The sequence below is a fragment of the Centruroides vittatus genome, unplaced genomic scaffold (genome assembly GCF_030686945.1).
Source record: "Centruroides vittatus isolate TY-2023 unplaced genomic scaffold, ASM3068694v2 contig_2696, whole genome shotgun sequence".
Classification (NCBI taxonomy): Eukaryota; Metazoa; Arthropoda; class Arachnida; order Scorpiones; family Buthidae; genus Centruroides; species Centruroides vittatus.
The window spans coordinates 1-130,778 of NW_027121716.1; the positions used below are offsets into that span (position 1 = coordinate 1).

General features: G+C 30.8%; 2 protein-coding genes across 4 annotated transcripts; one reads left to right on the forward strand and one right to left on the reverse strand.

Moving 5' to 3' along the window:
* The first annotated feature begins 11,140 nt into the window (after window positions 1-11,140).
* On the forward strand, window positions 11,141-49,830 carry LOC136971722 (kinetochore protein Spc25-like). Of its 3 annotated transcripts, none has more exons than XM_067266201.1 (7): window positions 11,141-11,208; window positions 21,084-21,283; window positions 32,120-32,185; window positions 33,144-33,290; window positions 39,119-39,220; window positions 44,179-44,277; window positions 49,591-49,830. In XM_067266201.1, exons 1-7 carry the CDS (start codon window positions 11,204-11,206, stop codon window positions 49,731-49,733), a joined length of 762 nt encoding a protein of 253 aa, XP_067122302.1. In that variant the 5' UTR covers window positions 11,141-11,203; the 3' UTR covers window positions 49,734-49,830. The 3 variants fall into 3 exon arrangements, with proteins under 3 accessions (XP_067122302.1, XP_067122303.1, XP_067122301.1); XM_067266200.1 differs by lacking the exon at window positions 11,141-11,208 and adding an exon at window positions 18,275-18,433 and having other exon boundaries at window positions 21,090-21,283; XM_067266202.1 differs by lacking the exons at window positions 11,141-11,208; window positions 32,120-32,185 and adding an exon at window positions 18,274-18,433 and having other exon boundaries at window positions 21,090-21,283.
* Window positions 49,831-51,579: 1,749 nt separating this feature from the next.
* Window positions 51,580-115,958, reverse strand: LOC136971718 (nostrin-like). Its single transcript, XM_067266194.1, has 14 exons — window positions 115,668-115,958; window positions 97,607-97,692; window positions 81,952-82,032; window positions 78,644-78,706; window positions 74,481-74,562; window positions 74,234-74,407; window positions 73,926-74,150; window positions 71,475-71,594; window positions 71,213-71,321; window positions 64,194-64,282; window positions 58,903-59,031; window positions 58,690-58,822; window positions 51,892-52,023; window positions 51,580-51,813 (listed from the first exon to the last, which is right to left on the reverse strand). The coding sequence occupies exons 1-14, from the start codon at window positions 115,701-115,703 to the stop codon at window positions 51,707-51,709; spliced, it is 1,566 nt and encodes a 521-aa protein (XP_067122295.1). The 5' UTR covers window positions 115,704-115,958; the 3' UTR covers window positions 51,580-51,706.
* Between the last annotated feature and the right edge of the window lie 14,820 nt (window positions 115,959-130,778).

The window sequence follows — 130,778 nt, forward strand, 5'->3', positions numbered from 1 at the left end:
CCGACGATCTGGTCCACAAGTATCACTGTACTGGTCTTCAAGAACAAGGGCGACCCAGCAGAATGCTCCAACTATCGGCCAACACGCCTACTCTCTCACACCATGAAAATCTTTGAGCGCATTATTGACCGACATCCGCGTGACATCGTTCGGATCAGTGTGCCAGTGTGCTTTGTGAGGGGCTGTGGAACTACTGACACAATTCGCAGCCTGCAGGTTGATGGAGAAACACCGGGAGAAAAACCACTACATTATATAACAGAGGGAAAGTGCGACAATCAGTCAAAAAGTGATCCCACAAAATTTTTACATTTTTGGATTCAGGGGACTTGAGACATCGAGAAATGCAAAAAAAGTTGGGATTTTTTCTGTGTGGATGGATACTAATATGTGTAAATGGAGAGCGTGATTTTTTCGCCCATTCTGAAGCTTAATAATTTCTGTGCCAGGAGCGCCAGTACATTGAGACACTTGAGGCACGTGCCCCTTTGTCCTCGGGTTGCCGTTTTCATAATTATCGAGGGAGCTCTAAGATTCCATTTTATTCTTAAATTAGTTACTCATTTTTATCGCAGAAAAATTTTTTACTGGTGACAAAATTTTAAAAATATATTTGTTATTAACCGAAAATTTGTTTTAGGGGATTGTGATTGTTGGGTCGAGTACCAAAACTACATATACAATACGGAAAGTACGAGTAATCTCGGGCATTTAAATAAAACATACAAAAGATATAAAATAACAAACTAAAACGTTTATTTTCAAACTCAAAATAAGTTTTAGAATTTCTGTAACCATATTAATAGAAACAAACATCTCTTAATCATTTAAAGACTAATTATACAAAAACTTTAGCTTCTGTTTTTGGCAATGACGACGAGTAGCCCCGGCCATACGCCTATGCGTTTTTAGCCTGGCAAACGTCAAAATAATAATAATTAATATTTGACGGATCAATATCAACGCAAGCTTCGTGAGCCCAATCTTTATATTTATGGCATTGAATCCAGTGTTCTTGAAGAGTTTCCGGCAAATGATGCATTCTATTTCTTCATCGCAGTCTTTGTGGAAAAAACTTTGAGCATTTCGTTTTGTTTTTACGTTTTTACTTTCTAAAACTTTCTTTTACTTTTATATGTTATTTTTATATTTAGATGATGTCAAAATCTCACTTTTACGTGTTTTTGTGAGCGTGTCACAAGGTGCTTTTCAGGCGCATCAGGTTGAGATGACAACTGTTTCGACAAATCAGTTGCGCTAGTTGAAGGCAGCTGGTTCAGAAATAAGCTGCGTGACATGGCTGATTGACATTACTTTCCATCAAAGCTGGTTCATGTTCAATATTGGTCATCAAAGCTGATAAAATGTCCAAATCTCCAAAAATTTTAAATAGAAAAATTTAATTACATTAGAAGGATAAATCCCTGTGCACTTAAATCGGTTTTGGGCAATTTCTAGCATAGCTGTTTTAGCCAAGTGCCGCAATGTCAGAATCAGTAATCCTAGCTCGAGGATTTCGTGTCATCCATACTGCACTTGCCGAAGCAAACGCAAATTTAAAGGGCTTGAAAAATGCCCTTTCGACGGGTTGCAGCTTCTGTGAAGTGTGTGGCGGCAACTCGGTATACGAATGTGATCCTAAGTATTCTATTCCTGTCAACTCTTTGTGTCTAGTGTGCCCATCTAAGATTAAGGAAACGGGATTTTCATTTTTAGAATGTTCATACTGTTTGAAATGGCGTAACCACTGCAAAAATATGTTACCATTCACCTATCCATTGTCAGGTTCTGGTTCGAGAGAGAAAACTTGACTCCTTTCATTGGAGTTTCCATTTTCCGAAAGCTTCTCGAATCGCTTGATTTTTCAATATAAATGAAATTCTATTTAAATAACAGTGAAATTTGATATAAAGACTAAACGAGACTTCATCTTGTACAATTGATACAGCAAAGATAAAAAATTCAGCGATATCATTTCTTCCTACTTCAGAAAATGGCTAAATTGCTGTAAAATGAAAGTTTATAATAATAATAATAAATTTTATTGACTTAGCTTTCGCCTTTACAAGGAATAAAAAATGGGACATTAGAAAAAGTTTAAATAGGGTCTAAAGCATTTAAATTTATTATTATTATTATTATTATGTTACGTTAAGTGAGATATACTCGGTTAACACCGGTGGCTGTGTACTATGCCGGACCAAAGTCAAGGCATAGTAACCAAAACAAAAATTAAAGAAGTGTATCAGTGTGTGCGTCTGTATTTAGGAACTTTCTCACAATATGACATGTATTCAATATAGTGGCCTTCTGTAGTGTGATGTATGTGTTTCTATTCAATTCTAATGTGCCCAGGCTTTTGTGTAGTGTGTGTGGTATGACACCTGTAGAGGAGAGAACAACAGGTACAATAAGCACTCTATCCATCCTCCACAGATGCCTTATTTCCTGGGCAAGTTCTGTGTACTTGCTAATTTTTTCAGTGCATCGAGTTTTGTATATTGTGAGTGTTTGGAATGGATATGTCTATAATGTATGTGATTTTATTGTGTTTGTCAATGAGTGTGATGTCTAGTCTGTTGTGGTAAATTGTTTTATCTGTGATTATGGCTCTGACGTAGTACATTTTGTGCGTGTTGTTTTCCAATACTGTCTGCGGAATGTATTTGTAGTATGGTTCGTGGATGTCTACTAATTTGTGTTTCTTTGCAAGCTCTTGGTGTATTATATTTGCTACTTGATTATGTCTGTGTAAATAATCTGTCTGTGCCAAGAGCTTACAACCAGAGGTGATGTGTTGTATAGTTTCTGGCATGATGTGACATTTTCTGCATGTGTCATTTGTGAGTGTTGTATCTTTGAGTATGTGTTTTCTGTAGTTTTTAGTATTTATGACTCTGATCCTGTATGGCGATCATGAATCCTTCCGTCTCCCCAAAGAGGCATCCCCGAGCTAACCAGCTGTTTGACGCAGTTTTGTCAACAAAATCCTGGGCCAGATCGTAAGGATGCCTGCCATGGAGTGCCTTTCGAGCCCACGATTGCTTAATGGTGTCTATGCTTTTTATATGTTGTGTTGTGTCCATATGATGTGAGTGTAAGTTTAATGGTGTGTTATTCAAGTCTGCTAGAGTTACTGCTTTATGTAATTGTGATGTTTCTTGTTTTTTGTAGAAAAACTCTCGCAGTGACTGTATTTGTTTGTAGTGAAGGTTAACTATGTCAATCAGGCCACGTCCGCCATCTTTACGTGGAAGGGTTAATCTTTCTGTGGCAGATTTAGGATGATGTTGTTTATGCTTAGTAAGTGTTGTTCTTGTTTTCCTTTGGAGTTGCTCAAGATCTGTGTGAGTCCAATGTATAACTCCAAAAGAATATGTGAGTACTGGGATGACATATGTGTTTATTGCTTTAACTGTGTGTTTTGCATTTAACTGTGTTCTGAGAATAGCATTTAACCTACTTTGGTATTCTTTAATTAATCTTTGCTTTATTTGTGTATGTTCTGTTAGTTTGGCCTGTTGGAATCCTAAATACTTGTAGAACTCGCCCTCTTCCATGGATTCAATAACGTCTCCATTTCCAAGTGCAAAATCTTCTTTCTTCAGGATTCCTTTTTCTATGTGAAGTGTTTTGCATTTATCTAGGCCAAATTCCATTTGTATGTCCTTGGTGTATGAATGTGTGATTTGTAGGAGTTGATGAAGTTGTTTTTGTGTGGATGCATAAAGTTTTATGTCATCCATGTACATGAGATGTGACAGTGTAAACTGTGTTGTTTTTTCGTGTCTGATATTGTAACCATATTGCGTGTTGTTTAACATGTTGGATAATGGGTTCAGGGCTAAGCAGAACCAGAGAGGACTCAAGGAATCTCCTTGAAAAATTCCTCGCCTAATAAAAATTTGGTTTGTTTGTATGGAAGTGTTACTAACCCTGAGATGTAGTGTTGTTCTCCAGTGCTGCATAGTGTTTTGAAAGAATGCAATGAGTGATGGATGTATTTTGTACATGTGTAGAATATGTAGCAGCCAACTGTGTGGAACACTGTCGAATGCTTTTCTGTAGTCTATATATGCCATGTGTATGTTTCTGTGTTGTTTGTGTGCTTGCCGTAGAATGACTGAATCTATGAGTAACTGTTCTTTGCATCCCCTGTGGTTTCTACGACAACCTTTTTGTTGTTCTGTTAGAATGTCGTGTTCTTCAATATGTTTGTATATTTTGTTTGCAATACAGGATGTCAATAATTTGTAGAGTGTTGGAAGACATGTAATTGGTCTGTATTGTGTGGGGTCTGTGGTATTGTTGTTTTTAGGTTTCATGTAGGTGATGCCCTGGGTAAGAAAATTTGGCATGTCTTGTGGATTGATGATGATGTGTGTTAGGTGTTTAGCTAGTTCCTGGTGCAGTGATGTAAACTTTTTGTACCAGAAATTGTGAATGTTGTCTACACCAGGTGTCTTCCAGTTGTGTGTTCTGTTAACAGTGTATTGGAAATCATGTATGTTTATTTCAACACAGGGCATAGTTGGTATGTTGTGCAAGTTTCTGTTCTCCTCCTCAATCCAGCCTGCATCAGCATTATGCGTGACAGCACTGGACCAAAGAGAAGACCAATATGTTGTGAGTTCTTCTTCTGTTGGTGTGCCACTGTGCTGTGTATCAGTGTTTGCTTTGTTATTAATTTGTCTGTAAAAGAGTTTTTCATTGTTTGTAAATAATTTATTTTGTTGTTTTCGTAGTGTACATGTTTTGTAACGTTTGAGTCTACGTGCTTTGGCAGCAAGTTTTTGTTTTAGTGTATCAATGTATTCTGTAATGTGTGTGTTGTGATGTTCATGTTTTGTATGTGTTTTTATTTTCTTGAAAATGTTTTTGAGCTGTTTCCTTAATTTGGGTGTTATGTTGCTTTTAGTGTATTGTGTCAGCCTGCCTAATTGCTGTCTAATGTCATTTATTTGTATTTCTATTCTTCTCTGCCAGGCAGGCTTGTGATAGAATTGTGTTTTCTGTGTATTTGTCTGTGACTGTACTTTCAGTCCATGGTGTGTCACTACTGTGACTGCCCCAGCATAAACTAATGTATGAATGTCTGCGAGTGTAGAAATTGAATGAATGTAGTGTGGTATTAAGTGAGTGTTTACATAATTTAGTGTTTTTCCTACTTCCTTTGACGTGTTGATTTTTGGTATTCGTGGTCGTTGTGTGGGATCTGTGCCTGTATATTTAGTGAGTGTTTCCTGAAATATAAGTGAGAGCGTATTAACTAAATCCATGTCTATGTTATCAGTGATGGACGAGGAAGTGTCTGTAGTATCATTAGTGGTAATTGTTGTATGTGTGTTATTATCAATGCTTGTTGCTGGATTATCCTGACAGGTTACATGATCTTCATTAATGTTAGATGTTTCTGTCTGTTGATGTATTTGATCAGCAACCTGTTGTTTGATAAGTTCAAGTGTTGTTTGTGGAATAAGGTTGTTGTGTATAATTGTTCTTTTTTGATCAACAACCCTTTGTTCGGTAACAGTGAGGTGAGGATATTGTTGTGTGAATTTATGGTGTAGTTGTTGTCTGTACGCTGTCATGTTTGTTTCAAGTTTTGTGATCGTGTAATAAGTACGGATGAATAAACTCGTTCATTTCTACTGTCCATTTCATCCGTTGGCGTGGTTTTCCAGCCTTTGTGGTCTGTGGATGCATTGCCACAGAAACACCAAGGCTGGGTTGGTTCCTCACATTTGTTGAGGGCATTGCAGTAGCCATGCTTGGGCCGGTGCTGCTTTCGCCACCGGTAACCAAGGGAGACTGTGGCCTATTTTTCGAATGTGAGCCTCTGCCTAACTCACGAACGCGGACCTTGTTAACCCGGGCGACGTCCGAGCCGGTATCACATTTAGATCTGGTTACTACCATGATACGTATCTCCACAGAATGTGGGTGTGTGGTCACTCTTAGCTTCATTTCTCCCCATAGACCTTACTGGCATGGGTGTCCCTACCAGGAGCTTGTGCTCCAGCCTGCATTGCCCTATGGATCAGTAAAATTACTGGGTTCTCCCACCACGACCAGGTGGTGACCCCGGGAGAGTTATTATTATTATTATTATTATTATTATTGAATTGGTAAAAAAGCCTCATATATTTGGGACTGTGTGCTTTCCGTGATGTATTAACAAGTCTAACTTTCTGTTAACTTAATATTTATCATGGTAAGCGACATTCTCCGTAATACAGACAATTCAAAAGAGTAAATTTAATAAAAAAATTATACATTTCGATAATTACATCATACGAAATAAAATCGTTACTGTTTAAAAAGAAGGATTTAAAAAGAACACTAACGGGACCGGGAAGGAAGTCCGATAATTTTCAATTATACTTGGATATAAAATTTAAATAATAATAAAAGCCTAAAATGAGAAATATTCTTAGATTAATTTCTCTATTTTTTTGAAAAAAAAAAATTTAAAATATGTGTGGCTCCATCTGTTGCGAGATATTATATAAAAATAATTTTTATTTTATTAATTATTATAAAAATACGAAAGCTTTTATTTGGAGTGTAGGGGTGGTTTTGAAAAAAAATTTAAATACTAATAAAGAGTAAAATTTTCGTAAGTGTGACCCCATTCGAGATATGATTCTACCCTGCATATCTTTCGCCTTTGACTTATAATCTTCAAAATAAAACTGTTATGTAGAGAATATATAGAAATAGCTGTTTATCCTACCAAGTTTAAAAAGAGGAGGGTCAAAATTTGACCGATTTTCCCTAGGTCTATGTTCCCCGAAAAATCCCCAGGAATTTTTCGAGGGGTTGTCGGTCCGGATATGTCGGGCCCTATCCCGGCCGCCCCATTGTGGGCTTGGTCGAACTTATAATAGGCTTGCTCGAACTTATAATAGGCTTGCTAAAAGAAGCCCTCTTAGTGCCCATAGGACAAAAAGAGTTTTAAAAAAACCCCTTAAGTTCGGCCGCGTTACTTTATGCAGCCAGTTGTAGCGAAAATGCGTCACGAGCAGTTATGGCTAAATCAGCGAAATCTATCCTTTAATATAAATCGACTGACTTTTATCAGAGACAAGAACCAAGGAAACTCAGAAAAATATTCTTTTCATTTTTCAAAGCAAGCGAAACAAAAAGAATGTAAAAGATGGTAAAACAAACCGACAATTTTTCAGGTTTTAGTTTTTAAAGACTATTTCTGCCCCATTGTATATATTTTTAAAACTAATTATTAGTATATATTATTCTGGTAAAAAAAAAAGAGGATTGCGCTGGCTACAGTTCACGCATTTGAAAAATGTCAAAAAAAACAAAGAACATCCGCAAAATTCTTTAATGGAAAAGGTAACTTTTGAAACGTCTAGTGCTGTATATCGGGAGTTTTGAAATAACAGTGCAGGTTTCTCATTGCATATGAACAATCGAGTTTAGGACCGCTGTTTCGAATGATTTGTAAAATAATTACCGTGTTCTGTCATCACTTTATGGGGTTTTTTTTCATATTTTTACGAAAATGGAGAGGCAGCTTTCGTTATGACGCTCCTCAAATGCACTTTTAATCTTCTGAGTGGTATTTATTTCGTCCACCAGTGACCGAGTGGATGAAATCAGTTGGTCGTGGGTTCGCGCCTGGCCAACAGGCTGGCCGCGTGGAGTTTTCCTGGTTTTCTTTGCATTTGTAATACCTACAGTAAATGGAAGCCTATTTCTGTTAGAAAGCTCGGCACATCGCCTGCGAGTTACGTTGCTGTATACAAACACAAAACTCGATGATATCTGCAATTCAGATCATAATTTGTTACAAAATAATTGGCTTTTTCAATCCAAATTCTAGTTATTAGTCGAAGAAGAGATTTTTTTTTTTGACTAAAAAATCTTTTGTTGTTGACATTATTAAATTTCATAAGTCCGATCTCTCTCGAGATCGCTCACTATTTTCCCACCTCCTTCATCTTTATCATCATCAATGTCCCTCATAATCAAGTTACCGTGCCAAATTTCGTGTCTTCGTCTTTAATTCATCCTGAGATATTAAGTGAAATAGATGCCAACATTCGCGCTCGCATGCCACATGCATCCACAGATATCTTTCCCATTAATAGTATTTTCAACTTGTTTCTTTTACAAATCTCATCCCTACTCTCAAAATTAAGGTTATTGCCATTACAGAAGTATTAAAACAAAATTTAAAAAGCTAGGAACAAAGGATTACTGTATAGTAGTGTTTTCCAACCTATTTGGTCATGTAACCCTTATAAAATATGGAAATATTCAAAACACACTTTGCTGCAAAAATCAAAGGCTTACGTATATTATGAAATAATATACATTTGCAATAATACAATTTTAAGCTTCTTATATCTTTATAATACAGTTCAATAGTGAATAATATACACCTAGTTGTCCCTAAAAGTTTAAATTACAAATGAAAGTAGTTGTAGAGTATTTTTAAACAGCGTGAAAGAAATCAATAAGGATTTTTTAAAAGACCCTTCACACCAAAGACAGGCACTAAAAAGCGACGGCCGTCCGGCAGTCACATTTTAGTGCCTGTCTTTGACCGAGCGGTCAAAGTGATAGTCTATTGCTCTGGGGACCCGAGATCAAATCCAAACGGGGATGGTCCATCCGGATATGTCGGGCCCCGTCCCTCACCACCCGGCCGCCCTATTGTGGACCTGGCCTCTTTTAGCAAGCCCCATAATGGACTTGCTAAAAGAGGCCCTCTTAGTATCCACAGGGCGGAGAGAGTTTTAAAAAAAAGGCACTAAAAAGCAGATAACAAACATGCTGATGAAACGTAACTTCGACCCTAATAAGAGTCCCAACCATTTTTATGTGTCGACCCCTTTTAACAGACGAATAAAATGTCAGTCTTTGTTCGTAACAGCGGCGTGCCGTCATTGGAAGCGGTGGAAACGCCGCTTCCACCTTCCAATGACCTTCCCTTGTAGTTTCTAAAATATAAATTTTCATATTTTAACATACTTTGAATTAATTAAAATTAATATTTTATTATAACTGCATTATGTATCTTATTACAAATTTCTGTACTACATGTGAAAAAAACGATAAGATTGCTATTGTATATTCGAATATCAGTGGCGGAATGGAAGCGCTTACGAGACAGCTTCCACGGCGAGAATAACTGAATGGCGTAAAGCAGCCAGAGGGCACTGGCGCATGCGCTTTACAGAGCACCAACCTCACCCGGTTTAGCTGGTGGAAGCTACACACGTGTAACGCTTCCAATGATTCTATCCCTTAGCCACTGGGTAGGGAGCTATCTGACTAAGTGAATTGTTTAAGATTTTAAAAAGTAAAGAGTATTCAATGTTATTATTTATGTACGTTTCTTTGCAAAGTTATATTTGATTATAATTTTCTTTTAATTATACTGTAATTATATTGACAGATTTTCAGACATAAAATTATTAACATCTAAAAGTGATAAAAATTCTAAAGATTTTAATATTATGAAAAACAATTTTTCCAAGCGTGTTTTAATTCTATAAATTAAGTAAATTTTATGAGAAATTTTTTGATTTATCTAAATTACGTAGCGAATTGCAATATTTATATTCGTGTCGGACTATATTGACAAGTAACTCTTAGACATAAAACATATAATAATTAATGTCGTTCCAAACAAAGACGTACTAACAGAATTATATGATTTAATATCATTAATATTTACGGTACCATCTACCGGTGGGTCTGCTGAGCGCAGTTTTTCGACCACGAAGCAAATTCATACATTGGCCAGGAACACTCGGTCGGAGGAAAAATTGTCGTCGCTAGCGTTGCTTTCGATAGAAAAAGAGCTTTCAAATACGTTGATGGAGTCGACGACCAGCGACTTTTATGATAAAGTAATTAACGACTTTGTGGAAAAAATCGCCGAATAGAGTTAGTTTATAAAAAATTAAAAAAACAAGTTTTTCTATCATTGTTTGTATCATATCAATTTGTATTATGTACGTATTATTTGTATTTTAGAACTAAAATACATAAATTGTTTATTTTTCTCATTTCCAGTATTTGTTTAAAACTTTTATGGAAATGTGAGGTTCCGGACAGCTCTGACCCGTCACGAAAGACGCGAAAAAATGGTTAATTTAGAGAAAAATTTATTATTTTAAAAAAACATAGGTAAAAATCATTTGTAGTCGGACACCCATTGTTTATATCAAACTGCGAGGCAGAAACCATAAATCGCGGAAGGAAGTCGTCCTGTCATCGGTGGAAGATCGAATTCATCTTCGATTTGACTTTTCTCCCGCTCCAGGTAAGAGTCTCGTTACGTTTAGTAACCAGGGGCCAACCACTCGAGAAGCGTGATTGAGGTAGAATGACTAATCAAATGGACGAAAGAAAGAACGGAGATTGATATAATCCCCGACAATCGAGGACATCTGGCATTCGGTTAACGTTCCGAATAACCAAAACGCCATGTATCAACACGCAAAAAGAAAAAAAATCAATTTCTCGTCTATTGTGCCAACCTGTAACCCGTGCCACTTCGGACTTACAAGTTAGACTGTTTCTCCGACTCCAACAAAGGAAGTCTCACCGTGCCCTACAGACTTGTCAACGCCACTGTCCCGGGGCCACCTTCGATCGACCATCAAAGGACCACATCGACACCCAGGATGTCCAAACGGCTCATTGTCCTAAAGCAAACTATTTTGTACATAGTATATGTTTATTTTATGTTTCTTTTTTGTCGGTTTTTGTCAGGTACGTCTCTTCCGCCATCACGCACGTACGAATGGACCCTAGGCCATCACTGACGCGCAATTAACTGATTGCCCCTGGAAGTCGGCTTCTTACAGAAACACAGCTTCCCTATCATCAAATGTCACGGCACACCACTGATAAACTACGAAAAAAACTTGATTTGTTTTACAGTTATTCAAATAAGTTCGATAAAATTAATTGGATTTATAGTAATTCAAACACAACAGTTGTATTTGATTAAAATCTGTATTTACAATAGAAAAATTTATTGCAGTAATTTATAAATAATTTTAAAAATTAAACTATCAAAAATAATTAAAACATTTGAAAACTTTAATTTAAAACAAGTTGCAAACTCAAATAAAATTTTAATATTTTAATTAAAAACAACTGGCAACACTGATTTTAAACGAAGAGCGGCAAAACCAAACGAACTGTTTTCATCTGGAAAATGGAGTGAGCTTTTCTAATTTTTAAAAATTTATATTATAAAATTTTATAAATAATAATAATTTTTTTTCTTTAAGGCATTAATTATAAAGGTTGTGTGTTTAATAATTTGGAATAAGTGGGAACTTGCTAAAATAGGGATTAAAAAATTCAAATTTTTCATTAATACAATTAAACACTGCACTGACAGCTCAATTACACGTACAACGAGCGTCAGAAAACGGGATTCGGCCATCGAAAAATGGATATTAACGCCTTTCGTGTAAATTTTATAACTGAAATTATAAATTGTGTAATTTTTCTTTAAATGTAATGATTCTGTAAATTATATTTTGAATCTAAGTATTATGACATTCTTTGGGAAATACTGGCATGAATTCAGAACATGTAAACTTGATTTACTATATTTGGAGTTTACTGAACTTAAAATGCTAATGCTAATTTATACATGTATTTGAAAATCTGGATGGAATAGTTGTGTCAAAAGTTCGGCTCGGACTTCTGACACCGCTTTACTGTACTTTTAATTTTCTTCTGACTTTTGTTTACGTCACTGAAGAATTTTACTATTTAAAAGTGTCACACTTGACATTCTGTGAATGACAAGCTTGAACTGTTCAAATTATCAGAATAAACTAATCCGGCAATCCCGACTTATTTTTATCTCAGAACCCTTTTTGCCTTAGTTAAAAATGTTGGAACTCTGACAGTTTTTAATGATTATAGAGAAAACTGCAAATAGAAACACCAAAAGCAATTTATTAAACATGCAAAAAAAAAAAAAAAGGATTACTAATGAAAAGCAAATAATATTACTTAATTCAAACTAGTCATTAATGTGAAGGGTAGAACTTTTTTCTTTTAATACTTTAAACAGCACTAGTGCCTGGATTTGTACCTTCATTTGTATCAGTCCTTTTGATCTCCTTGTCACTAGAAACATTTGAATTACTTGATTCATTTTTCTTCAGAACTTCTGTCAGCCAGGACTTTTTAATTTGGGATATACACAATTCTAAAAACACTATAAATTTATACGATTCCCACTATATTTTTATATGAAAAATACTTAAAATATCACAAATTATTACATTGCAAAACTCTAATAATCATTGATTGATATGTCTGCTTGTATATTGCTGTGTTATAACTAAGGTCCAGATTTTTGGGTGCAGTTTTAGAATAGATTGGGTGCTCATTTGGGTGCCAGTTTGAGTGCTTTTAAATGCTGTACAATTAAGACAAAAACCAACAAGATGCACTATATTTACAAACTACATAATTGTTTATTGCAATTTAGAGATAAAGATGAGCATTGTAATTTACAACAGTAACAATTTCAATGTTCTTATAAGTGAAGTTCTCTCATTTGGAGGATAGAATGTCTATATAAGGAAAAAGATTTTTTTACATTGACCAATACTAAGGGGACATGTTTCAGTTTTACTCAGAATTCTAGTTCAGTGCAATCCAGAATATTTTTCAAATTGGAATTTTTTGATAAACTGATTTGAGTTTGTCCAGGCAAATCTGTCCAGTACATCAAGTGCCTGACTTACAACATTCCACTGATCCCGCATTTCAGTTCCACGTCTTTCCAGCTCATTGATTTTATCCACCAATAAGTTGTATGAATGCACGGAGTAGAGCTCTGCAGTCACTACTGGATCAGTGACCAGTTTCTCAACACTGTCAACGGCCGCAGAATCACCAGGAGGAAGTTCGTTGATAAACTCATTAATTTTCTCAAAGTTCTAGCAGTAGAATACCACATTGCTTATCCAAGACCCCCAATGGATGACCAGGTATTAGAGTTTGTTGAGTTCGTATTTTCAAGTTGGTACATTTTGAACAACATTGGTTGTTGCACCACTGACCAAGTGCTATGTACAAGAATGTTCAGCATGTACTTTTTTGTGGAATCCATTGTTTCTTCCAGTATAAACACTACAGGATTGTCTCTAACAATGTCCAGGTGCCCCTATAAATATATGCTTGAAATTCCTTTTTTTTTTGTTTGCCTTTTCTATGCTTTTCCAAACTTGTGTGTCGCCTGTTTTCGTTTCTTGGTGTTTCACATCAACTGAAATCACATAATCACAAATGGAACAGCGAAGAACTTTTCCATTTGTGCATACACCTTCATCTCTAAACTTATTTGCTAAAATGATCGGTTTAGATGCAGACAATTTTGCCATTTTCTAATGTTGCCAACACTGAACAAATGAAATTGGAACTGTTGTGCTCACAAGTCAGGGTAAGGTGACCTCAATACAGAATTTTCTAGATTGTTCTTTTCTTAGAAAAGAAAACACATGTTGCAGATCTTCAGTGAATCTGTTTACATTCTTAAAACAACCCTAAGGCTTAGTTCTTTAGTCCAGAAAATTCTGCTTCACCCCTTTTTTCTCAACAAAAAAAGAGAGTAAGCTAATTATTGTACTTTTTCCTCAGCATACGTGGTCTGGTTTAACAAATTGTTTTTCCCCCTCAAGTGAATGAATAAAAACCACCAAAAAAGAGATAATTGTCAACATATTCTTTGAAAATGTAAAAAAAGGGAAAGCTGGGGCAAAATATATAGTTTGGGTGCTAGTCACTGTTTTGGGGGCAGGTTTGTGATTTGGGTGCTAAACAATTTGGCAATGAGTGGGCCTACTGTACTAAAACCAACTTGGTTTGTCTTTTTACACTCTGCCCCTTTCAAAAATCGAGTGGGTGCAGCACCCAAAAATCCAGACCTTAGTTATAACACACTACAGATTATGGGACATTTAATAAAATCAGTTAGTCCATTTGAGTATTTATTTTTTTAATTGTGGTAGTTTTAATTCCACAAAACAAGACTTTATTTAATAAATACATGACTAAGAATTCTACTATTATTTTAAAAGTTGTAAATTTAGGATTCCTTAGATGCTCAGTTTAGAACTTTAACCCTTTCCAAACCCCCACACAATTACTGTTCACACCCTCAATTTGAGGTAAGGTGTTAATGAACTGATTTTAAAAAATGAGAACAAAGTGCGAAAATTGATAAATAATACCAATAAATTACAAATATTTATCATTTTTTATTTTAATAATTTTTATTGTGTAAGAAAATGTAATTTCCAATTTCTTTCCAGTATATTAAAATTTTAATATAAAATTTATTGAGGTATAAATTTATACTTTGATAACGGACTACAGAATTCATTAATTTCCTGCACTTTGATACATAGTTTAATAATTAGTTTAATAGACATAAAGTTGGGTAACAAATATCACCAATTTTAGGCTTAAAAACTGTCAACATTGATTATACCTGTAGTAATACTGTAGTATGTTATAGTTTTGAATATCAAACTAGGTAGCCTGATTAATTTTTTTACATGAAAAAAAATGCTTTATTTGAAATTTAGTGCTGAACCTTTTTAACTTTTTGTTAAAATTATGTTGCTGTTTAAAAATAGTTGCCCTTTTTGTTGAAAGATTGGTTTTAAAATTACATGTTTGTATTATTACATATTATATTATTTGTATATCAGAGAATACTGTTTGCTGACTTTATGCTACCTTGTGTTTACTAGATTTACAAACAAATAATACTGATAAATGATGATAAAATAAAAAGCTCATGTTTCATTTGTAAATTGCTTATTTTTTTATTACATTGAAGTTGTGGATCCTATCACATTTTTCTACAGGATGTATATACCAGGGCTGTGCAGTCAGTAAAAAAACACTTGACTTTGACTCCTGATAATTTTAGTAGGCTGACTCTTACTCCCGATTCCGGCAAAATTAAATACCAAGTCATTTTTGGGGGGGCAGAGGCACTCATAGGGGTTACCCTACTCTGAGCTCTGATAGGAGCCCCAGGCATTTACCCAAATACTTTTATAGTTAGTATTTTTAATATTTAACTTACATTAATATTTATTTGTATAAAAAATTAATTTTTAACAGATATTTAATAAGAGGAAAAGAGGGAGTGATGAAATTCTACATCTACATATCTTTATTCTACAGTTTTTGCACTTCAATTCACCTTTCCAGTAAAGTTAGTCCAACTGAAAAGTGTGCAGCCCCTTGTTCAGAAAAGAAAAATATATCAATTAGTCTGGCTTATTCAGAAAAATAGAATACTTATTTAGAGTGGGGATAAGAAAGGAATGAATCGATAACATTCAAATTCAATTGGGTCAAAATAATTTAGCTACTAAACACAAATACTATAAAGAAAACTATTGATACATATTTAATAAATTAAATTGTTGCATTTTGTATTTAAAATAAATGAATTATAACAAAATACAAAACCATTTTAAAAAATTAATAAATATAAACTACATTTTCTTTCATTTAAATAAAAAATAAAAAAACTAAATTAAATTTAAAATGCCGGAGTCGGAGTCTATGCATTTTTCCCGACTCCGACTCCTCTGGCCAGAAATTCCTCCCAATTCCAGCTTCACAACCATACTACTTTTTGATGCTGTCTTTAAAACATATCAACTGTATAAAAAGAGGAATAGATGTACTCAACATTCACATTAAGTAAAAATGCTGTTTTATTATGTTGATATTCTATACTGTAAGAAATGTGAGGGTCAGGGAATTTGGACAAAGTTGATCAGAGAAAGTCATGGAATTCAAAATAAAAATTTGAGTAGGAACTCTGTGCATAGTTTGCTAGTGTAAGGTTAAAAGGAGCCTAAATATAATTTCTAATAAGACTTAAGAATAAAAGCTATAGAAACTGTTATAAATGTTTAGATTAGCAATTTTAAATGCATATACAAATTTTATAATTTTTAGGTTTTCTGTTATACTGTCATTCGTGTCACTCCACTAAGACTATAGCATTTAACTATTTAGCCCATGAAATTGTTTGTGGAGTATTTGATGTGATAAAGTTTTAGGGGGTGTGGGGCATGCACCAAAACATGTGAAGCATGTAGAATAGGCAGTATACTGATACATGTTAAAAACTGATCATTGGAAGCAAATATCTTGCAAAGGGTCAACAATTCTAGGGGTGAAATCCCTCATTCAGAGCTTGAATCTTACCCATTGCTGTACATATAGGCTAATTTCCTGTTAACGGAAAAGTACCAAATTTTATTTTATTACAGATTTCAGTTTTTCAGCATAAACAAGATGATCAATTAAGAACTTTGTGAAAAAACAGAATGTCTAGTTTAACAAAATACGAGTTGAATTTGACATCACTGTGAACAATGATGCAATGTCTGACATCCCATATCACTAATTTTCAAATGTAATGTTGGTTTGTTATTGTTATTTAAATTAAGTGCTGTCATAACTGGAAATGTCTTGTGCTACAGTATACAGAATTTTCATAGTGGAATATCTAAACTAGTGATTCCCAAACTTTTTTGATCCACCGCCCCCTTTGTTCCATAAAGTTATACCCAACATCCCCTAGCCCATTTTCTCTTGTGAGAGAAAAGATTGGAAATATTCTTAAGAAAACTTTTCTATGAATCTCAGACTTTGTGCCCTTACTGTGCATTGTTCTCAACATCTGGAAACCATTAAATGCAATGTTTCCTCTTATCAGTTTAACAGAGGAAAGGGAACGGCTGTCAGTGACCCCAACTTTTGCCTTTGATCACCGTTCAATACCCTGCCTCCAGCACCCCCTAAATTTACTCACCGCACACAAGAGGGCATTATCGCCCATTTTGAGAAACGCTGATCTAAACAAAGAAAATGATCAAAACTTAAGGCAGCTGTTTGTGAAAATATTCCAAATTATCTGTGCGTAGAAAGGTTTATTTGTAGATTTTTTAGTAAAAATATTAATACAGATATTGTGTCCCATTGAATTTATGAAGCAAAAAAGAATGGAAAGTAACTTCAAATTCCTTTAAAATATAACAAACATCTGCTTTATTAGAGCTTAATCTAAAACAGGTAAAAATTGAAATTTAGATGAGCTCTATCTAAACAGATTATTTTTTACATTTTAAGAGAGAGGAGTTTATAAAAGAATTATCTGAGAAAAGACCCTGAAACTGCACTTAGAAGCAAAATCTGTAAAATCATAAGGTTTTGTTTATAAGGCTACAAAAATATTCAAATTTTGATCTTATGAAGTAAAAGTTGTTCATGAACTTTCTATTTATTTATTTAGAGTTTCAAATATTATCTCTCAAGTTCATAATAATTAAGTGTTTAAGATTCAAGTGTTTCTTGGATGCATAACAGGTACAGCTGGGTTGTGTTTCCAAGTCAGATTCTTGGCATGCCAAATGTCTCTCTCTACTTCTAGCCAGTAAACTTTTTATTTGATCTCCCAATAATAATAATAATCTAGTTTTGTTTCTTTATCAAAATTTTAAGTACTGATACAGTATCTTGATTATATCATATTGATAATGTGAAATCTGATATGTCTGATTCATTCTCTAACTGTAATAGGCTATAGAAAGATGGATAGATTATAATTTTATATACATGGTACAATCCAAAAGTTCGGGGAATGCGGTAATCTACGACAACAAAAGCATGTATTTGAAGTTACAGCGTATGAAATGGATTCTACCAAACCACCTCTACGTGTTCAGGTTAATTTCACCCATGTCATGTGATTAAATCGCAGAGCGCTGCTGTTTTTTTCCAGAAATAGTTACCTTTGTCCTGCAATGTAATCAAAGTGGAGTTTCAAGAACAACCTCCAACATTAAATTTTGTCAGCATTTAGGTAAAACACCTACGGAGATTTTAAAATTGCTAAGAAAGGTGTACGGTGATTCTACGGTGAAAGGTCACGGTGAAATTGAAATGTTGGAGGTTGTTCTTGAAACTCCACTTTGATTACATTGCAGGACAAAAGTAACTATTTCCGGAAAAAAACAGCAGTGCTCGCGGTTTAATCACATGACATGGGTGAAATTAACCTGAACACGTAGAGGTGGTTTGGTAGAATCCATTTCATACGCTGTAACTTCAAATATATGCTTTTGTTGTCGTAGATTACTGCATTCCCTGAACTTTTGGATCGGACCACATAATAAGAGAGTAGATTAATGCAATGCATGTGATTACTTACATGGGGAGAATCAAAAATGACAGAAATTATGCTTACATTGTACTCTAATGTTAATAATTTGGTTTAAATTTTTATATTAGATTATTAACAATAGAGATTTAATTTATATCTATATTCTAAATTATTACAAAACTTCTTGTGGTAATGGAGTTGTATGTTCAGTTGTATGTTTTTAAGCAGACTTGTATTGATGGATTACTATCATAAATTTATAACAGTAAAAATTCAGGATATTTTGAAATGTTTTAGATCAGGGGTGAGCAACCTTTTTAATCAATGGGCCAATTTAAATTCTAAAAATTTTTGGCGGGCTGCACATAAAGTAACACTTATTAATAATTTACAAAACTTTATTTATAATAAATATTAGAATAAAAAAAAACATAAAATTTAAAAAAAAAGTAAAGATTTCATATACAAATTTTAATGCAAAATAAAAACAAACAAGAAAAGAACAGAAAAACGAATTTACTTGAAATTTTTAATAAGAAATTTGGCACTGTTTTTTCGATACAAGCTGATCAATATCAGCCGGAATTGATGAGGTAGCTACACGTACACAGCTTTCTAATCGTGCATCACTCAGTCTTGATCGGTGGTCATTTTAGATTAATTTCATGGTTGAAAATAATTGTTCGCAAACATATGTACTTCCGAACAGAGACATCATTTGCTTTGCATTTTTCGTCAAAAGCGGAAATTTCTCAGGGCTCACATAAGATTTATAAAAATTTTTGATGTTTACTGAGAAAAATACATTTTTTAAATCGGTATTATTCTGCATGTCAATCACTTCCATTTGAAAGTCTTCGGAAACTGTATCCACATCAATATTAAATGGCGAGGAAAACATTTTCATGGAAACCGCTGTCTTCTCAGCTTTGAACATTTGGAATCGTAATTGAAATTCGTTGATTAAAATGTCTATATATTGTGCGTATTTTTGAGAAGTAGTAACGTTTTCTTTTTCTAAATGTGGAAAGTGAGACACATTATTCTGCAAAAGATGCTGTTTCCACAATTTTAATTTGCGCTCAAAGCCCTGAATTTTATCATACAAATTGTGAATAAACTGTCCTTTGCCTTGAAGTTCCACATTAAGATCATTGAGATGCTGAGTCATGTCGATAAGAAACCCAAAATCGCACATCCATTCTTTATTACCAAAATGAGGAAAGGCATATCCCTTCATATCCAAGAACAATTGTATTTCGCTTTTTAAGTTGTATACTCTTTTTAGCATTGCACCTCTACTAAGCCAACGTACTTCGGTATTAAAAACCACGTCGCCATATTCAGTTTCTAAATCTTTCAGGAATTCTTTAAATTCACGGTGATTTAACGCGCGCGACTTTATAAAATTGATTAGTTTAATTATTGGTACTGTGACATTTGGCAAACTCAATCTTTTCGCACACAAATTTTCCTGGTGAATTATGCAGTGGTTAACGAATATTTCCCTTCCTGCGACCTTCTTAATGTCTTGAAATAGCCTTCCCGATACTCCTACCTCCATGCTTGACATTGCCCGTGCTCCATCTGTCGATATACCAATAATCTTTTCTAATAAATTGAAAAATTTTCCAACACAGACTTTAGTTCATCGTACAGGTCTTTGCCGGTTGTAGTCCCTTGCATTGGAATCAGTGAACACAATTCTTCGGTAATATTAAATTTGGTGTCAATACCACGTAAAAATATAGCCAGTTGTGCTGTATCGCTAATATCGCAACTCTCATCAAGTGCCAAAGAACAGTATTCGAATTTTGCAATGCGTTCACGAAGCGTTGTTGCTATGTTCTCGGACAAGTCTTCAATTCTCCTTGCAATGGTGAATCTTGATAAACTAATGTTTGAAATAATATTTATTTTATCAGGAAATGCTATTTCTGCAACAGCAGTCAGACATTCTTTTATCATCTCTCCATCCGCAAAGGGTTTCATTTTTTTTGCCAGTATTTGACTGACAACAAAACTAGCCTTTACTGCCGTATTTGATAAAATAGCTTGATTTTTAAAAATAGCCTGTTGGTTTCCCAAGTTTTTCTCCATTTGTTTAAACTTATCTATCCGGAGTTGTCCTGTTAAGTTTTTATATTGTTGTTCATGTTTTGTATCGTAATGCCTTTTTATGTTATATTCTTTTAATGTCGACACAGTCTCTGAGCATATTAAGCATACAGCTTTATCTTTGACGAAAGTGAAAAAATAATCAAATTTCCACTTTTCTTGGAAATGCCTGTGCTCATCCGCAACCTTCCGTTTTTTTTGTTTGCTTTTCCGACATGCTATTATGGATTAAAAATTTGAAAGTTAAAAAAATTTGTAGGAAAACTTAATTTTGAATAAAAAAAACTCTAATATTACCTTTTTGACAATAATATTGTACTCACGCCTTTCAAGAAACACAAGAATTGCTAAAATTGCTAGTTAACAGCTTACCAGTCTGACTGATTGTGTGACAGAAGCAAACACAAACAAGCACAGACGCGGCGCGTTTGTATTGCATGTTTGAACAAGTCGCCGACAAGTGAGTAACTCGTCACAAAAAATTGTTTCGGTTTAGTATGTACTACCATTTTATTATAATTAATTTTATAACAATATATTGATGGGAGAAAGTCGATAAAATAAATTCAATTTTAGAAATGCTTGGCGGGCCGCATAAACATGTTTAACGGGCCGCGTGTTGCTCATCCCTGTTTTAGATCAAGATTTTATTTTAAACAGTATTATTATAACAATTTCTATTATAAATAATTATTTTAAATATTTTCAAATGAAGTATAATATTAATTTACAAATTTTTTTATTTTAGTCATAGTAAAATAAGCCAATCTGGAGATAGCAGCGTTCCAAATTCTCCATGTAATCAACAGGATTTTAAAACTTCTATTTCTGATTGTTATAATTCAATAAAAGAGAATAATAAAAAAATTTATAGTCATTGTATAGAAATTCAGAATAAAATACATTCAGTTTTAAATGAATACTTAAATAAATTTGAAAAATATAAGGGTAAGTAGCAATAAAATAATTTCTTTTTAATCTTTTTAATTAACTTGTAAATTTCAAACAAAAAAATTTTACAGAATTAAATGTTGTATTAGTTACTGATTCAAGCTATTTAAATTAACAAGGGGACAGCATGACATAGAGGTCAACAATTTTGATCAAACTCATTGAGATATAGTGTATCCCCAACAACTAATGTGCGCCAAGCAGTAAGGCATACCACTCAAAATTAAACAAGAAAATTGAGGTTGAAAATTGCATAATTACTTAAAAGCTTCAGCATTTCTACACTTTACAGAGCAACTGGTGGCTCCAAGGAGCTGCACCAGCTTCATAATCAAGAGGTTGGTGTTTTGAATGTTGATATCAACAAGTTTTATTTTCCCTGAACTATAATTTTCAGTTTATTCTTGATATTTTTAAATTTATTATATTAAAACTTATTTTTGAATTTTTGTGTATTAATACTATGGGATTTGTACATATTATTTATTTATAATGTATTTGAAAAGACTAAGATATAAACAAAATTATCATTCTTAATATAATATGGTTGCTGTTTATTCAATTTCTATGTATAACGTCCTTTTAATCCAAAGAATTTTTCTTGGTAGACGATCTCACAGCTTTTTGGTCAGAAAGTTACGGTTTTATTTTTAAAAACATTTGAACTACAAATGCATTTCGGTTTGGTTTAAGTTTCCAACCCTCTTCAGTGCTGCTAAAAATATACAAACTGTAATAAAGGAGACAACATTATTTAAATATCATGTAAAAAGATTTGTACAATACAAATACTTACACATAATATCAGGATACATATTAAAAATTCTATTTCTATATTTTTATTTTCCATAGGTGTATATAGCAATTCAATATATTATAAAAGTACAAATTATTTCAATTTAAAACATTTTATAAAGCTTTATACACTTTAACAGTATAAAACGTATTCATTTAAGATTTTCTAAAAAACTTACATTTTTCCAGTAATTATATATTATATTTCCATTTTTTACATTTAAAATGGGTGGGTATCAGTTCATCCAAACAGAGTAAAAACATACCGACAAAAAGTGTTATCCAGTATTAATCTAATTTATTTCAAATCATCCTGTACAACAATCTTGAAGTGTGTTTTTTAATACAATATTCCACGCGTCTATTAATTTATACTATCAAGGATCAATTAACATACCTTCTGAAATATTAACTAAATTTTCTTTTAGGTTTTTCTTTGTTTTTATATGCTCTTTAAATTTTCTTTTGTAAGGGTCCTTTTCTAAATGTAAAACTTTTATATTATTTCTATTGATTTGACAATTATTATTTATTATGTGATTATACCACAGGGAAGTGTTATGTCTAAGTGAAATAGCTGCCTTGTGTTCTTTTATTCTTGTTTCTAATAAACGCAAATATAAGTTTTTGAATTATAACAGTTACATTCCACTCTATAAACTGTCCCTTCATTTTTAAGATTGTTTATTTTATTGTTATGTTGTTCATTAATGTTGTTATAAATGTTATGTGATATTTTGTTGGTCAAAGATGGTGCCAAACTGATATTATCTTTTTTAAGGATCTTATTACAACTCTCAAAAATGTTTTTTATGTACAGGACGATTTTATATTTTTCGTCTAATTTGTATTTTGTATTATATCTGTTTTTCCAGTATTGTTTATGCCATGTATTTAATTTCGAATTAGGATAGTCATTAAGTATAAATTTAGTTTCCAACTCCTTTAGTTTAATTTTTTACCATTTATTATCTGATATTCTTGTATATATGTTTTTTATATCCATGATATAAGTATTCTTTTTCATATATTCCAGAATATAAGAATAGTAGTTGATAGTTTTATTAACATTACATGGCTTCTTGTGTGTTATAAAAGTAAATTTATTAAGGTTATTTGTTATTGTTATATCTAAGTAATTAATTTTTTTATTTTTTCTTCTTCTATATCAAATTGAATATTTTTGTTAATGTTAACGATGTTAAGAATAATATTACCATTTGTTATATTATTATTATTATTATTATTATATATTAGATTAATATATAATTACTAATATTTAAATAATGTCATGTCCTTTATTACAATTTGTATATTTTTTAACAGCACTGAAGAAAGGTTGGAACCTTAAACCAACCCGAAATGCATTTGTAGTTCAAATATTTTTAAAATAAAACCATAATTTTCTGACCAAAAAGCTGTAGATTGTCTATTAAGAAAAATTCTTTGGATTAAAAGGATGTTATACCATTATTCAAGACCAATTTTGTTAATGAAAAAAAGACATTTTTTTTAACATTATTCTGAAATTGATGAAGAACCCTCAGCTACAATTAGATCTTGATTTGAAAGATGCTTTTACATATTGTGAAATATGTAAAAGCATTCTTTAGACATAATTTTGCAATATTGTCATGCAATGATTCTTCTACAGAGCACATTTCTATGTTGTTTATGTTAGCATGAGATGTCAAAGCCATCTTTTTGTTGTTTAGTGATTGAAAACACAATTATAGACACATTTAGATTAAACCAGTTATTTCCAAACTTTTTTGAGCCACTGCCCACTTGATTCCATAAACTTATACCCAATGCCCTAACCTATTTTTCCTGTGTGAGAAAGGCTTGGAAATATTCTTAGGAAAACTTTTCTATGAACCTCATACTCTGCGACCTTACCATACATTGTTCTCAACATCTGGAAACATTAAACGCAATATTTCTTCTTACCCATTTTAATGGAAGAAATGGGAAAGTTGTCAGTGATCCAAACCTTTGCCTGTGGTCATTATTCAGTGTCCCCACTGGGTACTACCCAATGACTTTTTTTGCCAGATTAAGTATGTACATGAATATACAGAAAATGTTTTGTTTTTAAATATTGTTAGGTATCATTTCTTAATTGTTTTTGATATTGACTTGTTACTTGAAACAGGTTGATTTTTTTCATTTTATTATCCTGTATATTGTACATTTTTGATTTTATGAAAATAAAACAATTTTTCTCTCTGACAATATAATAAATTTGATAGTCAGTTTTCGGGGGGGAGAACTTATTGATACCAATGAGATTCAAAACACCAACTTCTTGATTATGAAACTGGTTCAGCCCCACAGAAACACCAGCCACTCTGTAAAGTGTAGAAAGTTTAAGTAATTTATGCAATTTTCAACCTCAATCTTCTTGTTAATTTTGAATACAGGTATACCTCGAGTTCAACGTCGTTTCAAGTTATGTCATTCTCGATTATACGTCATTTGTCAAAAAAGTATATGGAAAAATAAAAATCAAGTTTGTCATTTTATTCGACTTTACATCTGTCCGCCATAAATATTGAAGTCATAATATCACTAGAAAAGCATTAAAAGCACATAAAATCATATTAAAATATGTACAATTACAGTAAATGTTAATATAATCATCATAAATCCTAGAGAACGAAATATGAAAACATCTGTGGTTCTGTGTTGTCGTCTTATTTAGCGGTCTTAAGTGCTCATTATTGGCGTTTTCCACCGTAGTTTCGACTTACGTCATAACTACAGTCCACTACAGAAAATTCAACTTATGTTGCCTCTCCTGGAACCAATTACTGACGTAAGGCGAGGTATACCTGTAGTGTGCCTTATTGCTTGACAGTTCAGTGCACATATCAGTTGTTGGGGATGCACTAAACCAAGGCTGGGCAACCTTTTTTATAACATTGGCCAGAGTAAATTTTACGTTTTCTCCACGGGCCGTAGTAGTTAATTGACACCTTCTTGTGACCTGTAATTTTTTAGTCTGCAAATATGAAATAAAAAAATTAATTACTACATTTATTTCTCTTATCGTTTTCAAAAAATTACAAAGAATTGGAAAAATAACTATTAATCATAAAACAATAAATATACGTGTATAAGTGAAAAAAGTATTTATTTAATGTGGCATCTAGTGCTGCAAAGATTTTGTTAGCATATCAATATCTGGTTCAGTTTGTGTGGTGCTTAAACGCAAGTTGTTTTCCAAATGCGTATCGGTTATTTTGGTTCTGTACTTCGATTTCAAAGTACTTCATTTTGGAGAACAGCTGTTCACATCGATATGTTGAGCCAAATAAAGAGTAAATATATTTCGCATTATCAAATAAATTTGGAAACTCTTCAGCTGACAGGTGTTTATAAAACTCATGGGTAGGTGTAAAATTAAAATTTTCTTATAAACCTACCCTCTCTTTGAGATCCAATAATTCCGTTTGAAATTTTTCTGGAACAGATTTTTGATTTTAGTGATGGAAATGGGCTAGTTAAATAATTGAAAATAGATATTTGTCTTATCAAAATTTTGAAAACGTCGATCAAATTCTGAATAAAGATCTTTGATTTTTTTAACGGAAAATTGAAGATTATATTTGTCATGATAATTAGATAATGGTGGGAAATGAAAAAGATTATTTTTCTCTATATGGAATTGCTACAAATGGAGTTTACTTCTAAAAACTTTAATATGTCCATATAATTGTGTCACATCTTGATTTTACTTTTGTAAGGCTTCATTTAAAACATTCAGGTGTCCTGTAATATCAACAAAGAATGCCAGGTCTGACAACCATTTCTCATCATTTAATGCTTCAATGGGAATTCCTTTTATATCCATGAATAGTTTAATTTTGTGTTTTAAATTATAAAATTTGCTTAATACGGTTGCTCTCGAGAGCCAACAGACTGGGCAATAATGTTGAACATCTATATATACACTTTCAAGATCAATTAGCAATTCTTGAAATTCTCGATGACTTAGTGCTGATTTTTTTTATTGTGTTTATGTAGTTGGATACGACAGACATTACATTTTCTAATTGCATAGCTTTTGCACATAGATTTTCTTGATGGATGATGCAATGAGATATAAATAATTTAGAAAAATTCTATTTTCCCATTTTTTGTTTAAATAAGGAAATGACTCCCTTATTTTTCCTGTCATTGCTGCCACAACTCTTTAGAGAATAATATTCAATTTAAACAAGACGAATTACATCGAAAAATATTTATTTATAATTTCTTATAAAGATCTTGCGGGCCGGATAGAAACTTTTTGCAGGCCAGCTACGGCCCGCGGTCCAGGGGTTGCCCACCATTGCACTAAACCACTAAGTTTGATCAAAATCAGTGACCTGAACGTCATGTTATTCTCTTGTAAGATTTTATTCTGTAGCTGTTAACATATTATTATAATTAACAAATTTATATAAAGATATAAAACTAAAATTTTAGATTTTTTAAAATCAGTTAAATGCTAAATTTTAATTTTTTGGAAAAAATCACTTGCTAAGATTTAGTACCATACAATATGGTTTTTTGCTTTAATTATAATTTAATCTCATTTCTTTATTCTCATTATAGATTTTGTTTATTTTTTTAATTTAAATCATGTTTGTTTACTTATATTTTAAATTTCCTTTACATGAAATAATTTTAATTTTTTATCAAAGCAAAATGTCAGTGATGATGATAGATAATACAACAAAAATATTTTCAGTAAAAAATGAAAAAATCTCTATTTTTTCTTCAGAATTTAAAATTTTAATTAGCAATCAGATAGAAAACATCTAGCATATTTTCATCTTATCCACTATCATATGGCTATGTTTGTAAAAATATACTGTACAGTTATCTCCAGTACAATACAGCACTTCTACAACACAGTTTCACTCTAACACAATTTGAGAAATCTTCTGTACAAAATTTCACACACAACTTTTAAGTGAAAACTCTTTTTCTTTTTTCTTTTTGTATTAATCATGTGTATTGTCTCAAATTTGTCCATGGATTTTAGAATATTGCGGTTTTCAATTTATTTTGTTCCTTTTGTCAGGTTTACCTTAATGAAAACTGACAGTGTAATTTTTTCTTTCTTGTCCTAGCTCTTCTATCAACCAATGTTGTCATTGCTTTTAGACTTTAGCCTTTAAGACTTGTGTATTTTATTTTTATTTAAACATTCTTATTAAACTTTTTTCAACTGTAGATAAGTAATCATTCATAAAAATGACAAATGAAATACAGCAGTATCTCGGTACTCAAACAATTTGGTATTCAAATACAAATTTTGGAGGAAAAAATCACTCAGCACTTGACTGAACAAATGCAACCCACTAGAACAAATTTTTGATTGATAACATTTTTATTTTGTCATCATAAAAAAATTTTTTATGATAAAAATATAAAAAATAAAGATGTAGCTAATATTTCTGATCAAGATCAACAAAATGTTCAGAAGATGACAGTATTTTGTAAAAAGAAAATGCTCTTGTTTAACTAAAATTAATATAAATACATAATACAATACTTTTAACTGTGATTGTTAGTTAATTATTAATACTTTAATAAACATATTTCTTCTATAAGTATTAGACGTTAATGGTGCGGTTTTTTGTATATATTGCTTAAGTATCAATTTCCCTTGAAAATTTTCTTTTTTTCAATAGATTAATTGATTTAACTTCACAGTTGGTTTAACCGTAGTTATTTCGTCTGTACCGCATTTCATCAGAGACAAAGACTATTGGGTTTTATTCGCATTATTCTTTATTTCACTATGCATTTCGGGTGCAATCTTTTCCATTTATTTTGCGCCCCTCATCAGGTGTTACATTTCTACAATTGGTAGAGAATACATTTGTTACATTAATTATTGTAGATGGGTTTCTTAATATATATAAGTTATAAAAGATTATTACAGTTTTTTTGGACTAGTCATAAAGAGTTATTACAATTATTATAATTATTACATTATTTAGATTGATTTAACACAAATTAATGTAAGGGATTATTTCAAATTTTATTATTGTTAGAATTATTCGGTACTAACCTTTTTTAAGACCATTCCGTTATGAGGTGTTTATGTCACCGTCCCCCGAGGCATTTCTAACTGTCCTTCGTTTAGTTTATTTGCGTTTCTTAAGCCCCTCCCCATTTCCTCCCACACTTCGTCTACCTCCATGCCGTTGTTTAGATTTATTGTGTTGCTTTTATTGACTATTGTAAAGTGTTCTTTGAATTTTCGTAAATAGTTGTCCTTCTCTCTGTGGATTATTTTTATACTTTTTTTATCGATTGTGCATCCGAATTTACTGCAGTGATTGGTCCATGGTGATTGGTTATATTTGAGTCTGATTGCTGCTTCATGTTCTTTAATTCTGGTCTTTAGTTGTCTTCCTGTCTCTCCTATGTATATTGCTGGTTTTTTGCATGTACATTTTATTTCATAGACCACTCCTGTTTCGTCTAGTTTGTTTTCATTTTGGATTTCGTTGATGTTGATGCTGTTTTTAATTTTATTTTTTAGTTTGGCTGCTATTATAATACCATTTTTTCTGAAGACTTTTCTGTATTTTTCATATGTGTCTTTAATATAGGGGAAAGACGTATGTGTAATATTCTCATTGTTATTTTTGACGTTGAATCTGTTTTTAATAAATTCAGTTGTCCATTTTTTTAATAATCTGTTTGGGTAATCGTTTAGGATAAAAGTATTTATTAGGTCATTTTTTTGTTTTTCTCTCTCTTTAACTTTAGATGTTCTGTTCCATATTTTAGACAATGCTGTTATAAAGTTGTTTCTTTTAATAGTTATGGGGCAATACGATTTATAGTTAAGGATTTTGTCCACATTGCTGCTTTTTTTGTACGGTTTTATGTTGATGTTGTTTCCTTCTCTGGTTATAGTTGTGTCTAGATAATTTATTGCTTTTTTACTTTCAGTATCACTTTTAAATTTTATTGTATTGCTTAGTGTGTTTGCATAGTTGCATATTATATTTTCATTGGTTATTGCTTCGTCGTATATTATTATTATATCATCTACATATCTAGCCATAAAAGTTATCCCATTTGTGTTTGCTAATTTTTTATCTATTTCTGTCATGCATATTTCTGCGAGTTTCGGTCCGATTATTGTTTCCATACTAATGCCATTTTTTTGTCTATATATTTTTTCTTCTATATGGTAGTAATTATTGTAAAAACTGTATTTTATTAGTTCTAGTAGCCAGTTATGTATGTCTATCTTGCGTAGGCTTTCCTCAATGAGTTCCCATTTTATTGATGGGTACATAGAGATTATGTCCAGACTTAATAACCTGTATGTTGGTTTCATTTTAACCGTCATTAGTTTCCTTATTAGTTCGTCGGTGTTTTTTATAGAGTAGGTTGAGTATGGGACTATTTTTAGTTTTTTCTTTATGAACAGTTCTAGGTTGGATAATATTGTGTTCTTAAAGTCCACTAGTGGTCTGCATATCTCGCCTGGTTTGTGTGTTTTAAGACGGATTTTAAGTTGTGGTTTTCTGATGTCTTTGAAGTTGAGTATTTGTTTTTTTTCCCCTGGTGTTATCTTTTGTTGTTTGTAAAGTTTTGTAATTTCTTTTTTCATCCATTTTTCAATTTCATCTTTTGGGTCTTCGGTTAGTTCAACAAAGTCATCTGTTTGGACTATTTCTGATTTTTTCTTTTTTTCCCATTCTTTATTAACAATGATAATTTGGTTGGTTTTATCAGCTTTGATTATGTTTAAGTTAAGTAATCAGACTCAAATATAACCAATCACCATGGACCAATCACTGCAGTAAATTCGGATGCACAATCGATAAAAAAAGTATAAAAATAATCCACAGAGAGAAGGACAACTATTTACGAAAATTCAAAGAACACTTTACAATAGTCAATAAAAGCAACACAATAAATCTAAACAACGGCATGGAGGTAGACGAAGTGTGGGAGGAAATGGGGAGGGGCTTAAGAAATGCAAATAAACTAAACGAAGGACAGTTAGAAATGCCTCGGGGGACGGTGACATAAACACCTCATAACGGAATGGTCTTAAAAAAGGTTAGTACCGAATAATTCTAACAATAATAAAATTTGAAATAATCCCTTACATTAATTTGTGTTAAATCAATCTAAATAATGTAATAATTATAATAATTGTAATAACTCTTTATGACTAGTCCAAAAAACCTGTAATAATCTTTTATAACTTATATATATTAAGAAACCCATCTACAATAATTAATGTAACAAATGTATTCTCTACCAATTGTAGAAATGTAACACCTGATGAGGGGTGCAAAATAAATGGAAAAGATTGCACCCGAAATGCATAGTGAAATAAAGAATAATGCGAATAAAACCCAATAGTCTTTGTCTCTGATGAAATGCGGTACAGACGAAATAACTACGGTTAAACCAACTGTGAAGTTAAATCAATTAATCTATTGAAAAAAAGAAAATTTTCAAGGGAAATTGATACTTAAGCAAAACATATTTCTCTTAATAATGAAAAAGAAAAGTATACTTTTGTTAACTTTTGGAACCTAACCACATATTTTGTATTAGCTCTTTTTTCATATAATGTGGATTCACATAACTCAGCACTTTTTGAGAACATAATTACCATGTTATATGAGGGATATCTGTATTTATCAAAAGAATAGATTATTATGTTAAAGATGATCAAGTTAGTCTTTGATAACAGTTCAACTTTCTGCCATTTATTACATTTACACACAAGTTTATTTAGATTTTTTTATAAATCAATATTTTACATCTTCAATGACTGATATTTCATTCAAAAGTAATCAAAATATCATTTAACTTAAACTGAATACCTTATTATTGCAGATTGTCCAGCATGTCAGTATATCTGGGGAGACCATGAAATTGGATATTTCCATGTGGTAAAAACTGGTATGTCAGTTTATCCCAGGGAATATTGGCATGCATGTTTAAGTGAGGTTATATATTCCTCTTTAGAGGGCACATTAAAAACTGAATGAGTTACATCATATAAAAATGAACAAGTTTTTATTCTAAAACTATGAAACTGTCAACATTACATCAAAAACTACAATTATATGTGTAATTTCTTTATTTTGTCTTCTTTCTCACAATGTAAAATATTCATGGAATACAAATTTTTTTTTTTTTTTTTTTGTTTTATTATGATTAGTTTCAAAAATGCAAAAATAACACATTAAATTTCAGAAACACTCTGTAAATTATCTCAACTTACACCAATTAATATCCCTTAGTGAGAAATTTGAGAGGAAGGTGTTATTTTAAAACCAGTGTAGGTGTTCAGTGTAGCCCAGACTGACTGACTGCTGCTACTACTGCTAATGTCAATAAGTCGTTAATTGTTTTATTGTCCTGTAAGCAAAAACTTTCTTCCTGATTTTAAGTCAGTCAAACTACAATGTTGTTATTTTATTGAACTTGGAAGATTCCATGTTTTTAACATTTACTTAACAACTAGTTCTGTTATATCTGATTAATTTTATTTTTTAATTACAGTTTAACTGGCATCCCAATAACCCTGGGTTTTCCAGCATATTGGTCTCCCCAGTTATATGTGGCATGCCAGTCAATCCTGGAAAACACAGAATAACACACAACAAATAACACATTTATAATTTCAAATCATAACAATATTGTTGATAAACATCAATGTAAATGATTAGTATACTAATTTTGAAATATAAACAACTTAAACCTGATAGTTACATATTAAAGCCAAATGAGATTAAGATTAAGATTTTTGAAGTTCTGAAATTGTTTTTCTGCAGTATTCAACACTGATAAGAAATCAAACAGCTAAGTACTTGTGTTGTGACTTACTAGTTTTTTAGTGTTCTGAGTTCAAAATATTGTTGTGTTTTATAAAGTCAATCAAATAACAATAAAAATACAATAGTTAAATCAATTCTTTTATATAAATTAGTTATCGAAAAAAATATATTTGAAAGTTTTAATTTTTTGTAATTTACATTAACATTATAGAGAGATTTTCAGAATATAATGCTGAAATTGAGAAATTAAAAGCTGAAGAACTTCATTTGAAGTCAGGTAAATAAGTAATTTTATAAAGTTTTTTTGATAATGTTGACATTGGAAATTTTTCAATAACAAAATAAAGATGGTAGTAAAAAAAAATTACTTTTATCTAATACATCTTATTTTAAAATTATACATATTCACAATGTAAATAGGCATTTTAATTAATGTATTTGCTCCTCTTCCTACTTCAATGATAAGACCAGTAATGAAGTAAATCATAAATGGATGAGAAGGATAAAAGACCTTTTTAAATGTGATGTTTATAAAGTTTGTACTTATGTTCTGGCTAAAATTTTTTTTTAAATTTATTATTATAATATATGTTAAGAAAAATCCATTTGTTTTAGATATAGTACAACAAAAACATCTTTGAAGAATACAGGTACTAAAAGTGATAAGACTGATGAGTGGTATGACACCTGAAATGCATTTTCTTGTAACTAATATCAATAAAGTCTAAATTCATTCATATTGTCTCCTGTGTTCCTGCATGATAAGTCTGTAAAAAAAGCAATTACCAGTTATTGTTATGTAGAGGGTATTAATTTCCCATTACAATATTACATTTAACATTTTAATTGTTGAACCATGCCATTAGAAAGTGTGACCAATTGTTTGGGTTAAAAAATTATTTTTTTAATACTAATTTCAGCCTTCATAAGTTGGGACTGACTAGTTTTTTTTAAGTTTGATAAACTGGTGGATCATATTAACTAGCCAGTTGAGGGTTAATTTGCAAAACTTTAAATCTTTCATAATACATATTTTGAAGATACATAATAGATAAAACTGTAAATAATCTTAAACATGAATGAAAACTTAATTCACATTCAGATAATTTAGTTTTATATTGATATAATTTGATAGTAAATGTTTTTGCCTATCAGTTAAGTTTCTGGATTTAAATATTTTAGTTATTAATCTAATAACTATTTAATATTAAACAAGAACATTTTTAAATTCTTAGATAAACAGGATAAAATTGAAGAATGTGAAAAAGCAAAACAACAGTTAGATGAATATCATGAAAATATGCATAATATATTACAGCTGACTGAATCATTAGAAGCAAAAATAAACATAGAAGAGGAAAAAACCAAAGAATATGAACAATGTATGTTATGTTAAATTACATTCTAATAAAATAATGCATTTTAGGATACTTATATTTAAAACTGATGACTTCTAAATGCAACTTGTGTTACAAATTTTGTTTGTAATGGATTTTCAGTTTAATTCATTTTACTAGCAACTTTAATTACATTTGTAATATTAGGTTGATGTTTTTTCAGTTATAAATGGGCAGAAAATTGCTCTTGGCATATGTGTTGAGTCTGATTAAAGTTTCCTTTGATATCAATAACTGTCTATGGCAGTGTTTCTCAACCTGGGGGTCACGGTGATATTAAAGGGGGGTTGCAAGATAATAATGAAATCATTTTATGAGAAAAAATCATTTATTATAAACTTATAAACATTTTACTTACAATAAGTACACATGTAAAGAAAAGAAATTAATGTGATGGTTGCATTTGTTTTTCATTTAAAATTTTCTCCATACGTGGATCAAATTACGAAGAGCACGTACACATCAAGTTGGAACTTGTAAATTGCTCAAGTATGTACATGTCATACATGCATGTTCATACCCATTGCTATGAACGCAGCGACATAAAATAATAGGAATAGTTGTATTACATTTTTTATACTGTCAGTATTTTCTTAATATATAAAATTAGTGCAATGTGATTATTTAATATTTTTAAAAATTTACATTTATAATTTCAGTCAAAATTCAATTAGTAATAGTAAAGCTTACTGTTATTATTCCTTTGGATGGGGGTTGCAAAATATTAATTTTGTTTATATTTACTATTGGGGGGTTGCAGAGCTAAGAAGGTTGAGAATCGCTGGTCTATGGTATATGTCATACAGAGTTCAAGTTCAAGTTACAGCATGAGTTTAAACTCATGCTATAACTTGATGTGTCAAGTGTTTGGCAATGTTAAATGTCAGCCAAGTTGTGATCTATCATACTTCAATCTTCAAAGCATGTGTTGAAATTTAAGTGTTTGGCACAATTGTAAATAAATAATCAGTCATTTGTTCAAAAACACTCCACTAAACTAAGTCAATTGTTTTTATTGTCTTCATCAGAATCAGTCAGTTTTGGTAACTTTTATAGAAATTTTATTTTGGTAACTTTTATTTTACTCCTAGCAAAGTTACTAATCAACTAATCATAAAAAAATTAATTTATTTTTTACACAATTAGGAACTGGAATTACTGAAAGGAGCTGGAAGGTTACTGAAAATTTACCATGAAATTTATTCTATTTGAAAAGTGTATATTTCTATTGTAATTATAAATACCTGTATGTATTTGATTATATGTTTTAGACAGTTATAAAAATAAAACATATGATAAGTGAAAATGAAACACACAGTTTTGGTTTCATTTTCAATAGTCATAGGTATGATTTTAAGTGCAATTTTATTATTATTATTATGTTGGGTTATGTGAGATATGCTTGGTTAACACAGGTGGCTGTGTACTATGCCGGACCAAAGTCAAGGCATAGTACCAAAACAAAAATTAAAGAAGTGTATCAGTGTGTGTGTCTGTATTCAGGAATTTCCTCACAATATGACATGTATTCAATATAGTGGCCTTCTGTATTGTGATATATGTATTTCTATTCAATTGTAATGTGCCCAGGCTTTTGTGTAATGTGTGTGGTATCACACCTGTAGAGGAGAGAACAACAGGTACAATAAGCACCCTATCCATCCTCCACAGATGCCTTATTTCCTGGGCAAGTTCTGTGTACTTGCTAATTTTTTCAGCATATGTGTTTTGTATATTGTGAGTGTTTGGAATGGATATGTCTATAATGTATGTGATTTTATTGTGTTTGTCAATGAGTGTGATGTCTAGTCTGTTGTGGTAAATTGTTTTATCTGTGATTACAGCTCTGTCGTAGTACATTTTGTGTATGTTGTTTTCCAATACTGTCTGTGGAATGTACAGTACTTGTAGTATGGTTTGTGGATGTCTACTAATTTGTGTTTCTTTGCAAGCTCTTGATGTATTATATTTGCTACTTGATTCTGTCTGTGTAAATAATCTGTCTGTGCCAAGAGCTTGCAACCGGAAGTGATGTGTTGTATAGTTTCTGGCATGATGTGACATTTTCTGCATGTGTCATTTGTGAGTGTTGCATCTTTGAGTATGTGTTTTCTGTAGTTTTTAGTATTTATGACCTGATCCTGTATGGCAATCATGAATCCTTCAGTTTCCCCAAAGAGGAATCCCCGAGCTAACCAGCTGCTTGATGCAGTTATGGCCACAAATCCTGGGCCAGGTCATAGGGATGCCTGCCATGAAGCGCCTTTCGAGCCCATGATTGCTTAATGGTGTCTATGCTTTTTATATGTTGTGAGTGTAAATTTAATGGTGTGTTATTCGAGTCTGCTAGAGTTACTGCTTTATGTAACTGTGGTGTTTCTTGCTTTTTGTAGAAAAACTCTCACAGGGTCTGTATTTGTTTGTAGTGAAGGTTAACTATATCAATCAGGCCACGTCGCCATCTTTACATAGAAGGGTTAGTCTTTCTATGGCAGATTTAGGATGATGATGTTTATGCTTAGTGAGTGTTGTTCTTGTTTTCCTTTGGAGTTGCTCAAGATCTGTGTGAGTCCAATGTATAACTCCAAAAGAATATGTGAGTACTGGGATGACATATTGTGTTTATTGCTTTAACTGTGTGTTTTGCATTTAACTGTGTTCTGAGAATAGCATTTAACCTACTTTGGTATTCTTTAAGTTAATCTTTGCTTTATTTGTGCATGTTCTGTTAGTTTGGCCTGTTGGAATTCTAAATACTTGTAGAACTCGCCCTCTTCCATGGATTCAATAACATCTCCATTTCCAAGTGCAAAATCTTCTTTCTTCAGGATTCCTTTTTCTATGTGAAGTGTTTTGCATTTATCTAGGCCAAATTCCATTTGTATGTCCTTGGTGTATGAATGTGTGATTTGTAGGAGTTGATGAAATTGTTTTTGTGTGGATGCATAAAGTTTTATGTCATCCATGTACATGAGATGTGACAGTATAAACTGTGTTGTTTTTTCATGTCTGATATTGTAACCATGTTGTGTGTTGTTTAGCATGTTGGATAATGGGTTCAGAGCTAAGCAGAACCAGAGAGGACTCAAGGAATCTCCTTGAAAAATTCCTCGCCTAATAAAAATTTGGTTTGTTTGTATGGAAGTGTTACTAACCCTGAGATGTAGTGTTGTTCTCCAGTGCTGCATAGTGTTTTGAAAGAATGCAATGAGTGATGGATGTATTTTATACACGTGTAGAATATGTAGCAGCCAACTGTGTGGAACACTGTCGAATGCTTTTCTGTAGTCTATATATGCCATGTGTATGTTTCTGTGTTGTTTGTGTGCTTGCCATAGAATGACTGAGTCTATGAGTAACTGTTCTTTGCATCCCCTGTGATTTCTACGGCAACCTTTTTGTTGTTCTGTAAGAATGTCATGTTCTTCAACATGTTTGTATATTTTGTTTGTGATACAGGATGTCAATAATTTGTAGGTGTTGGAAGACATGTAATTGGTCTGTATTGTGTGGGGTCTGTGATATTGTTGTTTTTAGGTTTCATGTAGGTGATGCTCTGAGTAAGAAATTTTGGCATGTCTTGTGGATTGATGATGATGTGTGTTAGGTGTTTAGCTAGTTCCTGGTGCAGTGATGTAAACTTTTTGTACCAGAAATTGTGAATGTTGTCTACACCAGGTGTCTTCCAGTTGTGTGTTCTGTTAACAGTGTATTGGAAATCATGTATGTTTATTTCAACACAGGGCATAGTTGGTATGTTGTGCAAGTTTCTGTTCTCCTCCTCGATCCAGCCTGCATCAGCATTGTGCGTGACAGCACTGGACCAAAGAGAAGACCAATATGTTGTGAGTTCTTCTTCTGTTGGTGTGCCACTGTGCTGTGTATCAGTGTTTGCTTTGTTATTAATTTGTCTGTAAAAGAGTTTTTCATGTTGTAAATAATTTATTTTGTTGTTTTCGTAGTGTACATGTTTTGTATCGTTTGAGTCTACGTGCTTTGGCAGCAAGTTTTTGTTTTAGTGTATCAATGTATTCTGTAATGCGTGTGTTGTGATGTTCATGTTTTGTGTGTGTTTTTATTTTCTTGAAAATGTTTTTGAGCTGTTTCCTTAATTTGGGTGTTATGTTGTTTTTAGTGTATTGTGTTAGCCTGCCTAATTGCTGTCTAATGTCATTTATTTGTGTTTCTATTCTTCTCTGCCAGGCAAGCTTGTGATAGAACTGTGTTTTCTGTGTATTTGTCTGTGATTGTACTTTCAGTCCATGATGTGTCACTACTGTGACTGCCCCAGCATAAACTAATGTATGAATGTCTGAGAGTGTATAAATTGAATGAATGTAGTGTGGTAATGAGTGAGTGTTTACATAATTTACTGTTTTTCCTACTTCCTTTGATGTGTTGATTTTTGGTATTCGTGGTCGTTGTGTGGGATCTGTGCCTGTATATTTAGTGAGTGTTTCCTGAAATATAAGTGAGAGCATATTAACTAAATCTATGTCTATGTTATCAGTGGTGGATGAGGAAGTGTCTGTAGTATCATTAGTGGTAGTTGTTGTATGTGTGCTATTATCAATGCTTGTTGCTGGATTATCCTGACAGGTTACATGATCTTCATTAATAATGTGAAATGTTTCTGTCTGTTGATGTATTTGATCAGCATCCTGTTGTTTGATAAGTTCAAGTGTTGTTTGTGGGATAAGGTTGTTGTGTATAATTGTTCTTTTTTGATCAACAACCCTTTGTTTCGGTGACAGTGAGGTGAGGATATTGTTGTGTGAATCTATAGTGTAGTTGTCGTCTGTATGCTGTCATGTTTGTTTCGAGTTTTGTGATGGCGTAGTAAGTACAGACAATAAACGCATTCATTTCTATTGTCCATTTCATCCATTGGCGTAGTTTTCCAGCCTTTGTGGTCTGTGGGTGCAATGCCACAGAAACACCAAGGCTAGGTTGGTTCCTCACATCTGTTGAGGGCATTGCAGTAGCCATGCTTGGGCCGGTGCTGCTTTCACCACCGGTAACCAAGGGAGACTGCAGCCTATTTTTCAAACATGAGCCTCTGCCTAACCCACAAATGCAGACCTTAACCCGGGCAACATCCGAGCCGGTATCAAACTTTGATCTGGTTACTACCATGATAAGTATCTCCACAGAATGTGGGTGTGGTCACTCTTAGCTTCATTTCTTCCCATAGTCCTTACTGGCATGGGTGTCCCTACCAGGAGCTTGTGCTCCAGCTTGCATTGCTCTATGGTTCAGTAAAATTACTGGGCTCTCCCCACCACAACCAGGTGGTGACCACGGGAGAGTTATTATTATTATTAATCTTTATTAGCATAAAGGTAGACACCTTGTTACTCTGGCCAAGCAATTAAAAATATTAGAATAAACATTTTGAAAACAATATACTGTTAATTTTACATTAAACCAAACATTGTAGGAAGATATATTTTATTTTATTTGAAACTGTTGTGATTATTAAATAAATAAATGTATTTAGTAGTGTGAAATGTTTCAAAATAGTCAGGTGTAGATATATAGCACATTTTTTACAAAGATACATAGTGTGATATCACTTCATATTGTCATCCTTTCATATAAAATGACAAGTGTACAGTGATTTAATTCAGTGTTAATTTTAATTGCTTTTTGAAATTATCCATTTTTATTATAAAACAAAGTGAGTTCACATGTAACAAGGAAAAGAGCACTTTAATATGGCTATATAAATATTTTGTCAAATTTTTGATTTATATATTTCTAAGTGTATATAAATAAAACATTTTTAAGTAATGTATTTTTCTTTATTGCAGTATTAGTTACTCAGCAGTCTAATGATGAAAAAATTGTGGAATTTGATAAAGCTATTAATTATTTTCAATCAAGATTAGGATTGAAACTGAAAAGCAAGGAAGGTGAGTATTCCTTAATACTTCTTTCAAATTTAACTTTTGATTGTGTAATATTTACTGCACTTTATAAGAAAAGATATATCTATAAGATATTGCAAAAAATTTTAACAATAAAACAAATAAATTTAGAGTTTATTTACTAATTTAAATAAAAAGAAAAAGTAAAGCAAAAACTTAAAACATCTTTAAAAAGAAGAAAATCTGATAATCTAATGTAAATTATTGCAATCATCAAAATGAGAAAATGAGACTTGATAACAGTTAGATATATGTACTGTACATTAATTACATTGAGATTAATTTATAATTAGTTGGTGTAAAGATTAAAATGTGCTTACATTTAAAAAATTCTCATGGTATAAATGCTAATTCACTTAACTGAAAATAGAAATTAATTCTACAAAATGGAATTATTTAAAAAGAACTCTAAAATTTATGATAATTTCAATTGTATATAATGTAGGAAATTTAATGCATATTAATATTGTTAAACAAGAAGAAAATGAAATAATGTATTAACATGGTTTATACATGCAGTTTATTAATATAAAATGAAATTTAAAAAAAAGGAAAAAGAAAATCAAAAACGTATACTTGTTTTAAGTGCTTTCACTTTTTGTCATCTAAAGTATTGTCAACAGGAATACAGAATTTGAATATATATAATTTAAATTTGATTTATAATAAAATTCTAATATAATTTGAACAGTAGGGTATAATTTTAATAATAATAATAATGCTTATTTTAAATTGCATTATTTTAAAAAATTAACATTATGGATAAATTTAAAATTGAAAAGCAATTACTATTTATATATGTACAGTACATTGTTTACATTTGCTCACTGTTTATTTTTACTGGGGGTGAATTGATGAATTTAATCATCTTATTTCTATAGTTTTTTTTATATAACAGTTGTTAATGATGCATTTGTATTAAAATGTAAATTAACTCTGTCCATTCTTGTTGAAATTTTTTTCAACATTAATTTGGCTAATTTTGTTTTGACCTTCATATTTGATGTTGTTCAGAAGATAGAATGTTTCAAACCCCATTGTGTCTTTCAAATTACTCTACAACCTGAAGATGATAAATTAAATTTGACAAAAATGTTCATTTTCTTTAATATTATACTGCTAGTTTGGTGAATGTTTTAATAGTACTATTAACCCAGTTCTTAGTTGTTATAAGTTCTCTTTGTATATAACACCCATTCTCCATCAGGACTAATTAAAAGTATGCTAAGCTTCCCACTTTTATGAAGGATGTCCCATTTATGCTTATAATTTACTGACATTCAGATTTTCTCTTAAAGCCAAAAATCTAACAAATCTTTCATTCTTAAATCTAAACATTGCTATAATAGAAAATGTCCATTTCAGTGTGAAGAAAATCAAATTTAATTCAGCAGTTCTCTATTAGTGAGTCTTATCAATATAACTCCATGAAAAAAAATATGATGTTCTTCCACAGATATATGGTTTTTGTAATCCTGAGAAAATATTAAATTAGAAATAAAATTAATAATAAACTTGTGTATTAAAAATGGATTTTTTATAATGTTGCAACGAATAGTATATTCGGCCAAACTATTTGACTTGATTAATGCATGTACAAAAATTGGCATGTACCACATTATGGCAAGGATCATACACCCTGCTCTCTATTGGCCCACTGTCACTACGGTAGTGGACAGACATGAGCGTCATGGCAGTATGTGATAAGTGATGATATCAAATGTGGATAACAATGAAATGACCTACACATGTAAATAACAGAAAAAGAACAGAGAAGGACTGCAAAGTGAAAATGTGAAAATAAATATGAAATTGAGGTGATAACACAATCGAACAAGTTGAGGCAGCTTATTGGCGTAAAATTCACAGCCGTCAATGCCAAATAATTGTTCTCATAGACTTCAGAAAGCTAAATGCTTGTAATGAAAGTCAGTATGCAAGGGCAAAAGCCTGGGACCGTTCAGGTTACCAAGCTGTCTCGAATCTGTGAAATCATAACTGTGACTTATACTGCTGTCCTATCTGTCTCTTTTCTCCGTTATCACCAGACTATGAGTCACGTAATTGTAAAATGGGAAATCTTTTCTTAGCATGCCTAAACTTTACAAAAAGAACACACCCTCAAATTTTTAAGTTTCTAGCACCAGTAGTTTTGGCTCTGCGTTAATTATTCTATCAGGACTTGTTCTTTTATATATGAGTATATAGATGACTAAACTACATAATAAGTAGGTAGTTTTCATTTGATTTGTTACTTTTTTTTAAAAAAATAACTTAGTTATATTACTTTTTCTTTGATCTTTTAGATAAATAAGCAAAAAATTGCACTTTCTCGAACTTGAAATGTATGTTTAGCATTAATAAAAGTTACCAAAATGATTAATTTACTGTGTTTTTATTATTTCTTACTTTTGTTTTTAGGTATTTGGTATTCAGCCGAATAACGAATAGTAACCGAATATTCCTTGCATAACTAATTTTTTACACTCAGAGTTCAAATTTTTTTAAATAAAATAAAGGTACCATTCTCCCTCTGATCACAATTAATTCTTCTTCTTTTCTTTGGAAGGTTATGTAAAATTTTTTTAGTTTATTAAGGTATATAACACAAATTATTAAGCTAGAAAATTAAATTGCAATCTTCCAGTTACTTTTTTCAACATAAAATATGGGGAGAAAACAAAATTAGCTAAATTAATGTTAAAGAATTTCAATCAGTATTCATTTATAGTTTAACTTGAATTTGTCATTAACAACTTTTAACCAAGAAGCGTTAGAAATAAGAATGACTAAACAAACCAATTTGATGTTTCCTTGTAATTCCAATTGTTTTAAACATATTCAAAATGTTAATTTTTTAAAAACTGATATGTTTAACAATAATAATAGTAATGTTCTTATGATGATGGTAAAATGTATCTTACACTGTATATATACAAGTGCATAGTAATATGCCAGACCAAAGTCAAGGTGTAACTGCAGAAAATGTTTTGTTTACATGCTGTGTGTGTACAATATATCTATGTTTAAGAATATCCTTACAGTGTGATGTGTTTATTATGACATCTTTCTGTAGTGATGCCTGTACAAAAAAGGATTATATGCACAATAAGTACAGTACCTTATCTATTGTCCACAGATGCTCTATTTCATGGACAAGTTATGAATATTTGGACTATGAACTCCAAAGTTGAGTTTAATTAAACACTTGGCTTTATTTCCATCTTTATTTAGTTGAACTCGCCGCAGACCTCCAGCACCACTCGAGCGAGCACGCCCAACGTCGCCCGGCTTCGACGGCCCGCCGACCTGCGGGACCTTCGACTCGCGGACTCCTGGCGAGACGCACGTTCCGAAGAAGGGTGCGGAGTGGCCGGGAAGGCCTTGTCGTGCCTCGGTGGAGCGACACGTCCGGGGCAGACAGATATAACACCGGCAATCCCTCCGAGGAGAGGAAAGCCGGCCACCTTCAGCCACCAGCCCTTACGACTGACGCTTAGAAGTGGCTCCACCGGTTGCGGCGTACTTAGTCATCAGTAGGGTAAAACTAACCTGTCTCACGACGGTCTTGCCAGGAGTCCGCAGGTCGGCGGGCCGTCGAAGCCGGGCGACGTTGGGCGTGCTCGCTCGAGTGGTGTCGGAGGTCTGCGGCGAGTTCAACTAAATAAAGATGGAAATAAAGCCAAGTGTTTAATTAAACTCAACTTTGGAGTTCATAGTCCAACAATTATGAAAACACGGTTTCAAAGAAGAAATAAAAATTATGAATATTTATTAATTCTTTCAGTGTATGAATTTTATATATTGTGAGTGTTTGGTATAAACTATGATGTATGTGATTTTGTTTTGTTTGTCAATGAATGTGATATCTGGTCTGTTGTGATGGATTGTTTTTTCTGTGATTATAACTCAGAGTAGTCTGTATATTTTGTGTGTTGTTTTCTATGACTGTCTGAGGTGTGTATTTGTAGTATTGTTCTTTGGTGTTATTGTTTATGTTTGTGTGCAAGCTTTTAATATATTTATTAGCATTTGGTTCTGTTAGTGTAAGTAGTCAGTTTGTGTTAAAAGCTTGCAACCCAATGTGATGTGTTTTGTGCATGATATGGTATTTCCTACAAGTGTAGTCTTCTAATATGTAATTTCTTATATTTATGACCTGGACTTGTATGGAAATTATGAACTGCTGGTTGACTCTTGGATGATGTCAACCACAACCGTTCTGTCAACCTGATCCTGGCTGACATTGTTGAGATGTATATCATGAAGCTTCTTATGAGTCAAAGACTTGGGTGATGATATCTATACATTTTGTGAACTCTATTAGATTTAGATCAATTTGTGTAAGTCTAATAGTGTACTATTTTTGTCTGCAAAGAGTTAGTTTCATGTAATTGTGATGTATCTTCTTTTCTATAGAAAAACTTTTGTAGTGTTTGTAGTGAAGGTTTAAAATATCTGAGATTTCACCCTCCCTCTTTATGAGGAAGGATCAAACTTTCTTTGGATGACTTAAGATGGTGCTTCTGTTTTTTTCCCCCTCTTTGAGTTCTACTTCTGAGTGTGTCCACTGTACAGAAGGATTTGCTCAGGATTAAACACTTACTTTATGCAATCACAAAGTATTGAATAATCATATTTGAATAAAGTGTAATGTGAAACTTACCTTCTTCAACTGCTTCATAATGAAATAATGAGTCATTCCATTCATGTTGCATGCTAATTTCATTTTATATGGAGATATTCCACATAATAAGTGTTCAGTCCCAAGTGAATCACTCTGTATAACTCCAAACGAATATGTCAGTAATGGGATAACATGTACATTGATAGTTTTAAATGTTTGTTTTGCATTCAGATACATTGTTAATAATTATTGTTATTAAGCTCACTATAATAATAATAATAAATATATTATGTATAATATAAATATTGTGTTTCAGATCTTGGACTCTCATTCATATTCACACACATTAACCCTGATAATCAAGATGAGCAGTTTGAGTTTTGCATTAAGATAATAGATAATGATGAATATAGTGGTATGTTAATATTCTTTGTTGTCTTCATAAATTTTAATAATTTAAAAAAGAAAATCATATATGCTATATTTTAGTTTTATATACTTACATAAAAATTTATTTTTTGTAAGTATATACCATATTTACTCACATATAAGATGAGGTTTTTATTCATTTTTCACTGCTTCAAAAACTTAGATCGTCCTATATATGCATGCAAAGGATTCTTTGCATTTTTGCAATAATTTTTGTGAACTGTGGATTCGAATTTTTTACCTGATGCTCACCCTTTCGTGTTTAAAAACAAAAGTATTTTATCTGGGTCGTTTACTCCTGACAATACACAAGAAGGATTCAAAGATGAATAGTAATAGGAAAAGCAATTGAATTGAATTCCAAAATCATACGGAAGCCCAATATAAGTTTTAATCCATTCCCACGTAAAAACAGATAATTATTTGGAAATCAGAATTTGAAGAAACTCATAAATGTAACCGACGGAGAGTGGATTCGACTATTAATAATTGGCATAAAAGGTTTCTGATTGTCCAGCTTTACACAAAGAAATTATGTTGTCGATTTTACGAGATTTTTCCTTTAAGTTTAAAATGCCAGTAATTTCTGCAGGCCAATGTGTGCATTTACATGCATTTGATATTTTATTTGTGATTAAACGAAATAAAATTAGAATTGTATTATTAAATCTAATTTTCTTTATTTTGATCTTTAAAGTCACACCTTGTCCTATAAGCGAGTAAATATGGTAATTGATTATTTATATTAACGCACTTTTATCCTTAATGTCTTTCCATAAAAGTTATTACTTATTAAACACTTTAATATTGCTAACATTTATGCAAAAATACAACAATCTCTAAAATGTTTTATTGAGTTTAAAATTAGCAAAAGTGAGTATCATCTTTATATTATTTGCAAAACAATTTTCAATAGTAGTTTCAGTTTCATTCAGTAATAAATGATGAACTTAGAAAATCAGTGATCCACATTGGAATCTTTTACCAAAGTACCAGCTTTTAATACACTTTTGTTTGAAATTCTAGTCTGTCATATTGGTGATTAGTGATTTTAGCAGATACTTTATCTTTATCTATTATGTTTATTACAGTGGAACCTCACTTAACGAGCATAATTTGTTCCAGAGTCTTACTCGTAATGTGAAACACTCGTTAAGCGAAACAATTTTTCCCATAGAATTTAATGTAAAATACGATAATGCATTCCATGCCAAAAAAAAATACTCAAATATTTTATGTATAATGCTTATTCAAAGAAAATTATACAATAAACATTGTTAAGGAGAGTGAATCATCATCATCTTTTCTTCTAGTGCGGAATGAACCAACCTGAAATGTGAATTCCATTTGTAGAAAACAAAAATAAAATCAGTTAATTTGTCCGATAAACACACCAAACAATATGCCAAATTCTTCAGCTATGTAAAGGCTATGTATGTATGTAAGTATATAAATTTTCATGTAAATTTATGTATGTATGATATGCCAAATTCTTGGGCTATGTATGTATATATGTAATTTATAATATTTAATTTATAATTAAATATTATAAATTAGTTAATTTGACTAGAGAGGTAGGTGGATAGTTATGTTTCCATCTCATATTAAATTTAATAATTATAAATAATTAATTTTTAATTTAGACATTTCTGGAATTTAATTTGGAATTGGTCATTAAATTTAATACGAGTTGGAAGCATAACTGCCTACCTCTAGTCAAATTAATTAATTTCTAATATGTAATTGTAGCCTTTACATAGCCCAAGAATTTGGCATATCGTTTGGCGTATTTATTATATAACGGGCTATGGTTGTTGATGTTTACACATAATATGTGTGAACACAAGTTTGGAGAAATGTATGATCACAAGCGACACTAAGATGCTGGCTGAATGAGTGCTAAACACAGACTGATGGAACATGCACACATCCGGGACTTCCCCTCTCCTCGCCATTCGTTACACAAAATGTTGCTCATTAAGTGAGTCATTTTTTCACAATTTATTTTGCTTGTTATGCAAAACACTCATTGTGCTAGGTGCTCGTTGAGGTTCCACTGTATATAAATATAATAACTGTAAAAGTACATATTCTGCATATGAGTAACTTGCTCAGATCTGTTGGACATTCTGTATGCATTAGACACTCATTTTACCTTGTAAAATCAAAACCATTCACACTTTTACTGAAAAAAAGCAAATGTGATGAACAAATATACAAACTTTTTTTGGTTTGTTTTATAAACCTGCCTAAGGGAATTTTGTAGTTTGAAACCTGAGGCAGGGTTATAAAATAAACTGAAAGTATTTGTATATTCTTTCATTAAACCCATTTGCTGGAAAAGTATGAATAGTTCAGATTTTACAAGTTATCTATTCCAGTTTTGATTTTGGATCTCATTTTTACCATTTGCTTTAAAATACCTGCTTTAAGGATTAGCATAACTTTTTTGTTTTGGTTGTTTGAAATGTCATAATCTTTTGTTGGCTATTTTTGTTTAAGAATTACCCTGAAGAACTCGGCTTCTACTGTACTATTTTAGATACAGTTTTTTGCAATTTTGCAGGAAATCAAACATATTTTTAGACCCATCTAAAAATTTTCTAATTAGTCTCGAAGGAGAGGTTGTAATTCTTGCACCTGATGAAAACGGGTAAGATCAGCTATATAACTATAAAGGTTATCTTAGTAAGATTTTATCACACCAACCTTTGTAAATCAAATACTATAATATAATATAGTAGAATGGTTAGAAGTACAGAATAATCTGATAATCTTAATCTTTGCTCGGGAAAAAAAAATAACAACAGCAATCTGCTAGTATATAGTATAATGGCAGTTATTGAGTATGTTAGTACTCAGTAGGCTTAAAGCCTGCAACTCCATAACAAAAAATCATACAGCTTGCTGGAAGCCTATGAAATTTCTTTGCAATCCTCATGCAAAACAGATTGCTCATCAAGGCCTTAATCCAACACTATTCAAGTCCCAGTCTTGTGTCAATTGCCAAGATTATGCTGTACTTCCAAATCTGTAATTTCTTGAGTCAATATATATGTAGATTTTCCTACTTTTGTACTATTTTTGAGATTTTATTTGTTAAAATACCTTGAACCTCAGGGTTGACAAATTTTTTATTCTATGTTTTAAAATGAAAGGTTTTAGTTTGATATAATTGATGCGACAGACATAATTTTTTTATAGATTTTGAATAAATCAAAATTTCATTTTCACTAATAAATGTTCATTGATAAGAGTTCTCCAGTGAAAAATGTTATATTTTATCTCTATATATAAGTGATAGTATTCCCAAAAATTTTTCTAGTTCAAAATGCAAATGTGTGAAAATAATGTCATGTTTCTATAATCATCTGCCAAAGAATTGCAATCAACACTAGAATGACTACACTGTTTAACTGTTCTAGATACAAAGGAAGTCATCTTGACCACCCCTGTTAAATAACACACATTTTGAAACCATTTTCTGCAGTTTAAGAAACTGACAATTGATTTATGGTCAGGCCATTATCATGTTGTTATGAAGATTGAGATGATTATTATCTGCATAGTATTTTTAACTTTTCAAATTAAGAATAAATTCTGCTACATGCCATATTAACTAAATTCTACAACAAATATTTTCTAAATAAGCAGTCAAATAATCAGATATTTGTGCAATATACACACACTGACTACATATTCTCTATGTACTGTACATATAAGAAATCTTAATTCTTCATATATAAGAATTTTGAAAATATTTCCTTTAAATTTATAGAAATTTAAATTTCTTTGCAACATGATTTTGATTTACTTCTAATTTTGCCTGTCAAAATTGAAATATTAGTAATATATATTTCTCTATGCAAATAAATTTGGATTAATATAATCTTTGCATAGCATATGTCATTATTATTAATAAACATAAATTCTGATTTCAATTCCAGTTATTCCTTTATGATGATTTTATGAAGATTTATTATGTAACTTTTAAAATAACAGAAGAACAAGTTTCATCAGCAGTTTTATTTTCAAAAATCAATAAATTTAGTTTTTTGAGAGCTTTATCAGCATCCCTTAGTGATTATATAAAATGGTAACATGAAAAACAAAGTACTGGTTGGGTATTAAAAAAGATTCGCAATTTGTTTTCATTTGTATTTTATTACAGAAAAATCTACATACCTTAAACTAACTACTTTTTGACATTCACCATGTGAATTAAGGCATGTATCATATCTTGGCACTAATTGCAACATACCCGCTTTGTAGAATTTGGCCGCCTGCAACCTGAACCAGTTCTGGATGTTTACCTTGATCTCATCATCACTTGCAAAGAAATTTCTTGAGATGAGAAAACAAATGGAAGTCTGATGGAGCTAGGTCTCAACTATAAGGAGGATGACAGAATTGTTCCCAGCAAAATGAATCAAGTAGCGTTGTTGTTACACGTGCAGTATGCGGTTGCACTTTGTCATGCATGAACACAATGCCAGAAGTTAATAGTCTACGCCTTTTGTTCTGTATTGTGGGCTATAACTTCTTCAATGTCTCATAGTAAGCTGTAGATCTCATCATCACTTGCAAAGTGATGATGAGATCAAGGTAAACGTCCAGAACTGGTTCAGGTCGCAGGCAGCCAAAATTCTACAAAGTAGGTACGTTGCAATTAGTGCCAAGATATGACACATGCCTTAATTTGCATGGTGAATGTGTCAAAAAGTAGTTTAAGGTATGTAGATTTTTCTGTAATAAAATTGCAAATCTTTTTTAATATCCAAACAAGTACTTGCTTTCTGGATGAGATTAGGACTATCATTTTTAATGGGAGAGATTCTTAAAACTTTACAAAATTTTATTTGAAATCACTTTGATGTTTGTTGTCTTCAAATTTTAAGGAAAAAAGAAAATATTAGTATAAATGCATATATAAGAGATTACAGGAAATTGCTGTGAAATTTATGTTGATCATGGCTTGTAAACAAATTATTATTTTGACAAATTTGTAAAGTTACTCCAATATAAAAAACATCACTAAGTATTTAGAAATTCTATTATTTTTTGTAAAAATTTTTAAAAGAATACTTTCTCTTTCATTCATGTCATGCCTATGGAAGAGTCAACCTTTTATTGTAGGTTCATTATCTGCCTCAACATGCAATAGCTAAATCATAAATTATTAAAGAAGAAAATATACATTATTATAAAAAATTCAGTTCTAAGTAAAAAAAATTGTCATCCTGGCTAATTTATTAGTTTTTACTAATAATAATATACTAATTATATAATTTTCTTGCAGTTACGTTATGTCAGCCAGAAATACCAGAGGCAAAGCTGCTGCTTGAAAAACTGAACGAAACAAACGACCTGAAAAGTTTCGTGGCTGCCGTACGAGAGAAGTTCAAAGAACAAATATCAAAGGAATCACAACACACTTCATAAATTTTAAACAACAGTTTAATATTGTGACACTGTAAATTTTACATGATCATTTTTAAAACCCAACAATAAAGCTAAGTTTAAATATTTACAATATAAATTTTTTCTTTCATAAAATTTACGTATTACATTTCATTTGTCACGAAATAGATATTAAAAAATTGTGAAACTCAAACAACTCCAATCTATATGTAAGCTTATATATTTGACTACAAGCACATCACATCATATAATTGGATTTATTTACTCAATTGCAAAATGTGGAATATAAAATTATTCCAATAAAAAGTATAAAATGTGGTCCCAATATAAAATTTCAAATATTGATCTCGATTATTATTTTCTCTATTATATTTCTTAAAAGTTGTAAAGATGGGCACAAATCATTAGAATTTAATTTAAATTCATTCTTATCATCCCAAGTCTGATGTTTATATTGCACAAGATGAGGTAGAAATCTCTGATTACACGTATTTAAAAATTACAATCTTAGATACATTTGATTTTTAATGAGTTTACAAAATCTGTTAACATGAACCATTAGTATTAAGCTTTATCTTCATTTGTCATGATGCTGCAAACTATTTTGAACAAAACTTTTATTGAAAGGTTAAAAATTTAAATGACTATATTATCCAGTTTCTGAATGTTTATAAAAATCTATTTCAATTCAGAATTATTAATTTGATCTCACTGCTGTAAATTGCACCAATAACTAGGGATTCACATAATTAGTCTTTCTGTAAATAGAGTAAAAATCTTAAAGATTTCAATAATTTAGCATAGACAGACTTAATCTTTGGCCAAATTTTTATTAAACTCTCTCCACATCTTTCACCAGCCAAAAAAGTCTTCAGAATTTCTGACTGAGCTTGAGACTTGTGTAAATTAAAATCAGAACAAATTGTTGAATTATTATTATTTTAGAAAATTGATTTATAATTGCTGCATGATAAATTGCATATGCCCATCTTTATCATCAAATAAAATGAAAATTAATGAAAAACATTATTATTATTTCTGGCTACAAAAATTTTAATCAACCATCATGGCACCAAACTTTAGGAAGACTGCCATATTCAAAAATAACTTGATTAACAAAATATTAAACTTTTCAAAGAAATACTTTTGAGTAAGTATATTAGTGCAGTACATAGTTCTTAATATTTTCCATTTGCTTACAGAAACACATACATGATTTTGTATATAGAAGTTAACAAATATTTATCATCAATTAATACTTAATACTTATTTATTTTTGCAAGTAAAATCAAGAATAGAAGTGACTGAATATTGAAACTAGTACACATACTACAGAATTGATGTGTAATCAATTGGGTTCAATTGCAAACATAATGAAAATTATATTTGATGCAAAACTTTATTTAAAATTCAATTTTAAATAAACTTATCATTAAATACTATGTATCAGATTTCTGCAATGTGTGTCAGATTTTCTTAATCATTTTTCTTTTAATAACAAAGTTATAATATGCATTTGTTCTATAAGCAAATACATATTATACAGTGCTTTTGTGTGATATGTAAACAATATATTTACATTTTGAAAAATTGTGTAACAACAAACAAAATTTAATATCTATTCTTTTTCAAAACCAAGAATAAAATTAATAAATTTGATTGGCAGATTAATAATAATTATTATTATTTTGTCAATCAAAATAATTATTATTATAGAAACTTGTCTCGTTAATTTCCGAACAGTTTTTTTTTCAGTTGTTGAAAATTTTGGAAAGATTTTAACGTTTTGTTACATAAGAAACAAATATTGTCAAATTCCAAATTATGGACTGCAATAGATTGCAATATTTTAAACCAATATAGTCATGTTGAATGTTTACTTGTATCATTCTATCATGTTTTCTTAATGTGGACTTATTTTGTTAGAGACTAGCAGAAATAAATTCCAATAAATATATATATATATGTATGTACACATTGTCATGTTATTGGAATCATTTAATCTCTGTTACATAAGTAGATGGAAACATTCCAACAGTACCCCTAAGTTCTCCCTGCCACCAGCCATCATCTGCAGTTTTCAAAACTGTGATGATATCACCTGAAATGTAAGTAACAGTACATTTTAATATTGAAATTGTTCTTATATTATTGAAAATACAGTAAAGAGGTTGTTTACCTGGTTGGAGAGAAAGCTCATCACTTAACTTAGCTTGATAATTATAGAGAGCTTTATATTGACTAGGGTGCCTTTGGTTTGCTAGTTCTGGTTGTTTAAATGGCAAATTAGCATAGATCTGATCTGATCCACCTGTCAAAAATAATTTGGACTTTAATCTTAGTGTGTTTGACATAAATAATTGGTAACTTAAATATAAACTTGTAAAGTTTTGTAAAAGAAAAAAATCATTTTTGGTCTGTTTATTGTAATACAGCATAAGTTATGCTGTATTACAATAAATATATGCTTTAATTGGAGTATTTTTATACAGATTTATCCTAGTGCTTTCAAACTTATATCCCTGTTGATGCTTTTATTTATAATGTGCACACTTTTCTTGAAGACATTTTGATGTTCAGAAATTCTAAAGCTTTCTCACATGTGGCCTCAATATACAAAAAAGTAACTACAACCTGTACCTTGTCTGAAAGGAATTTGAAATCTATCAAACTAGGTATGCAGTGATGGTCTCTAGAAAGAAAAATTGCTAAACAGCCAGATTTTGTTTTTTCAAAATGTGTTTCAATATTATACTCCCCAATGATGCTTTTATTGCAGTGCTTTCAAATTTACAAATCTGTGATCTTATTACCATTTTAATTGGTTTTTTCATTAAAATAAACAATTTTAATTCTTTATTAGCGAGGTTGAGGCCGGAGTTTTAAACGTGAACGTCGGACGTTCGGCACTGCTTTTTTGTAAGTCTAGAAGTTTGACAATGGTGTTTGGAAAGTCAGTGGAATCATGCTTGACATTCCAAATGCCACTGTCAAACTTCTAGGCTTACAGGAAAGCGGCGCCGAATGTCCGACGTACGCGTTTAAAACTTCAGCCTCAACTTCGCTATTATGTTTTTAATTTGAAGAATTAAAATTTTCAAGTAAAAAGCATTATTTTGAAAGGTCAAGATATAATTTTAGTAGTTACCATATTAACTTTTCTTTTTCAAAAAGCATAGTTTTATTTCTCCATTCTTTTAAAATTGATGCAGAATCAAATATTAGCTATTCTAACAAAAAACTGAAGTCATAATTAGTTAGCAATAATGATTTACTGTTATAAATTATGTTCATAATACAAAAATACCATTGTAAGTTCTTTCTGAAAATGAAAGTTGATCATTTTTTTACCTGCAAATTTAAGCAAGAAGGAAAGTTGATAATGTAAAAATTTACAAAATCAGGAAGAGAAATATAAAAATTTATAACAACAACAATAGAAAATTTAAATATTTCTGTTCAAAATTATAAACTAATGTTTGTTTAAGTGTAAAAAAAATAAATTTGAGAAATTAATAATTTCTATAAGGCAATTATTTGTCATGATTTAATTCTCGAAAATTGAAGGTGTTCATTCAATTTTGACTGACTATATAGTAAAATCAGATGATAGTAATTACTTTTAGGACCTGCCAATACTGAAAGATGATAACTGATTAAGAGAGGTAAGTAAATAAGACTAGAATAACTATAAATCATGGTTTTATTGATTCTGGCATTAACTCTTTGATGAGTACTCCTGTAATATGTATGTTTCTGTGAAAAACCGATATCTGGCAAATGTTAGCATTCACATAGTTGCTTGGTGCATGTATGAAATATTTGCTAAATATCATTATTTCTCACTTACATCGGCAAATGTCGACATTCAGCATGCACTGAAGGTGAATGTTGGATAAAAATATTTTTCTTATATCATATATTGAAAAGTTGTAATTTTGTCTTATATGTCAAAATAGGAGAAAGCTTAAGTAACAGCACATGTAAATAAACTGTTAAACCTAAAACAAACAGTGCATTCTAAAACAGAAAAGAAAATAATACCAATAAATAACGTACACACAAATTATGTGATTAGCGTTATACAATCTTATTTATTGCAACAACTTAGTGTTATGACACTTTCAATTGCACAAGAATCCCTTACTTGTATATCTACATTTAGTCATGGAACACTTCTTTTTGCAATTACAGTGTGTATAGCCGTATAGCCTTGTCATCCACTTCTTGAATTAGTTGCAACTGCTTCTCTCAGCATTATTAAGAAGAAATCTCATCTATGGAAAGTAACTTTTCTTTACAAATTACGAACTGGTTATGGGTATAAAGCTGCTTGAGGATACCATTTTTGTTTGCTAATTTATAAAAGTTGGAGTATTCTATTCCAACAACAACCACCACATTTTGGGCATCTGTACGACCATGGTCGACATCGGGGACTTATATTTGTATAGTATCACCAATTTGAGCAAGAGGAAATTTTCTTTTTGAGGTTTGTAACATTTTTGTTGCTTGCAGTAGAAGATTCTTTTTCATGGCCGCTCTTTTTATACAAATAAGCTTGTGTTGTTCAGTCAGGGCTTGATATGAAGACGTAGGTTGCAGCTCCTCTTCAATATTTTCCTTTGAAATATGGTTTACCTGCTCAAATTTTTTTCAGAAGTATTAACAATTTCTTTGATTTGTTCACAAGGCAATGACGACGAAGCTGTGCCTCTTTTTGGTTTAACGCCAAACAGGCTTCATAAGGACTTTGGCATATTCCTTCGTGGAATGTTGTGTTCTTGGCAAATTGAACAAAGGGCAAACCATCTGACCATTTATTTGTATTGTTAACATATTCTGTATATCCTGATTGGCCCTTTCAACTGAGCCTTGTGTTTGACTATGATGAGGCTTTCCATGAACTATCTTAACATTTTTCCACATTGGATATGACTAAATTACTGAATTCCCTAACTATGCACTACCATTATCTGAATGCAATATAGCTGGGGCACCAAATGTTAAAAATATTTGAAGAAAGTGATACGCTACTTCTTCAGCTGTCTTTGTTTTTAAAGGTCGTAACTGGACAAACTTTGTTAAATGGTCTTGATATACCATTATGAACTTGAAATCACACAATTAACTTCTCTTCAACATTAATTTTAAAACATTTGTTGTAAATTGTCAAAACATTTTAATTGTCTGTAATCCAAAGGTGTACTGCACTTAGTTTTAGAGAAATCACTTCAGAAAGTATTTTAGAGTACTTTTCTTGAGAAAAATAAAAATATGTTCTGGTTTACTCGTAATTAATACATGTAACTTTCAAAAACTGATCACAGTTCACTGCAGTGAACTGTGATCAGCCATTCAGTATAAATTAGGGTATCAGATAAAAAAAATTAAATTAAATTAAGCAAATGTTGCACGCACCAGCAAACCTTGCATAAGACTGACAAATAGTGTTCAAGAGTATAACAAATAGATGCCATATGACCTCAATCACAGTAGAGGATTTGGCAGTAGAGAACAATGGTTTATGTTTTTGTCGCTTCTCTCTGGTTGTGTCTTCTCAGCTTGTTTTGACCTCCACCAGTGCTTATCTGTGCTTGTCGACATATACATTCGAACCATTGCCGGTATAACAACAAAACCAAATATTCAGTCTTTCACTGACATATTTGATATGTGTCAACATTCATCAGAGAATATTGACATTCTCTAATTTCAGTCTTTCACGATAACATACATACATACATACGGTGGGCTTTATATTATAAGATGTGCTTATGATGATAACCGTTTGGGCTCTGCATTAATTAGGAGTTGAAAGTTGAAATTTGGTACACAGTTAATGTATGTTCTCATGACATACCCTTAGAAGGGATTTTTCAATATCTCTCTGCAGAGGAGAGGGAGAGGATTAAAGTTTATCCTAAGAAACAGTTTCTACTGTTCTATTTTAAATGCAATTTTTTATTTTTAACTGTGCTTTAGTAGGGTATGCCATGAGAATGCACCCTAATAAAATATTTTTGGAAATCCCCGCGGGGAAGTGATAGAGGGTTAAGGATTACCCTGAAAGAACTTGGCTTCTACTATACTATTTTAAATGTGGCTTTTGACTGCATTTTAGAAGGGTATGCCATGAGAATACACATTAAGAAGGGATTTTTGGAAATTCAACTCTCCCAGGGAAAAGGAGGAGAGTTAGTTTGTCAGTATAAAGTGTAAACAATAAAAAAAGGAAAGTAAATAGTGGCACATATAGCATACATTTTGGGAATTAATAAATATTTTAATCATTTCCACTGTTCAGGTAACCCAAAAACAAATCCAAAATAAACAAATTTGAATTCGTTCCAAATAGATTTTTAGAATTTAAAATTAAAGAAACGTATCATTTTATTCAAGTAAGGTTATCATAGTTCTTGCACCCGATGAAAACGGGTAAGATCAGCTATAATCTTAATCTTCACTACAGTTACTTTCTGCCCGAGCAATGCCGGGCTCATCTGCTAATATGTGTACACACACACACTACAAGTCTGTCTTGTAGTATGTTCTTATATTCACAAGCAAACACTTAACTTTACTTGTCAAGAGATGTCTGTCTGTCTGTACAGAAAACTTTTCATATGAATTTTGTAGCAAAGACAAATGTGGCATCCAATTGTCATTAACAATTCAGGAGGAGATTGTTTTAAATAACTTTCATTCTCACTATGGGATTGAAAAAAGAAAATATTGCCTAGTTTATTAAAAAAAAACTTTTTTTTTGTAAATTTAATCTGAATCAGAAGACAAAGAGAATTTATCTGAGTGCACACTTTTTTCTTTTTATGCCAACAGTGATGTCTGCTATATCATATCAATAGATGGCCCCTGAAACAAGAATTAGATTGAAGTGCTAACTAGTCAATAATATTAAGTTATGTTTCAACAGAAAACAAACTGTGCTTAATTTAAAAGCTCACTCACTCTGGGAGAAGAGGGAGCTACATGTAAACCTACTCATTAAAGGATTAAAAAGGTGTGTTAAAAAATTGATATTTCAATTAATTAATATTTTAATTATAACAATTTAACGTTAATAATTAACTTAATGTATTTGTTATTTCAATTATATGCTGCAAGAATTAAACTACTGTACTGTGAGCAAATGATTAAAACATTGTTAACCACTGTTGGTTAAAGCACCATTGATAATGATTGTGTTATCAGTCATATGCTGAACTGATAATGAAGGATTTTTAAACTAACAATAATAATAACTGAAGTTCTGATTGCAATAAGCAAAGTTTTATAAATGAGTTTTATCAGAATTAGCATAAGTTAAAAAAAGAATCAGTTTTAATTATATGTTCCAAATCATATATCTGTAATTACAATTAAAAAAAATCATATAGTAGAATCTGATTAGGTAGATTAAACAGTTTGACAATGACCAAAGTTTAATTCACCAATAACAAAACAAACACTATATGGTTGTATACATATTTCCATTAACTACAAATACAGTCAAACCTGTTTTTATGCGCGATTTTTATTTGTGCGATTTTTTTAATGCGAATTTTTAATTTGTGCGGTATAGTTGGCGACTAGTCTCGTGCGATTCGTCATGTCTCACGTTGACTTATTATAGTAATATTATTGCATGAATATGCGAAAAATGAAATTATTTACTTTTTAAGTCAACAAAACACCACCTGTACAAAAATATGTAAAACAGACGATAGACCAGACGATGCAGTCAAGTGCTGACATCTGTTGTCAATAAATTCTATTTCGTACGGTTTTGAGTTATTTTCTATGTGAGACTTTTTTTATGCGGTCCCTATTGACCGCATAAAAAAATATTTTTTTTTAATTGTGTTGCGAAAACTATTTTTTATAGCCCCTCGTGAAGTTTCGTGCGATTTTTTTTATGCGTTTTTTTTAATGCGGTCCCTATCCCCCGCATAAAAACAGGTTTGACTGTAATAATAAACTAAGTCATCAAAATATACCAATAATAAGTTAGTAATAGGAACATATATTGTATTACATTTTACTTTTTACAAATGCGTAACCCTTCAATAAAATTACGTACAGTACTATCATACATTATATTGTGTATTACATATAAAAAGGGATTAAAGGCTAATTGATATATAAAATTAAATGGTTAGAAATGGAACAAAAGGAACTATTAGAAGAAATGATCAAAACATTAATTCTGCAGACCAGCGTTTCTCAACCTGGGGGTCACGAAACAATAATGAAATCATATTTTGAGAAAAAATCATTTATTATAAACATTTTACTTACAATAAGTATACAAGTTTATATGTAAAGAAAAGAAAAGAAATTAATGTGATGGTTGCATTTGTTTTTCATTTAAAATTTTCTCCATACATGGATCTATGTTAGAAAGTCATAAAAGACAATTTCTGTGTTTAGTTTTTAGCGTTGTATTTAAAAAAATTTACATGTATAATTACGGTCAAAATTCAATTAGTAATAGTAAGGCTTACTGTTATTATTCCTTTGGATGGGGGTCACAAAATACTAATTTCATTTATATTTACTATTTGGGGGTTGCGGAGCTAAGAAGGTTGAGAATCACTGCTGTAGACAAAATGAATTTTCCTACTAATAGAACTCTCCTGATATTTTGATGAATATCATCATTATAAAGTATTGCTGGTTGGATTGTTGAAAAACAAAATAATTTCCTACTACTACTAGACTTAAATTTCAGCACAATTTGGATTGCAAACTCTTCATATGCATTTTAAATTATCTTCCATTTCTAACTTAAAATGGGTAATCCCTTTATGGATCAGGCCCATCAACAATCCAAACTAAGTCAGCTAAACAATGAAATGGTCTTCTACTAGAAATCCAGTTAGTTCAATTCGTATGTAATTCATACTTTCAAAAATAATTTTATTTACTTATCATATTCTTTATATTAATTTTGTAAAGTTCAAAATGTTACACTAACCTTGTAAGTCATTAGGAACAAAACTGTAATAGTCACAATCAGGAATATCACTGTCCATTGAAGTACTACTGTCAGAATTTCTTCTTTCCATCTTAACCCAATGTGGAACTTTCAATATTGTATGAGTCATTCCCTAATTTAAAATTATGATAAATTAATGTAACAATAATAATAAAAACTTTGTAACTAATAAGCATTTAAACTAAAAATCACCTGTTTATCTCTGAATTGTTCAAAATGAGAACTAAGAGGATGAGAAGGTCGTTGTTGTCCATTCAAATCAGCCAAACAACATTGCAATTTGTAACGTGATGCTTCTAAATATATAAGCATGGTTCTTAACTACAGAAAAACAAAAAATAGATTTAGTATAAAAAAATCTCTGTATTTTAATTTAATTATATTCAAAATGCATTTTTGTCTTATTATATACCATATTTACTTGCATATATAAGACGAGCTTTTTATTCATTTTTCACTGCTTCAAAAACCTAGGTCATCCTATATGAACAAGCAAACAGTTCTTTGTGTTTATGCAATAATTTTTGTGAACTGTGTATTTGCATTTTTTACCGGATGCTCACCCTTTGGTGTTTAAAAACAAAGTATTTTATCTGGATCGTTTGTATCATTCTTGTGTATTGTCAGGAGTAAAGATGAATAGTGTGGGGCTCCAGAAGTGGGCTGGAACCACACTAAAAATAAAAAAGAAAAGGGGAAAAAAACACTTTTTGTAGAAAAATTTTTTTATAAAACCCTTTATGAAAAGCATATAAATTTCATGTCCATAAAAAGACACATTGGTGGAAATTTCTGAGAAAGACACTGTACTTCTCAGGTTAAAACAAAAGAATAATGTAACTCTTAAGATAGAACATCTTCAATAGGGATCGAATTGTCAGTTGGTGTTGACTCATCTCGCAATCTGGGTTCTGATCTTGTTACGTTTCATAATGAGTGAAGACCAATCAAAAAGCAGGGGCAAGTTGGCATCAACCTATCAGAATGTTCAGTCTGGGATCCAAAAAAACTTATAAAACAGATATTTTCAAGGATGCAGGGAGCTTCTCCCCATCTTCCTATTGTGTGGCACCATACACTGAAAAAGAAATCGCCTCTGCATCTCAGTATCGAACCTGATTGCACCTCCACCTTGTAACAGACTTTCTCCTTACAATGCCCCAGGGCCTGCTACCTTCCGAAAGAATAGTTCCAGTGGGATTCACCCTTTGAGGAAGGAAACAAATTAGAAGGCCCGACTGCCTACTGTCAACTGTTGTAGCTGTAAGCTTAAACTTGTGGTTATAATAAACTGGGTAACTATTTGTAACTGTGGAGTTTGTCTCTGCAAAATGCTCCAACTCATGCTTCGGAATGACTTGGACATTCTGATGTCACACACGGTTCAGCAACCTCACAATAGTACTTCCAAAATCACACAAGAGCCTGATATGTTTTAATCCATTCCCATATGAAAACAGATGGTTATTCTGAAATCAGAATTTGGAGAAACTCATAAGTTTAATCGACGGAGAGTGGATTCGATTATTAAGAATTGGCAAAACAGGTTCCCAATTGTCTAGCTTTGAATGAACAAATTATGTTGTCGATTTTACAAGATTTTTCCTTAAAGTTTAAAATGCCAGTAATTTTTGCAGGACAATATGTAAAAAAATTATTCTTTACAAAGATCTATCTATATATATTAAGAAGCACAAACAAGATTTCAAGAGCATTAATTGAAAAAGCAACATTTTATTAAGATTATTATTGAAGATCTATATAGGAAATTTTTTAATTTTCTGTTTACAACACTAAATCTGTAAAGTGATTTAAAATCTAATTTTAAAAAATGCTTTAATGTCTATACTAGATGACAAACATTGCAACCATCTACTGATAATATCAATAAAAAATTATTTTTTTTAAATTTACTTAAACAGATAGAATTTTAAATTAATTCATTTTATTCATTTATTACTGAGAATAGTATTTTTTTTGTTGTTAAGGATATTTTTTGTAATTAAACTGATCAATTATTTCCTCAAAACAAATATATTTACTCATTAAAATGAGATCTCATTGTATTAAACATAGGCAACAAAGATATATAAAACTTAAAATTTATTTTCTTTATTTCTCATTTTTATCTTTAATTTTATTGGACTGCAATTTTAAAATTGCAGACCTATACATCACTGTTGTCCACTTGTCCTTTCTTAATCTCAAGAATGGAGTGACAGATGAAAATCTAGATCAAATGTTGGAAGCCTAATTAACTATAAAGTACAGTACATTATTTGCCAAATAAGTATTTTCTTTATAAAAAGAAAGAAGGGCCTTAACATTTTCACAAAATTTTTTATATTTTGAAAGCACCTGCCCTTTAGCAGCTTTATCATAAACTACAGCAACTGAAGACGACGATTCCATTATTTTTGATACAATTTAACATCGGCAAAACCAGCTGTTCTTACTATTTCAGCATAACTTGATGTATATGAACATGTTAAACGTCATATTAAAGTATATGATGAATAGAATCGGATATTTTCCAGTTGATGTGCATTTATTTATCTGTTAGTAAAACACTGATGGAAAGTGCAGGTTAACAAGAGCTCTAAATAAGGCCTGTCATCAATGAACCAAATATGGCCCATGGGCCTTATTTTCTTGCATGCATTTTGTTGTTATAAGCCTCATAAACACATTCCGTAAAATATAATGTATATAATAATAATGTAAAATATAATGTATATACATTATATTTTACATTTATTATACATTTATTATACATTATTATCATACATTACATTTTGTTGTTATAAGCCTCATAAATACATTCTGTAAAATATAATGTATATAGTAATGTATATAATAATAACAACAATAACCTTCCAGAAGTTGCTGGAAGAAAAACTCAGAGTATGAACCTTGGTAGGACTGCAAAGATCAATATGTGTTCAAGTAATGTGACTCCCTTCTTGGCCAAAAACTGCTTCACTGACAGAGCAGAATGGGCTGGTGCATTGTCCTCATGGAGGATGAAACCATTTTGCCACAATTGTTGCCACTTTTTTCTGACCCTTTCCCACAAAGATTCCAGAACTTATTTGTAGTAGTATTGGTTCACAATTTGTTCTACTTTTCGTGCGTTTTTCAGTTTTTGATGAGTAAGGCCATCCAGAACGTTCATCGTCTTTCACATCCTTTCGGCTCTCAAAAAATCTGCCACTCGAACTCACATGCACGACAAAAACATTCATCTCTGTATACTTCATGTAGCAGGTGTAAAGATTCAATGACAGGTTTCGATTTCATCAAAAATTTCAGGTTGATACACTGCTCCTTTTTCAAACTGGCCATTTTTCCAACACACCCTAACAACTTGAGACCCCACCTACTCACTTTGGCCCAACAGTGAACATTGCATGCAGGCGATCAGTCTCGTTATTTTCTAGCCACACCATGTAGATGTGTTGTCAGCAACTATTTTGATAAGATAAAGACTGTATTGGTCTGGTTAGATACCTTCGAAAAGCTGTACATTCACTCTCCATTAACAGCAAAATGTGTATGCCAGAAAAGGAAAAAAAAGAGTGCATCTTGAGCACCCGAACACAGTGAAACATGTCTATTGTCTCATGTGGAAAGGGACTGAATCAAATACTGTGTACAATTATTTTTAAAGGGAAAAGATTAAATCCTTTATGATGGATGGATTATCTTTCACCTAGCAGAGAGGTTGAGATGACTGAGAAAGGATCAATGAAAGTAGCAACTTTTATCAAATGGGTTTATCAATTTGTAAAATTCATGATTGATCTTGCAGCTGAATATTGAAAAAAGAAAAGCTGATACTATTATTTATGCAGAGAAGATCAAATTGCTGACATGAGACTGTGTGTACAGTGTTCAGAATATGTCCATGAAGAATGCATTGGACTTATGGCTAGAAACAAAATATCCAGTTTTCTTTGCCCAGAATGTGATGTTTAAGCTACTTGTATTTTATTGGGTTTAAATACATTTATTATAATTTAATTAGTTCTTGCTTTTTACCTTAATTAATAAATTATTTCTTTATGTATGGGCCTTATTTGGAACCCTCATCTCCAAATAAGACCCATTACATAACTTTTGGAAAATGTATTATTACAGAAAATATTTCAAATACTAACTTGCTTACTTTAATTTCACATTTCTGCAAGTACACATCTTACAGTATGTTGCAGTACAACTTTAACAGTTTTTTTCCTCTAATAGTGAAAATACAAAACATCTTAAAACATTAGATGGTCCTTATTTGACAAATATACCTTATATGAACTTCCAGTCTGGACCAGAATTCACATGATTAAAAATTTCAGCCTGGCATTGTGATTTCACAATAACTAAACATTGGGCCTTAACTCATTACAAGATAATCTTTATTTTTTTCATTATTATTTATTTTGAAGATGTTTCATTTTGTTTAAAGAATGAAAACTCCACACCATCCCAACAAAACTCTAAAGCACAAAATTCTTACTGCCCACATGACTGAAACCCATAATGCCAACACCATCAATCTAACAAGGTATCTCAGATAAAGAATTCTCTCTTAATCCTTTGGTATTGATTAAAAAACAATCAGAGAATTTTTGGAAAGATTGGAAAGACTAGTATAACTAAAGGATTTCAAAAAGAAGAGAATAATTGTTAATGTTTAAGTATGTAAATGAGTGGCAAAGCTAATTGTGATGTTACATCAAGACATAAAAGAACCCCAAGCAACAACAAAGTTAATGAGATGAAGCTTCAGAGAGCAAGCAAAGAGGGTTCCAGAACAAGTGACAAAAAGGATTTCCTGACATTTTTTGGGATGAGTTAGATGGTTTAGATAGTAAGAATTTTCTTTTGTTGTTATTAATCAAGTTTCTGCTTTGTTTTGTTGATTTTTGTGAAGAGTTAAAAATTTAAGTTAGTGTTAACTACCCCAATTGTTGGGAAGTTTTGTGAATGTTTGTTTTGACTTTGAATTAATTATAGTTCTGAATTTTATACTTTTTGTATAGTTTATCATCACTAATGAATTTTAATGTTTGTTTTTTACTAATCTCTTATAGTTTGTTCACTCATAATAAATTTTGTTTTTTTATTAACACACAGTCAATTAATTCGGGACTTTTGTTACACCAACCATGATTCGAACTAATCCGTGTAATATTGCCCATTTCTGAAGGCCAGACCTGGCAACCAACCCACCCTCATTTTTGTTATTTGTGTAATGCCTTATCATTAGGTTTAGTTCAGGGCTATTGAACAGTACATTACAATTTAATAGCTATGTTATTCATATAGCTTATAAATTCTGTAACAGATACTAATTGTTATAATTATTTGTTTTTAAGACAATAACCTGTTTTTCAATTAAATAACATTTTTTTATATTAATTTAGAAGTTAACAATTTCATATATATATTTTTTATAGCATATAATCTAATAAATTTATTTAACTTACATGTTGCAATTTTTCATTTACATCTTGTTGGGCATCTGCATCTCCAAAATTTGGTGTTTCTTGAAAAACTTTAGCTAAATTTTCAAGTCCTAAAATAAAAGCATTAAAGCATATTATTAAATTAATTACACTGATGATTATTATAAAGAAGATTTATTCAGAAATAAGTTATTAAAACTATTAAAACTTCTAAATTAATATATGCCATGTCTGATGACTGAAATGCAATTCTTTTATATGTCATACCATATTTACTTGAATTTAAGATACTTTTTTCAGATTCTAATATCTCTGAAAATAGGGTGCATCTTATATGCAAATAAATATGGTATATAGAGTAAATTATATTGTATAAAATTTGAACAGCTCAGCTATATTAGATAAGTACATTTTAATTTACATAATGATCAGCTTATATTGAGAATTTTCTAAATTTCCAAAAGTTGAGAGATCTCACAATTATTATTATATATAACTATATAGATAATAATTAATATACTATTTTGATAATTTAGATTTGAGAGAATATCTGTTCAAAAATTACATCTATTTATTTTATGTCAATAAATAATGTTTGGTTGGGAAATATGTATTATATAGTATTTATTATTACATAATATACAGGTATCACTCATACAACACTGTTTTGCTCTAGCATGATTCAAGAATTTGGGAAATCTGGGGAGTGCAAACTCCATTATTCATATTCATATTCATTATTCATATTTTTTTTATTGAAGTAAGCTTGTATGTTGACTCAAATTTTCCCATAGATTTTAGAATACTTAGAAAATTTTCAATTTGTTTTGTGCCTTTCGTCAGGTTTACTTTAATGAAAACTGATAGGAAAGCTAGGATAAGGAAGAAAAAATTGTTATCAACCAGGTGTCATCATTGCTTTCAGACTTTACCAAAACAGACAGTCTTAAAAGACTGTTTGTTTTGTTTTTATAGATTAATCATTGTATTTAGTAAAGTTTATTTAAACATTTAGGTAAGTGTTACCTACAATAAAAAAAAAAAGTTTAATAAGTAATCATTTGTAAAAATGATGAACAAAATACAGCAGTTTATTCGGTTGAATAAACTGTGTATAATAGTTCAGTTGAATACCAAAATACTAATGTGTTCAACTGAATAAACGTGACCCACTAGAACAAGTTTTTAATTAATAACACTTTTATTTTGTCATTCATAAAAAAATGTTTATGATATAAATAAATTAAAAAAAATGAAGATGTATCCAATATTTTAGATTAAGATCAACAAAAATGCTCAAATGATGACAATGCTTTGTAAAAAGAAAACACCCTCATTTAACTAAAATTAATATTAATGCATAATACAGTATTTTTAATTGTGATTGTTAGTTAATTATTGATTGCTTTAACAAACATATTTCTCTTCATAACAAAAAAGAATAGTACTTTAGTTAACTCTTGGATCCTAACTCTGTGTTTTAACACTTGTCCTTTGTTTTGAACAGTACAGATTTGCATAACATGACACTTTTTTTGAAACATAATTACTGTTATATGAGGGATATCTGTACCCTGTTAGCTAAAGTTTATTGTTGTTAATAGTATGTATAATGAATTGTTATAGCTAAAATAAATAACAGTTCTGACAATATAAGAATTCTAGCATATTTATCATTCCAACAAATAACTTATGTATTTTAACAAAGTTTTGATATGTTAATAAAATTTTTGAGTTATTTATTTTAATAAAGAATATTCTTCCAATTTATTCTAAATTATTTTTGTTAAAAAAATTTAATTATACAAGATATTTTTGTAACATAACTAAGAAGTTTAGGATAACAGAAGAAAACTATTGCAAACAAAAGTTTCTTAACAAATGCAGGTTTATTTTCAAATAAAAAGCAAACAAAATTTCCATAATGTATCTAATTTTTCAATATGATATGTATGTTTTAAAAAGTACACATAGTGAAATTTTATAACAAATTGTTTTTTTCATTGCAATAAATCATTACATGCAATTATACAAAATTATCAAAAACATATATATATATATATATATAAATGTATATATATAAAATATTATTCTCAATAATAAGTAAATTGTTTAGCTTCAGATTTGGAAACCCAAAGTCAATATGCATGTCTAAATTATTTTTTAAAAAATGTTAAAATAAACAAAATTTGTTTTTAAATTTCATTATTATTGTTGCGTTAAGTGAGATATACTCGGTTAACACTGGTGGCTGTGTACTATGCCGGACCAAAGTCAAGGCATAGTAACCAAAACAGAAATCCAAGAAGTGTATCAGTGTGTGTGTCTGTATTCAAGAATTTTCTCACAATATGACATGTATTCAATATAGTGGCCTTCTGTAGTGTGATGTATGTGTTTCTATTCAATTGTAATGTGCCCAGGCTTTTGTGCAGTGTGTGTGGTATGACACCTGTAGAGGAGAGAACAACAGGTACAACAAGCACCCTATCCATCCTCCACACATGCCTTATTTCCTGGGCGAGTTCTGTGTAATTGATACTTTTTTCAGTGCATGCGTTTTGTATATTGTGAGTGTTTGGAATGGATATGTCTATAATGTATGTGAATTTATTGTGTTTGTCAATGAGTGTGATGTCTGGTCTGTTGTGGTAAATTGTTTTATCTGTGATTATGGCTCTGTCGTAGTACATTTTGTGCATGTTGTTTTCCAATACTGTCTGTGGAATGTTTTTTTAGTATGGTTTGTGGATGTCTACTAATTTGTGTTTCTTTGCAAGCTCTTGGTGTATTATATTTGCTACTTGATTATGTCTGTGTAGATAATCTGTCTGTGCCAAGAGCTTGCAACCAGAGGTGATGTGTTGTATAGTTTCTGGCATGATGTGACATTTTCTGCATGTGTCATTTGTGAGTGTTGCATCTTTGACTATGTGTTTTCTGTAGTTTTTAGTATTTATGACCTGATCCTGTATGGCAATCATGAATCCTTCCGTCTCCCCAAAGAGGCATCCCCGAGCTAACCAGCTGTTTGACGCAGTTTTGTCAACAAAATCCTGGGCCAGATCGTAAGGATGCCTGCCATGGAGTGCCTTTCGAGCCCACGATTGCTTAATGGTGTCTATGCTTTTTATATGTTGTGTTGTGTCCATATGATGTGAGTGTAAGTTTAATGGTGTGTTATTCGAGTCTGCTAGAGTTACTGCTTTATGTAACTGTGATGTTTCTTGTTTAATGTAGAAAAACTCTCGCAGTGACTATATTTGTTTGTAGTGAAGGTTAACTATGTCAATCAGGCCACGTCCGCCATCTTTACGTGGAAAGGTTAATCTTTCTGTGGCAAATTTAGGATGATGTTTATGCTTAGTAAGTGTAGTTCTTGTTTTCCTTTAGAGTTGCTCAAGATCTGTGTGAGTCCAATGTATAACTCCAAAAGAATATGTGAGTACTGGGATGACATATGTGTTTATTGCTTTAACTGTGTGTTTTGCATTTAACTGTGTTCTGAGAATAGCATTTAACTTACTTTGGTATTCTTTAGTTAATCTTTGCTTTATTTGTGCATGTTCTGATAGTTTGGCCTGTTGGAATCCTAAATACTTGTAGAACTCGCCCTCTTCCATGGATTCAATAACGTCTCCATTTCCAGTGCAAAATCTTGCATTTATCTAGGCCAAATTCCATTTGTATGTCCTTGGTGTATGAATGTGTGATTTGTAGGAGTTGATGAAGTTGTTTTTGTGTGGATGCATAAAGTTTTATGTCATCCATGTACATGAGATGTGACAGTGTAAACTGTGTTGTTTTTTCATGTCTGATATTGTAACCATGTTGTGTGTTGTTTAGCATGTTGGATAATGGGTTCAGGGCTAAGCAGAACCAGAGAGGACTCAAGGAATCTCCTTGAAAAATTCCTCGCCTAATAAAAATTTGGTTTGTTTGTATGGAAGTGTTACTAACACTTAGATGTAGTGTTGTTCTCCAGTGCTGCATAGTGTTTTGAAAGAATGCAATGAGTGATGGCTGTATTTTATACACGTGTAGAATATGTAACAGCCAACTATGTGGAACACTGTTGAATGCTTTTCTGTAGTCTATATATGCCATGTGTATGTTTCTGTGTTGTTTGTGTGCTTGCCATAGAATGACTGAGTCTATGAGTAACTGTTCTTTGCATCCCCTGTGATTTTTATGGCAACCTTTTTGTTGTTCTGTAAGAATGTCGTGTTCTTCAACATGTTTGTATATTTTGTTTGTGATACAGGATGTCAATAATTTGTAGTGTTGGAAGACATGTAATTGGTCTGTATTGTGTGGGGTCTGTGATATTGTTGTTTTTAGGTTTCATGTAGGTGATGCCCTGAGTAAGAAATTTTGGCATGTCTTGTGGATTGATGATGATGTGTGTTAGGTGTTTAGCTAGTTCCTGGTGCAGTGATGTAAATTTTTTGTACCAGAAATTGTGAATGTTGTCTACACCAGGTGTCTTCCAGTTGTGTGTTCTGTTAACAGTGTAGCAGATGTCGTGTACATTTATTTCAGCACAGGGCATAGTTGGTATGTCATGCAAGTTTTTGTTTTCCTCCTCGATCCAGCCTGCATCAGCATTGTGCGTGACAGCACTGGACCAAAGAGAAGACCAATATGTTGTGAGCTCTTCTTCTGTTGGTGTGCCACTGTGCTGTGTATCAGTGTTTGCTTTGTTATTAATTTGTCTGTAAAAGAGTTTTTCATTGTTTGTAAATAATTTATTTTGTTGTTTTCGTAGTGTACATGTTTTGTATCGTTTGAGTCTACGTGCTTTGGCAGCAAGTTTTTGTTTTAGTGTATCAATGTATTCTGTAATGCGTGTGTTGTGATATTCATGTTTTGTGTGTGTTTTTATTTTCTTGAGAATGTTCTTGAGCTGTTTCCTTAATTTGGGTGTTATGTTGTTTTTAGTGTATTGTGTTAGCCTGCCTAATTGCTGTCTAATGTCATTTATTTGTGTTTCTATTCTTCTCTGCCAGGCAAGCTTGTGATAGAATTGTGTTTTCTGTGTATTTGTCTGTGATTGTACTTTCAGTCCATGATGTGTCACTACTGTGACTGCCCCAGCTTAAACTAATGTATGAATGTCTGAGAGTGTATAAATTGAATGAATGTAGTGTGGTAATAAGTGAGTGTTTACATAATTTAGTGTGTTTCCTACTTCCTTTGACGTGTTGATTTTTGGTATTCGTGGTCGTTGTGTGGGATCTGTGACTGTATATTTAGTGAGTGTTTCCTGAAATATAAGTGAGAGCATATTAACTAAATCCATGTCTATGTTATCAGTGATAGATGAGGAAGTGTCTGTAGTATCATTAGTGGTAATTGTTGTATGTGTGTTATTATCAATGCTTGTTGCTGGATTATCCTGACAGGTTACACGATCTTCAGTAATGTTAAATGTTTCTGTCTGTTGATGTATTTGATCAGCAACCTGTTGTTTGATAAGTTCAAGTGTTGTTTGTGAGATAAGGTTGTTGTGTATAATTGTTCTTTTTTGATCAACAACCCTTTGTTTGGTGACAGTGAGGTGAGGATATTGTTGTGTGAATCTATGGTGTAGTTGTCGTCTGTATGCTGTCATGTTTGTTTCGAGTTTTGTGATGGCGTAGTAAGTACGGACGATAAACGCATTCATTTCTATTGTCCATTTCATCCATTGGCGTAGTTTTCCAGCCTTTGTGATCTGTGGATGCAATGCCACAGAAACACCAAGGCTAGGTTGGTTCCTCACATCTGTTGAGGGCATTGCAGTAGCCATGCTTGGGCCGGTGCTGCTTTCGCCACCGGTAACCAAGGGAGACTGCGGCCTATTTTTCAAACGTGAGTCTCTGCCTAACCCACGAATGCAGACCTTAACCTGAGCAACATCCAAGCCGGTATCACACTTTGATCTGGTTATTACCATAATAAATATCTCCACAGAATGTGGGTGTGGTCACTCTTAGCTTCATTTCTCCCCATAGACCTTACTGGCATGGGTGTCCCTACCAGGAGCTTGTGCTCCAGCCTGCATTGCCCTATGGATCAGTAAAATTACTGGGCTCTCCCACCACAACCAGGTGGTGACCACGGGAGAGTCATTATTATTATTATTCTATTTATTTAATTTTTTAATAAAATAGCTAAACAGAGAAATTAGTAATGTAATAAACTTTCAAAAAATTATAAAATAATTAATACACTCAATTTCTTAAAATAAAGTATTTATTTAAAAGTAGTGTATTTTTTAAAGTAAATTATGTGCTGTTTAAGTTAATTAGTTTCATTTGTAAAAGTTTTCACAAAAATATAATTAAATTATGATGTCTACACATTCACACACATCATAGAATCAAGTTAGTACAGTAGCCCTCTATTACATTACACATTAGGATACCAACCAAATGAGCAATATATCAGACAAATGGAACAATATAACATTATCTAGAGAGACTATCTGCTGTTTCAACATGATAATTAATTTTTCTTCTGTTTTTAGGTGGATGTAGTTATTTTTTATACAATTTGTTTCTTAATTTTTTGAATACTTCTCCCTAAAATTTTGACTTATGTTGATACTTTGTTTAAAATATTATTACTTATTATTTGTTTTGTAAAATTTATATTATATTTACGCATATTCTGTTTTTCTGTAATAATTCATGAATTACAGTATTATTGTAGTTTGTACTGTTTTTGTAATGATTATTTGTATATTTGTATTCCCTGCATTATGTATCAAACCAGTATGCTTAACGTTTTTTTATTTTATTTATTTATTTATCTACCAATCTTTGTCTATTTTCAATATTAATGCTGACTTGTCCCCTATTTGATGGGCTGTATTTCTACTCTGGCAGCTTCAAAGTCAATGCCTGGATGCCACATAAATTCAATGGAAACTGATTTTTTTTCAATGATTGGCTAAAGGCTTTTAAGTTTGGAAGATAAAAATGTGTGATATATTCAAATGAGTGATATAAAAAGAGCTATTGTACTTTTATATGCAAAGATTTTTAAAAATATACCTTGTTTCCCTTTTCTTTCTAATTCTAAGTCATGCTTAAGCATTCTAAGAAATTTTTCTAATGATTCTTTCCTACGTTCCTTTTTCATGTTGTTGTTGACATCTTCAGCCTGTAGATGTACTTTATTAGAATTCTGTTTTTCTTTAAATTTTTAGTATTTTTACAATTGAAAACAAGTAAGTAATATTTTAATTAAATATATACTATAAATAATTGTTAACTAAAACAAATTTTATAACTAATAAGAAAGTATATAAGTTACAAAAAAATCAGGTAACAGTTGTTCTGGAACATTTGGTCCTGTACTATGTAATTTCACAGCCATTTGAAGATCAGCAGAAACATCAATATATGAAATAACAGTATTCAATCTTTCACAGATCTGAAACAAATGATGGTTAAAATTTAGAAAATAAATTTTATAAAAAAAAATTCTAACAAAAACCATATTTTAAGATACATGCTTACTAATATATGTATATAATGTATAAAGAGGGTATAATGTCCTTTAACATTATATATATGATATATACACAAATGGAGATTAAGAGCCCTGTCCTGACTGGTAGTCAAACTCTGGCACAACTTTTGATCACCAGTATATTTCCATGTACTGTACAGTACAACATATAAGACACATTCCCATTTCAGCATAGAATATCTAGTAAAAAGTATTTAGTGTATTTAAGCTATCCTGTGCCTTTGACAGTTGGCCCTACTTTTTTTACTGTATTCTGGTTAAAGAAAGTAGTAGTAGTAATAATTAATAATAATATATTGAATAAAAATGTTATTGTTAATTAAAGTATTGGGTTAGGGAGAAGTTGCCTATAGCCAACTAAAGGCCGTTTGGTGAATTCATTACCCTATAGGACGGGTGGGCAAGCAAGAGTTCAGTGGGAGCCGAAATGTAGGTTTTGCAAAATGCACAGGAGCCACAGTTCTGTACTGTCGTGGCAGATAGTATGGTAAGGCACGCAATTTTGTTATATAATATAAATATAATATAAAACAAATATTGAATTTTTTAAATAAACATATTTTCACAAAATTATAAAAATAAAATTGTAAAAATAATAATAAAAAACAGAAATTAACACTTTCAACAAGAGCTGCATGTAACTCAAAAAGAGTTGCGTTTGCCCATGTCTGCTATAGGAGATCACAACTTCACTTAAGATGTAGGGTGATTTCTTTTGAGCTTTTTGTTGAACAAATACCATATCATGAGTTACTATATTTTATGGTATATAACATTGCATTATATTAAAAATATCAATTATTGTTAAATTTTTTTACCAGGGAATTATTTTTGCAATACTAGCTGATTAACACAAACACCAGAAAATTGTAGATTATAAGGTAATTTACAATTATAACCATAAAAAGCAGGTCTGACTCACAAGAGGAATGAGGAATAATTCACCAGTCTATTCTTGAAGTAAAATTTTAATTTGTTTATTTATATCTATTTATAATTATTATAATATACAGTAGTAGTTGTTATAATATATTATCCCTATTAAAAGTCCCTACCTTTTTCAATTTCTTTGGTTAAAATGGTCTTTCTAACAGAGATCTCTCCCATTATAGTATCATATTTTTGTTACTGAGTGATTGGTAGTTTAATATACAGTAAACAGTACAATCGAATAAAATCTGAAGTTTTTTACCAGTAAATTTTCTTTTACCAGTAACTGTATTTTTTTCCTAACTGCTACAATATTTTTGCACTAGCTTAAATGTATTATAGAACTATTTATAGCCATAGCAATTTGTGGAGACCAAATTTGTAGTAATTTTTTCATTAAAAAATATCACAATCCAATGCTTTTACCTATTTGTATTATTGTTTTATCTGTATATGAAATTAAAAGTATCAGTAATATAATGTTTTAGAAACTATTTCATATCTCACATGTAGTTTTATCATAAATAATACACAGTAAATAAGTATTTTAATAAAAACCAATGTTTCAGAAAATATTTAAGCCCAATGGGTTTCTAATAGGGACAATACAATACTTTTATAAACTCTTACCACTTAAATTTTTTAATCATTCTTTACCTAAAAAATGGGAAGCTTATTTTTAAAGACATACATTATAGCTACGAGAAATCTATTTACAATAGGTCTGTTTATTAATCTTAGCACCTAAAATGTCCCATAATAAAGCATGCTTTGAAAAGCAACCAATAACTTGTTCAGAGTAAGAAGAATCTGCTTCAAGTGTAGTTTTTGTGAATAAAATATACACAGTACATCTGGAAAATTATATACACACGAATCCTGAATGTTAATTTTGCATAATAAATTAACACATTTACATTTTTGCAGGTTTTTCAATCAATCTTAACACAGTATAATCATACACTATATCATCTTCAGACTGATTAAGAGCATGCATAAACAAACCCAAAGCATACAGCTTGTAGTGATACATAATTTACAATAATGTCTGAAACATGCAATTACCAAATTTTGTAAAAATACAAGACATTCAGTAATCTGGCACCTCTAGTCTATAAGTAACAGATTAACAAACTTCTACTATAAATAATTTTAAAATTTATTAATGGTCCAATGAAAGTACTTTAGTTGACATTTGAAAATTTTCTATAATAAACTAAACTATATTATTTTTTGTGATAAAATTCATTTAAAATGTCTAATTATTTTAAATAAATAGATTTTATACAATTTTTAAAATACCTGAACTTTTTTGGGTCCCACAACACTTAAATGATTAACATATTTTTGAATTAAATCATGCATATGAGTCATTCTTTCTTCTTCTAAGTGTTGTAAAAGATTACTAGCACGATATACTGATGACTCCCATTCTTGTCTTGAACGTTCAGCTCTTACACAACACATGTAATAATCTTGATCTGCTCTTGACTGTGCTTCTTCTGCCTTTCTTCTTTTTGTCTCTAACTGCAGTAAAAAATATATATGTATAATTTTCTATAAATTTATAAATTTAGAATGTAATATTAAATACACAACTGATACTTTACTTTATTAATATCCTTTTCAGTTAACACTTTACCACGACTGGCTTTTGCATCTATGGCCTGCTCTTGCAAACGCTCATTTTCTCTAGAGCATAAATAACTTTTATGTTTTGTTTTCTGTTCATCATTTCGACGATCAGCCATTGTTTTGGCTGATTTGTCAACAGTTGACTCAATCTACAATTTTAAAAATTAAATAATAAGTAATTTTAAAAATTTTACATAATTTTTTCAATTTAATTTTTTTTACCAATTTTCTTGTTTTATGTTGAGCTTCAATAATATTTTTTAAAGGTTTTACAACATCTTCACATAAGCCCGCTGCCACATTTCTATGACGATAAAAATTTTAAATTTAAAGCTTGTTGTTAATAAAACTTTTTCAATATAAAAAATTTTAATATTTATTATGTAAGTGTCATAGTAATAATTATTTACAAACAATTATAAGTCCTCGATTTATTTTTTCTAGTTCAACAAACCCAAAAATACTCTCATATTACAGTAAGAATATAATAATAATAATAAATAATTTTTATTTTATAATCTATTTTACTTTCTTAAATTAAATATATCATTGAAAAAACATATCATCTAGATTTTCATTTAATTATAACTAAAAATAGCTAAAACTGTTTCTCAAATAACTATTTTAATTTCTTATGAAACATGTGAAATATGTAAAACTTACATTAACTCTGCATTTTAGATTATTTGAACTTAATATATAACATATATGAAAACATATTATAGTGGCACCTTGTACTTCAAATGACCAATTTCAAATTCTTCAGAGTTCAAATGCTAAATTCGACAAAAATTCATTTTGAACTTCAAACTGCGCATGCAATGAAAAAATGTGTTTGGAGGGTGAACATCATATGTTATGCACTCAAGTCATCTCTCAGTCTTGCATTGTGCCCATATGTTGTCAATGTTTTTGTTTTATATAATATATATATATATATACTACACACATACATAGTGTGTTATTTGTCAATTTTTAACAATTTCTTCCTGCAATTTTTCATCATTGACAGCATTTGGGTACTCTGCGCATTTTGTCTTTTACTTCAAAATTTGCTGAATGGAACTTTATAAACAATATTTAACACAAGCCAACCAATGCCATATATCATTGAGCTAGATACTGACTATAATACTAATAAATTATGAAACAATTTGGTACTAGAGGGAGACGTTAGGCACCATCTCTTAATAAATTTAATAATAATGTTTCGAGTTTATAGTGATGTTATTTGTCAATATTTAACACATTTGAAGTTTAGGAGCATCTTCTCCATACATGAAGTCATTGAGATTGAAAGATCACTTTGTCATTTTTATCAGTGTGCATCCTAACTAAGAGGTATCCTACTTTTACAATCACTCCATGTGCAGTTTTCAAAAGACCCACTATATCTGGTATGTTTTCAACCAGTTCCAAGAAAAACGATGATGGCTAACAAGCGTCTTATAACATCTTTGCTAAGTCAGGAAAGCCACACACAATTGGCAAAAAACTAATTTTGCCTTGCATAGCAGAGGTTTTACACACCATACTTCATACATCTCCATTTGATATCCTGAAGAAAATTTCAATAAGTAACAACACCATAGCAGATATGAAATAGAGCAGAATGTCAAATTCTTATAATAGACACATTTTTCTCTGAAACTTGAGTCCACATTACCAGAGAATGAAGTCTTAGGCCACGACTCCGCTAGTGCAAAAACGGCCATAAAACCCCTCGCCGTAAAAGCTTTTAATCACGTGACCAAGGTATTTTACGCCTGAGCAGGTTGTAAAACCAACATAAAAACGAGTTGAGCAGTGTTTGACACAAATATGGCAGTAAAACGGTACCATCCACCAATCAGAATTCAGTGAAATCTAGGTCATTGTGACATGTGCGAAAATGGCGGAAAATGAGCTTTTGTGCATATTCTCTTGTGGCTATTCTAGAATAGATCTGAAAAGATTTGTCGAAAACATTCGAAAGTATTCATATATCTACAACAAATTATAATAATAAGGGTTAATAAGGCATTCATTATTATAATAATCCTAATTATAATAATGAATGCCTAAAACATGAGATATGGACGGCCAAAGAAAAATCCTTCATTTAGAGGAGTATATAATAAAAAAGCTAAGCTTATAATTGCTGTATATTATCTTAATAATACAATAATAAAAGTTAATATATGAAAGTAAAGATATTATTTTTACTACATTTGTAATTATAGTACAGATAAAACTTGTAGAATATAATCATTGTCTTTATATCGATATATCACATATACAACCGTAATAGTACAGTCGCCGTAAAAAGCTTCACTAGCCGGACCTTTCCCACAATCAGAGTGCAAACACAAGTAGGTCACATGATTAAAAGCTTTTACAGCGAGGGGTTTTACGGCCGTTTTTACGCTAGTGGAGTCGCAGCCTTATTGTTAGCATACGTACACTTTGTAAAAAAAGAAAAAATTTTACAGAAATTATTGTTTGCTAAAAGCATGTTTCATGTTGCAATGATAAGCAACATGAAACAGGAGTCCATTTTTTTCAAGAGAAAGAGATTCCCTTAAAAGTCTGTGGCAACAGAGTCTGCCTTAGTAAGACATCATTCGGGTTTCATTTCATGTCTGAAGAAGGCTGTGCCAAATGTAATAGCCATACATTGCATGATCCATCAATAAAATTTAGTAGCAAAAAACCTCAGCGAGAAAATTAACCAAAGTCTACAATACATTATTATGCAGTTAACAAAATTAAGTCTAATCCACTTAATAATAGGTTATTTACCTGTGCAAAGATGATAAACACTACAATAATTTATTACTACATACAGAGGTTTGTTGGCTATCCAAAGATACTTGCTTAAAAAGATTCTACACACTCTATGATTGTTTTGCAATTCCTTGAGACTAAAGTTCCAATATTAAAGAACTGATTTAATTACCTCCCAAACAAATATTGCCTATCTGACAGATTTATTCAAGAGATTTAATGAAATTAACTTGCAGCTCCAAGACAATAACATAATTTATCTTGTTTTAACTAAGTTTATTTCCTCTTTTGTGGCAAAGCTGATATTATACATACAGCATATTGGAAGAGGAGAATTTTCTCAATTCCTAAATTTGTCTTTACAGAAAAATCACAATGACATCCTTTTATATTATGAACATTTGGAGGCTCTTCACAAAGATTTTTCAGACTGATTTGACAACATGCTCACACTGAATATACTTGATTGGATCTTGGATCCCTTTCCTTGTACCGAAGAAACCAATATCAGTTTGCAAGAACAACTTATTGAATTGGCATCCAATGAAGAGCTCAAATTTAAATTTAATGAAGGTTATCAAAACTTTTGGCTGCAAAATCAAATAACTACATTGTATCCTGAATTGTGGAAGATGGCTATGAAATTTTTTATTGCTTTTCCATCTTCATATTTAGTTGAGAGGTTTCAGTGCTGTCACAAACCTTCTGATGAAAAAACTAAACAAGCTTCAAATAACTGAACGAGGTGATTTTCAGATGTTACTGACCCACTGATGTCAGTAACCAGACATCAAGAAATTAATGGAAAAACATCAGGTCCAAAATTCTCACTAATAAATGCTTGGATTGATTAATTTTTCATTAATTTTATATTATATCAATTATATGAAAGTAATAAATTTTTTAATTTCTTTCAAAGTATTGGAGTATTTTATTGAATCATTGAGCTAAAAAACAAATGCTTTAAGTAAAAATTCAATTGGCCCTTTTCGTTGCAAAACTGACTGCATTTTTCTTTATAAAAATTAGTTGAGGAAATTCATTTATTGAAAATGTAAGTATAATAAATAGGTACACTTTTATCATAAAACTAATCTTAAAAAAGTAATTTAAAATGCAGTCTCTTTTAGAATGAACAATGAAGATCAGGCTTTCTAATTGTACAAAATGAGGTTAAATTTGAAGCTATTTTTAAAAAATAATGCCATGGCGTATAAAGTATTTTATAAGCCATGGTATTAGGATAGGAGATCGTTGGTCCAAACTGGATATCAAAGACTGGATAAGGGATATCCAGTTACTAAGATACATTTGCAAATTACTGACAAGCTATTTACAGAAATGAAACACACAAGTAACAGATTTCTGTAACAGATTTCATCTGGAACATTCTATCATGTCAATGATTACTTCCAATTATTCTCATTTTAATGATAAATAAAATGTTCTCTTACAAAAAGTTAAAACTTTTTAGATATATCTATAATGTAATATATTTTAAAAATGTGTATATTGCACATCACACACTTTTTTTAAAATTTAACATTAGAAAATTCATGCTTAATAATAATTTTAAATTATAATTACACAATAAATTTCATTCTATTCAACAAACTAACCTATGCAAATCAGCTTCTTTTTCCATTTCTATTGCTACTTCTTGCCATGACTTGCATAATGTACTGGAAAAATATATATCAGATTCTAATTATCATCAACATTACTACTATATATGTAAAATAATTAAATTACAAAAAATGTTTTAGTGAAAAACGTTTATAAAATTCCATGTAATTAATATTTCAGAATATTAATGGGTCATTTAAATAGCTGATGTTACATGTTTTCAATGCATGAGAATTTCTATTCTCTATTGAATATATTATCTGAGTCATTAAAATTGATTAATTGAATTGTAAAAAAAATATGTTTTTATTTTATTATTACAAAAATACATTATAAATAATAAATTAATATATATGAATAGCAAAAATAATATTGCCAAGATGTATAAATAAAAAACAAAATAATAAAATCAAATATAAGATGACATTAAACACCTTACACACTTTTCCAGCAACTACATTTAATCAAAAACAAACATTTTTGGCCCAGTCATTTTGATTAAATTTAGTTGCTGGAAAAGTATGTAAGATGTGCTTAGTGTCTTCTTACACTGGTAAAGTTCCATCTTATACTCTTATTAATAAAAACAAAGTAAAATTTGAGCTTCTCCTTAATATACCAAATATTTAAAAATTAATTCATATATAGAGACATAAGTATATTAAAAACATTTATTTTTAATATACTTATTTTTGTACATATGAAAATTAGCTACTTACCTATAAATATTAAAGTATAAATATTCTTAATTTTAACATTTGAAAACCATTTGGTTATCTAACATTTTTAAAAGATTTAAATATTTCAATTTGGAGTGAAGAGATTAGAAATCAAAATAAATCTGTTAAGGTTCAGATTAAAAATATATTTTTTATTTGTTTACTTATTTATTGATATCCTTAAAAAGCTGTTACTAGTTTTATTATTAATATTTACATTTGTTATATTTTTTCCTATTTTATGTATACATGTATTAACTGATAATTGACATTTTACATTTTAATTTTAAAATAATTTTTATTCAAATAAATTAAATATTAAGTAATATTTCCTAAAATATGTTCAATATTTTAACAATGTATACAAATGTAGAAAGAGTCACATGATCTTTTGGGTCATTGGCATTTTTAGCATCATTAATTATTTAGGATGCAACATTCTTTCAATTATATCAGAATGAAGAACTTTTATTTGTGTACACATTCAAATGATATTTTGAATTTATTTTTCATTTTGATATGTAGTTTAAAAATTTGCTTTTGATAATTTTTTTTTATCTTTAATCTAACTGAAAACCTTAAATTTTAAATTAATGTTAACATAACAATGTTTTTTTATTAGATATTATTTTTCAATATTAGTTCATGCATAAGCAAGAATTATACAAATGATTCTTACTGCTTATAGGAATATTTCATACACTTAGTGTTGACACAAGTGGGAGTTTTTAATTGTTTAATTTCAATCATATATAAACATAAACATTAACATTTATTTTTGTGAATTTCTGACCCCATATCTTTAAAAATCACTTTAAGAAGAAAACACCACTCATATAGTCCTTTCTTTATTTTAACTGCATAAAACATTTTTGAGCATTTGCTAGCTCATCAGTGGATAGTATCTGATGAAAACAGAATAAAATAAAGAATAAGAAAAAATAAAGAATTCAATAAATGAGTGGTATTTTCTTCTTAAAGTGAATTAAAGTTTATTGGCAATCCAAAAGCACTAAATGATAAGTTGTAACTATCACTGTACTATATACTGTATTAAAACTAAAAACACTAACTGATAAGTAAATAGTTATATTTTTGATTAATTAACATAAAAATATTTTTTATTCTAAAAAATTTGAAAAATACATTTAGGAAATTTTGAAAGACCAATACATTTTTCTTAAAATAAATTAATTGGTAACTTTGTGATTTTGTCTATATGATTTATAACTTGTTCTTTGTTGGTTACCAGAATGAAATAAAATCATCATCATTCAGACACTTTTATAAAAGTATGAACTATTACTGATAATTAGGCATGTGAATAAATATGAACATAAATAGTAAATTTTCAGCATATTAAAAATATTGCAATTACTTGTAAGTTTTGATAAATACTTAATTCAAGTTTTCAAACCAACAATGTACTAAGATTGCTCAAATTGCAAATTTAATTCTGATACATTTTCAGTAGATTTATACTTAGTATATCATCCTAGTTTCCTAAGCAATTCAGAAAATTCTTATAACTAATTTATCTGTGTATTTTACTTATGCACAAAATACAATTCTTCCAAACTAAGAAAGCAATAAGTGAGATAATTGAATAAGACTACATCTAATAAAAATTCTGGTTTTAATTACTGTGAAATTAAAAGGGCATGTTAAGACAATTAAAAAATCACCAGAACAATCTAATAAGTCAACAAATTAAGTATCTACAGTAATTGATCATCATTAACCAATCAGGAAAGCCATCAAATAATTGGCAATACACTAAGTGAGAATTTATTCTGAAGTATGAATCGTAGCAAATCCAAGTTCTTCTATAAGTTATACTTACAATATCAAACTTTCTTCAATTAATGGCAGTATGTTTATCAATAAATAAATTTGATGTCAGGAACTGTAATATAGTTCTACATAAATATGTATATTTTGTAACAAAGTATTCAAATATTTCATTTAATTTGAGAAGAAGAAAAAATCCTTCCAGAATTTATGAATTCTATAACAATCTTTTCCATTAACTATATTCAATCTAAATAGCTATTTTAAATAATATAGATTCATTGATATATCAGTTTAATAGCATGAAAAATAAAGCAGAAGAGTGAATAGTTCATTATAGTTCTAAATAATAATGGTAAAAATGCATACTTTGTATTATATTTTCTAAGATGTCTAAAAACTTTTTGGAAGGAATCATGTAATAAACAGTGCACAATAATAAATATGGTTATTAGATTGCAACAAGAACTATTTAAATAAGATAAAAAATATAAAATATTGATTATGAATATTTGTTTATTGTTTATTTTTAAACAATGGCTAGATTTTGAAAAAAAAATTGAAATTTCAATTTCTTTCCGAAAAGCTTAAAAATTGTTTTAATTCATAATATAAATTTTCTTTCAATGACTATAAAGCCAATAATATATTACAAATTTAAAATAAGCTACATATAAACCAAACTTATTATATTATCTTAATTATATTTCTGATTATCTTAAATCATAACAGTGAGTTATACTTAAATACATAATAGATATGCTAGTGTATTAAACATTTTTTAAATTTACCTATTTCCATCTCTAGTAATTTTTCCAATTTTATTAGCTAATTTTAGAAGACCTTTAGCATATGTTGCTTCTAATTCTGATCTGAAATAATTTATTAAAAAATTATTATATATTGTAATTTTAATTATCATATATAATTATTTTTAAAATTTTAGTCAGTCAGTCATTTCTTTTAAAATATAAATATCTTAAACTTAATAATAAAGCAAACATCTTAAAACTTTATTTATTACTGCTAATATTTTAGAAATATATACCCTATTTTAAGTTCAAGTTTAAAAGTTCTGTTAAAGTTGACTTTGGAAAATTAATTTTTTAATTAAAAATTCATACTTATAAAATAAGAAACTGAATAAATATTTATTATAAACTCTGCTCTTTTTAAAGAAATTCAGATATTTTTTGACAGAAAAGTATTCTGTATTGTTTTGAAAACATAATATTTTTCTGTCAAAAAATCTGAATATTAACTATTTCTAAAAATAAAGAATAAAATCATATATTAAGTGAATATTGGACATTTAATGAAAATTAAAAATAAATCCCTGAGATTTTATACTTTTAAAGAATCTGAAGTAAAATTTGTTTTCCTTTCAATATCTTTCATCAGAAATAATATGATAAATATTTATATGTGATTTTTAAAATATCTGGCAAAGTTAACTTTTTATTGAGAAAAATCAGATATCTTATTTTTTATAAAGTTTTACAATTTCTTGTAAAAAAGATTTTGAAATCTGTAGATTATTTTTAAAAAAATAAAAAATTTTTCAAACATCTATAAACTTTATCATAAATATTTATCACATGGTTTTCAATGCAGTTATAAAAAAATGAAGAGAGTTTTTATATGTAGACTTAAAAAAACTAAAGAACTGATGATTATTTTTGTTATTAACCATTAAGAATGAGAGCAATTTAAATAATTTTAAATTTCAAAATTGGCATGTGAATCTAGATTGTGAAAAATTTCAGATAGTTTCATTAACCACATGAAATAAAAAATTCATTGTCATCTAAAGTAGTGGTGCACAAACCATGGGTTGCGACCCCTCTGGGGATCATGAGAAAATTTTTCAAGTTCACCAAATTCAAAGAAATTTATTCGACAATAAAAAATATAAGGCTTTTCTTCAACAAGTATCAGGTACTAGTAAAATAGTGGAATGAAATTATATTTATAAAAATAGAATAGCATACCTCAAATTGAATTCTTATGATGTAGAGTTTTTTAAAAGTATTTTTCATTAAATAAACATTTATACCCATATGCATAAATAAAACTATTGTTTCATAAAATTGTGTTTTATTCAGATCGCTAATAAGGCAAAAACATAAGCGCAAATCCCAGAAAGAATTTCACTTTAACTACGTTGACGATTAAAAAATGTCTATTCTCTATCCAGGGGTCGCAACAAAATTTTACAGAAAATGGGGAGGTCGGAAATGAAAATAGTTTACACACCAAAAATATATGAAAAAGAGATTAAAGAATTTAAATCACTGATCTAAAGTATTTAGTGATTTAAATTTTTCATCCAACGGTTTTCTTTTATATGTAATCTATAAACAGATTTATCTTTAGTGATTTAGTAAATTTGATTTATATCTACTTAAGTTTTTTATTTGTACTTTAAAATACATTATAAAACCTTTAAACTCAAACACTTTAATTGAAAAATTTTAATCACACTGTTTTTCAACCATATTTAACAGCCATCATCAGGCTATTCAAATCATCATCATTTAAACAAAACTGAAATACTTTTCTGTATTTTTTAAAATACAGAACATAACTTAGAGTTTATGCAGTTTTAACATACAAGTATTCAAAGTTTAAAAAAAAATTATATTAAAATACACTATGGAATATATCAATTACATGGAATAAAGATTTGCATTCAAATGTTGCTATCATTAACTGTCCACTAACAGCATTAAAATAATACTTCAAAAAGTCAATAAATTAAATCTGTAATTATATAGTTTTATTATATGTAACAATTTGATAATTTTATTTTTATTTTTTATTATTATTATGTTGGGTTAAGTTAGATATACTCGGTTAACACCGGTGGCTAAGTACTATGCCGGACCAAAGTCAAGGCATAGTAACCAAAACAGAAATTAAAGAAGTGTATCAGTGTGTGTGTCTGTATTCAGGAATTTTCTCACAATATGACATGTATTCAATATAGTGGCCTTCTGTAGAGTGATGTATGTGTTTCTATTCAATTCTAATGTGCCCAGGCTTTTGTGTAGTGTGTGTGGTATGACACCTGTAGAGGAGAGAACTACAGGTACAATAAGCACCCCATCCATCCTCCACAGATGCCTTATTTCCTGGGCGAGTTCTGTGTACTTGCTAATTTTTTCAGTGCATGCGTTTTGTATATTGTGAGTGTTTGGAATGGATATGTCTATAATGTATGTGATTTTATTGTGTTTGTCAATGAGTGTGATGTCTGGTCTGTTGTGGTAAATTGTTTTATCTGTGATTATGGCTCTGTCGTAGTACATTTTGTGCGTGTTGTTTTCCAATACTGTCTGTGGAATGTATTGTAGTATGGTTCAGTGGATGTCTGCTAATTTGTGTTTCTTTGCAAGCTCTTGGTGTATTATATTTGCTTATTATTATTATGTTGGGTTAAGTTAGATATACTCGGTTAACACCGGTGGCTGTGTACTATGCCGGACCAAAGTCAAGGCATAGTAACCAAAACAGAAATTAAAGAAGTGTATCAGTGTGTGTGTCTGTATTCAGGAATTTTCTCACAATATGACATGTATTCAATATAGTGGCCTTCTGTAGAGTGATATATGTGTTTCTATTCAATTCTAATGTGCCTAGGCTTTTGTGTAGTGTGTGTGGTATGACACCTGTAGAGGAGAGAACAACAGGTACAATAAGCACCCTATCCATCCTCCACAGATGCCTTATTTCCTGGGCGAGTTCTGTGTACTTGCTAATTTTTTCAGTGCATGCGTTTTGTATATTGTGAGTGTTTGGAATGGATATGTCTATAATGTATGTGATTTTATTGTGTTTGTCAATGAGTGTGATGTCTGGTCTGTTGTGGTAAATTGTTTTATCTGTGATTATGGCTCTGTCGTAGTACATTTTGTGCGTGTTGTTTTCCAATACTGTCTGTGGAATGTATTTGTAGTATGGTTCATGGATGTCTACTAATTTGTGTTTCTTTGCAAGCTCTTGGTGTATTATATTTGCTACTTGGTTATGTCTGTGTAAATAATCTGTCTGTGCCAAGAGCTTGCAACCAGAGGTGATGTGTTGTATAGTTTCTGGCATGATGTGACATTTTCTGCATGTGTCATTTGTGAGTGTTGCATCTTTGAGTATGTGTTTTCTGTAGTTTTTAGTATTTATGACCTGATCCTGTATGGCAATCATGAATCCTTCCGTCTCCCCAAAGAGGCATCCCCGAGCTAACCAGCTGTTTGACGCAGTTTTGTCAACAAAATCCTGGGCCAGATCATAAGGATGCCTGCCATGGAGTGCCTTTCGAGCCCACGATTGCTTAATGGTGTCTATGCTTTTTATATGTTGCGTTGTGTCCATATGATGTGAGTGTAAGTTTAATGGTGTGTTATTCGAGTCTGCTAGAGTTACTGCTTTATGTAATTGTGATGTTTCTTGTTTTTTGTAGAAAAACTCTCGCAGTGACTGTATTTGTTTGTAGTGAAGGTTAACTATGTCAATCAGGCCACGTCCGCCATCTTTACGTGGAAGGGTTAATCTTTCTGTGGCAGATTTAGGATGATGTTGTTTATGCTTAGTAAGTGTATGTTCTTGTTTTCCTTTGGAGTTGCTCGAGATCTGTGTGAGTCCAATGTATAACTCCAAAAGAATATGTGAGTACTGGGATGACATATGTGTTTATTGCTTTAACTGTGTGTTTTGCATTTAACTGTGTTCTGAGAATAGCATTTAACCTACTTTGGTATTCTTTAATCAATCTTTGCTTTATTTGTGCATGTTCTGTTAGTTTGGCCTGTTGGAATCCTAAATACTTGTAGAGCTCACCCTCTTCCATGGATTCAATAATGTCTCCATTTCCAAGTGCAAAATCTTCTTTCTTCAGGATTCCTTTTTCTATGTGAAGTGTTTTGCATTTATCTAGGCCAAATTCCATTTGTATGTCCTTGGTGTATGAATGTGTGATTTGTAGGAGTTGATGAAGTTGTTTTTGTGTGGATGCATAAAGTTTTATGTCATCCATGTACATGAGATGTGACAGTGTATACTGTGTTGTTTTTTCGTGTCTGATATTGTAACCATATTGCGTGTTGTTTAACATGTTGGATAATGGATTCAGGGCTAGGCAGAACCAGAGAGGACTCAAGGAATCTCCTTGAAAAATTCCTCGCCTAATAAAAATTTGGTTTGTTTGTATGGAAGTGTTATGAACCCTGAGATGTAGTGTTGTTCTCCAGTGCTGCATAGTGTTTTGAAAGAATGCAATGAGTGATGGATGTATTTTGTACATGTGTAGGATATGTAGCAGCCAACTGTGTGGAACACTGTCGAATGCTTTTCTGTAGTCTATATATGCCATGTGTATGTTTCTGTGTTGTCTGTGTGCTTGCCGTAGAATGACTGAATCTATGAGTAACTGTTCTTTGCATCCCCTGTGGTTTCTACGGCAACCTTTTTGTTGTTCTGTTAGAATGTCGTGTTCTTCAACATGTTTGTATATTTTCTTTGCAATACAGGATGTCAATAATTTGTAGAGTGTTGGAAGACATGTAATTGGTCTGTATTGTGTGGGGTCTGTGGTATTGTTGTTTTTAGGTTTCATGTAGGTGATGCCCTGAGTAAGAAAATTTGGCATGTCTTGTGGATTGATGATGATGTGTGTTAGATGTTTAGCTAGTTCCTGGTGCAGTGATGTAAACTTTTTGTACCAGAAATTGTGAATGTTGTCTACACCAGGTGTCTTCCAGTTGTGTGTTCTGTTAACAGTGTATTGGAAATCATGTATGTTTATTTCAACACAGGGCATAGTTGGTATGTTGTGCAAGTTTCTGTTCTCCTCCTCGATCCAGCCTGCATCAGCATTGTGCGTGACAGCACTGGACCAAAGAGAAGACCAATATGTTGTGAGTTCTTCTTCTGTTGGTGTGCCACTGTGCTGTGTATCAGTGTTTGCTTTGTTTATTTGTCTTAAAGAGTTTTTCATTGTTTGTAAATAATTTATTTTGTTGTTTTCGTAGTGTACATGTTTTGTATCGTTTGAGTCTACGTGCTTTGGCAGCAAGTTTTTGTTTTAGTGTATCAATGTATTCTGTAATGCGTGTGTTGTGATGTTCATGTTTTGTGTGTGTTTTTTATTTTCTTGAAAATGTTTTTGAGCTGTTTCCTTAATTTGGGTGTTATGTTGTTTTTAGTGTATTGTGTTAGCCTGCCTAATTGCTGTCTAATGTCATTTATTTGTGTTTCTATTCTTCTCTGCCAGGCAGGCTTGTGATAGAATTGTGTTTTCTGTGTATTTGTCTGTGATTGTACTTTCAGTCCATGGTGTGTCACTACTGTGACTGCCCCAGCATAAACTAATGTATGAATGTCTGCGAGTGTAGAAATTGAATGAATGTAGTGTGGTAGTAAGTGAGTGTTTACATAATTTAGTGTTTTTCCTACTTCTCTTTGACGTGTTGATTTTTGGTATTCGTGGTCGTTGTGTGGGATCTGTACCTGTATATTTAGTGAGTGTTTCCTGAAATATAAGTGAGAGCGTATTAACTAAATCCATGTCTATGTTATCAGTGATGGATGAGGAAGTGTCTGTAGTATCATTAGTGGTAATTGTTGTATGTGTGTTATTATCAATGCTTGTTGCTGGATTATCCTGACAGGTTACATGATCTTCATTAATGTTAGATGTTTCTGTCTGTTGATGTATTTGATCAGCAACCTGTTGTTTGATAAGTTCAAGTGTTGTTTGTGGAATAAGGTTGTTGTGTATAATTGTTCTTTTTTGATCAACAACCCTTTGTTCGGTGACAGTGAGATGAGGATACTGTTGTGTGAATCTATGATGTAGTTGTTGTCTGTATGCTGTCATGTTTGTTTCGAGTTTTGTGATGGTGTAATAAGTACGGATGATAAACTCGTTCATTTCTACTGTCCATTTCATCCGTTGGCGTGGTTTTCCAGCCTTTGTGGTCTGTGGATGCATTGCCACAGAAACACCAAGGCTGGGTTGGTTCCTCACATCTGTTGAGGGCATTGCAGTAGCCATGCTTGGGCCGGTGCTGCTTTCGCCACCGGTAACCAAGGGAGACTGTGACCTATTTTTCGAACGTGAGCCTCTGCCTAACCCACGAACGCGGACCTTGTTAACCCGGGCGACGTCCGAGCCGGTATCACACTTTGATCTAGTTATTACCATGATGAATATCTCCACAGAATGTGGGTGTGGTCACTCTTAGCTTCATTTCTCCCATAGACCTTACTGGCATGGGTGTCCCTACCAGGAGCTTATGCTCCAGCCTGCATTGCCCTATGGATCAGTAAAATTACTGGGCTCTCCACCACGACCAGGTGGTGACCACGGGAGAGTTATTATTATTATTATTATTATTAGTGAGATATATTCGGTTAACACCGGTGGCTGTTACTATGCGGACAGAGTCAAGGCATAGTAACATTATTATTATTATTATTATTATTATTATATTAATATGTTGGGTGTAGCGGGTTATACTCAGTTGACACCGGTGGCTGTGTACTATGCTGGACCAGAGTCAAGGCATAGCAACCAAAACAAAACTAAAATTAAGTAAGTGTGCCTGTGTCAGTGTCCAGGAATTTCCTAACAATATGGCATATATTCAATATTGTGGCCTTCTGTAGTGTGATGTATGTATTTCTATTCAATTGTAATGTTCCCAGGCTTTTGTGTATGTGTATCACACCTGTAAGGAGAGAATGACAGGTACAATAAGCACTCCATCCATCCTCCTCCACAGATGCCTTATTTCCTGGGCAAGTTCTGTGTACTTACTGATTTTTCCAGTGAATGTGTTTTGTACATGAGAGTGTTTTGTACATGTGAGTGTTTGGAATGAATATGTCTATAATGTATGTGATTTTATTGTGTTTGTCAATGAGTGTGATGTCTAGTCTGTTGTGGTAAATTGTTTTATCTGTGGTTATGGCTCTGTCATAGTACATTTTGTATGTGTCGTTTTCCAATACTGTCTGTGGAATATACTTGTAGTATGGTTCGTGGATGTCTAATAATTTGTGTTTCTTTGCAAGTTCTTGGTGTATTATATTTGCTACTTAATAATAATAATGATCATTATTATAAGAACCAGGAACTAAATTAATAAAAAAAATTTTAAATAGTTTAACAACATATTTTTCATACAATTGAATAATTTTCTTACTTTATCTTGCAGAAAATAGTTGAATCAAAAGAAATGACTCCACATTATCCATGATACAAAGAGATACTTTAATTAAAGTAGTTTTGCTTTCATCAAGAAATTCTTCTTCAGTTAAAGTTTGAAACAAGAAAAAATTTTGTTTTGTTTTGAACTTTAAACTGAGGAAGTTTTTCTTGCTGAAAGTGAAAGTACTTTAATTAAGGAATACCTTTGTATTATGGATAATGTGAAGTTACTTGTTTTGATTTCAACAGATTTTTCATCACTTTTGTAACTTTGTTGATAAGGGAAAAAAATATATCATTTACTAATATATTAAAAATATGAATAAAAATAAATAAGCCATTATTATTTTACTAGAATATTATTTTTACTAGAAGTTTATTTTGTTTTAATTCAATAATATTTTCCCCCTCATAAAATAAGATTTCAAATATTAAATTTTCAAACTTAAACCTTACAAATTTTAAATGCTTTTACCAAAGAAAAGTATGATGTAAAATACCATATCGTACATGTAGATAAAAAAAACTAATAAATGGAAATTAATAAGAGGCTGAGCAATAAGCTTATACAGAATGTCTGAAATTAAAATATCTATAATGAAAATCTGCTTCCAAATAATTGATTAGCTTAAACATTCAAAGCACATTATATTTTGTAAATATATTTAATAATATACAAAACAGTATATATGGGAACTTATTAAGAGTAATCTGTAAAATATATACTGTATTTAAATGTATGAATGCTTTCATGAAACTGAAAGTAAAGACAATCTTTAAATCCTGAATTCAATCATTATATTTTTTGTTTTAGTCTACATGATTATAAGCATTGTTTGTAAAGTTATATGGTTATAAATATTACTGTCTAAGATTTAAAGGTAAATAAACACTATTTCAAACTAGAATTCTGACATTTTATTCTAACTTCCTCAAATGCTTACAAAATAAATAAATAAAAAATCTTTTTTTCTTTTATAATTTTCTTTGAAATTCAAGCTTGTTGCTGTTTTTAATAATAAAAAAAAACAATTTTACTATTTATAAAACCACATGATTAAAAGTAAGTACGGCAAAATTAAATATCAAACTGCAGAATCCAAGTTTAAATACTGATACTTGATCATCGTGTGAGGAATTGAGGCCAATTATTATTTAATTTTCTGGAGTCATTATTTTGTGTCAGTTTTTTTTTCTTATTTTGAAGAGTTTGTTTTGTTAGAAGGGCAAAAAACCCACATTTGCATTTAAAAACTGATGCTTATTGGCTGCCGATGCTTATTGTTGTTTATGTCGGCAGGTTCCAGTTGAAACAACATGTATGATTTGACAAATTAAAATTGGCCATTATATCATAACATCACAGTGTAATTTAGTTAACTTAATATTGAGAACATATTTTGTCAATTATTGGATGGGGAAACTTGATGAGAGAGAATTGTAAAACACTTGAGCAAATATATAGATGAACAAAAACAATTGTTAGCAAATAAATATGGAGATGAGCATGCAATAATGTTAGAAATATGATATTGTTAATTAAAACTCTAACAAAAACTTTCTAGTTATAAACTAACTATATTGAAATTTTAAGTTTACAAAAAATTACATTATTCTTTACTTCACAACTGGGTGCACAGGGAGACACTGGGCATCTTTAACATCACTTTTATTCAGGAATATCTTACACAGCTGCACCCAGTTGTGAAGTAAAGAATAATTAAAAGAAAACATGGTTTCAGAATAAGTCAATTAAAATTTCATTGTTAGCAAATTCATTTTGCCATATTTTAAATCTTAGATATGAGGTTGAGATTTGCAAACTTATAATAAAACAATTTAAACTAAGATTTATAGAATTCTAAAAGTTTTTTTTAGAAAACAAATAATTACAAAAGACAAGATATTTTCAATCTTGATAATGACACACAAGTTTTGTTTTTGTAATTTAACTGCTACTAAATGAAATTGGCATGATACATTGAAAATAAAAGTTAAAACAGTATTCTAAACAAATACACTATGGTTTAGCAATAAGTTTTTTCTATATGAAACACATTTATTTATTACACATATGTTCCATATAAAATACATAGTATATATAATACACATTACTATCTATATATATAACCCATTCAACAGGTGTCTGTCCACCCCGTAACCGTTTGATAACCGACACTAGAGGTGCCCCTATCGTGTGTCATATTTCAAACATTCAAATTAAATTAACAATTTTAATTATTATTTAAATTAACAATATAAATTATTATTCTTCATTTGGCCAATACATTATTATTTGGTCAATATAACAATATAAATAATTCAGTATATTTGTAATAGGAATTTATTACTGTCACGGAATGCCTGTAATGTTCACTAGGGGGCAAATAACGAAAAACCGGATAGATTTGAACGGCTACAATAAAACGATAAGTGAAATAGTTAAGCTAATATTTTAATATAATAATAGAAACCTTTCATGGCACGAACGGACGGACGGACACCTGTTGAATGGGTTATATATATAGAAGATAGATTAAGTGCATCAAACTTTTAAAAATTAAGCGCGCACAACTTTCATATATTAAGTGCATTAAACATGCCTCTAGAAATTTGTAATACTGCTAAAACGCCCACTAGGGGGCGTCCCGGGCTACTAGTAGTATTATAATATATAGAATACAGATGTACCGTATTTTACGGACTATAAGATGCTACGGACTATAAGATGCACCTGAATTTTGGAGGCAATTTTTCGAAGAAAAAAATGCGTCTTATAGTCCGTAAAATACGGTATTCTATATATTAACATATGGATTGCATGTCAACATATAATCCAGCTTGTTAACATACGAATTAATTATTCATATCAAGATAAGGATTATACATGAGAGGTCCCAGCTTTAAATCCTGGCTAAGCCCCCAAAATTTGTAGAAATAGTAAGAGAAATAGGAAGGACAATAATATTCTAGCATTTGTAACTGTGTATATTGACATATAATCTATATGTTAACAAACCGGATTATATGGTTTAGAAATAAAGTGTTACGAAATTAATAAATTCTTAATGAATTATAAACAAACTATTACACAATTTGCCTTCTCATTTATTATTAGACAGGAATGCAATTAATATAGTTTTGCAATAGATCAAGAAGAATATAGTATGTAAGAGTTAATTTTAAAGCTTAAAACAAAGTCTCAGCTAGCACTTTAGACATTTGCATTGTATAATGATAATCCTTCTTATAGAATCTACATAACCTAACTACGAACTGCTGTTGATGCTTTGCATTTCGAATGTTTTTTCATATTTCATTAAGAAAATTCTTTTCTCTTATTATAACGTTTTCTCTTATTATAAATTCTGTTTTGTTATTCTTGAATATTTTACTTGAATTTACACTTGAAATCATTTTGTCTTTATTGTTATAAAGATAAAATGTTTATAAAATAGTTTTTTCTTCTTCTTATTCACTTTAAATACTTGTTTGTGAAAATTTATTATATTTTAATATATTGAGAAAATAATCATAATTTACAGTAAATTTTCACAAACCAGTGTTTGAATTGAATAAGAAGAATCCAAAACTATATGGCAAACTTTTCCATTTTAATGAAGCATTATTAAAATAAAATAGTAATTTGCACCAAACCAGGATATATGTAATAATAAACACAAAACCAATTTCTGGTGTGTATAAATAAAAAACAATCTTTGCCAAATATTTCTTTTGTAAAAAGGGCTGACAAAATTACAATTTAATAAAATTAAAAATTTTGTAACAGATACTAAAAATATATCTTCACTTATCATCATGTTCAATCACCAGGAACAACCGTTCTTCATGAAGAATAGTTGTTTCTGGTGATTGGAAGAAATTTTTAATTTTATTAAATTGTAATTTCACTGGTCCTTTATATAAAAAACCATATTTTTAATTGTGTTGGGATTGTCACCTGTGACTTTTAGACTGTTTTACATAATTTTGCAGAGGCGTAGCCTCTAAAGAAAGGTCATCTCTGTGACTTGAAGATACCCGATTACGCGCACAAAGTCTTGAGCTTGGGTCCCAAATTTGCACCCACACCGTCTACAGAAGAAATAAACACCATTCCGGAATTAGAATCCCTGATAACAGGTTTAACGCAGGTGGAGAAGGAATACTTTAGATGGAAAGCCACACACAAACTTAAAAATTCCAAGCAGCCTCAGGACAGCAAACGAATAATATATAACGTGGAACGCACAAAAAGATGGATGCAACAAAATAAAGTCACCTTAGTCAGAGCCGACAAAAGCCATTCTTTCGTTCTCATGAAGCGGGATACGTACAATAGTCGTATAGAGGAACATATTAACAGCACTCAATGCACCAGGGCTCCCATTAATGCCATAGATGGCTTACAAGCGAAAGTCAAAAGATTTTCCAACACGAAGTTAGCTAAACGCCTTGGATTAAGGAATATCGTAATAGATTCTCCGGACAGTCCTAGGATCTTCGCCTTCGCGAAGACCCACAAACCGGGTCAACAGTTAAGACCCGTTACTGACAAAGCGAGAGCTCCAACCATTGAACTGGAGAGACGCGCACATAAGCTACTATCGAACGACTTGGAAGGATACCCATATGCTCTGACGAACCCAGCGGAACTATTATCCAAACTCGGAAAGTTACCAGCATCTCCCGGCTTCATAACAGTGTTGGACTTTAAGTCGTTATACCCGTCAATCAAACTACCGCCGGTATTTTGCGCCCTTAGAGACAAACTCTTTAACATCGTAAATGACAGCTCTCTGCATCAACAGGTTTTAGAATTGGCGCATCTATTATGTTATAACTCCTTTTTCCAATTCAAGGGGGTCACATATGCCCAAGGTAGAGGGGTCCCGATGGGCAGCCCCATCGCAGGAGATCTATGTGAGATGGTGGTGAGGCAATTGGAATCTAAGATCATCGCGAAGTATTCACCGAACATCTTACTATATAAAAGATACATAGATGATATTCTCATCCTGTGGAGACGGAAACCAGACATATCAGAGTTTGTCGGGGCATTCAATGATAATCCTTATGGCATGACCCTAGAGATAGACCAAGCACACGTTACGGAAGCACATTTCCTCGACATCAACATCAAAATCGACCAAACGTCCATCCACACAGAGGTCTACCGTAAACCAGAAGCCGAACATCTCTATATACCGGCAGGATCCTGCGACCCGCCGCAATATAAAACAGCAGCATTTAACGCTTTAATTAAGAGGGCTTATACACACTCGTCATCCCAGAGCTCTTTACAAGCCGAACTGAATCGTATACATCACATAGCCGAGAAACATGGTTACCAAGGGATTGCAAGTAAATTGATCCGCAAACACAATAGACAAGATCCACAACCTAACCAGCTTCACGAGGAGGTTAGACCTAATTTCATACCGGTCACATATAATCCATATCTTGAAGCAATATACAGATCAATAGCTAAGAAAAAGAATATACGCATAGCCTATAGAAGATGCGCTACAATTTCGGATATATTAAAGAACGGTAAAGACATTTCCAAAAAGGAACGACTTCCGGGCGTGTACTCCATCCCGATTATGGACCATAGAACAGACAGAAGTCTAATCTATGTAGGATCCACGAAGCGCTCCCTGGAAGTAAGACTAAAAGAACACGAGAGTGATATTTTACACGCGAGGTCCACCACCGCTCTTGCTATCTATGCCTCGGATCCGGAAATAGAACCTTTTCTCAATCAAGCCAAAATAATTCACACAACTCAATGCGTAAACCATCTTAGATGGCTAGAAGCTCTGTGCATATATAAGGCTAATCTCAAGGAAGATAACTGCATCAACAATAAGGACGAAATCGCCCTGTCAACGGCATGGCAAGCACTCATAAACAAGAACTTAAGATAGTACACAGCCGGTAAGAGCGCATGCCTGGATGACGTCAACGATCCAAGCGATAGAATTCGGAATCGTATTCCATTAGGATTTTATTCGAATTGCATTCGATTAACGGTCGTCAGTTACCTGAAGAAGAACTTTATAGTTCGAAAACGTTTGTAACGATTTTCAGCGAAGCTCACCGGTAACAGGCTTTAAGTAGGTTTTATTAGTTTAATCCGGTGTAGTAGCGGTTGTCCCGTCATCTCTGTGATGAAGAATGGTTGTTCCTGGTGATTGGACATGGCGATAAGTGAAGATATATTTTTAGTATCTGTTACGACATTTTTGATTTTATTAAATTTGCACAAATGTTTTCTAACTCCTGAGTTCTTTTTCAGATGCAACAGAACAGTTACATGATGGAATGTCCTTTGGAACAAACATGAATTTATAAAAGTTTTTAAAAGAACATAGTTCAAATGACCATTCAAACTATAAATATAAACTGCTGCATATGTGTTGTCCTGCACCTGGCTATTTCTTCTATTAGCACTAATTCAGTGTCAAGTGCTTAGGGGTAGAAGAGCAGGTGAAAGCCCTCTTAACCAATGCTTTGTATGCTGCAATCTTGTAATGGTGAGGATCACATGACCCTGCTGGGATGTAAGAAAATATTGAACTCTGTTTGCAAAATACTGATGTGCAAATATCCAACTCATTTATAGTGACACTGATGTCAAAGAAGTGCATCTCTGAGGGGCTAGATTGTTCCACTTCAAGAATCAATCTGTAAGGATTGCTATCGATTGAACTGAAAGGCCCTCAAATCCGGAACAGTCTTCCAAAAAATAATAATGTCATCAATGTACCTCCTGTAAAGAAGAATGTTGAGGAAGAACTGGGGAAGGACTTTGCTCTCTAACTGTTGGACCACCAGCTCACATAGGTCTCCCAATATTGGGCTACCCATTGAGACACCCCTTCTTAGACTATCCCATTAAATTGAAATAAAAAACTGTAACAAATTAAGTCGGCCAACTCTAAAACCTGCTGATGGAGACTGTCATCATTAATAATATGAAACTTGTCCTGGAGCACACAAAAACATGGAGAAAGTTCAATGGAGGTGTACAGAGATTTAAAGTCTAAAACAGTGATGTACTGGGGAGGGCAGACCTCTTAATTGTTGTATAAGCGCCACTAAACTTGTGATTGCATAAGGATACCCTTCTAATCTAGGTGTGAGAAGAGTGTGGATGGTCTTTTGCCAGTAATCGGATGGGTACCCTGGTTTTGTCTACAACCAGATGAAGATGTTGCCCTTGCTTATTCATCGATAAGTTACAATCTAGGGTTAAACGTTTTGCCCATAATAAGCTAGCTGGGCGACTGGCTCTGGAAAATATAGTTCTTGATTCTCCAGATGTGCCTTAGGTTGTTTGCATTTACCAAGATGCATAAGCAAGGGCAACAGCTCCATCCAGCTGTAGAAAAAGCCAGGGTACCCACCCGATTACTGGAAAAGGTCATTCACACCCTTCTTGCAGCACGACTAGAAGAGTATTCTTACATGATCATAAGTTCAGTGGAACTCATACAACAATTAATGGATTGATTGTTATGCACAGGAATGCATGCACAGCTTTAAGTTTATATTTATAATTCAAATGGTTGTTCAAACTATGTTTTTTTATAAACTTTTATAAACTTAGGTTTGTTCTAAAGGATGTTCCATCAGGTAACCATTCTATCACATCTAAAGAACTCAGAGGGAGTTAGAAAACATTTGTGCAGAGATTGTTTTTTGTTTATACATATTGGAAATTCATTCTGTGTTATTAAAATAGTAATATTCAATATATATTTCTCAATGATTACTGTATATCCACACAAATAAAAGCATGCTCTTTATATGCATAGAATAGTAAGTTATAGAAAAATGATTTTTATAGACTATACTATTTAAATATTCTTTTTAGTCAGAATAATTCCATTTAAATTTAATACAGTTTTTTTGACAGTCTATCTATTAGACAGTCTTATTATAAAATCCAAATAAATCATCACTTAATCAATGATATTTATAAATACAACTAGTAATAATCAAGTAGTTTACAGAATGAGAGCTGTTTTTTATGGATAGTTTTAATGAATTATTTATTTTAACTCTCCAAACATTTCAAAATAAATATTTCAAAATATTTTTAAATTGAAAATTAGATTATTTCTAACAACTTATAAATTCTAAACAACTCTTCATTCTATTTAAATTTAAATTTGAAATCTTTAATCATCTTTGAAAACTATTGTTTACTCAAAAACTATTTTCATTACCTTTCTTGTAATACTGAAGCAATCTCCTTATTAAAATCAGCTCCTTGCTTAATATATTTTCGAAGCTCATCAAAACCATTTGAACCCTGTTATAAAAAAAATTTTTTTAAGCATTTATATTACTTCATCAAACAGCAAATAATTTAATTATTTAAATTTTTTATTGTTAATAAAGACTTTATCTAGAAATATTAAATCAATTCTAACTTTATAAACCAATTCAAATTTCTACAATGCTAGTCATAAATATGAGATCACATTGTACAAAAACATTATGAATACACTTTTTCTTTGTTTTAATTAGTAATTTGGAATATTATAATTGCACAAAATGCTAATGTTTTTAACATGAATTTCAAACTTACAAAATAAGAAAATATTGATTATATATAAAAACTAGAAAATAAAGAGAATTACAAACTCAGATAGTTCCCTGAGATTTATTTTTCATTATAATAATATACAAAACTTAAACATGCTATTAATATTTCATACTACAATCTTTATATAAAAGTATAAAAAAATTGAATTTGTTATTAAGAAAATTAATTTTATACAGTAATCAGTAATAAATTTCCAAGCATTTCATGGTTCATTTGGAAAAAATTAACTTTTTAGATTTATTTTTAAAATTATTATATACCATTACTTATTTTATCCCATACAACCTAAGAAAAAAAAATCAATGAATGAATTTTCATTAAAACAGAAAATGTCTTTTATGAGTGTCAAAAGTATTACAGAAAATAATTTCAAAATTCAACTTTTATTAGTAATCAATTGCAGCTTCCATTCTTCTCCAAAATCTATTTTCAATTTTTTATACAATTAATAAATTATTTTGTAACTTTTGTAACTGAAAAGAGATATTAATGATAGTTTAAAGCAGTAATCTTCAAATTTTTAACATCAAATAGGAAAATGGATATGCCTTATTATTTTTGTAGAACTTATTATTTGTTTAAATATAAAGAAAGAAAGAATATTTAAAAATTACATTATTGCAACTTTTATTTACCAAACAATAAAGCATTATAGTTAGATAAGGTATAGTTTATTTTCATTAAAAAATACTGAAAAATACAACTTCTTACAAATATCTTTATAGAACCCTTGAAAAGATTCTAAATTAATCATAAATAAATCTAACTGGTAGAATTAGCAATAATTGCTTTAATATACTTTAATGGAAATTGTAATTTTTGTACTATATATATTTTTAATTTTATATTATAAAATTTTGCTGATTCTTTTCTACAGATATCAATTACTAGCAGGTAGGTCCAATGTTGCCTAGACAAAAAATAAGTACAAACACTAAAATTATTAGATTATTTCATACTTCTAACCCTTCTGTTATATTATATACCATTACTTATATTTGATTTATATAAATACAGTATTTGATTTATATAATTACAAATGTTATCTTACATAAGGGTTTATCATACCGAGTGACCAATCTAAGACATTTCAAAAATTCTTTAAATTGTGTACAGTAGAGGAAGAAAATTTTTAAAATGTATTAGATTGGTTGCTCGGTGTGATAAACCTTTACATAAAATAACCTTTGTAATTATATAAATCAAATACTATACTATAACAAACATTAAATTGAAAACCATATAAAGACTTTGGTTATTTCAGCTACCATTGTCATGTTTACCACCATACATGGATGGTACAAAATGACACTTTTATTAGTAAAGTAGACAGAATCAAAGATAATCTTAAATGTTTTAAGATATTGTAATTTTTCTAATGTTATCTCTAAGAAACTGTATGATTTACAATTGAATATCAAATGGTAATCTGCTGGGGGACCAAATATTTAAACTTGGCATCCCAGAAAACCACTTAAAACATATTTTGTTTGCCATAGCATCATATTATGTAATTTTCCTCTTTGAATGTCACCATACAGCTAATCCAATAGAAAGAAGGTGTTACAGAAGGGGTTAAGGTGGTTGAACTTTAATTAAATTGTATCCTACCTTTGTAACCACTGATCTAATGCATTCCAATTCTTTATTCACTGTGAAGTACAAATATGTATGGGGTATTAGGGCAGTGATTTGATTACAGCATTGATGTAGCCAGGTGATTAAAAAGGAAATGCTTAAATAACCATAGGAACTAAATCAAACTTATGGTAAACACCAAAATATTCCCTTCTTGGGCATTCTCTGTATATGTAGATTGAAGAAAGAAGTCTTATTATAGTCTTCCATGGTAAAGTCTGTAGACAGACAGTAGATGATAGTAGTTTAGCAGTGTGGCTAAAATCCGTCGGCGCATTCCGGTAGAATTGGTTCAAGTTTGGCCCTACCTTGGATGATGATCGCTTCGATCTTGGCTGCGTGTCCCGCGTCCTTTTTCGTCTGTGAAGATTAACGGAGAGACTGATTCTGGCGAAACGTCTTACTTTATTTGTCGCGTTTGTCAGATATATACAGTAGTATTATTCACTATTAAGAGGTATTGACAGTAGGTTAGGTTGGCATGGAACACAGAAAAAGTCTCTCCTTGACAGTGTCCGAGAGAGAAATCAGGTCAGCGCGCCAAAGTCACGGTGGCACCCTCTGCCCTACAGTAGCCAAAGAAAAGCTAATAACTCTTTGTATAAGCAATCCCAAACAATTAACATCAGATATGTGGTGCAGATATAGTAGTGGATAATGCACAATAAAGGGGGCTTTTACTGTGTAAAACCAAATTTTGCATGACTAACTCCACTAGGATGGCCAACAATGGAGAACCGATGGAAATTACCTGCTTTTATAGATAAACTTGTTCATTGAAACAGAAGTAATTGCTGTTGGGTATTAAGTAAAGCTTCTCAAATAGTGCACTTGTTGGCCAATGTTCTACTGCTCCAAAAGGGTTTTACCAAAACCCTTTTGGAGCAGTAGAACATTGGCCAACATGATCACTTTGAAAGTTGGCACCAATGGGTATAACAAGACTACATGAATCTTATAGAATAAACGTGTAGCTGGAGGAAATGTCCCATCTCTTTAAGAATGGGAAATTTGGCTCTATTGTAGATACTACTACTAGGATGAAATTGGGAACCAGCATAGAGAACAAATCAGCCATAGCCCTTTCTAATGGTCTGGGCTATTTGTTCCAAGAAGAGGTTGTGTGAGTCCTCTTGTAACTAAAGGTCTTAATAATAATTTATGCTTTTGTGAAAAAAAAACAACATATATAATATCTTTATAGATGTAACACCTGAGAGCTAGATAACCCTTTCTCTCTTTCTTATAACAGATAAAAGTAGGTCTATAGTAAAACTAATCCTTCTTTAATAGAGCTTCTTTTCAGCTCCCTGATCTTTAGATCATTCTTCTTAAAATGATTGAAATGTAAATGCATGTATTCAGCATAGTGTTTGTTGACCTAATGATCCACTTAAAGTTATATTTTTTGGGGTTTCATTTTCTTACTTCTACATTCCAAAATATATTCAAAATGTTCAGCTTATGGTGATCATTTTGTATTCCTCCCACTAATTTTAATTACTGTTTTATAATATTCTATAAGTTTGTTCTCTATTCAAATTCCAAAATGGGAATTTGAATATGTTCTATATTCTACTTTTCCATTTATTCATCTGAAGATGGTAATGCATCATTGAAAGTGCTTTCATGTTATTTGATTAAATAAAGTTTTTACTTTAATGCTGAAAGACCTTTTAAAGAGTAAACAACCACTCACCACACCAGGATATAGTTAATCACGTATTCTGAACCAATTACGGTGTGTAGGTGACGAAAACAAACATTCGTTCAAAAATGTTTGTTTTTATTTGTTTTCGTCACTGTAATTGATTCAGAATACATGATTAGAAAGACCTTTCTTGGACTTACTTTATTTTAATGTATATTTTGGCATCATGTGCACTTTTGATTTTTACAAATTGATTAATGGTTATTATAATTCATTTTTTTCTTAAAATGACATATATTTTATTGGTTTTCAAAATTATAAATAAACTGTAATATTTTATCACCATATTTTTTAAAGAAAAGTTAAACTAAGTTTTTAACTATACTAAGTAATAGCTAAATAACTTATTCTTTATTTTTGAATTTCACTAAAAATGTTATTTAAATTCAATAACACATCAGTCAGTCACTCTCTTTTTGTAATTCAACAAAGTAATTCATATACTTGTAGAAACCCACAGAATATTTTTTTTTCTGAACAGCTAAATTACTGTTTCACAATAATAGTAATGTACTTAATTTTGACAAAATATAATTAAAAACGTTATAATAAAAATTTTAATTATACAGTATGCAACTACTAAACTAAAAGTAATATTTTTAACTTTTTAAATTCAAACAATTAAAGTCTCATATATATCAAATTACATATAAAATGATATTTAATATGAATGTTTACAACATATTAATTATTATTGAAAATTACACAATTGTTTAAGAACTAATAAATTTATATAAAATTAAAATAGTATAATTTTTGCTATAATTGTAAAAACTAATTCATTACAGATTAACATAATAAGCTTGACTTTATTGACTTCCCAAAAATAAAATCAACAAATTCAAATTTATGATTTCTGAAATTATAGATATACATTATTTATAGATAAATCTAGCTAAACAAGTTTTCAGAAAAATAAAAAGAAAAATCTGTTTGTATTTTACACAATTTAGCTTCAAAATAATTTTTAAAAATTTTTATGAGGTCAAACATTTAAATTCTATTCATGTGTTTGGCAAACTGAAATTGATACATTAAAATTAAATTAAATTCAATTGATTTAATAAAAAGTTCTTGTTTTACATTTAATTTTTAGCATATACAGAACTTATATGCTGTTTTGACATATTTTAAAATATTTATTTTCTAACACAAGTCCTAAAAGCTAACTATATTATTTTATAATGGAGATATAATAAAGATTTCTATCTTCTGCAATAGATTTGCATTTTTATTTTTTCATTTTTTGAATAAAAAACCAGATTAGTTTGTACCTGGATGTACCATAACAAAGACTTCAGTCAAGGTTTTATAAATAAAACAAACTGCATTTTGATTGAAATTTTTTTAAAGTTGATTATATCCTAATTTTTTTTTTTTCAATAATGAAAAACTCAAACTTATCATTCTAAATTTAAAACACAATAAAATAATTACTAATAAAAAATATAAAAATGCTGAAAATATAGATTGAATATATTGTATCTATAAAGAATTTGAAATATAGAACTTTAATAACCTAACTAACTTAGAAATATTATAATCTTTAAAAAAAACTGTCTCAATTTAATTTTAGGATATTTTAATTAAACAAACATGAAAAAATGATCAAAAATTAATTGTGTGTTTAAGAATTAATTTAGCTTATCAAATCTATTTAAAATCTAAATTTAGAATTATCTTTATCATTCCTAAAATTTAAATTAATGCAACTGGGAACAAACTGTATTTTTAAATTAAACAGAGCATAAAGATCCAAATCAAATAAAATTTATTTTTGAAAAGCAAAAAGAAAAATTTCTATCATTTACAAAATATAACTGTTTAGTAAATACAGTATATATAAATTTACATATATAATTTAAATGTAATTTTTATCACAAAAATATTATTATTTATTGATTAAATATAGTGTAATGTCATTTAGAAATGAATGACTAATGAAATTATTTTTCAGATGTCATATTTAAAATTTTTTACATTATATAAAAATTTTGATTGTTCATTGATTTGTCAGTATAAACAAGGAAAATATTTTTAAAAAATAGTAATTTTTGGGTATATTAGATAAAATCTTAAAGATCTGATTATAAATTAAATAATCACAAATACACTTTTGTACATTTTGTGATGTTAAAAAACAAACTTTATAAAAATATTTAATTCAAAAAATATTGTTTCAGAAATATTTATAAATGATTTCACATTTTTTCAATCTATTTTAAAAAATGTTTATCTAGCATTCAACCCTAACTGAAACAAACATAATAATCACACAGTATACCAGAAAAATAATGTAAACAAAAATGAGCAATTATTTATTGTGACATTGTTACAATGCTGGGCTGCAATTTTTAATAGTTTTTATTTATATAATTTAAAATATATGCACTCCACCTCAAATTAGTAGTGTAATGCTCCTGTACATCATACTTTCCTGCAAGAAATATAGCCATGCTGGTCATCTAACTCCTTTCAGAGAAAAATTTTTGAATTGATATAACATGACTTCTGGTGCAAATCAGAAGATCCTGTATGGTAGCATCTATGCCCTATGCTTTCCATATCTGGTCTCCACATTCATCCATCTAACCTTGTTCTCAAGAGTAAGGAAGGACAGACGGCAGACAAATGGATGACAGTAAAAATTTATAGGTCTACAATTTTTTTCAAATTGCAACCCAATCAGGGCTTCCAGTCCCTAAGCTTTCTGTATCTGGTCTTGATTTTTGTCTATCTAACTCCATTCATAAGATTAATAAAGGACAGATAGACAGACAATCAGAATGTATAGGTCTGCAATTTCAAAATTGTAACCCAATTATTGTTGATTGATTCTGAATAGTACACAAATTTAAATTTAAAAATGTTTAAACATGAAATATATTTGGAAAACTAAGTTCCAATTATGCACAATACAGCACAGTTCACAAAGTGTGACATATCAAATTTTTTCAATACATTGTTGTCCTGTAAGAAAAGAAATACCAGACACATTTTCAGTATTCTCGCATTTATCAGTCATCTGTAATCACATCAGAATATTTTAAAAACCTAATAAATAATAACCAATGCTAAAACAAATGTGAATACTTGCTTAAAATAATACAGAACAAATTGATACTAATAAACATCTTTAAAAATAAGCAGACAGTGCTTAAATCAACTGCTTTGATGAGATAAAATCTGAATGAATTCATGAATGCTAACATCTTATGTCCACATCTATGTAATAACATCATGCTGTTAACACTTGATAAATCAGTTTGGATATAGTAAAAGATCCTGCAACATAACATCTGATGTCATTTGAAGGTTTGTGAAACAGTTCACCACTGATCCATTGCTTGTGAATTTTTTGATGAACCATCAAAAAATAATACAGTATGAAACAGCCTTGTGGCTGTTTCATGTTAACTAGACAAAGTAGTTCATTCAAATACTGTGCAAAATGGTATGACAGAGTATATGGCACAAAATAGCATATATCAGAATGACTGTCTCTGTTCACAAAAATGATATGTACTATGGTTCGTAATGAGGTACCAAATGCTATCCATGACACTGTAACATAGATGTAGACAAAGCTTTATAATGCATAAAATATATTTTGAGATTATGATTTTTCTGCTAATGTACTCATGTCATCTTTTGAATGTACCATTTTTATTTTTTCTGTAACAAATTTGCTTCTACTCAAATATCAGTCAGTCAACTAGTCCACCCAATACAATATATCAAGTTATATTTCCTAATCATCTATTATTATAAAATTAAGTGTTTCATAATAACAATTTTAAAAATTATTACTGCTAATAGAAGAAATTAACACTTTTTAAATTTTATTATCTGCAAAACGTAACTGAAACTTAGAAAAATGTTTATGAAACTTACAAAAATGTACTGAAAAATGTTTATATCATTTGATTTCAAGATATTTTGTATATCTTAAAAATAATTAATTCTATCCCGGGATTTCCCAGAATCCTGGGACAAGCAAAAGACCGAGAAATGAGAAATCTTAGTAAGAAGGACGCATTTATTATGCATTTTTATATTAATCTTAAAATATAATCCATTATGTTAACAACTAAACATTTCTTGTAGCACACATTGTATCATCAAATATTCATTATATAAGAACATTCTGTTGTATGATGAACATTTATAACAATTATTTTATGTGAAATATATTCATAACAATATTCTGTAAGGTGAATTTCATTAATATGATGTCTTCATTTTGATTCTTTGAACATTAAACCATGACAATGACATTTTCAAGAAAAAGTTTGACTATCCAAAATTCTTCTTCATCCAATGTATTTTTTGTTAATGTGGGGGTTTCTCAATACACTAATTGAATGAGCCTGTTGTATTACTTCAGGATGACTGACACCAGTCAGTTTTTTTTTATAATTGACAAACTCAGTTGATGTAAGTGATAGTTTTCAACAAATATGTATGACCATATAGAAGGAGAAGACAGGAATCTAACCTTCATTTTCTATTTCAATAATAAATTTTAAATTTATTTTGAGGATTTGTACACACAATGTTAGTCTGGGCAGCATGAATTATATGCAACAGTCATGTATTTTGTTCAGAGAGAGAGAGAAAGAGAGAAAATCATTTATTTTTTTTTGACTGTTCAAATAAACTAAAATTTCAAATTACCAAGGAATTAGCAAGGTTCTATGATATATAAATATGTTGACTACATTGACTACTTTTATTAGCAAAACCATTTTGAAAAACTAACAAGTTATATCAAAAGAAGCTTTTTTGTATTATAAAATGAATTATGTAAAAACAACTATATAAACTTTGAATAATTTTTATACTTGGTAAAATATAGATTTTTTTTTTGTTTTTTTGGTACTGTAATTTTAGTAACTTTTGAAGTTTAATAAATCATGTGCAATTATTTAAACTATTCCTTTAAACTATTTCTTTAAAGCGACTTATATCAAAAGTTAGATAAATATTCCCAAATTTTTACATCTAGGCTATTACATTAATTAAAAGAAATTAAAAGTAAATGAAATTCAAAAACTTATCAAAAATATATCATATAGTTACTAATGAAAAAACTGAAGTTATAAATAAAACAGAGAGAATAATGAACAAAGCATTTATAATACAGTAAACAACCTCCACAAAGTAGACCACACAGACTGACTTAAATATCTATTTCTTTTTCTGTACCAAGCATATGTTCAAATATAAGTTTCAGAATACTTTTTATAAAATTCTCAAAATGTAATTACTACATACTTTTATATAACATTTACAAAATATATTTTGTTTAAAAGAGAATTTAATAAAGTTTATAGGCCTAATATTGAAATTATCATCTCAGAACATATTGTCATTTGAAGATAAAAATATTTTAAAATTCTATAAAAGTTATAATTTTTATGTAATGCTTAATTAAATAATATTTTAATAACAGATTAAAAACAAATTATATTAAATTCATAATAATTTTGATTTTAGACATTTGTTAATATAACAAAAGTAAGTTATGAAATACTGAAATATATAACTATATTATAAATTAGTTTATATTATATCTTCAAAAATGAGATTTAAGAAGAATAAAACTTTAAATTTATAAACAAGCTACTTTAAAATGAGAATTTAATAATAATTGACTTTCAGCAACTATAAACTAATAAATTCAAGTATTAAAATATGAAAGTACAAGGTTAATATCCTATAAAAAAAATAATTGAAACATTTACCAGTAATAATACTTTATTGATAAATGTGTCATTCTTTTTATGGAATCAGAATAAAGTAAATTATTCTTCTATTTACAAGGTTAACAATTTAATGGGTAGTTTATATGATTATAATTTAGACCTTGAAATTGTTTTAGTGTTATTTAAATCAATTATTTTAAATTTTGCTTAAGAAATCATTCAGATTTAAAATTTGTTATATAATATGAAAATAATTTGATATTTTAAATAAAAATTTTTTGTAAAATATTAAATATTGTAAATAAATTTATACACTTCATCATTAATATTTTCTTCTAGTTAGTAATAATTTTTAATATATACATCAATACAAAATTTTAAATTATTCAAACTTATAAAATCATTGAACTTTTTGCTATCTTTTGAAAATATTTTTAAATATAAGAAAAGTTCAAAAAGGAATATACACTGGTGGAAAATAAAATCCAAACACCAAGAAAGAGTTGTGCTAGATAAACGAAACTTGATATAGGCGAAAATAGGCGTGTTTTCATATCTGAAAGATGACGTCTATTCAAATTTCACGCTAGACGAAGAAGAGTGGTACGAGTAGCGCCACTATGAACATGCAAATCATGTTTGCTGTAAATACATGATGTAAACTTGTTAAGTGTTATTTATCATCTGGATTGAATGTTGTGAGTTAAGGTTTGAGTCAAGAATCCTTTAAGGAAATGAAGGCAGTATCAGCAGCTTTCTGAGTTTGAACAAAGCCATATAATAGGGCTACGAGAAGATAGATTTTCTTTCTGCACTATTGCAGAAAGACTTGGCAAGGATACATCCACTGTGCATGATTGTTGGCAGCTGTGGTCACAGGAAGGTGCTGTCTCAAGAAGACCTGGGTCTGGCCACACATGGGCCACTACTGAGAAGGAAGACCACTGTATTCACCACTTGGCTATGGTGCATCGTACTGCATCTGCAGCAGAAATTAGAGCTTCTGTTGATTCCAGAGTGACCCAGCAAACTGTAACAAATCGATTACTTGAGGGACAGCTCCAAGCCAGATGTCCTGTGGCGTTCATTCCACTAACTCCAAATCACTGCCATCTGCGATTTCAGTGGTGTCGAGCAAGAGCTCATTGGAGGGCGGAGTGGAGATCTGTTGTGTTCTCAGATGAGAGCTGTTTCTGTCTTGGTGCCAGTGATGGCTCTATGTTGGTTAGAAGGATGCCAGGTGTGCACTTGGAACCAAGCTGTCTGCAGTGTAGACACACTGGACCTACACCAGGAGTTATGGTCTGGGGAGTGATTTCCTATGACAGCAGGAGCACTCTCGTCGTTATCCCAAGCACCTTGACAGCAAATTTTTACGTCAGACTGGTGATTGAATTTGTTGTACTGCCATTCATGAGCAATATTCAAGGGGCTGTTTTCCAACAGGATAATGCTTGTTCTCATATCGCTGCTGTCACCCAACGTACTCTACAGAGTGTCGACATGTTACCTTGGCCTGTGAGATCACTAGATCTTTCTCCCATCGAGCACATATGAGACATTATTGGACGACAAATTCAGCATCACCCTCAACCATCATTAACTCTTTGCTGATTTGACTGACCAAGTGCAGCAGGCATGAAACACTATCCCACAAAATGACATATGGCATCTCTACGACACAATGCATGCACGTTTGCATGCTTGCATTCAAAATCGTGGTGACTACAGCAGTTATTAATGTACCACCATTTCACATTTGAAATGGATCTTCTCGCACATACTTTAGCCTGTGACCTTAAAAATTCAATCAAATAAATATGTTACCTAGACAAATGCTTTGCCTGAATTTCATTCCTCTAAACTAATTTTTCCTTAGTGTTGGGATTTTATTTTCCACCAGTGTATACATATGTTATCTTATCATCATTATCTGAGGAATTTAGTATATAATGTGATACAATTACATATGAAGCTAAAGTTTAATAATATAATATTGAGTTTTATTAAATGTTTTTCATTATATATACTGTATAATGAAAATTTTATAAAAGTCAACTGAATATTGAAGACTATATTCACATTATATAAAAGAATTGTCAAGATTATATGTTTGATGAAAGTGATGAAAATGTTTGATGTTGGTTACTCTAACAATAAAACCTTGTTTTACTAAAATCTTTAAAAATGAATGCAGATTATTATTAATGCCTATATAGAGTACTGGCAGTATTAATCAACCATTTAAAACTATTTTGGACTTTTCATATTACTACACAACGTAATGAAAATATCAAAGCAAACTTCATATATGAAAATAAAGTTTGTTCTATACTTGGCATGGAAAAAAACAAACATTTTTTATTAGACCTTTGTTTACTTTACAAAAAAAAAATTTAATCATAGGCTGTTCACCCAGTAATCAACCAGCGTAATCAAATAATTCTCATCCCTTATCTGCACTAAAGGTATCATGCTCCTGTATTTGCTTCCTAAGTAATTACGACAATCAAAATGTGAAAATTTGTGAGAAACTTCTATTTTCACTCAGTCACTCACCCATCAATCCGATTATTATTAAACAAAATAATGCAATTAGCTTGCTTAAAATTGTCCTTGCTGGCCAAGTGCATGCTGAGTTCACCTTGGATTTCTCATTCCCTTTTCGACAGTTGTTGAATCTCTCCATCCTCTGATCTATTTTGATTATCATTGTTTTGACTTTGAATGTCTTCTTGATTTTTCTTTTAAGTTTTCCTTTTCCTTTCCTCTCAGGATTTTCTTGATTTCTGCATCTTAATTTTTTTCATTTTCTGTTTTCTTTTTGTGTTGCCTTTGAAAATCCTCTTTGGCTGGATGTTTCTGATAATAGTCCTTTTCTCTTCTCTATTCTGAGTTTGCATTTTATTTTTTTCTCGAGGTTGAATGTTTAAGTATTACACCACTCAAATCGGCTCCTTAGGAGTGCTTGTATCTGCATGTTTCTGCTTCCTCATCCTTTTCAACAAAGTACTTTGAAAGTCTATTTCATTTCCATTTGGCAAAATTATTTTTCTTCTCGCTAGGCTTATCTCCAAATCTTGTTCTGTAATAATATCTCTACCTAACAGTCCATCAAAGGGTTATGCAATTTGGTCATCGATAATGTAACATTGGTGAGAAAATGACAGGGGTTCAATGTAGAATCAAAACTTCACTCTTCTGTGTGTTTGTATCCTATGTCCTGCGATACTTTGAAACATGATTCATGACTCTGTGGTAGGGTCTTATCCTTCCTAATTTTTGTGCTAATGATTTTGACAATGGCATCACTTTTGATCCAGTGTCTATTCCAAGACAAATGGGAGTTCCTTCAATTCTACAATGTAATGTGGGTTCTGTATCTTGCACTCTCATCTTGATTTGCTTTGGTTCGTTTTGCTTCTGTTATCTGTTTATTTCCTGCTAGATTTTTTCCTTCTAAATTTTTCTTTTGTTACAATTTTAAAGCATTAATTATTTGAATAAACTTATTTTGAATAAATTTATCAATTCTCCAGGTTATTCAGTCTATTTTCCTATAAACTAAAGCCTGGGAACTCACATACTTAATGTATGATTAATTATTAAATAATACAACTCAAAAATTTTATTATTCTATAGTGAAGATCCTTATGTAATCCGCTACGATCTTTACGATGATCAGTCTCGAGTTGGTTCTTACAACTCGAGAATGTCCGCACGATGGTTCGAGGAAAGCTACACCTCCACACTCAGTCCAGTGAATATTTACAGTTTATTTACAAAACAAATATTTACAGATGTACAAGTTTGACAACATTACACACACGATGCAACAAAGGTGTGGTATCTCACGTACAGCTTGTCTGTTGGGGACTATTAGACTCTGGGGAAACTCCGGTCGGTTTGCGGAGTTGGCTCAACCGTGTGGCCGTCCGGTCTCTACACTAACCCTTCTCAGAGGAATTCCTAAGAGGAGAACACTCTCTCTACACCTCACAGGCTTCCTAAGTGTCAGAGACTACCACGTATCCGGTCTCTCGCCCTTCTCCCCATTCCTCTCGCCACTCTTACAATTTAAAGTGTTTCACGGCGACCACTTGCGACCTATCAGGTTCTTCTTTCCCTGGGAGCTTCCAAAGACGTCCGCCCTCCTCCCGACGATGTAGCTTACAGTCGCGTCCGTCCCTTGTTTACGTTTTTCAAGTCGACCAACACGTGGCAAACACATTGACGTGTACCCATAAACGGAGACGCTACCCCTTTGTTCTTCCCGGCCGTTTATAACCCCAGCGCCAGGTGGGACCAATTATCCCGGTCGCGTGGCTTTTCGACCTGCTACGCTAAAAGCAGACCTTTACATCTATATTTAAATTTCTATTAATCACTGATCATATATATATTTATTTATTTTCTGTGCCAAAGAAATAGCTATAATATTCAGCAACATTCTGATTAATAATTATTCTTTGGTAAAGCATTTGAAAAGCACTTAATATTAGTGAAATGAATGAACAATTATCATCAAAAATATTATCAATGATAAAAACATAATATATATTATAATTTTGAAATAAAATTTAAATCATCAATAAACTTTAATTTGAATTTCCCCTTGGCCATGTCATACTTGTGGTCGCTATTCTGGCTTGCAGGAATCTTTTTATAGACAATTGTGTGTTAAACCGTCCACCTTGTAATGGGATAAGGTATACACCCGATGCTTTAGTGTCATCCACGTTATCTTTTGCATTAGATAGGAGAGAAAAAATGTTGGATTCTCTCTTATACACTAACACCAATGAAACCCAACATTTTCTGCCTCTTATCTAATGCAAAGGATAGCACAGAAGACACTAAAACAACAGGTGTATACCTTATCCCATTATAAGATGGACGGTTTAACATGAAATTGTTGTATACAAGATCTTCATACAGATCCCTGCAAGCAAGAATATGAAACTTAATTTATAACTAGTTTTTAAGTTAATCAGTTTTAATTTTGTTTTTGTACTTAATTAACAATTAATGCCTGCAAGGCAGTTTTAATTTTTAATGTCTAATTAAATGTACTATTAATAGAATTCATCTTAATATTTAATTTGATAACATTTTCATCAAACTAGATAAATAAATTATAAGTTTTTCAATTTTAGATAAAAGTCTAATTTTATATTTAAATTGTTAATTATTTCCTCATTAAATCATATTAATGTAATAGTTTATGCATTAATATAATTACAGAATATCTTCTAAGAGTACTGTATACTTTAACATTTTTTTCATTACACATAAAATCACATGAATATTTTAAATTATTATTATTATTATTATTATTTAAAAGTTTAGTCATCATTGTTAATTATTATTAAAGATTTATTATTAATTGAAGCCATGAGTGAATGAGAACATTACATTACAATCATTCAAACCCTAATTGTCCTGCATGGATGAAGGTATAATGTATCTGTCTCTCACATACACCATCAAAAATATCAGAAATTGAACAATACTAATACTTTCTGTAACACACTATTTTATAAATATATTTACACAAAAATAATTATATAATAAAAACATGAATGTCAATTCACTCAAAACTTTGTGTTTGTAACAACACCTTCATCCACTCATGTCTTGAATTAAAAATCAATTACTAGTATATATTGATTATTTATTAATAAACATGCTTAAATGATTTTGTGTGCTAAGAAATAAAATTTTAAGAGTACAAGCATTATGCAAGTAAATAAAAACATCCTATCAAAACATAATATTGCAAAATTTATAAAAGAAACAAGTTTAAAATAGTAATGTTTTCAATGATTTATCAATATATTAATTGGAATTATATTATTATCTAAAGTTTATTATAAAATACTAATCTAATTAAAATTATTTAAAAACTATAAAAACATGGCCTTTTAAACCAGGATATGTTTATTCCAATACATCTAAACAAACATATCCAGAGGCACTTTTTTGGATTTTTATTAACTCATCCAGGAAGTAAACAGAAATAAAATTTGTTCATTAGCATATAAAATAGGCTGTCATCTGTAAAACTAATTCCATCTTTCAAGTGTTAGAAAATCAGTATCAAATAAAAAAAAATTAAATATTTGTTTTTCTTGCATTTAATATTATGTATTTAAATTTATATAAATGTATATAAAATTTATATAAAAACAATAAAATAATAATCATAAATTTTATATAACAATATTTATTTAATTACTGAGATATATTTCATTTGAAACTAATGATAAACTATTAACAATAACTTTTTTAATTTTAAAAACAATTATTTTTAATATGATAGATGCAGAATACATGAAAAATTAATCTTACTTAAACATTATTTAACAGTATGTGTAAAAAAGAAAATACTAATATTAATTTTTCAAATAAAAAATAATTTTTTTTTAAAGTACTACAACAATGTTTATATTTGCTTTATTTCATTTCTATCAGATGCATTTCAACAGCATTCTTTATTCAAATAAAATTATAAATTTGTAATAATTGTTAGAAATTTATTTTTAATATAAATTAATAAACTAAGAAACTAATTTCAATAAGATATTCAAGATATAAAGGAATAAATATATAATATAAAAAGGTTAATGTTACCTATGGTAGCAAACATGGTGGCTCATCTCTGAAACAGTGGGGACGCACATTCTAACCTAATCTAACCTATTCTAATAAATTACCCCTATTCTAATAATTTGGTTGGCAATAATTATGGTAATTTATTAGAATAGGTTAAGTTAGATTAGAACATGCGTCCCCACTGTTTCAGACGAGCTGCCATGTTCACTACCATAGGTAACAACCTATAAAAATAAAATATAATTCTGTTAAAATTTATAAACTACTAGAGGGCTTTTTCCACTTACTTCCAATTGATAACAAAAATTTCACGATGATTCGTTGATTCCTAGTGATGCTTTTTGTGATGGAAAAAATATCATGACAATTTAAAGCTGATAAATTAAACAAATTTTTAATTGCAGTATTATGAATTAATACATTAATTTAATATAACAGTACCATTTATTTAATCACAAAGTACATCACAGATTTATCTATATTTAGCAGATAGCATTTACAATCACTTGCAATAAATATGGCATATTAGAACTATATTACACAGAAAACTACATTCACTTATATTGATGTACTGTATATTAAATATATGTGTTTTTAAATAAAACTAATATATACAGGATGTATATTTATACTTTTATATACAGCATTATGTTAATTTTCTTTATTGTTTACTTTAATGTTCCAATTTATAAGGTATTAATTAATAATTAGTGAATAAATTGAATATTTTAATATTTAAATAAATTAAAATATATTAAACATAAAATTTACTACATTAAACTATCAAATATTAAAAATTATTAAATGTCAAAATGCTATGTAAAATAAATGAAACATTCAATTTTACTATAAAAAATTTTAAGACAATAGCAAAAACAAAATATTTCATTATTCATAAGAAAAATAATGAATCAATGTTGTAGAAAATATAAATATCTTCATAATTATAGTATGCAATGATATTTTAACACCTTTAATGCATTAGCTTCACAAACATGGATTTATAGCCAATACAATAAATCCCAAATTTGCTTGTATGTTTGCTTTTTAAAAACTGTCAACATCTTAAATATATTATTGCGATAGAGAGATGAACACCAAAAAAATGGTTAAAAGTGCTGCACATTTTGACAACAATCTTTCTACAAATTAGCCTATGTTTTTATTTCTCAGCCTTTACTAGCTATCAAGTTAGCCTCGTTTATAAGGTTGGCAAATGTGTACATAAGACGACGGCAATCACCAGACAATATATTTTAATTATTAATAGAAAGCAATATCAGAGTCCTAAGGTTAATATTTAAACATTTTTAAGAATTTTTCCTACCTTCAATATGTTTACAAGTTATATCAATTTAAACTACTTTCTTAAATGGTTTAGAAAGAATATCCTATGAATCAAACATTCTATCAAATTTTAATTCATATTGATATAAATTTAAGAATTGTGAAAATTAAAAAAATCTTAAAAATATATAAAATATTAAATTTTTTGAATTACTTTCATGGTTGCATTCCTGTTTAAAACAATCTAAAACTAAAAATGATTTATTACATACTGAAAAACAATCCTCACTTGGGCCCCTACTTCTTAAGAAATTCAGTGATTATAACTAAAGTACAGTTACATGCTCATATTACAATTTGCTGTTTTTTGTTTTTTCAAAATAACTATTTTAGATAATAATTATGTAAAACAATAATACATGAAATTACCAATTCTGTCTTAATACAACAATTACATAAAAGAAAATAGGTACAGTACTTTATAATCTCAATTCACTTGAAATAAGTTCAATACACCAAATTCAGCTTTAAAACTGAAGTTTTCTGCCTGAGTAAGAATAAGTTTTTTTACCACAAAAGTGTTCAAAAAGTTGTCAGTGATGCATAAATCAAGATCCTCTTCAAGACAGCATTACAGTAAGATTTAACTATTTACCTACACTTATTGCGTCAAAGAGGAGTAACGGTCATCTTTTAACTTTTTATATTTCGGTACTTACCCAAAAGTTGTCTTTGAACATCGATGTCATTCTCATTAACACGCTTTAGAAAGAAGAAAAACATCTATTTAGTTAGTGTAATGAACACGTTTAATTAACGTCATCCTCCAGGTTGCAAATACAGACCGCTTATGACGATATCTCATTCCAAATATATGAGTACTCATAAATGATAAAGATACATGATGAAGTCATTAAAGGCGCCCACGAGATTACTAATTTCTATGAGCCTATACGAAAAAACACACGCAAGTCTTTCATAGTATTGTCATAGACATCGACGTTAAACACAATGGACCAGCTGTCGATGTAAGACTGCGAACGAATAAAAATTTCTTGTACATTTTATTTTTTAAATATAAAAAAAGCAATTTATAAATTAATAGTTTTGTCAAATTTTTACTAAATTATAAATCACTATTTTTTTATTTTTATGAATTTAAAAAAATCAAGCGGGATTTTTCCGTAAATAAACACTTTTTGTTTTTAAACTTTTACCCAGTAGGCACTCTAGGTACAGTACTCTAGTAGACACTAAGTAGGGTCTCTCAAACGGGATCCCGGGATCCCGGTTGTTTTTTTAACCCGGGAAAATCCCGCAAATTTCTTAAAAATTCACGTTTTTCTTATTTTATGTAAAGGTCGAGGAAATTTTACAAATAGAAAGTATAACTAACCCATAAACTGTCAGAATACATTTGTATTTATTAATTTTAAAACTACTTATTATTATTATTATTTTTTAAATTTCTGCTCGTTATGGCACGTCACAAATGGTCAATAATCAATACGTAGCTTATTTGTGGCCAGCGCCGTAACTAACCTTTTATGCGGCCGGTGCGAGCCTGGTCTCATTTTCCGGTCTTTTGCTTGAAAGCCCGGGAAATGAGAAACTCTAGCACTAAGAGAGTTTCTTTTTAACAAGCCCACTACCGGTTTGGCCAGGCCTGTAATGAGGTGGATGGGATTCAACATATCCTGACAGACTACCCATCAAAAAATTCCTGGATTTTTGTGATTTGTCTGGATTCAATCCCAGGTCCTATAGAGCGGTATGTTTCTACCTTAACAACTCGACTATCTGAACATCCGTAAATAAGCATTGTAAAGCGTTTAATTGCTGAAACTAATCGACATGGATGAAAAATATTGAGACAAAAATAAGTCTATGCTTAATTTTGAAAACTTTGTATATAAAATGAACTGTGTACATATTCACTTTTTACTCTTTTCGCCCTGTGAGCCCAAAGAAAGCTTCCCCCACCTCCATATAAAATTAAAATAAAAATATTTATTATTAACTAAAGACTTGTTCTAGCGGGTAAAGTACCGAAGTACCACTGTATTTGATTAACACGTTTTGATATACGCGATACCATCAAGGGATTAATTAACGGCGTTAATCAATGGATACCTATATAATTATATCATCTTGCATAATGTACTTACGATGCCCTTTTTTATAGCTTATGGCCCTCCCTTTTTATTGACCGTGTCTAAAAGTAAACAAAGCCTGAGGCAAGTCACGTGATTGGACCTTCTTCAACTTCCGGTAGAATGTCGAAGCTATGTTATCGGTGTTGGTTAATAATCGATGCGAAAAACATCGTGTGAAACAGTCACAATCATTTCTGTTCCGAAAAATGTCCAGCGAATATTATAAAGGTTTAGATGAATTAAGCAGGCATAGGTATAAGCAAAAATTAATGTTCAACAAGCAAGAACTGCCTGGTTCAATGGACGACGATTTAGCAAAAATGTTATTTCACGATAACGTGAAAGCATGGCCCAAGATCACGTTAGTAGATCTCTATGCTTACTTTGTAGACCAGCTCTGTTTTTACACAAAACAACTGAAAAATTATACTTCACTTGACAGTTATAATTACCTAGTGAGTGGAAAGGTGAAAAAAAATCACTGTTTACCCGTTGACGGATTTGAAGGTAAGAATTAAATTTGCTACTTTAGCGCTTGTTGCGAAGCAAGTTGGAGTGTGAAATATTTATTTATAATGTTTAGTAAATTTAAAATATACATAAACAAAACATAAGTTTTTATAGCTAAAGAAATTCTGAAGAAATTTGTGAAACAATTGTTGTAAAGATCTTTCCACTTGAAGTGGCAGTCACTTCTAGGTCTAAATTAAACTAGGCCTATTTAACAAAAAGCATGGGAAAAGGTAATTTCTGTGTATTTATTGACCCATAAATAATTTTAGTCTTGGTGAAAGTTTGCAGCCACCTTGGTGCATTACTTTTAACAATAGAAGCAACAGTGAAAGCTAATGGAGAAACTCCATGCACTTCTCTTCCATGTTCATGGCAGAAATTTCACAGAGAGGTAATAATGTTGTATAACAGTGGCGTGCCGTGACATTTGATGACAGGGAAGCTGTGTTTCTGTAAGAAGCCGACTTCCAGGGGCAATCAGTTAATTGCGCGTCAGTGATGGTCTAGGGCAGTGGTTCTTAACCTTTTTATACTCGCCGCCCACCAAATATTTCATAATTTTTTTGTGACCCCCATTTTTTAATAATAATTTATATTTGATAATTTATCTATAATAAATTGATTTTTTTATTATTGCTTTATTTTTTATATAATAAATGTAAATCATAACTTTATTATTTCATTATCTATTTAAATAACATTCAAACTTCACAATTAAACACGAAAACTCATTAATTTTTAACAGAAAATAAAATAAGAAACATGTCGATAAATCGATCCAATGTCGATGCTAAAACTAAACTAAAACTAAAACGCCCACTTGTCGTAAGGATTTTGCATAACTTTTGCAAAAATATTTAAATTTTCAAAGCCTACTATTTTTCCTAATTATTTTTAAAATTCCAAGCATTAATAGTTTCTTAAAATTGCTTTGGAATAAAAGAAGTAAATACTGCGGTGTAAGTAGCATATTTACATTTATTTCTTCTGTACTAACAAAGTTGTATGTAGGAAGAAATACAAAATAAATAAATAAAAACTAAATAGGAAAACTTTATCTTTCTTATTTCACTTTTCAATACGATATTCGGATTATACATCAATTTTCTTTTTATTATATTCTGAAGGAAATTTTGCATAATTTGGCGGCCCCGGCAAACTTCTTATGGACCCCCAGGGGCCGCGGCCCCCTGTTAAGAATCACTGGTCTAGGGTCCATTCGTATTCATTTGTTCGATAAGCCAGTAAAAACTGTAGACTTCTCTAAATGTATTTTTAATATCACAATTACATTCCGAATCGCTAGCCACGATATAAGGGCTAAAATTAAAAATAAATTATAAAAACTTACTCGGTGAAATAAAATGTGCGATGGATATACATACCTGGTACAATGTATTGTTCGATTGTATTAATATACTTTTAAAGAAAATTATAATTAAAATATAGCTTTGTAAAGAAACGTACATAAAAATAACATAAAATAGTCTTTACTTTTTAAATCTTAAAACAATCCACTTAGTCAAATATCTTGATACGAGTAGCTAATGGATGGAACTAGTGACGGTCCAGGTAGGTGTGTAGTGAGTGTGTGCGTGCCAAATCCCGAGGGTGCCGATACCGGTCAATGTCAAATGCCTCTTTTGTCGCATCACTAGTATATCTCAAAGGACGCCACAGGGCTGTTGTAAATTTTAAACGTTTCTCACCGTAGCTGTAAAAATCTAACTATGTTAAACTTAATAGTCATTCGTTTTCTAACTAATTCGTTTTAATACCAGGTGTACACGGAAATCAGTTTCCCACTGTACTGAGCGAGTGATTGGTTCTGTTAAGCTTTTGTTGAAGTAAAATTCTGGCTCTTTCAACAGGGTTTTATTTATGTCCCCATTCCCTAATCTCTTAATTATTTAGTCACTTCTTAAGTAGAAATAAGTCGAAACCAGTTACTTTGTACCTGAATATCTGTAGTCTTGGGAAAACAGTGGAAAGACAAATTTTTATGACAACGGATATATAAATCGTAAATTTAAGGAAAATAAATTCTAGAGCTTTTTTTTTGTACCATTGTATGTACTGTACGTCTCATTCATTAAATTTGGTTGTAAATGATGCTGCCAAAGTAACAGTTAATTTTTAACACTGTACTAGAATTGTACACGTTTTTTCTGCATCCCCTTACAGATGGGACGTACTAAATCGTAATATCACCGGTTTAACATCGAAATCCGTAAGTAATATAAGATGGGAGAGCGGAATAAACGCGGAATAAATATATCAAATATTTTAATGGAGTTTTTTTAAACTCCTGTCAACTATACAGAACTATCGTAAAAACGTGCCAGTAAACTCCTATCGGTTGGGTTGTTATAAATCTAGTCTAGGGTGGGCAACCCTTTTTATAACATGGGCCGGAATAAATTTTACGTTTTTTTCCGCGCCGTAGTAGTTAATTGACGCCTTCTTGTGACTCGTAATTTTTTTAGTCTGCAAATATGAAATAAATAAATAAAAAGTTAATTACTACATTTATTTCTCTTATCGTTTTCGAAAATTACAAAGAATTGGAAAAATAACTATTAATTAGTTATTTTTCCAATTTAATAATCTATTAAAGATCTCGCGAGCCGGATAGAAACTTTTCGCCAGCCGTAGCTGGCCCGCGGGTTGCCCGCCGTTGATCTAGTCTCCTCGTGATTCACATAATCGGGCGAGGGTGGCCGAATATCTAGCAGGCGGCTAACAGCCCACAACCGCTCCGGGATATAAAGTCGCGTACTCTTTACGCGTGTGTCGCTTCTACCAGCTAAACCGTGACGTTTGTGCTACGTAAAGCGCATGCGCCAATGCCTATAATCTGGCTGCTTGGAAGTTGACAGGCAGGCGGATAACAGCCCACAACCGCTCCGGGATATAAAGCTGTACTCTTTACGAGTGTGTCGCTTCTACCGGCTAAACCGGGTGAGGTTGGTGCACTGTAAACCGCATGTGCTAATGCCTATATAATCTGGCTGATTGGAGACTGACCCGGTTTCGACATTCCTTCCGCCACCGAATTATTCGAATATACAATAGCAATCTTATCGTTTTTTTTCCACATGTAGTATAGAAATTTGTAAAAGATACATAATGCAGTTATAATAAAATATTAATTTTAATTAATTCAAAGTACGTTAAAATATGAAAATTTATATTTTATAAAATACAAGGGAAGGTCATTGGAAGGTGGAATCGGCGCTTCCATCGCTTCCAATGACGGCACGCCACTGTTGTATAATGGCACCATTATTAAGAATCATTATGTAAACTGTTTTTATTGTGTAATTTTTTTTAAAATTTCTCATTTACATAATGTAGGTTAAACCAAGCTAAATTTCAAATATTTGTTTTTCAAAATCAAAGCAGAATAATCTATTCCCACCAAACTAAAGAAAAAACAGACATGTTATCACATCCTCCAACTCCAACACTGTTGGGTCAGAATTTTTTTCTGGAATCTCTGAAGGTAATTACATATTTACAAAATATAACTAATGTCTTTACAACCTTATCAGTTATGATTGTTACTAAAGATAGATTTGTGTTGTCGTTCATGAATCAGGCCACTGGCAGTAGCGTAGCGTAGTGGGGGCGGCAGGGGCAGTCCGCCCCGGGCGGCACTTTTAGGGGGCGGCAAAATTTCACAATAAATAATAATTGGCAAGCGCCAAATCCGACAGAGGGCGCTCAAAATGGCTGCCGAAACAGGTAAGGAGCCGACAGGAAACGTTGTCTTGTAGAAGGTGAAACCATTTTGGATGCTGAACACAAGGACGACGCCAGCCAATGGGTAAGGGGGGCAAGATGATGTAAATTGATAGAGGATATGAAGTGTATGTAGGTAAAATAAAAACGATTCATAAAGTTTTAATCATTCACTGTGTACCGGAAAAGAAATATCTCAAATAAAACATTTTCTTTAACTTACAAGAAGCCTAAGAAGATTATTTTAATTAAAACTTAGCATTTAAATAACTTTTTCGAATTTCTAGGGGAGGGCAATTGCCCCTCTGCCCCTCCCCTGGCGACGCCCTTGGCTGGACACATCGTATTTTGTGGATTAAACTCTAACAACAACACTGAACATAGTTTTATTTATCATAATAGTTATGTTTTTATATTAGAACATGGTGTATACTGCTTAAAATATTTAAACACTTCTCACTCGTTACACGTTAACAGGTGAGAAGTGTTTTAATTCTACACACGATAGTCTTTTATTTTATTTTTAAATAATAATTCTTATGTAGTCATGACGTAGCGGTAATATTCCTATTCAAGTTTGAAAATTATTCTTTTGAAAATCTGAAGCCGTCCACATAAAAAGAAAAAAATGTTTAATTTTTTTTTTTTTTTTTTTTTTTTTTTTTTTTTTGTAAATGGACATGCCTGTCGAAAAATTGTTTTTGTACGCAGATCGGAAAGAAAATAGGTAAATTTTCTATCTTCATATACATATGTCGAGATAACTTTCCAGTCAAATTTTTAAAAATATTCTTAATTGAAAATATAAGTTAATTTACGTTTTTTGTTTTCATTTTAGTATTATGCTCGGCTATCACATGTTTACGAAAACCAGACAGCCCCGCTTTGCACGTGCATTCTCCCCGTAATTGAGATGTATTAAAACGACAATATCTGAGATTGCAACACTAAAGCAACAACGTGAACTTTCAGTGTTGTTGTTAGAGTTTAATCCACAAAATACGATGTGTCCAGCATCCAAAACGGCTTCACCTTCTACAAGACAACGTTTCCTGTCGCCGATACAGTCTAGAATTTGACATAAATATATAAAAATATAAATACGACTATACAAAGATAAAACTTGCTTCTGAAAGACAGAAGCAAAGTTTTATCTTTGTATAGTCGTATTTATATTTTTATATACCGTATTTTACGGACTATAAGACGCACTTTTTTTTCGAAAAATTGCCTCCAAAATTCAGGTGCGTCTTATAGGTATCTTTTTAAAAAATTGCTTAAAAATTCAGGTGCGTCTTATAGTCCGTAAAATACGGTATTTATTAAATGTAAATAACGCCGGCCATGTACACTACTTTTTATTAATTATTTACTTTATAAATTCAATGATTTGTTCTCCATTTGATCATCGCAGTAGTCGTCACCGATGGAAACTGAATCGGCTCAGGCATTGAACAAACACATGGTCGGTTCCTTACCTGTTTCGGCAGCCATCTTGAACGCCCTCTGTCGGATTTGGCGCTTGCCAATACTTTGTAAAAATTTTTGTAATAAATGTGATTATTATATTGTAAAACATATATACACGACTTTTTTATTTGTAACCTGTACAATACACAATAATGATGATTGTTCTTGCCGAAAAGTTTTTTAGAATTACTGTATATTTTAGTTTTTTAAATTGAGATACTTAAATAAGGGGGCGGCGAAATTTCCTCCACCCCGGGCGGTTGACCCCCACGCTACGCCACTGGCCACTGGTAAAAAAAACATCAATCATAGAAGTCACTCTGTCTGAAAGTGATGAAACAGAAACAGCTAGTGAATCAGAATTTGACTTGGCACCAAATGAACAGTCACCTGAACCATCAATTATTCATAAAGTTCTGCGTTTCAAGGATGTTTCATTATCACGTACTGAACTTGAAAACAAACTCATCAACGAAATCAAGTTAACAAAACAGGAAATTTAGTTAGTGGAATCTTAAACTAGAGATCAAGAAAATGAGGATTTGTGGTGGAAGAATCGAAAAGGAAGATTAACTTCATCTGTTTGGTCGCATTCTTAGATGTAAAACTTTGCAAAAATTTGCAGCTCCGTGAAGGACATGAACATTACGCACAAATACAAGGACAGATGGGGATTGCAAAAGTTAAGTGTTTTTTGTATGTTACAGTGGTAATGATGTACTGTACTGTGCATGTACAAAAAATTAATTTTAACCTGGTTTTCTGGCAACATGCAGTGCAAAAACTCTCATTTTATTTCATTTACATAGTAACTGAAATATTTTGAGAATGTGTTTAAAAAGTTTGGAACAGATGTTTACTTGGGCATGCAAAGAAAACAAAACGAACCGGAAGTACCAAGGGTCCAGGATGTTTTGGTGCTGGTGCTGCCAACATGTCGAGATGAATACGGTCAATAGTCTGTGGACGCGGCTGCTAAGAAGAGGCATAAACAGTATCATCACAAATGTTGCATATCAATAAGTTGTGAAGTCATCTCTGACATTAATCAGTTTGCATTAATTATTAGACTATTTGAAGATAAATCGAAAAATGGCATTATTTGCTTTTATATGTAACATTTATTCAATAATGTAAAGTTGTGCTGTAATGTTATAATGAAATTTTGTCAGGAATTCCAAGTGCAAAATTTAATTAATTAATATTGCATTCTGAGTTTGTGGTGCATCGTTTTTGCATGACGAAACATATGCAACTCATTGTTAGGATCCCTGTTCAATATTATTCAATACGGTATAAGAAAGAAAAAAAGTTTCTTAACGTATAGATATTTTTCGTAGCTCAACAGTTTTTTTGCATATTAAAAATTTCACATTTAATAGAAATAACCAATAGAAATCTAATTTTAAAAATCCAGCAACGAGTTTCTTAAATTTTCCAGCAACATTTAGTAGCGCGGACAATCGGTTATCCTATTTGCAATTGATTTTGTAAAAAAAAATCCAAGCACATTTACCGAGTTGTTACAATGGTTAAATTATCCAGCACCACGAGTTCAGGAGTTAGTGGTCTGGACACACACTCAGAGTTATCCTATCTAGAAAAATGAATTCCTAACAGGATACTTATACTAATTATCTGGAGATACTAGTGAAGGTATGTAAAATAGATGTCAAATAAAGACAGAAGACAAACAATCAGATTTATTCAATAAACAAACAAACTATACTTCAATTGAAAAATTATTTTTTTAAAAGAAATATCAAATAGTTACATTTCTCGGCTTTATTCAGCTTCTCTTCTCAGAGATAATGTCTCTGGCTGTCGAGAAAGCTCTCTCGGAGCTGACAGAGGAACCACAAACCACAAATACAACCATATTTGTGATAAATTGTTTTCAGATTATCGAAATAAGAATATCTACCGTTGTTGACCCAAAATTGAAGCGGGTTGGAATCTGAAGGATCTATAGGTCGTTCGATATACCGTCGGAAAGCAATAATTGTGTCCGCTGTTGAATTATAATTATTTGTATTTGCTGAATTTCTACTCTTTTTTAAAAAATCGAAAAGATCGGGTGCATTATTTAGGTTTATTTCTTTATTTTCTCGTTCATTTTCAAGTCCAGATAAATCGGCATCCATTGAAATTGAATATATTATATATGCAAGGTCATTTGTTATTGTTTTTGAAAAATTTATGTAGTTCTCCTTGAGTCGAAAAGTAGGGCTTTTGAATCTAGGATGTATAATCGTTGAAATGCCACATACAGTTTGTGTTTCGTAACCATTTTATCTTCTGATTACTTCTTCTTTTAATGATTTTACATTGCGTAGTAACAGAATTTTCTAGTGTCCTTAGCTTGACGTGAAGATATGGTAACGTATGTATCACCCGAGAGGCTGTTAATTGTCAGAACTTTAATTATAAATTAGCCCAAAAATAAAAATGTGCAGATATAATATTAAACTGATGCACGTAATCAATTAATATAAAGTTAAAAAGTTTTATTAAGTAAAAGTTTATATACACATTTAATTTTTCAACATAATTATAATTGTGGCTTAGACATATGCTAACTGCAATGTTTTTCTTTTGTTTTTTAATTAATTAGGTTCCAACGTTGAGATGATACCTCTCTAGTGTTGGCACGCACATCGTTGGCGAAAATCCATTATTTTCCTGTCAGAATTTTACCAATCGAACATCCTCAGTTGAGAGGTTTCAAACGACCGAAGACGGTGCTAAGTTGTCACCGTCGACATTAATTGAAGTGGAAGAACACGTCCCTCGTTAGCAATGACAAAGGACATGTATCATTCCAAGTACCGTCAGCAGGAAAGGGAAGACGCCAAACCGCCACAAAAAGTCACATCCATGAATGAAGTCGAGTCCGGTACATTAGGTCACAGCCAGGTAAAAGTCCAAATCCGGGTAAAAAAAGTCACAATCGGGGGAAAGTCACATCCGGTGAGAAGACCTTGACGATTTACTTCTTCCAGAAGAAGATCTTCTTCCACCAAGGCTTCTTCTTACGCTTCTTTAGAATCGATTTACACTCCTCTTCCGGTCCTTCCTCGCGTGCCTGTCTCTGCACCGACCATTCCGGAACTTCCGGATACCTCTTCTCCAGGTAATCGATGACAGACGAGGTACTCTCATTGGGAGAGACGACAATCACCCGTTTCTTGTCGGGTTGACCAGATTTATCCTTCGCACCCTCCACCACTTCTTTTGGACGCACGCGAATCACTCGAATTGAAGAGGAAGACGATTCCGATGTCGAGGTGCTCTCCTCTGGACTGTCTCCTCCAGAGGTATTCCACTTTTTCAATGCTTTGAAATTCTCCATTCTGCAAGCAAAAAAGAAACGAGCATTAAATTAAGACAATATTAATAAGTGGGATGAAAATGTAATATATATATATATATATAGGATAGAAAATTATAGAAAAAGTCCGTTTTAATTACAAGAAAAATTCTAATCACAAATGCATATAAAGTTGTAATGGAACTATAAACTTCGTCGACAACATTAAAATTATTCATTCAATTATTATGTATAATAATTAAATATCTATGGTTTACAAAAAGTTATGCTATTCTGCTGATTTTCATTAAAACCAATGAAAATATTCTAGAAATTAAGAGAAAACAAAATGACGAATAAACTCATTTATTCTAATTCATTAATGTTTAGATAAATTATAGCAGTGCGAATGTCATACGGGATATAATGTGTATGCATATGTAACATACACACACAAAATTATAACGGGGAATGACAGAATTTATTATTTGAGTTTGCTTTAACAATTCGATTCGATTGACGAAAATTAACCATGAAAAGATTACATGCACTTCCCCAAAATAATTCAAAGGCTCGATTCTTCTCTTTGAAAAAACCACACAACGATTGTTATCGAAATATTCGTTCTGGGAAAATTATTGCTGATAATTGTGATTTTCCGCTTAACAATGTTAAAAATTACCAAAATCTAGAAAGATCAGAGACTAAACTTACCCAAAATAAATGCTTCAACTACAGCAAAACGCAGTTAACAATCGCAACAATTCACTAAATCGCATTCCAACAAAGCAAAAGACAATTGTCGAAATTCTATTGTTGCGTCTCGACTCAGTTTAATGCTAAAAATTTAGATTTTTTGACAGAATTTCGGGGTTTCCGCGTCTGTCTTTCTATAGAGACAGATCGTTCTGTTTTTTATTTTATTTTATTTTATTTTTTTTTTTGTCTGTAGTCTTTCACTTATCCCCACGGAAACGAAGTAGAATCAATTTTGTTAGAGTTTGGATGTTCGAAGATAAACTAAGTAGATTTGATATTAAAGTAAACTCAATCAGCAAAATGCAAATCACAACACAACACCTTAATTTGCTGAAAAATTTATTAAAAAAACTAACACGTTTTCAGCTAACTCTATTGGCCATCGTCAGGTTAAACCAAATTCGAATATAAATACAGTAGAGCGTCGATAAGTGGAACCAATTGGGGACTGGGGTCCTTCCAGTTAATGATTTGTTCCAGTTTCCGACTTTGTACGAAAAAATACATTAACCTGTCCGATGTTCAAATTTTTCTCCGTTGCGTATCGCTTCCTGTTGAATTTTTCTCCGTTGCGTGTCGCTTCGTGTTGAATTTTCGTCGATTTTAAGCCTAACGAAAATTTTTATAATAATCATCGAGGCTATCGTATCGTTAAAAATTATTTCTGCATTTTGTACAAACAAAATAAATATATTAAAAGAATATAAAAAACATGAAAATTATACTTTAGAAGTAAATTTAGTATCAAAAACATTCGATTCAGCACGACACAGTCCGACTGAAAATCGTTCCACTTTCCGGCCATTCCACTTACCGACGTTCCACTTATCGACGCTCTACTGTATAATGAAACATATTTGAATAAAAAAATTAACGAAAGAAAATACGCATATATATGTATAAAATATAAAAATAAAAAATTATTATAACAAACCATACATATATATAAATACATGCATAAGATACATAAAATTGATGTGAGTTTTTTGGCTCGTTAAATTATTGTTGTTTTTTATGTAGGTAGTTATACAGGGTGTTTCAGTACGACGTGCACTCCCGCGATTGATAGATTAACAAAGAATAAGTCTAAAAATCTTCAATTTTCATGATAAATTTTCCTGGCCCACAAAAAAATCGCGAAAAAAATCTTAAAATCAAATTATCAGCCATACTGTGCATTTTTAAACAACTTTTTCGTATTTACGAACGCATAGTCCCATAACTTCTACACTGCAATTGACAAAAAATTAAATTATATTTTAAGTTACTAAAAATCTATCTTGAAAGATTTTTTAGGTACCGCCTGTACGAAATGAACTCGTAGCTGCAAATATCAAAAGTTTGGTCTGGAAATTTATTTTTTATGAGCCTTATATCTCGAAAATTTCATAAATTAATTTTAAAAAATAAAAAAAATTAGTTTTGAATATATTTTGCTTATCAACCCATAGCTCGCAGGAGTGCATCTCGTACCGAAACACAGTGTATAAATATAGTATGTGTTTCACACCTCCCCCTTTCCACTTAGACTATGCCTATGACAACAAGTCGATCGCGACACATTTTTAAGATAAAAAGTAGATCTTATGTACACAAAAGTTGGCCATCCCTGCCCTACACTTTTTCACTAAAGGCCTTACTTCATTACCCTCTTCGTGGGTTTTGGCGAAAGCAAATAATCTCGGCATTCCAGACCTGGGATTCTGACAATTTTTGAGGAAAAATAGTTGCAATAGTGAGTCTTTTTTTTATAAGCTTCTTGACTCTTCTATCCATGCTCTAAATAATTTATGCGTCAACCCGTTCGCACTCCGTTTTTTTAATGTAATCATCCGAAGCTTTATCATAGGTATATCTTCTCATAATAACTAAAGTCTTGCTTTTGTCCGCCCTGTTGTAACCACCAGTCTTGCTTTTGTCCGCCCTTGTTGTACCCACCAAAGTCTTGCTTTTGTCCGCCCTTGTTGTAACCAAATCTTTTTTTCTCAGCCAACACTTAGTAAGATTGATGTCTTTGCTTGTACAACTTTCTTTTTTCCAAGCTATATGGTCTTTAATGACGGTTTTCCATCTAAGGTATTCTCTTTCTAAAGAATCTAGCCCAGTTATCCCCCTTTCTATTTCCTGAATTGAGCTTTCCCAAGAGGTTGTATTTTCAGGGACAAAGTTCGGTCTTTGTTTTAGAAAATCCTTGATCCTGTTCAAGATCTCTATTTGGTCCCAAAGGATGAATGTTGAAGGATCGCCCTTTGTCACTCTTGTCGTTTGTTTCTTAAGGATCCATTTCATTTTTCTAATATATTTTTTCATTAATTTCATCTGAACTGTATCTGCTAGCTCAACGACACCTTTGTTGATTTGTACTAACTTTTCAGGATTCCCGTTGTATATAATATCTTCAAAATTGACAAGCTCATGCAAGATTACATATTTTTTATTCTTCGCTATTCTAATGGACTTACGAAGGCACGGCAGAAAAAACTTGATTTTCAGTGAAGCACATTTTTTGGGACACTGATCCTGTAAATTGACATCGGAAGAACCTTGCTTTTCATACATTCTTTCCGTGGTTAAGTGGGATGAAGCAAATATTATTAAGCCAGTGCATTCCCCACTTTGGCTATCAACGCGAAGATTGAAATCTGTAAAAGCAGATTGCATGATACGTGCATTAATGCTAAGAATGCTGAGGGATTACCATCAGAAATACCTAATTAAAAAGTTAGAGAGCTCATAGTACATGCCTTGATTTTTTTTTTTTTGTATTTTGCATTTCTTATTTTATGTATCTTATGCATGTATTTATATATATGTATGGTTTGTTATAATAATTTTTTATTTTTATATTTTATACATATATATGCGTATTTTCTTTCGTTAATTTTTTTATTCAAATATGTTTCATTATATTTATATTCGAATTTGGTTTAACCTGACGATGGCCAATAGAGTTAGCTGAAAACGTGTTAGTTTTTTTAATAAATTTTTCAGCAAATTAAGGTGTTGTGTTGTGATTTGCATTTTGCTGATTGAGTTTACTTTAATATCAAATCTACTTAGTTTATCTTCGAACATCCAAACTCTAACAAAATTGATTCTACTTCGTTTCCGTGGGGATAAGTGAAAGACTACAGACAAAAAAAATAAAATAAAATAAAATAAAAAACAGAACGATCTGTCTCTATAGAAAGACAGACGCGGAAACCCCGAAATTCTGTCAAAAAATCTAAATTTTTAGCATTAAACTGAGTCGAGACGCAACAATAGAATTTCGACAATTGTCTTTTGCTTTGTTGGAATGCGATTTAGTGAATTGTTGCGATTGTTAACTGCGTTTTGCTGTAGTTGAAGCATTTATTTTGGGTAAGTTTAGTCTCTGATCTTTCTAGATTTTGGTAATTTTTAACATTGTTAAGCGGAAAATCACAATTATCAGCAATAATTTTCCCAGAACGAATATTTCGATAACAATCGTTGTGTGGTTTTTTCAAAGAGAAGAATCGAGCCTTTGAATTATTTTGGGGAAGTGCATGTAATCTTTTCATGGTTAATTTTCGTCAATCGAATCGAATTGTTAAAGCAAACTCAAATAATAAATTCTGTCATTCCCCGTTATAATTTTGTGTGTGTATGTTACATATGCATACACATTATATCCCGTATGACATTCGCACTGCTATAATTTATCTAAACATTAATGAATTAGAATAAATGAGTTTATTCGTCATTTTGTTTTCTCTTAATTTCTAGAATATTTTCATTGGTTTTAATGAAAATCAACAGAATAGCATAACTTTTTGTAAACCATAGATATTTAATTATTATACATAATAATTGAATGAATAATTTTAATGTTGTCGACGAAGTTTATAGTTCCA

Bases quoted from the DNA above. Each gene is read 5' to 3' on its own strand.
- LOC136971722 (XM_067266200.1), top strand. The intron at 21,284-32,119 runs GTAAGTAGCAAT...TTAACATTATAG, and splicing joins TAAATTTGAAAAATATAAGG to AGAGATTTTCAGAATATAAT. The intron at 33,291-39,118 runs GTATGTTATGTT...TCTTTATTGCAG, and splicing joins AACCAAAGAATATGAACAAT to TATTAGTTACTCAGCAGTCT.
- LOC136971718 (XM_067266194.1), bottom strand. From the start codon at position 115,703: ATGAGAATGACATCGATGTTCAAAGACAACTTTTGG. The intron at 71,595-73,925 runs GTATTTTAAAAA...CATTTGTTTCAG, and splicing joins TGGGACCCAAAAAAGTTCAG to ATCTGTGAAAGATTGAATAC. The intron at 64,283-71,212 runs GTATATTTTTAA...CTTTTATTTTAG, and splicing joins AGAAAGAAAAGGGAAACAAG to GACTTGAAAATTTAGCTAAA.